The sequence below is a fragment of the Pleurodeles waltl genome, chromosome 5, assembly GCF_031143425.1.
Source record: "Pleurodeles waltl isolate 20211129_DDA chromosome 5, aPleWal1.hap1.20221129, whole genome shotgun sequence".
Taxonomy (NCBI): Eukaryota; Metazoa; Chordata; class Amphibia; order Caudata; family Salamandridae; genus Pleurodeles; species Pleurodeles waltl.
The window spans coordinates 1,051,786,754-1,051,928,547 of record NC_090444.1 but is presented as its reverse complement, the minus strand read 5'-3'; the positions used below and the strand labels follow the sequence as shown (position 1 = coordinate 1,051,928,547).

Here is a 141,794-nt window from a genome sequence, read left to right as displayed (position 1 = left end):
AGGCAATCTAAGAGATTGCCTTGCGCCATTTTTTTCGACACTTTCAACGCCTACTCAGAGGAGGCGTTAAAAGGGGGAATACCATTATTTAAAATGGGCCCCTATATACTCTGCAGGATTAGTCCCAAAATTATGGCGCTAATCCTGCGGAGTACATCGGTAGCGTAAAAAAAATAACACTAATGCCCCTACCCTGTGCCATGGTGCGCCGTATTTTATATATAGCTCACACATGGTGGCGGTAGGGGGGCATTAAGGGGTGCAAGGAAAGTGGCACTCCACCGGCAGAGCCACTTTCCTTAAATCTGCCCCTTTGTGTTTGGCTCGGAGCAACAGGTAGTTTATAATTTTGACACAAGTGAGGTCAATTTCAATAGAGTGCAGCAATTACAGGAAGATGGGCATAGCTTTGTCAGGGGACAGTTTAAGAAAGCACACCCTTGGGCGGCTGAATCATTTTTGAGGTGTGACAGCTCCTCTGAGCTTCTCGTCTCAGGAGGAAGAGCCATGCCAAAGGACGTCATGAAAAATAAGGCAACAGGTAAAGGCCTGGGCACCTTTAAAATTTCGGTCATAAGAGAGGGTTGCATCCAGAGCGATCAAGCCGACTATGAGGGAGTGGCCTGGTGAATCATTTGATTTAGGGTACAGGCACAGCTACGAGATCCCAGCTATCAGCCAAGGCGCTGTCTTGTTGGCTTCGGGGCTCAATTTGCATGATGAATTGATGGGTTACAATGATGACCAGGAGACTAAGGAAGGGGAAATTTGTGAGGTTAGGGATGTGTGATGCTATTAATTGTGTTTGACCAATGACTTTGTGTTTCACCACTGCACATATTAGTTGCTGAATGTTCACCAGTAGCACATTACATTCTGTATTCAGTTCAGCTGCCTATTGGCTTTGACATGATATTAGACATTACATTTGATATTTAGGTTAGCTGCCTATTGGCTTTGACATGACATTAGACATTACATTTGATATTCAGCTTAGTTGCCTATTGGCTTTGACATGACATTAGACATTACATTTGATATTCAGTTTAGCTGCCTATTGGCTTTAACGTGGGGTTAGACATTGCAGTTGAGACATTGCAGATGAGCTGTGTTTTTCCAAGCTGTGTTTTTCCACAAGATGGACCAAGCTCTTTTCTTCACACCAGACCTTAGCTGATAAGAGCACGTAGATTTTGTGTTTACCTCGCAATCCAGTCTGAGAGCAAGTGAGCTCAGGAGAATTGGCCCCTCTCCAAGGTTATTCGGCTCTCACACTGAGTTTGCTTTTAAGGATGACTCTGGGCTACAGTGAGTTAGATTTGAATCTACTTGACTTCAGGCGGGAACTAGACGTCAGTTGCCCGTCTCCCGTTTGGGTAGAGAATCTTTTTCGCGCAGTTGACCGGAGTCATCAACTTGCAGACCCCAGAAAGATGAAGCTGAGTATAGGCCCTACCGCCTTGCCCATACGGTGATGAATTTTGACTTTTATGCTTTGCTTTGAAGTTATACTATAATAGAATCACCTAAATTTGCTGTGTACATTGAAACTGAGAAGTACTTTGATATATTTTGCTTTCATTGCTGCGACTACTTTTGAATGTGTGCTTCCAATCTACTAATTTTATTACAATCACGGAGGCTCCTATTATGCTTTCTTCTCTTGCTTTAATTCAGATAGCAGCCAAGAAAAAACTACAAGTCCCAACATACCCTGTTGGGAAACTACAAATAACTACTATGTCATACCATATGTCATAACAAGTAACCAATCACGAACATGGAAGGGTATAAACATATTGACTGATAGCCGCAAGTCCTCTTTTCTTGCTGCTAGCAGTCAAGGATAAGTACTACCTTTCTATTCATATACATTTATGTCTTAATCAGTGTTTTTAACTTATTTGACTTAGTTTTCAATTATAACTTATTACGTTATTTTCCTTTCCTTCTTTCTGTGTTCATTTCCTGTCTGCAACGTTATTTTTATAACGTTATTTTTATAATCTTTCCTTTGGTGTTGGTTATCGCGCCCCAACGTTCTAAATTGAACGCCTGGGGCGCGTGCTCTAATCCGCTGCGTTTCTCTTCAGAACGCGAGCGGATTAAGCCAGTTGACAGCGCGTTTTCTTGACGCGTGTCGGATCAGCTGTTTCTCAGCTGAGGCTTGTCGGCTGTCAGTCAGCGCTGCCGGGAAGAAGCATACCTGTTTCGGAAATCGTGTTCCTTAGTTAATTATCCTACAACGCGGTTACGCTTGGCTGGATTATTTAATTATAGCATTTCCGACGGTAACGGAGACATTCAAAACTCAGTTTATTTTTTAAACTAGTTCACAACGGATTTTATTTATTTAAAAATAAGTATTTAACCCGGTTTTAAGGGAAATTTTAGTTTCTTCAGTTTTAAAAATTTTCAAACATTCAAATCTCTTTTAAAAATGGAGAATTATTCGGAAGAAGACGACGCTCAACAATTTAAAGAAGATTTGGATCTATTTATCCAGGATTCTGTTCAGAAGGCGGTATCTTCTTCAATTTCGGGGTTTTCTAAAACTTTTGAAGCCTCCATTAAACGGCTAATTTCTTCTGCTTCTCCTTCCAAATCTAGGAAAAGAAAGTCAGACAATGTTGAGGATAAATCCGACTCTCCTGCAAAAAAGGTAACTAATCAGCCGTCTACCCCCAGCACTTCCTTTCCTATACAGATCACTAATTTGGGAGACACAGAGGATGATATGGGTGATTCTGATTCGGATAGAGACTCGGATAAGGATGATCCAGACATAATGATCTGGCCAGGGCCTTCGGAGAAGAGGCGTAAAACTTCTCTTAATAAATTGGGAGAGTCATCGCAATCAAAAATAAAAAATTCTTTATTGGACTTTGAGGGTCAACCGATGTTTGACCCCTCCCTTATCCGTCACCCAAATTCCACCGAATGGACTCCCTGTGATCACGTTTCGGAATACGTGCTAAAGAACTTGCGACAACCACTAGACAAATTAGTGCGCAACAGACTTAAATCCGAGTGTCCCAGACCTTCACTGCCCAACAACATTACCAATACTCCTGCCATAGATCCTAATATGATTATGTTTTTTACCAAATTTGGGAAAGATCCCAAAAAAGGAGTGGACAGAGCCTGGACCAACTGTCAGGACAGGTTGCTGGACATATCTGGTCCACTCACCAGAATTTTGGACCTAGCGGAAGAGGCTAGGATGGAGGGTAAGAAAGTGGACCCGGTAATTCTTTCTAATTGGGCCCAACGGGCGATATGCCTTCTTGGCAACGCAAATGCATCAATGGCACAGGAGAGACGGAAAAGTCTACTTTTAAAAATTGATCCGAAACTTAATTCTCTCGCTTCTAAAGAGACTGGTCCGGAAGCCAATGGTTTGCTGTTTGGGGACTCCTTCCTTAAAGAACTCAGCAAATATCTACAGACTTTTACTTCTATGGATAAGGCACAGTCTTCCATGCACAAAATCTTCCACTCCCGTGTTTTTGGAAGAGCCGGCAAAGGTAGGAGCCGCTTTGCCGGCCGTTACACCCAGAGGGGTGCGGTCAGTCAGACCAGAGGCTCCACTTCCTACCCTCAGGAATACAAGCCACAATTTTACCCACAAAGATACCGGTCTTTCAGACGTGGCTTCAGGACCAGAGGCTCCCAGAACGCAGGTAAGCGCTCTTCCTTATGGCTCATTGTTGGTGGGAGGCCGGACGGCTTTGTTTATAATGAATTGGCGTTCTCTAACCGCAGATCCTTGGGTCCTGCAGACAGTCTCGGGTTATCATATAGAACTATATTCAATTCCGTTTCAACATCTTCCTCCAAAGCCCTTAAAGTTTTCCGCACAACAAGATGCTCTTCTCTCTCAGGAGGTCCACTCTTTAATTCTCAAACAGGCGATAGAGCCATGCGATCCTCATCCTTCAGGCTTCACCAGCACTCTTTTCCTGATACAAAAAAAGAACAAAAAATATCGTCCTGTTATAAATCTAAAGTTTTTCAACAAATTCGTAGTTTACCATCATTTCAAGATGGAAACCATTCTCCATCTTCGAGATTCCTTGTTAACAAACGATTGGATGGTCCGTTTAGACCTACAAGATGCCTACCTTTCCATTCCCATTCATCATTCCTTCAGGAAATTCTTACAATTTCAGTGGAACGACCAATTTTATCGATTTACATGTCTTCCGTTTGGCCTTTCCTCGGCCCCTTGGTGCTTTACCAAGGTGTTGAAGCCAGTGGTAACTCATTTACGAACACAGGGATTCAGGATTATCGTATATTTAGACGACTTTCTAATCTTACATCAGGACAGGTCCATTCTTTTACAGCAGGTAGACACATTAGTTTCTCTCCTTCAGGATTTAGGTTTTTTAATAAACAAAGAAAAATCCAACCTCATTCCATCTTGTCACATGGAATTCTTGGGGTTTCTCATAAATTCGGTCAAGGCCACCCTTCATCTTCCGACTCAGAAAATTTCCCATATCAAAAAGGAGATTCTCCTAGTTCTCAGCAAATCTCAACTTACGATCAAAACTCTTGCCCGGATAATCGGTCTATTAGCATCTTCTATTCAAGCCATATTTCCAGGCCCTCTTCATTATCGAGCTCTTCAAAGACTAAAAATCCGACATCTCAGAGAAGGTTTTACTTACGAAGACCTGATTCTTCTAGACCACGAATCCAGAATCGAACTCCAATGGTGGCTCGATCATCTAGACGCGTGGAATGGCCGGGCAATATTCTCTACAGCACCAGATCTTGTCTTAGAATCCGATGCAAGTCGGACTGGTTGGGGCGCAAGATGCGCTCAGTTCTCGACTGGAGGTTTATGGTCAAAAGAGGAGTCTTTTCTGCATATAAATTGTTTAGAGATTCTTGCAGGTTCCTTTGCGATCCAAACCTTCGCCAAAGACAGGGTAAGCTGTTCTATTCTCCTTCGGATGGACAATCTTTCAGCGGTTCGTTACATAAATCATCTGGGAGGTACTCGATCAAAACCCCTTGCCGAACTAGCAAAGAGCCTATGGGAATTTTGTCTCCAAAATCAGATTTCTCTTCGAGCAGAGTATCTTCCGGGGGACATGAACACAATCGCAGATTGGTGTTCCAGATATCTTCGAGATTCCAGCGACTGGCGTCTTCACCCTTCAATATTCAAAGTTCTTTCTTCCAAATTCGGTCCCTTCTCGGTCGATCTATTTGCTTCTCGTTTAAACAATCAGATTCCGCGATTCTACAGCTGGCGACCAGATCCTCAAGCTTTGGCCACCAATGCTTTTCAACAGGACTGGTCCAATCAAACCAACTATGCTTTTCCTCCTTTCATTATGATTTCCAGGGTTTTAGCTCAGATTCGACGTCAGACCACCAGAGTACTTCTGATCACCCCCCTTTGGAAGGGTCAGCCTTGGTTTCCGCTAGCTCTCGAATTACTTATAGACCTTCCGATCCTTCTTCCAATATTTCCATCCCTTCTATTAAATCCTCAGGGTCAATCTCACGATCTGATACTCAATCAGTCCCTCCAATTAGTCTCTTGGATGGTTTCGGGTCTGCCTGGAGAACCCCAGGAATTTCGCAGGAAGCTGCAGATTTCATACGTCAAGCCTGGGCTCCTGGCACGACCAAAGCTTATAGGTCCGCCTGGTCAGTCTGGCATAATTGGTGTTTGCTCAGGGGTGCCAATCCCATTTCAGCAGATGTCGTCCTAGTTGTTAATTTTTTTGCATCATTGGCTGCTCAGGGTAAGGCCTATAGAACGGTCAATATGTATAGATCCGCCATTTCCGCGGAACATGATAGAATAGATAATAAACCTATCGGTGAGCATCCTCTGGTATGTCGATTGTTAAAAGGGGTTCGTTTTTCCAAACCTCCTTTACCCAAGTACAATTCCATGTGGGATGTAAATGTAATCTTACAGTTCTTTTTATCTCAACCGTCTAATTCCCTTCTATCTCTAAAATTACTTTCTGCTAAACTAACCATGCTTCTCTGTTTGGTTTCTCTGAAACGTATTTCCGATGTTAGAGCATTAGATGTGACCTTGGTACAGTATACCCCTCAAGGTGTTTTCTTTCAGATACAAAGAAGAACAAAAACTAATTTAATGTCTGTTTTTTATCCATATTTTCCCGAACATGTTAATTTATGTGTGGGCAATTGTTTGAAAGAATACATTGCTAGAACCAAGGATTTGAGAAGGTCTTCGGAAACCCAACTTCTCGTCTCATTCAGACCCCCTCATAAATCAGTCACTTCCACCACCTTAGCACGGTGGGTGAAATGGGTTATGGATTTGGCTGGTATTAACATTTCCATTTTTGGGGCCCATTCTACCAGAGGAGCTATGGCTTCCAAAGCCTTTTGGGCAGGTCTGAGTTTGGGAGACATTCTCAAATCCGCTGATTGGTCTAATGTTTCAACTTTTAGAACTTTTTATTGTAAACCTGTTTCTCATGTAGCTAATTCAATAATTTCTATGCTTTGAACTAAGCATAATAGGAGCCTCCGTGATTGTAATAAAATGGAGATTTTCTTAGCTTCAGTGAAAGAAAGTCTTGATTTTATTAAAACACGGAGGCGAGTATTATCCCACCTCTGTTGTTACACTGTTAACCCTCCCTTTATTTTTATTAGGTACAACCTCCACCAACAACCAGTCAACTTAAAACTTTTCCTCCACCTTCACGAGACATTCCGCGTGCGGCGGTCTACTCGAGTCAAGCAAGGACTTTGTTTCAAGATCTCTTCATTCCTAACCTGGATCAAAAGACTATTAATATTATATATCGTTGTGAAGCTTTGTTTTCAATTCTTTTGGCATGTATTATTTTATTGTTGATATTTCCGTTGTTCAGAGTGACTTAACTGCTCTGCAAGAAAAGAGGACTTGCGGCTATCAGTTAATATGTTTATACCCTTCCATGTTCGTGATTGGTTACTTGTTATGACATATGGTATGACATAGTAGTTATTTGTAGTTTCCCAACAGGGTATGTTGGGACTTGTAGTTTTTTCTTGGCTGCTATCTGAATTAAAGCAAGAGAAGAAAGCATAATACTCGCCTCCGTGTTTTAATAAAATCAAGACTTTCTTTCACTGAAGCTAAGAAAATCTCCATTTTGTCTCTCAGGAACTTGTGGGTGGGGAATTAACAACAATAAATGTCTTCTTTAAACTCAGAAGTGCATTCCAGAGAGGGTCTGTAAGCTCTGATATGAGATAAGAGGGAAAGCAGAACATTATGGCGTAGTCAGCAGGATTGGGAGTCAAATTGGAAATTGGAAGTAAACAATTTAAAAGTGTAATTGTTTTTTGATGTTTAGAGAATTACATAAGCACGACAGACCATGTTTGAAAATGCATGTGAAGTTAAACTGCCTGATGGTGCTGTGAGAAACATGTTTTCTTGCTGTGATAAAGCATATTTAGAAAATGTGCCTTTTGAAAGCAATGATGTTCCTTTTGTTCTTGACAGAAGGGTTTGGATACTTTTATCTGCTTACAGAAAAATGCAGGAGAGATGTAGGCAGTTAGAACATGAAAATAAGAATTTACGTGAGCAAATTAGCCAGCACACATTAATGAAGGATAATGCTGAAATCTATAAAACTGCTGTTTTAGAAGAATCTGGCTTTTCCCATTCCAGTAATGAGGGGGTTAAGACAGCTGTGAGCCAGTCTGAGCCTCCGTGTAAGCCCGGCATGAAACAAGATACCCCTCAGTTTTTGGCAGTTGAAGTGCATTCCTTAACTAATAACACTGAGGACGGAGCTCAGAATGTTATTTACAGACCGCTTCTGCAAAGAAAAATTAATTACATGGCAGAGGTACCATCGCAAAATGTGCAGTTACTGGCACAAGTAAATCAAAGGATTTTAGAGTTTCTTACTGTTTGCACTAAGCAAGAGACACCGAGTTTAATTTGCTTGTTTGATTTTGGGAAACAGTATAGCCCTCATCTGAGTGAAATCTTAACACTTTGGTATAAAGTCACTAGGAAAAAATATAAGCAGCTGCGCGCTTGTAATTTGGCAAATGAAATAATTCAGACTTTAGGTTTCTGCGCAGTGCAAAAGGGAAATACTGATTTACATGTAATTCAGGAACAGGGGAGGGCAAGAGTGCCCCTGGAACTTTGGAGTATGGAAACTGAAATATCAAGTGTGCAGTGGGTGATGAATTCACCTAAATGTCACAGTTTAGGGCAGGAGGCTAGTATCATATACTGGATCTGGTGCATGCAAGACAGGGCTAGAGTCACTGCAGCCCTACATGAACAGGTGCCACAAGCCCCTTTTCAGGATGTGGAGAGGGTGCAGGGAGTACCACAGGTAAAAGAGTCACCAGTGAAATTGAGTGCACCATTTGAATTCAGGTCCCCTGAGGATAAAAAGCATGTTTGTTTGACTAATGATTAATTGACTGAAAAGTTGTTTTCCAGCACAGGAGAAGGAACAGCGTTGTACAATGTGTGTAAGACTTTAAAGCAAGAGCTGTTTGAGATGTGTCATTTTTACACTGATTCTTGGTTCACTGCCAATGGTTTAGCCGTTTGGTTTTCCACATGGCTTGTACATAACTGGTTCAATTCCCTTGCAGATGTTAAAGAGAAAAATTCAGAGTCTGAAGTGTCCTCCCAGAATTCTGACTTAGTGGGGATGGCTAAGTGGGTGCACCAGAAATGTGGACAGCTGGGAGAAAAAGCCACTTACAGGTGGGCAGAGATGAGAGAGAAGCACATTCCCCTAGATTTGATAAAAACTGTGCAGCACGCACAAGAGCAATCTGTCCCACAAACAGTCAAAGATCAGTTGGGGAGAGGAAAGTTACCAGACAGATATGGCAAATTGATCAGGTTTTAGGGGGAGTGATTGCTGCAGATTACCAAGGAGAAATCAAAATTATGCTGATAACTGGAAAATAATCTAATTCATTCATACAAATTGGAGACAGAATGGCCCAACTTGTCAAAAGTGCAGTGAATGGAGGTTTGGTAAAGAAGGAGTCTGCCCCAGGCCTTCTGACAGTGCAAGAAAAGGGAAGCTGTGGTGCAGCAGATAAAAACCTCAATGCTGAGGTGTGGGTTGATTCCCCAAATGACCCTCCAGAACCTGCAGAAATCATAACAAAGGGCCCCAAAACGTCCTGCTGATTATAAAACAGGGAAAGGAAGAGGGCACATTTCAGATGACAAATGTTATTTGCAAGAAAAGTCATACTTTTTTCTTTTGCAGATCCTACCATGTTTCGCCACTGACCATGACATTAGACATTACATTTGATATTCAGTTTAGCTGCCTATTGGCTTTAACGTGGGGTTAGACATTGCAGTTGAGACAGTGCAGATGAGCTGTGTTTTTCCAAGCTGTGTTTTTCTACAAGATGGACCAAGCTGTTTTCTTCACACCAGACCTTAGCTGATAAGAGCACGTAGATTTTGTGTTTACCTCGCAATCCAGTCTGAGAGCGAGTGAGCTCAGGAGAATTGGCCCCTCTCCAAGGTTATTCGGCTCTCACACTGAGTTTGCTTTTAAGGATGACTCTGGGCTACAGTGAGTTAGATTTGAATCTGCTTGACTTCAGGCGGGAATTAGACGTCAGTTGCCCGTCTCCCGTTTGGGTAGAGAATCTCTTTCTCGCAGTTGACCGGAGTCATCAACTTGCAGACCCCAGAAAGATGAAGCTGAGTATAGGCCCTACCGCCTTGCCCATACGGTGATGAATTTTGACTTTTATGCTTTGCTTTGAAGTTATACTATAATAGAATCACCTATATTTGCTGTGTACATTGCAACTGAGAAGTACTTTGATATATTTTGCTTTCATTGCTGCTACTACTTTTGAACGTATGCTTCCAATCTACTAATTTAGTCTTTCAGGAACTTGTGGGTTCTTTAAACTCAGAAGTGCATTCCAGAGAGGTTCTGTAATCTCTGATATGAGATAAGAGGGAAAGCAGAACAGGATGAGACTGTAGGGAAGGAGATGCAGCAAAGAAATTAGGGGAGGTGTTCTCACAGAGGAAGGAATTTTGATGTCTTTCAGGATTTGCCCCCTTTGATGTTCCAGCGCAATCGGAAAGTGGAGACGAATAACCAGGTACCTGCAAGTGGTTTCATTAAAAAAAGGTGAGAAAAAGGCTGCTGTGGATGTGGGGCGGGAAGAGTTAAGCACAAAGGTAGTGTGTTTGGTGTCTGTAACAGTGGGTAATACCCTGGTGCGTTAGCATAAGGAAGTTTGGGGAGATTGAGTGGGAAAGATGATGCAAATAATGAAGGGGTTAAAGATGCAGACAAAGTCCATTTGGGGGGCTGTGAACAAAAAAGTCGGAGTCAATGATGGTAAGTCAGAGGCAAGTGGTGAGAAGGCTTCTAAGGCAGAGCCAGGTAAGGAAAAAGGAACCTCAGGTGAGGGTAGTGTAAAAAGTAAAAAGTTGCCATATATGGGGGTGTTGTTGCCTTTGGGGGCGCATCTCACCCAAGCCATGAAGGAAAACATTTGTAAAGGTGAGTTTGTTGATGTTTTTAAGTTATTACATAGAGAAGTGCAGGCTAAGGAAGGGTCAAAGGAGGAGGAATGGGAATTAGCTAGGAGGCCGAAAGTTCCCACTACCCTTGAGAATTGGATGTCAGTATTCTTAATCATTGCTAGCGTTTATTGTGAGAGGCATCCGGAGCGATGTATTTCTCTATTAAAATACATGGACGTTTTTAGGTGGGCTCAAATAGACTATGGTGGTTTTGGATGTTTTAGATATAATGAAGAACTTAGAGCCCAGATGGCATTATTTCCAGATAAAGAATGGTGAGATATTTATAATGAGCTTTGGATGCAATGGTTGTGTACTTCCAAGAATGCCTCCGCGTTACACACAGCTAGTGGTCTTCTGGTTCCTTACAAGCCCTGTCAGGGGCATCCCAACCAATCTGGGGCGGGTAGTTTCACGAGAGGTCAGTTCCCACAGAATGGATCTTGTTGGTCCTTCAACAGAGGGTCATGCACACGATTCCACTGCAAGTTCATGCACAATTGCTCCAATTGCAGGGGCAAACATCCATTGGTGCAATGTTTTGGAGGGATGCAATAGGGATGGAAGGCTAATGCAGGTAGAGGTGGTGATAGGGAAAGGGGTCAGATGCAGCAGATGGTGGGAAAAGGGCCCTTCTCCTAATAAATTAGATATTTTGTTTTATTGGTTGCAGTTTTATCCGAGGCGTGAGGAGGCCAAGTTACTGTACTAGAGTTTTCTTGAGGGTTTCAAGCTATGTTATCAAGGTCATAGAAGACAGAGAAAATAATTGAAATCTGCAGTTGAGAATCCGGAAGTGGTGAGAAAGAAATTGAGGAAGGAATTGGAGGCTGGCAGAATGGTGGGTCCATGTGATACCTGGCCGATTCATAACTTAACAATTTCACCACTGGGTGTTGTGCCTAAAACACAACAAGGTGAGTTTAGATTGATTCATCATCTATCGTGGTCTGCAGGGGAGTCAGTTAATGATTTAATTGCACATGAAGACTCCATAGTGCATTGCACATCAGTGGAAGAGGCAATTAAGTTGGTAAGGGCTTGTGGAAGGAAGGCACAAATGGCAAAGTTAGACATTCAATCTGTCTTTTGACTATTGCCGGTACATCCTGAGGATTTTTCATTGTTGGGTCTTTAATTTGAGGATTCTATATTTGTGGATATAATGCTGCCAATGGGCTGTTCTGTTTCTTGTTCCCTGTTTGAAACTTGTAGTTGTTTTTTGCAGTGGTTTTTCCAACAGAAGACTGGGCTCGGGCATGTCATGCACTACCTAGGTGACTCTTTTCTGATGGGCTTGCAGTGATCCAATGAATGTAAAAAAGGGTTAATTGAATTTCAGAAGTGTATGGAGGAGATGGAAGTACCTTTGGCTCCGGATAAGACTGAAGGCCCTGCTATATTGGACTCAGAGAAATCTGAGGTACGGTTGCCGGTGGATAAGTGCAAAAGTTGATTTCTCTGTTGGAGGAGGCTGTTTCCAAGGATAAGCTGGAGTTACAGCAGGTGCAAGCCTTATTGGGTTCTTTGAAGTTTGCGTGTCGTGTGGTGAGAGTTGGTAGAGCTCTTTGTAGGTGCCTTGGTTTTTCAGTCAAAGAAGCTGTTTTACCTCATCCCAGAATTTGGCTTAAAGAGGTCCTCAATTGTGAGAAACTGGGGCTGATTGCAGAGGCCCCCTAACTTTTTGCCCCCATTTTACACTTTATGCTGGTGTTTTCCTGACTCTGATGGTGCCCTGGGTACTGCTAACCAGTCCCAGTGCCTGTGCTCTGTGTAAAATGGATATGCAAATTAGGCTAATTATAATTGGCTAAGTTAACCTACCTATAAGTCCCTAGTATATGGTAGGGCATGTAGGTTTAGGGACCACAGCATAGGTGGTGCACACCTAGGTGCATTGCTGAGGTGCCCAGTGTCATTTTAAAAGCAAGCCTGCCTTGCTGGCTGCTTTTAAATTAAAGTTATATGCAAATTCGACTTTGGAATTAAAGGTACTTCCAAAGTTTTAAACTACCTTATTTTTACATATAAGTCACCCCTAAGGTGTGCCCTATGTGCCCCTAGGGCTGGGTGCCATGTAACTATAAGCAGGGACTTTATAAAAATAGATTTATAAGCCCTGGTGAGGTAAAAACAGCCAAATTCGTTTTTCCCTCATTGAAGTAAATGGCCTTCATAGGCTAGAATGGGCAGACTTTATTTTAAATTTTAAAGTCTCCTTAAATGTTACATACCAAGAATTTGGTATCAAATTGATTGTTATAATAAGTCCCACAACTTCCAGTTGTTGGATTTAATATAACTAGTGCAGGTAAAAAGTTTAGACTTTACCTAAAAAGTTGCCAATTTCAGCTCTGCATTGTTTTTGCTGCTGTGCTCTGATTGGCCAGCCTGCAGCAGCTTCTGCCAGGCCACTTTAATGAGGTGTGAAGTGGCCTGGCTTCACACAAAGGAATGTGCTTGGGGGAGAGAATCTCCCCTCAGCAGATGGTGAGGCAGGAAGGGGGAGGGCTGCCAAACTGGTCTTCAAAGGCAGAGAAGGACATCTGGAGCACCCAGCAACACCCCCACATCCTGCAACCCCAGACAGCTAGGTGCCCCCTTGATTAGATTAGGAGAGGGCAAGAGAGGGGTGTGTTTATGATTTTTAACCACACCAGTGGGTGGGCTCAGCCAGATCTCTCCTCCAAAAATCAGATTCATCCATTTTGGATTTTTAGAGACTGTTGCCTTCTGGGATGGATTTTTGCCACACTTCCCAGGAAGTGGTCATCACAGGGGGACGACCCTGTCCCTGATTGGAGAACCAGGGCCCCCCTGCTTTTCACCCAGGAGCAAGGATAAAACTGGCAGACCTGCACCCACGCCTCAGATCCCCTCCAGAATTCAACAAGAAAGGAACTAAAGAAGAAGAAGGACTGCCCTGCTGGACCCCTGGCCTGCACCTGGAACCTGCACTCAGAAGGACTGCACCAGCTGCACACTTGGGCTTCACCACAAGAAGGACTTTGCCTGGCTTCAACTGGTTAAAGGAGGGACTCCCTGTTTGCTACAGGTGAAAAATTGCTAAACCAGAGTCCCCTGCACCAACTCCTGAAGAAAGCGACCAGCTGACCACTGTCCAGTGGCCAAAAAGGAGTTTGCGCCAGGTGCATTCTGGGAGTTGAAGTCCGCACCCCCCAAGGACCATCACAGAACTTCTGGACCCTTGGGGTGAGCTGTGGACCCCAAAAGAACCTTAAAAGAACATCTGGGTGAAGCCCCAGAAGTTTGGAAAAGATTTGAGAATTTTTGGAAAAAAGCTCCAGAGAGGGACCGACCCGCCGCGGAAATTCTAGCCGGCTTGCCTCAACCGCGACCCGGCCTGACTTCGTGGTTCGTCCCGGTAAAGAAAAACATCCAAAAAAGAGACTAAGTCCGAACGTAAAAAGTTGACCGGGACCTTCCAGCCATCGTATCCGAGAAGGGCTCCACGGACGTCGGATCAAGATCCAGGTTTACCCCGGTCGAAGGATTTTCATCTCGAAAAAACGACTAAGTCCGAAGGTAAAAATCACCACCGAGGAAACCGACTTCGCGCATCCGGACAAGGGCTCCAGGAGGTCGGATCCAATTGGCAGGTTCGTCCCGGTGAAGAAAAACTTCAAAATAAAGACTAAGTCAGAAGGTAACTTTTTAACCGAGGCCTCCCACGACTTGTAGCCGAGCAGGGCTCCATCGCGGTCGGCCTGAAAGTTTGACTTTGCCCCGGTCCTGGTGCAACCAGATGACCCGATTGGCGCTTTTTGTTTCGAAGCGCTAGAAAATAATAATACTTTAAAAATTCATATCTCCGGTTCCCCTGAACCGATTTTAATCGTTTTTGTGTCATTTTAAAGATAAAAATATAAGCTATTTTTATAAATTGGTTTTGGATTTTTAAACTGTTTCCTGTGTTTTATTTAATTACTGTTTTGTGATATTTGAATGCTTTACACTTTGTCTCCTAAGTTAAGCCTTGACGCTCGATGCCAAGCTACCAAGGGTAGAGCTGGGATTAATTTACTGAGACCTAACTGTACTTATGTGGAGGTTTGTGGCTTGTTGCTAGGTGTAGGTACCTACCTGCCCTACCAATAACCCATTTTCCAACATAATTGGAAGCAGCGACGGGATCCTGTACTTGTGTTCAATATCACGTTACAGTTTTAGATAAAACAAATTAAAAATCCTTTAAATTGTCCTAGTGCAAAAATTGTTTTTAATTTTTAATTTTCAATTTTTTTTAAAAATTAATTTGGATTAATTTCAATTATTGAATTTTTGTAATTTTTCTAAATTCTTGTTTCCAATTTTTGCAAAAAGTTTTTGTTGACACAAAACTAGGGAACCATGGAGCTTGATCTGGCTAGCCTACCCACACTGACAGTAGTCCAGCTTAGGGGGTTGTGTATTGAGAGAGGGTTGCCTGCAACCCCTGATCTCAGGAAGCAAATCCTGATTAAATCCCTGACAGCATGGGCTGAGGCCCAAGAGGTAGAGACAGAGGAAGCTCCAGAGGAGGAAGAAAAAGAGGAAGATGCTAACTCTAACCACTCAGGGGAGGGAAGGCATCAGACCCCAAGTGAGGAAGAGGAGGAACGGTCCTCAATGGATACAGTCACTAGGGGCAGACCCAAAGCTAGTGGTAGGAAGAGGGTCCTTTCAGGAGGAGAGAACCCATCCATCAGGGAAAGAGAGCTGGAAGCCCAGATAGCCTACATAGCTTTGGAAGCAGAGAAGCTGGCCCTAGAAAAGAAAAAGTGGGCATACAAAGAAAAAAGAGATGGAAGCAGCGATAAAGAAGCTGAGGTGTCCATGGGTGGGGGAGTTTGCCCCAGATTACCCAAGGGGGTGGTCCCTACTTATGTAGAGGGGGATGACATAGATAAGTGGCTGGAGGCCTTTGAGAGGGCACTCCAAATGAGAAGGGTTAGGCCTCAATACTGGGGTTCCCTTTTGTGGGAGTTGGTCCCCAACTCAGGGAGGGATAGGCTTCTGACCTTAAGGGGGGAGGAGGCAGATTCATACCCTAGTATGAAAAGGTGCTTAGCCAAGAAGTTTGGTCTGACCCCAGAGCAATATAGAATGAAGTTCAGGGACACCCAGAAGGTCAGTACCCAGTCTTGGGTTGACTTTGTAGACACCTCACTAAAAGCACTGGAGGGCTGGATTATTGGCAACAAAGTTAATACTTATGAGGGGTTATACAATCTGATCATGAGAGAGCACATCTTGACCAATTGTATCCAAGAAAGGTTACGCCAGCATCTAGTGGACTCTAAGCTGACCAACCCTAGAGAGCTAGGGGAGGCAGCTGATGAGTGGTTGAGAACCAGGGTGGTTGTCAAGTCCCAGGGGGGAGACTCCAAGAAGGGGGGGACAGGTCCCCAAAAACCTAAGGAGGGAGGTGGTAAGCCCACCACAGAGACTCCCTCTGTACCCCAGAACCCTAAGAAGGAGGAGAGTAAATCCCACTCCCAATCTGACATGCAGAGACAGGGAGACCCAGGGTTAAAAAAGCTCTTGGACAGTAGGGCTTGCTTTGACTGTCAGCAGACAGGTCACTTCAGAGGAGATGCAGCCTGTCCAAAGAAAGTGGTTAGCACTGGGCTGTCCAGTGTAGCCATAGAGGAGGATTCCTCAGATGATGAAGTCCTCCTAGCATTGTGCTGGGAGACAGGACCAGATGGTAAGCTGGTGATCCCTGAGGGTGGGAGTAGGCACTTCCACCACATTCAAGTGAATGGGATCCCTACCACTGGCCTGAGAGACACCTGTGCCAGTCACACTGTAGTGAGTGACCGGTTAGTGACCCCAGACATGTATGTCCCAGGAAAGACAAAGAAAGTCAGGATAGCCACAGGGGAGGTCACCTCCAAACCTGTAGCCATAGTGCCCCTAGAGAGGGAGGGTATCCTTGACTGGATTAGGGTGGTAGTCAGTGCTGACCTTCCCCTAGATTGTATCCTGGGCAATGACCTCCCAGAGGTGAGTCTGGTCACAGATGGGGTGGTCGCCCAGGGCGCCCCCCCAACCCAAAGTCCTGGGGAGTCAGTCCCTACAGTTAGGAGACAGGGGTCCCCAAGAAAAGGAAAGAAGAAAAGGAAGGGTAGGCCACTCTTAAAGAGAGTTCCAGGGAGCCAAAGGCCTTCTGCCCCAGTAGGGGGGGAGCCCAGAGTTGGCACTGGTGAGGCCTCACCTGACCCCAAGGAAGTCCTGAGTAGTCAGGCAGCTGTCCAGATGCAAGGTGTTGCCCCTGCACTGACAGAAGGGAGAGTGGAAGGAGGGTGTCTGCCACAGGAGGTGGTAGCCCCCCACTCTAGACAGCAAGAGGGGTGCCAGGACCCCAAAGATGCCCCTAAAGCAGCTCAGCCACCTGTCAGTGGAGAGCTTAGGGTGTGGTTCTGGGTACTGACAGCTGTCAGTAGCCTCTGCTGGGTGCTAGCCTTCCTGGCAGCACTGTACTTGGCCTGGGAGGCAGACCCCAAGGCCAATAGCAAAGTAGGCCCCCTGACCCTGTTGGTCATGGTGGGGTTGCTCAAGTGTTGGGTGACCTCTTTGGGTAAGCTAGGTCTTGCCCTAGCAAAGTTAGGAGTAGGGGAGGTGGGCACCTCACTACCCAAGTTGGCAGAGAGAGAGGAGGAAGACCCCCATAGAGGGAAGTTTCAGTTTGGGTTGGGTCCTTTTACTGTTGGGATGGCTTCACTACCCAGAGGGAGTGACCCTGACAGGAGGATATAAGGCAGAGTAGGCCCTGCAAAGGGACAGCCAGTTTTCTTCACTGTCTTCCTCGCCTAACAAGCCAGGAAGACTCTCCCAGGGTTGGGCTGAGTCTCCTGGGCGTGTGGGCTGGGGGGCGGGTTGTGTGAGAAACTGGGGCTGATTGCAGAGGCCCCCTAACTTTTTGCCCCCATTTTCCACTTTATGCTGGTGTTTTCCTGACTCTGATGGTGCCCTGGGTACTGCTAACCAGTCCCAGGGCCTGTGCTCTGTGTAAAATGGATATGCAAATTAGGCTAATTATAATTGGCTAAGTTAACCTACCTATAAGTCCCTAGTATATGGTAGGGCATGTAGGTTTAGGGACCACAGCATAGGTGGTGCACACCTAGGTGCATTGCTGAGGTGCCCAGTGTCATTTTAAAAGCAAGCCTGCCTTGCTGGCTGCTTTTAAATTAAAGTTATATGCAAATTCGACTTTGGAATTAAAGGTACTTCCAAAGTTTTAAACTACCTTATTTTTACATATAAGTCACCCCTAAGGTGTGCCCTATGTGCCCCTAGGGCTGGGTGCCATGTAACTATAAGCAGGGACTTTATAAAAATAGATTTATAAGCCCTGGTGAGGTAAAAACAGCCAAATTCGTTTTTCCCTCATTGAAGTAAATGGCCTTCATAGGCTAGAATGGTCAGACTTTATTTTAAATTTTAAAGTCTCCTTAAATGTTACATACCAAGAATTTGGTATCAAATTGATTGTTATAATAAGTCCCACAACTTCCAGTTGTTGGATTTAATATAACTAGTGCAGGTAAAAAGTTTAGACTTTACCTAAAAAGTTGCCAATTTCAGCTCTGCATTGTTTTTGCTGCTGTGCTCTGATTGGCCAGCCTGCAGCAGCTTCTGCCAGGCCACTTTAATGAGGTGTGAAGTGGCCTGGCTTCACACAAAGGAATGTGCTTGGGGGAGAGAATCTCCCCTCAGCAGATGGTGAGGCAGGAAGGGGGAGGGCTGCCAAACTGGTCTTCAAAGGCAGAGAAGGACATCTGGAGCACCCAGCAACACCCCCACATCCTGCAACCCCAGACAGCTAGGTGCCCCCTTGATTAGATTAGGAGAGGGCAAGAGAGGGGTGTGTTTATGATTTTTAACCACACCAGTGGGTGGGCTCAGCCAGATCTCTCCTCCAAAAATCAGATTCATCCATTTTGGATTTTTAGAGACTGTTGCCTTCTGGGATGGATTTTTGCCACACTTCCCAGGAAGTGGTCATCACAGGGGGACGACCCTGTCCCTGATTGGAGAACCAGGGCCCCCCTGCTTTTCACCCAGGAGCAAGGATAAAACTGGCAGACCTGCACCCACGCCTCAGATCCCCTCCAGAATTCAACAAGAAAGGAACTAAAGAAGAAGAAGGACTGCCCTGCTGGACCCCTGGCCTGCACCTGGAACCTGCACTCAGAAGGACTGCACCAGCTGCACACTTGGGCTTCACCACAAGAAGGACTTTGCCTGGCTTCAACTGGTTAAAGGAGGGACTCCCTGTTTGCTACAGGTGAAAAATTGCTAAACCAGAGTCCCCTGCACCAACTCCTGAAGAAAGCGACCAGCTGACCACTGTCCAGTGGCCAAAAAGGAGTTTGCGCCAGGTGCATTCTGGGAGTTGAAGTCCGCACCCCCCAAGGACCATCACAGAACTTCTGGACCCTTGGGGTGAGCTGTGGACCCCAAAAGAACCTTAAAAGAACATCTGGGTGAAGCCCCAGAAGTTTGGAAAAGATTTGAGAATTTTTGGAAAAAAGCTCCAGAGAGGGACCGACCCGCCGCGGAAATTCTAGCCGGCTTGCCTCAACCGCGACCCGGCCTGACTTCGTGGTTCGTCCCGGTAAAGAAAAACATCCAAAAAAGAGACTAAGTCCGAACGTAAAAAGTTGACCGGGACCTTCCAGCCATCGTATCCGAGAAGGGCTCCACGGACGTCGGATCAAGATCCAGGTTTACCCCGGTCGAAGGATTTTCATCTCGAAAAAACGACTAAGTCCGAAGGTAAAAATCACCACCGAGGAAACCGACTTCGCGCATCCGGACAAGGGCTCCAGGAGGTCGGATCCAATTGGCAGGTTCGTCCCGGTGAAGAAAAACTTCAAAATAAAGACTAAGTCAGAAGGTAACTTTTTAACCGAGGCCTCCCGCGACTTGTAGCCGAGCAGGGCTCCATCGCGGTCGGCCTGAAAGTTTGACTTTGCCCCGGTCCTGGTGCAACCAGATGACCCGATTGGCGCTTTTTGTTTCGAAGCGCTAGAAAATAATAATACTTTAAAAATTCATATCTCCGGTTCCCCTGAACCGATTTTAATCGTTTTTGTGTCATTTTAAAGATAAAAATATAAGCTATTTTTATAAATTGGTTTTGGATTTTTAAACTGTTTCCTGTGTTTTATTTAATTACTGTTTTGTGATATTTGAATGCTTTACACTTTGTCTCCTAAGTTAAGCCTTGACGCTCGATGCCAAGCTACCAAGGGTAGAGCTGGGATTAATTTACTGAGACCTAACTGTACTTATGTGGAGGTTTGTGGCTTGTTGCTAGGTGTAGGTACCTACCTGCCCTACAAATAACCCATTTTCCAACATCAATACTGACTTCAGAATGTTGGTTTCTTTCCAGCAAAGTAATAATGGTGTTAATATGTTGACGGTTGAGGATGAATGGTTATGGCAAGTTCAAATTTTTTCTGATGATTCGGGAGCCCATGGTTTGGATTTCTGAGATGGTGATTGGACTGCTGAGTCGTGGCCGGATTCTTGGAGAAAGAATCACCATAGCATTTCGTTTCTGGAGTTTTTTTCCATTTGATGGTTGCTTTAGTGTTGTGTGGTAACCTTTTAGCAAACAGGCGAGTGCTTTTTAATGTGGATAGCCAAACAGTTGTTAATTTAGTCAATTCACAGAAGGCTCGAGATGAAAAAGTTTTGAAGTTGTTGCGTTTATTTTTGCTTCATTGTCTGAAATTCAATATTTTGTTTCAGGGTCAGTATGTTCCAGGTGTGAATAATGATATCACTGATGGGCTATCTCGTTCACTGTGGCAGAGATTCGGTGTACTGGTGCCGGGAGCAGATTTGCTGAAAACGGCTTTGACGGTGGACCTTTGGGGGCTGGGAATCTAAGGATGTTACAATTGATTCGTCAGTCCATTGCTCCATCTACTTGGAGGTCATATGGCAAGGCCTGGGCAGAATTTATTGAGTCTGGTGCATTGAGGAGGTATGAGGGACCTTACATGTCACAGTATAGGAGGGAGGATGGAGTCCGCTTCATTATGACACACATTGACCTAGGATTGGCGGTGGTGAGTATAACAGGGAAGATGGCAGGTATTACATTTTTTGGTAAGTACTTTTGGGATTATGATACCATGGAAGGAGAAATGTGCAGGAGAATTGTTGCTGGCTGGGCGATGGAGGGTGGATCCAGGTTGGATCAATGGCATCCTATTTCCATGCAAAAGCTGAGGGATATTTTGGGGGATTTGAATTCAATTTGCTTTTCCTGTTGGGAGGGCTGATAGTATAGATGATTTGTCTCCTGAAAAACAACTATATCATGATTGCAGGCACACCTGCACTATGTAGACCAGGGTGGCCGAGTGGTTAAGGCATTGTACTTAAAATTCAATGGACATGTGTCCGCGTGGGTTCGAGCCCCACTCCTGGTATATCACTTTTTCTCTACCGTGACACTGTTCATTTCAATTTCACGCACTTTTCAGTTGCTCCTGATTATTACTAAAATAAGAGCTACATTTAAAATCTTCATATCGATTAACGTGTATTTTTCTCCCCCAAAAAGATTAAACGCCTTGTATTGTACATTTCTCTTTGAAACTTAGTCACCTTTTGTTGCAGGTTGTATTACAGTATGCTTTTTCGTTTATTATAGGTAACTTATTTGTTTATGATACCTGACTTAATGCTTTCCATTTGGTGCATAAGGAATTACAAAATCACTCTACCAGGAGTGTGGCTTGAACCCACGTGGACACATGTCCATTGGATCTTAAGTCCAACACCTTAACCACTCGGCCATCCTGGTACCTGTGCAGGAGAGGGCAACAACATGGCACTTATTATAGATATCAAGAGTGCTCACTGTGTGACAGTGAGCTTTCTATATATATATATATTTTCATATCTTTATATTTTATCAGGTTACGCAAAACACATTTCAGGAATACAAGGTAATGTCATGCCACTCCTCTATAAAACGTGCATGTACTTAATAAAAAAAAAAATACAACCATACCTATCAAACATGTTTAAGATTATCAGCGTGTAGGACGAAAAAAGGTGCGCTTTTTTCACACCATTTTTGTCACATGTCCTATTAAATATGTCTGCAAATTGACGTTAATCTTAAGAAATATCACACTAACCCCTTTTCAAGACTCAAAACTAAACTTCACACAATCTAAAACACTTTGGGACAGATTTACAAGGCCCTTGCGCCCCTTACCGCTACATTTGCAGAATTTATTGTGCCGCAAATGTGAAGATCATATCTACTACCATAGCACAATATTTACAAGGTAGGGCAAGCTAGGTTTGCGCCACCTTGTAAACACTTTGCGCCACATCATGCATAATATATGCATGCTGTGTGCAAAGGGGGCGTTCCCTTGTTAGAGAGTGGGCACGCTCGTTCCTCACCTGACAGGTTGCTTTTTGAGGAGGGTGTTTCTGGGGCTGGTGGTTTAGCTACGAGCGAGTGCTTGGCTCCGCGTGGGTCGCTTCGTTCGCCGCACTGCACTGGAATGGCTGGGAGGCATAGAGTTGGCAGTAGAGGAAGCTATGTGGTGGGGAAGGGTCAGGCATAATTTATACAAGGTGTGCGTTCCCCCATTAGGGAGCCCGAAAAAATAACGCAAGGCAATCTAAGAGATTTCCTTGCGCCATTTCTTTTACACTTTCAACGCCTACTCAGAGGAGGCGTTAAAAGGGGGAATACCATTATTTATAATGGGCCCCTATGTACTCTGCAGGATTAGTCCCAAAATGATGGCGCTACTCCTGCAGAGTACATCAATAGCGTAAAAAATATAACGCTAATGCCCCTACCCTGTGCCATGGTGCGCCGTATTATTATATATATAGCTCACACATGGTGGCGGTACAGGGGCGTTAAGGGGTGCAAGGAAAGTGGCGCTGCACCGGCAGAGCCACTTTCCTTAAATCTGCCCCTTTGTGTTTGTCTCGGAGCAACAGGTGGTTTATCATTTTGACACAAGTGAGGTCAATTTCAATAGAGTCCAGCAATTACAGGAAGATGGGCATAGCTTTGTCAGGGGTGAGCTTAAGAAAGCACACCCTGGGGCGGCTGAAGCATTTTTGGGGTGTGACAGCTCCATTGGGCTTCGCAGCTCAGGAGGACGAGCCATGCCAAAGGACGTCATGAAAAATAAGGCAACAGCAGAGACGCCGGTAAAGGTCTGGGCACCTTTAAAATACCGGTCATAAGAGAGGGTTGCATCCAGAGCGATCAACCCGACTACAAGGGAGTGGCCTGGTGAATCATTTGATTTAGGGTACAATCACGGCTTCAAGATCCCAGCTATCAGCCAAGGTGCTGTCTCGTTGGCTTCGGGGCTCATTTTTCATGATGAATTGATGGATTACGATGACGACCAGGAGACTAAGAAGGGGGAGAATTGTGAGGTTGGGGATGAGACTGCAGGGAAGGAGATGCAGCAAAGAAATTAGGTGAGCTGTTCTAACAGAGGAAGGAGTTTTGGTGTGTTTCAGGATTTGCCCCCTTTGATGGTGCAGCATAATCGGAAAGTCAAGACGAATAATCAGGTACCTGCAAGTGGTTTCATTAAAAAAAGGTGAGACACAGGCTGCTGTGGCTATGGGGTGTGAAGAGTTAAGCATGAAGGTAGTGTGTTTGGTGTCTGTAACAGTGGGTAATACCCTTTTGCGTTAGCATAAGGAAGTTTGGGTAGATTGAGTGGGAAAGATGATGCAAATAATGAAGTAGTTAAAGATGCAGACAAAGTCCATTTGGGGGGGCTGTGAACAAAAAAGTCGGAGTCAATGATGGTAAGTCAGAGGCAAGTGGTGAGGAGGCTTCTAAGGCAGAGCCAGGTAAGGAAAAAGGAAACTCAGGTGAGGGTAGTGTAAAAAGTAAAAAGTTGCCATATATGGGGGTGTTCTTGCCTTTGGGGGCGCATCTCACCCAAGCCATGAGGGAAAACATTTGTAAAGGTGAGTTTGTTGATGTTTTTAAATTATTACATAGAGAAGTGTGGGCTAAGGAAGAGTCAAAGGAGGAGGAATGGGAATTAGCTAGGAGGCCGAAAGTTCCCACTACCCTTGAGAATTGGATGTCAGTATTCTTAATCATTCCTAGCGTTTATTGTGAGAGGCATCCGGAGCGATGTATTTCTCTATTAAAATACATGGACGTTTTTAGGTGGGCTCAAATAGACTATGGTGGTTTTGGATGTTTTAGATATAATGAAGAACTTAGAGCCCAGATGGCATTATTTCCAGATAAAGAATGATGAGATATTTATAATGAGCTTTGGATGCAATGGTTGTGTACTTCCAAGAATGCCTCAGCGTTACACACAGCTAGTGGTCTTCTGGTTCCTTACAAGCCCTGTCAGGGGCATCCCAACCCATCTGGGGTGGGTAGTTTCACGAGAGGTCAGTTCCCACAGAATGGATCTTGTTGGTCCTTCAACAGAGGGTCATGCACACGACTCCAGTGCAAGTTCATGCACAATTGCTCCAATTGCAGGGGCAAACATCCATTGGTGTAATATTGTGGAGGGATGCAATGGGGATGGAAGGCTAATGCAGGTAGAGGTGGTGATAGGGGAAGGGGTCGGATGCAGCAGATGGTGGGAAAAGGGCCCTTCTCCTAATAAATTAGATATTTTGTTTTATTGGTTGCAGTTTTATCCGAGGCGTGAGGAGGCCAAGTTACTGTACTAGAGTTTTCTTGAGGGTTTCAAGCTATGTTATCAAGGTCATAGAAGACAGAGAAAAAATTTGAAATCTGCAGTTGAGAATCTGGAAGTGGTGAGAAAGAAATTGAGGAAGGAATTGGAGGCTGGCAGAATGGTGGGTCCATGTGATACCTGGCCGATTCATAATTTAACAATTTCACCACTGGGTGTTGTGCCTAAAACACAACAAGGTGAGTTTAGATTGATTCATCATCTATCGTGGTCTGCAGGGGAGTCAGTTAATGATTTAATTGCACATCAAGACTCCATAGTGCATTGCACATCAGTGGAAGAGGCAATTAAGTTGGTAAGGGCTTGTGGAAGGAAGGCACAAATGGCAAAGTTAGGCATTCAATCTGTCTTTTGACTATTGCCGGTACATCCTGAGGATTTTTCATTGTTGGATCTTTAATTTGAGGATTCTATATTTGTGGATATAAGGTTGCCAATGGGCTGTTCTGTTTCTTGTTCCCTGTTTGAAACTTGTAGTTGTTTTTTGCAGTGGTTTTTCCAACAGAAGACTGGGCTCGGGCATGTCACGCACTACCTAGGTGACTCTTTTCTGATGGGCTTGCAGTGATCCAATGAATGTAAAAAAGGGTTAATTGAATTTCAGAAGTGTATGGAGGAGATGGAAGTACCTTTGGCTCCGGATAAGACTGAAGGCCCTACTATATTGGACTCAGAGAAATCTGAGGTACGGTTGCCGGTGGATTAGTGCAAAAGTTGATTTCTCTGTTGGAGGAGGCTGTTTCCAAGGATAAGCTGGAGTTACAGCAGTTGCAAGCCTTATTGGGTTCTTTGAAGTTTGCGTGCCGTGTGGTGAGAGTTGGTAGAGCTCTTTGTAGGTGGCTTGGTTTTTCAGTCAAAGGTGCTGTTTTACCTCATCCCAGAATTCGGCTTAAAGAGGTCCTCAATGCTGACTTCAGAATGTTGGTTTCTTTCCAGCAAAGTAATAATGGTGTTAACATGTTGACGGTTGAGGATGAATGGTTATGGCAAGTTCAATTTTTTTCTGATGATTCGGAAGCCCATGGTTTGGATTTCTGAGATGGTGATTGGACTGCTGAGTCGTGGCCGGATTCTTGGAGAAAGAATCACCATAGCATTTCGTTTCTGGAGTTTTTTTCCATTTGATGGTTGCTTTAGTGTTGTGTGGTAACCTTTTAGCAAACAGGCGAGTGCTTTTTAATGTGGATAGCCAAACAGTTGTTAATTTAGTCAATTCACAGAAGGCTCGAGATGAAAATGTTTTGAAGTTGTTGCGTTTATTTTTGCTTCATTGTCTGAAATTCAATATTTTGTTTAAGGGTCAGTATGTTCCAGGTGTGAATAATGATATCACTGATGGGCTATCTCGTTCACAGTGGCAGAGATTCGGTGTACTGGTGCCGGGAGCAGATTTGCTGAAAACGGCTTTGACGGTGGACCTTTGGAAGCTGGGAATCTAAGGATGTTACAATTGATTCGTCAGTCCATTGCTCCATCTACTTTGAGGTCATATGGCAAGGCCTGGGCAGAATTTATTGAGTCTGGTGCATTGAGGAGGTATGAGGGACCTTACATGTCACGGTATAGGAGGGAGGATGGAGTCCGCTTCATTATGACACACATTGACCTAGGATTGGCGGTGGTGACTATAACAGGGAAGATGGCAGGTATTACATTTTTTGGTAAGTACTTTTGGGATTATGATACCATGGAAGGAGAAATGTGTAGGAGAATTGTTGCTGGCTGGGCGATGGAGGGTGGATCCAGGTTGGATCAATGGCATCCTATTTCCATGCAAAAGCTGAAGGATATTTTGGGGATTTGAATTCAATTTGCTTTTCCTGTTGGGAGGGCTGATAGTATAGATGATTCTTCTCCTGAAAAACAACAATATCATGATTGCAGGCACACCTGCAGTATGTAGACCAGGGTGGCCGAGTGGTTAAGGCGTTGGACTTAAGATCCAATGGACATGTGTCCGTGTGGGTTCGAGCCCCACACTTGGTATCATTTTTTCTGTCCCGTGACACTGTTCATTTCAATTTCACGCAGTTTTCAGTTGCTCCTGATTATTATTAAAATAAGAGCTACATATAAAATCTTCATATCGATTAACGTGTTTTTTTGTCCCCCAAAAAGATTAAACGCCTTGTATTGTACATTTCTCTTTGAAACTTAGTAACCTTTTGTTGCAGGTTGTATTACAGTATGCTTTTTCATTATTATAGGTGACTTATTTGTTTATGATACCTGACTCAATGCTTTCCATTTGGTGCATAAGGAATTACAAAATCTCTCTACCAGGAGTGGGGCTTGAACCCACGTGGACACATGTCCATTGGAGCTTAAGTCCAACGCCTTAACCACTCGGCCATCCTGGTGCCTGTGCAAGAAAGGGCAACAACATGGCACTTATTATAGATATCAAGAGTGCTCACTGTGTGATAGTGAGCTTTCTATATATATATATATATTTTCATATCTATATATTTTATCAGGTTACGCAAAACACATTTCAGGAATACAAGGTAATGTCATGCCTCTCCTCTATAAAACGTGCATGTACTTAATAAAAAAAAAAATACAACCATACCTATCAAACATGTTTAAGATTATCAGCGTGTAGGAGGAAAAAAGGTGCGCTTTTTTCACACCATTTTTGTCACATGTCCTATTAAATATGTCTGCAAATTGACGTTAATCTTAAGAAATATCACACTAACCCCTTTTCAAGAATCAAAACTACACTTCACACAATCTAAAACACTTTGGGACAGATTTACAAGGCCCTTGCGCCCCTTAGCGCTACATTTGCAGAATTTATTTTGCCGCAAATGTGAAGATCATATCTACTACCATAGCACAATATTTACAAGGTGGCGCAAGCTAGATTTGCGCCACCTTGTAAACACTTTGCGCCACATCATGCATAATATATGCATGATGTGTGCAAAGGGGGCGTTACCTTGTTAGAGAGTGGGCACGCTTGTTCCTCACCTGACAGGTTGCTTTATGAGGAGGGTGTCTCTGGGGCTGGTGTTGTAGCTACGAGCGAGCGCTTGGCTCCGCGTGGGTCGCTTCGTTCGCCACACTGCACTGGAATGGCTCGGAGGCATAGAGTTGGCAGTAGAGGAAGCGGTGTGGTGGGGAAGGGTCAGGCATAATTTATACAAGGTGGGCGTTCCCCCATTAGGGAGCCCGAAAAAATGGCGCAAGGCAATCTAAGAGATTTCCTTGCGCCATTTGTTTTACACTTTCAACGCCTACTCAGAGGAGGCGTTAAAAGGGGGAATACCATTATTTATAATGGGCCCCTATGTACTCTGCAGGATTAGTCCCAAAATTATGGCTCTACTCCTGCAGAGTACATCAATAGCGTAAAAAATATAACGCTAATGCCCCTACCCTGTGCCATGGTGCGCCGTATTATTATATATATAGCTCATACATGGTGGCGGTACAGGGGCGTTAAGGGGTGCAAGGAAAGTGGCGCTGCACCGACAGAGCCACTTTCCTTAAATCTGCCCCTTTGTGTTTGTCTCGGAGCAACAGGTGGTTTATAATTTTGACACAAGTGAGGTCAATTTCAATAGAGTCCAGCAATTACAGGAAGATGGGCATAGCTTTGTCAGGGGTGAGTTTAAGAAAGCACACCCTGGGGCGGCTGAAGCATTTTTGGGGTGTGACAGCTCCTTTGGGCTTCGCAGCTCAGGAGGACGAGCCATGCCAAAGGACGTCATGAAAAATAAGGCAACAGCGGAGACGCCGGTAAAGGTCTGGGCACCTTTAAAATACCGGTCATAAGAGAGGGTTGCATCCAGAGCGATCAACCCGACTACAAGGGAGTGGCCTGGTGAATCATTTGATTTAGGGTACAATCACGGCTTCAAGATCCCAGCTATCAGCCAAGTTGCTGTCTCGTTGGCTTCGGGGCTCATTTTTCATGATGAATTGATGGATTTCGATGACGACCAGGAGACTAAGGAGGGGGAGAATTGTGAGGTTGGGGATGAGACTGCGGGGAAGTAGATGCAGCAAAGAAATTAGGTGAGCTGTTCTAACAGAGGAAGGAGTTTTGGTGTGTTTCAGGATTTGCCCCCTTTGATGGTGCAGCTTAATCGGATAGTCAAGACTAATAATCAGGTACCTGCAAGTGGTTTCAGTCAAAAAAGGTGAGACACAGGCTGCTGTGGCTATGGGGTGTGAAGAGTTAAGCATGAAGGTAGTGTGTTTGGTGTCTGTAACAGTGGGTAATACCCTTTTGCGTTAGCATAAGGAAGTTTGGGTAGATTGAGTGGGAAAGATGATGCAAATAATGAAGTAGTTAAAGATGCAGACAAAGTCCATTTGGCGGGGCTGTGAACAAAAAAGTCGGAGTCAATGATGGTAAGTCAGAGGCAAGTGGTGAGGAGGCTTCTAAGGCAGAGCCAGGTAAGGAAAAAGGAAACTCAGGTGAGGGTAGTGTAAAAAGTAAAAAGTTGCCATATATGGGGGTGTTCTTGCCTTTGGGGGCGCATCTCACCCAAGCCATGAAGGAAAACATTTGTAAAGGTGAGTTTGTTGATGTTTTTCAATTATTACATAGAGAAGTGTGGGCTAAGGAAGAGTCAAAGGAGGAGGAATGGGAATTAGCTAGGAGGCCGAAAGTTCCCACTACCCTTGAGAATTGGATGTCAGTATTCTTAATCATTGCTAGCGTTTATTGTGAGAGGCATCCGGAGCGATGTATTTCTCTATTAAAATACATGGACGTTTTTAGGTGGGCTCAAATAGACTATGGTGGTTTTGGATGTTTTAGATATAATGAAGAACTTAGAGCCCAGATGGCATTATTTCCAGACAAAGAATGGTGAGATATTTATAATGAGCTTTGGATGCAATGGTTGTGTACTTCCAAGAATGCCTCAGCGTTACACACAGCTAGTGGTCTTCTGGTTCCTTACAAACCCTGTCAGGGGCATCCCAACCAATCTGGGGTGGGTAGTTTCACCAGAGGTCAGTTCCCACAGAATGGATCTTGTTGGTCCTTCAACAGAGGGTCATGCACACGACTCCAGTGCAAGTTCATGCACAATTGCTCCAATTGCGGGGCAAACATCCATTGGTGTAATATTGTGGAGGGATGCAATGGGGATGGAAGGCTAATGCAGGTAGAGGTGGTGATAGGGGAAGGGGTCGGATGCAGCAGATGGTGGGAAAAGGGCCCTTCTCCTAATAAATTCGATATTTTGTTTTATTGGTTGCAGTTTTATCCGAGGCGTGAGGAGGCCAAGTTACTGTACTAGAGTTTTCTTGAGGGTTTCAAGCTTTGTTATCAAGGTCATAGAAGACAGAGAAAAAATTTGAAATCTGCAGTTGAGAATCCGGAAGTGGTGAGAAAGAAATTGAGGAAGGAATTGGAGGCTGGCAGAATGGTGGGTCCATGTGATACCTGGCCGATTCATAACTTAACAATTTCACCACTGGGTGTTGTGCCTAAAACACAACAAGGTGAGTTTAGATTGATTCATCATCTATCGTGGTCTGCAGGGGAGTCAGTTAATGATTTAATTGCACATGAGGACTCCATAGTGCATTGCACATCAGTGGAAGAGGCAATTAAGTTGGTAAGGGATTGTGGAAGGAAGGCACAAATGGCAAAGTTAGACATTCAATTTGTCTTTTGACTATTGCCGGTACATCCTGAGGATTTTTCATTGTTGGGTCTTTAATTTGAGGATTCTATATTTGTGGATATAATGTTGCCAATGGGCTGTTCTGTTTCTTGTTCCCTGTTTGAAACTTGTAGTTGTTTTTTGCAGTGGTTTTTCCAACAGAAGACTGGGCACTGGCATGTCACGCACTACCTAGGTGACTCTTTTCTGATGGGCTTGCAGTGATCCAATGAATGTAAAAAAGGGTTAATTGAATTTCAGAAGTGTATGGAGGAGATGGAAGTACCTTTGGCTCCGGATAAGACTGAAGGCCCTGCTATATTGGACTCAGAGAAATCTGAGGTACGGTTGCCGGTGGATAAGTGCAAAAGTTGATTTCTCTGTTGGAGGAGGCTGTTTCCAAGGATAAGCTGGAGATACAGCAGGTGTAAGCCTTATTGGGTTCTTTGAAGTTTGCATGCCTTGTGGTGAGAGTTGGTAGAGCTCTTTGTAGGTGCCTTGGTTTTTCAGTCAAAGGTGCTGTTTTACCTCATCCCAGAATTCGGCTTAAAGAGGTCCTCAATGCTGACTTCAGAATGTTGGTTTCTTTCCAGCAAAGTAATAATGGTGTTAACATGTTGACGGTTGAGGATGAATGGTTATGGCAAGTTCAATTTTTTTCTGATGATTCGGGAGCCCATGGTTTGGTTTTCTGAGATGGTGATTGGACTGCAGAGTCGTGGCCGGATTCTTGGAGAAAAGCACACCATAGCATTTCGTTTCTGGAGTTTTTTTCCATTTGATGGTTGCTTTAGTGTTGTGTGGTAACCTTTTAGCAAACAGGCGAGTGCTTTTTAATGTGGATAGCCAAACAGTTGTTAATTTAGTCATTTCACAGAAGGCTCGAGATGAAAAAGTTTTGAAGTTGTTGCGTTTATTTTTGCTTCATTGTCTGAAATTCAATATTTTGTTTAAGGGTCAGTATGTTCCAGGTGTGAATAATGATATCACTGATGGGCTATCTCGTTCACAGTGGTAGAGATTCGGTGTACTGGTGCCGGGAGCAGATTTGCTGAAAACGGCTTTGACGGTGGACCTTTGGGAGCTGGGAATCTAAGGATGTTACAATTGATTCGTCAGTCCATTGCTCCATCTACTTTGAGGTCATATGGCAAGGCCTGGGCAGAATTTATTGAGTCTGGTGCATTGAGGAGGTATGAGGGACCTTACATGTCACGGTATAGGAGGGAGGATGGAGTCCGCTTCATTATGACACATATTGACCTAGGATTGGCGGTGGTGACTATAACAGGGAAGATGGCAGGTATTACATTTTTTGGTAAGTACTTTTGGGATTATGATACCATGGAAGGAGAGATGTGTAGGAGAATTGTTGCTGGCTGGGCGATGGAGGGTGGATCCAGGTTGGATCAATGGCATCCTATTTCCATGCAAAAGCTGAGGGATATTTTGGGGGTTTTGAATTCAATTTGCTTTTTCTGTTGGGAGGGCTGATAGTATAGATGATTCTTCTCCTGAAAAACAACTATATCATGATTGCAGGCACAGCTGCACCATGTAGACCAGGGTGGCCGAGTGGTTAAGGTGTTGGACTTAAAATCCAATGGACATGTGTCCGCGTCGGATCAAGGCCCCCTCCTGGTATATAATTTTTTCTCTCCCGTGACACTGTTCATTTCAATTTCACGCACTTTTCAGTTGCTCCTGATTATTATTAAAATAGGAGCTACATATAAAATCTTCATATAGATTAACGTGTATTTTTCTCCCCCCAAAAAAGTAAACGCCTTGTATTGTACATTTCTCTTTGAAACTTATTAACCTTTTGTTGCAGGTTGTATTACAGTATGCTTTTTCGTTTATTATAGGTGACTTATTTGTTTATGATACCTGACTTAATGCTTTCCATTTGGTGCATAAGGAATTACAAAATCTCTCTACCAGGAGGGGGGCTTCAACCCACGTGGACACCTGTCCATTGCATCTTAAGTCCAACGCCTTAACCACTCAGCCATCCTGGTACCTGTGCAGGAAAGGATAACAACATGGCACTTATTATAGATATCAAGAGTGCTCAGTGTGTGACATTGAGCTGTCTATATATCTATATATTTTCATATCTATATATTTTATCAGGTAACGCAAAACACATTTCAGGAATACAAGGTAATGTCATGCCTCTCCTCTATAAAACGTGCATGTACTTAGTCAAAAAAAAAATACAACCATACCTATCAAACATGTTTAAGATTATCTGCGTGTAGGACGAAAAAAGGTGCGCTTTTTTCACACCATTTTTGTCACATGTCCTATTAAATATGTCTGCAAATTGACGTTAAGCTTAAGAAATATCACACTAACCCCTTTTCAAGACTCAAAACTACACTTCACACAATCTAAAACACTTTGGGACAGATTTACAAGACCCTTTCGCCCCTTAGCGCTACATTTGCAGAATTTATTTTGCCGCAAATGTGAAGATCATATCTACTACCATAGCACAATATTTACAAGGTGGCGCAAGCTAGGTTTGCGCCATCTTGTAAACACTTTGCGCCACATCATGCATAATATATGCATGATGTGTGCAAAGGGGGCGTTCCCTTGTTAGAGAGTGGGCACGCACGTTCCTCACCTGACAGGTTGCTTTTTGAGGAGGGTGTCTCTGCGGCTGGTGTAGCTACGAGCGAGCGCTTGGCTCCGCGTGGGTCGCTTCGTTTGCCGCACTGCACGGGAATGGCTGGGAGGCATAGAGTTGGCAGTAGAGGAAGCGGTGTGGTGGGGAAGGGTCAGGCATAATTTATACAAGGTGGGCGTTCCCCCATTAGGGAGCCCGAAAAAATGGCGCAAGGCAATCTAAGAGATTTCCTTGCGCCATTTGTTTTACACTTTCAACGCCTACTCAGAGGAGGCGTTAAAAGGGGGAATACCATTATTTATAATGGGCCCCTATGTACTCTGCAGGATTAGTCCCAAAATGATGGCGCTACTCCTGCAGAGTACATCAATAGCGTAAAGAATATAACGCTAATGCCCCTACCCTGTGCCATGGTGCGCCGTATTATTATATATATAGCTCACATATGGTGGTGGTACAGGGGCGTTAAGGGGTGCAAGGAAAGTGGCGCTGCACCGGCAGAGCCACTTTCCTTAAATCTGCCCCTTTGTGTTTGTCTCGGAGCAACAGGTGGTTTATAATTTTGACACAAGTGAGGTCAATTACAATAGAGTCCAGCAATGACATGAAGATTGGCATACCTTTGTCATGGGTGAGCTTAAGAAAGCACACCCTGGGGCGGCTGAAGCATTTTTGGGGTGTGACAGCTCCTTTGGGCTTTGCAGCTCAGGAGGACGAGCCATGCCAAAGGACGTCATGAAAAATAAGGCAACAGCGGAGACGCCGGTAAAGGTCTGGGCACCTTTAAAATGCCAGTCATAAGAGAGGGTTGCATCCAGAGCGATCAACCCGACTACAAGGGAGTGGCCTGGTGAATCATTTGATTTAGGGTACAATCACGGCTTCAAGATCCCAGCTATCAGCCAAGGTGCTGTCTCGTTGGCTTAGAGGCTCATTTTGTATGATGAATTGATGGATTAAGATGACGACCAGGAGACTAAGGAGGGGGAGAATTGTGAGGTTGGGGATGAGACTGCGGGGAAGGAGATGCAGCAAAGAAATTCGGTGAGCTGTTCTAACAGAGGAAAGAGTTTTGGTGTGTTTCTGGATTTGCCCCCTTTGATGGTGCAGCGTAATCTGAAAGTCAAGACGAATAATCAGGTACCTGCAAGTGGTTTCATTCAAAAAAGGTGAGACACAGGCTGCTGTGGCTATGGGGTATGAAGAGTTAAGCATGAAGGTAGTGTGTTTGGTGTCTGTAACAGTGGGTAATACCCTTTTGCGTTAGCATAAGGAAGTTTGGGTAGATTGAGTGGGAAAGATGATGCAAATAATGAAGCAGTTAAAGATGCAGACAAAGTCCATTTGGGGGGGCTGTGAACAAAAAAGTCGGAGTCAATGATGGTAAGTCAGAGGCAAGTGGTGAGGAGGCTTCTAAGGCAGAGCCAGGTAAGGAAAAAGGAAACTCAGGTGAGGGTAGTGTAAAAAGTAAAAAGTTGCCATATATGGGGGTGTTCTTGCCTTTGGGGGCGCATCTCACCCAAGCCATGAAGGAAAACATTTGTAAAGGTGAGTTTGTTGATGTTTTTAAATTATTACATAGAGAAGTGTAGGTTAAGGAAGGATCAAAGGAGGAGGAATGGGAATTAGCTAGGAGGCCGAAAGTTCCCACTACCCTTGAGAATTGGATGTCAGTATTCTTAATCATTGCTAGCGTTTATTGTGAGAGGCATCCGGAGCGATGTATTTCTCTATTAAAATACATGGACGTTTTTAGGTGGGCTCAAATAGACTATGGTGGTTTTGGATGTTTTAGATATAATGAAGAACTTAGAGCCCAGATGGCATTATTTCCAGATAAAGAATGGTGAGATATTTATAATGAGCTTTGGATGCAATGGTTGTATACTTCCAAGAATGCCTCAGCGTTACACACAGCTAGTGGTCTTCTGGTTCCTTACAAGCCCTGTCAGGGGCATTCCAACCAATCTGGGGTGGGTAGTTTCACGAGAGGTCAGTTCCCACAGAATGGATCTTGTTGGTCCTTCAACAGAGGGTCATGCACACGACTCCAGTGCAAGTTCATGCACAATTGCTCCAATTGCAGGGGCAAACATCCATTGGTGCAATGTTGTGGAGGGATGCAATGGGGATGGAAGCCTAATGCAGGTAGAGGTGGTGATAGGGGAAGGGGTCGGATGCAGCAGATGGTGGGAAAAGGGCCCTTCTCCTAATAAATTAGATATTTTGTTTTATTGGTTGCAGTTTTATCCGAGGCGTGAGGAGGCCAAGTTACTGTACTAGAGTTTTCTTGAGGGTTTCAAGCTATGTTATCAAGGTCATAGAAGACAGAGAAAAAATGTGAAATCTGCAGTTGAGAATCCGGAAGTGGTGAGAAAGAAATTGAGGAAGGAATTGGAGGCTGGCAGAATGGTGGGTCCATGTGATACCTGGCCGATTCATAACTTAACAATTTCACCACTGGGTGTTGTGCCTAAAACACAACAAGGTGAGTTTAGATTGATTCATCATCTATCGTGATCTGCAGGGGAGTCAGTTAATGATTTAATTGCACATGAAGACTCCATAGTGCATTGCACATCAGTGGAAGAGGCAATTAAGTTGGTAAGGGCTTGTGGAAGGAAGGCACAAATGGCAAAGTTAGACATTCAATCTGTCTTTTGACTATTGCCGGTACATCCTGAGGATTTTTCATTGTTGGGTCTTTAATTTGAGGATTCTATATTTGTGGATATAATGTTGCCAATAGGCTGTTCTGTTTCTTGTTCCCTGTTTGAAACTTGTAGTTGTTTTTTGCAGTGGTTTTTCCAACAGAAGACTGGGCTCGGGCATGTCACGCACTACCTAGGTGACTCTTTTCTGATGGGCTTGCAGTGATCCAATGAATGTAAAAAAGGGTTAAATGAATTTCAGAAGTGTATGGAGGAGATGGAAGTACCTTTGGCTCCGGATAAGACTGAAAGCCCTGCTATATTGGACTCAGAGAAATCTGAGGTACGGTTGCCGGTGGATAAGTCCAAAAGTTGATTTCTCTGTTGGAGGAGGCTGTTTCCAAGGATAAGCTGGAGTTACAGCAGGTGCAAGCCTTATTGGGTTCTTTGAAGTTTGCGTGCCGTGTGGTGAGAGTTGGTAGAGCTCTTTGTAGGTGCCTTGGTTTTTCAGTCAAAGGTGCTGTTTTACCTCATCCCAGAATTCGGCTTAAAGAGGTCATCAATGCTGACTTCAGAATGTTGGTTTCTTTCCAGCAAAGTAATAATGGTGTTAACATGTTGACAGTTGAGGATGAATGGTTATGGCAAGTTCAAATTTTTTCTGATGATTCGGGAGCCCATGGTTTGGTTTTCTGAGATGGTGATTGGACTGCTGAGTCGTGGCCGGATTCTTGGAGAAAGGCACACCATAGCATTTCGTTTCTGGAGTTTTTTTCCATTTGATGGTTGCTTTAGTGTTGTGTGGTAACCTTTTGGCAAACAGGCGAGTGGTTTTTAATGTGGATAGCCAAACAGTTGTTAATTTAGTCAATTCACAGAAGGCTCGAGATGAAAAAGTTTTAAAGTTGTTGCGTTTATTTTTCTTCATTGTCTGAAATTCAATATTTTGTTTAAGGGTCAGTATGTTCCAGGTGTGAATAATGATATCACTGATGGGCTATCTCGTTCACAGTGGCAGAGATTCGGTGTACTGGTGCCGGGAGCAGATTTGCTGAAAACGGCTTTGACGGTGGACCTTGTGGTTCTAAAAATTCTGGACCCATGTAATCTGCTTTGCCACAGCAGTACGATTTTAGTATCAAAAGACCGATAATGACTAGTACACTAAGCATGAGCATTTTCGCTCAATTCCAGCAGCGTTTTCACCTCGAAATCGCCATTTTCGTCCTGCACTCGTGGCTCCCATTTTATACACGACAGCCATTTTAAAAGTTGCCCTCACATAGGCTTATAATACAGTCAGATTTGATTCCAAGAACACGTACACCTTGATTGACTTTTCTCTGACCTGGGCAAGCTGGAACCATTGCCTCAGGCGAAACCTGTTTGGTCAGTCCCTCTCCCAGTGGCCGAATCAGATAGCATCAAGGCACACCAGGCCATAAAACCCTTATTATCGCTCACACACCCTGCCTAACTTGCTCACACCTGCACCTGCTCTTTTCTTCTTCTTACTTTACGAGGGGGAGGTGCCCGTTTTTATTGGGGGTCCACACTTATCTGATGTGAAATTCTAGGCCTTGCCGGGTAATTTATTATGGGTTGGATGACATGAAATATGAGGTTTCATCATGACACTGTTTTTTCCTTTGTAGTGAAAACATGTGAATGACCAACCAAAATGTCAAGAATGTTTGCCTGAAGCTTAAAAAACTGTATATAAGGAAACCTGATTTTGCATTGACACACAGTCTCCTGAGAACATACAAGTCGTGCTGTTGTACTTCTAGGACGCCTGTCAATTGGTTGCAGCCAATAAATTAGATCTTTGACTTCACCTAGAAGACTCTGAGTTTCTGTAGTCTGAATCAGGAAAGTACCCGAGGTCTTTGGGTGTACCCTGGCACCGCTGGGTTACCGGATCAGTACCGGTTCTGAAAAACCCAGTACCTCAGTTGGCGCCCAACGTGGGGCGATACCAGCGGTACCAGTCCAAGCCTGAGGTTCGTGAGGAGCTTCGTGTGAAAATTCTGGAGGAAGGCCGCCACTTCATCGACCCCTGCATGTCGACGTGGTCCGAAAGTCTTTGCTGCGAGGTTCCCCGCTTCCAGACGGCTACGAAGGACTGCTGCCCTGGCTATCGCCCTCATTTGGACCCTTGATTTTTGGTAGAGCGAAACGATAAGACGAGTCTTCTGGTGACGTCATTGATATTTTCAGTTAAGTATAAGTGGAGCGTCTCCCAGTCCTTAGTTGGACACTTGGTTTGGTCCTTAGTTGGACACTTGGTTTGGTCCTTAAGTTGGACATTTGGTTTGGTATCCCTTCGGGATCACTTTGATTTGGAACTTGCAAGTACCAAAGCCGAAGGACTCGTGTATTCACGAGACTATCGTAAACGATAATCCTTTGAAGTTTGAAGCTAGACTAGTGAGCGAAGATGCCTGGTCTTAGCAGACTTGGAAATTTGTTTTGTCTTGGTTGTAAAAGGGACTCCCGGTTGGAGGACTCATGTCCGGTTCCTCCGATTGGAACTCCAACTTATGAACTATATGTGAAGCACGGAGTAGGCCCATCACATATAATGAAGTATGGATCCGTTACACCAGAAAAGATGGTGTTTTAAAATGGCCCCAAAATGGTAGCTTTGACACAGAAATCTTAGATAACCTCGAAGTTAGACTTTTTAAGAAGAAAGCCCGGCCGGCAATGTTTGATTCTTTCCGCTTATGGCGTAAAGAAGCCAAGCAAAAGGAAATTAAATTAGCTAAGAAAAATAAGAGAGAAAAAGGTATTTCGATTATGCAAGCTGCTATACAGTTTAAAGATAACGAAGCAGAACAGTTGAACGAGCAGTTGCATAGGCGACATAAAATGACAGTAGATAAATGCTATCCACTTTTGTCGCCTCTTCAGCAAGATGCAGCAAAAGACTCTGAAAAAGATCCCCTAATGTCGCATTTGCTAAGTTCGCCACCACCCTATGCGCAGAATGCAACGGCACCTCCGCAACCTCTAGTTGGACAACCAGTGGTTGCATTGCCTCCTGCTCCTCCCCAGCACCCACCAGCTATTCTTCAGTTGGTTCCTATTCCTCCGGTGCAGCCTTCTCAAGGGCCACCGGCTTTGACATCTGCTCTGCCTTTACTTCCTACAACTTTGACTACTATAGCGACTACCACTCCTGGTATTGTTTCTGATACTGCTTCTGTCTCTGCCTTGTCTCATTCTTTTTTTCCTCCTGTTCATTTGTCAACCTCTCCCTCTATCCGTCAGAGAATGACAAACACTGTGACTAGTCTTTTATCCCCTCTCTTTGGGTCATTAGCTACGACCCCAGTTACAGAGCGTAAGCAATTGCGTAGCCAATTGCCTGATGGTATGGAGAAAGAGACACTGAATTATTTGGCGCATAAATGGGTTACTGAACCAGCGAGATATGAACTAGAGTCTGTTATGGATGTCTTCCATCAGTGGGAAGAACCGAAACAGAGATACGTTTTTGAGAAAATGTGTACTTTTCTTTCTGAGGATTTAGAGGAAAATGGTTTGGAGCCCAATCCGCCTAAGTTGTGTCGTGTACGGTTTGATTTTTCGACAGGTTTGATTGTGGGTTCAGATGTCGAGAAAGCAGTTGCGACGTTATTGTCGTTTAGGACTGAAGGTGTTTCCAGGTTATTGTTTAAATATGATTCTTCTGCTAAAAAGAAAGGGAAACAGTACCCCATGAGAGAAGTCCCCCCACAGTGGAGGGAAGGGGACCCAAATGCTAATCCACCTGTCCTGCCTCACTTCCAGCGTGTATGGGTACACGTTCCATGGAAGCGAGCTGAAGTTTTAGCCCTTAAGCAGACATTGCCTGATCCCCGTAAGAACCCTACAGGGTATTACAAGGAATTGTCACAGACTGCGGGGTCTTGCATTATGAATTTAGCGGACATAGACATGTTGTTTGGGAATGTTGTTCCACAGCCTTTATGGGGAAAGATTCGCCATGCAGACCATGCTCAAGAATTAGGTGACACATGGGCTAATATTGCTGCTGCAGATGCCCGACAAATTGGTGGTGCTAAACCTGAGCCTTTAGTGACAGAACTTCCTGGTAGAATTATTGATTACATGAAAACTATAATGCCTGCGATGCGTGTAAACTGGGATAAATTGTCTGCATGTAAGCAAAAGAAAGAAGAAACAGTATCAGATTTCTTCACCAGGTTTGAAGAAACGTTTGTGGACCACAGTGGTCAAGATATGAGCACGGAAGGTGGTCAACGTTTGTTCGTCGATAAATTTGTGCATAATCTGCTTCCTGAGTTGTGTAAAAAGTTAAAAGATTCAGAAAGTTCTTGGGCAGTTTCCTCTTCAGCGCAGATATTGGCTACTGCACAGTACTACGAAAATAGAGATAAAGATGAGAGAGATAGAATAGAGAAGAAAACAAAAGATTTGAAAACGAAGGTTCTGTTACAACAAGCGTACCCGCCACATGGTGGTCAGAATAGTGGTGTACAGAACAACTATCAGAATAACTATCAGCCCCAACCGTTTCAGAGAAACTCGCAAAGAGCCGAGTATGCTCAACCACGTATCCCAGTAGGTCCCAATCAGTGTTCATATTGCAAGGAAGAGGGTCATTTCAAGTATAGTTGCCCTGCTTTGCTGCAGCGCGCAAATGGTACTTCCGGTTTAAGAGGTCGAGGTGTTCCACAAGCACCTAGAGGAAGAGGACGTGGATATGTTCCCCAGAACGCGCGCCCATTCCTCCCTCAAAACTCAATGAACAGATTTGATCAACAGATTAATGCATCCGGTAGGACGGCTCAGTACTATACTGATGATTACTATACAGAGGGTGAGCATTTGGACAGTAATGATTGCTAGGACAGCCATAGACAAAGAGAGGGAGTTGTTTCAGTTCCAGTAGATCAGAGTGGGCCTTATGTTGAGGTGATTGCATCAGGTGTGTCAGAACCTTTTCTGTTGGATACTGGTGCTACCAAGAGTTCTATTATGCACTCAAAACTCCCTGGCGCACCTTTGTCTGGCGAAACAAATGTATCAGTAGGTTTTTCCGGCGCCCCAGTTAGAAATCCGATTTCTAACCCTATATCTCTTTCTGTTGGACCTTGTAAATTTGAAACACCCCTTATTTTGACGACAGGTTGTGGCGAGAACTTGTTAGGATTAGATTTGTTAAAAAGATTGTATGCGACATTGTATTGCTCTCCTTCTGGAGTGCAACTCACATTGGGTAAGAAAGTGGTTTCACCAATGTATTTGTCAAAGGACAGATTTCCACCAGAATTTTCGTCTCTTCCTAATACTCTTTGGGCTACTGGACCTAATGATGTAGGTCTTTTGGAAATTCAGCCATATGTGATAACATTAAAAGCCAATGTTAAAATGCCACGTATTCCCCAATACAAGATCTCTAGTGAAGGGGAAAAAGCGTTGATGGCAATTATTCGTGATCTGATTGAGAAGGATGTAATTGAAGAGACAAGAGGCAATGTTTGCAATAGTCCTGTTTTGCCTGTCTTGAAGCACACTGACCCTACTCAGCCACCTGTTTATAGGTTTGTAATTGATCTTAGAGAGGTGAACAAAATAGTTGTGCCACAGTTTCCAGTCGTCCCCGATATCACTGCATTGTTGACAATGATTCCGGCTTCAGCCACTTGGTTCTCAGTAATAGACCTGAAGAATGCTTTCTTCAGCATCCCTATTGCAGAAGAGAGCAGGGACATTTTTGGCTTCAATTTGGGAGGACGAAGCTTCAGATTTAAGAGAGCTCCTCAAGGCTATTGTGAAAGTCCATCCATCTATAGTCAGGCTTTGAAAGCACAACTTGACACTCTTATGTTACCTGATGGCGCCACTCTCATTCAATATGTCGATGATTTGCTAGTTGCCGCAGATACTAAGGAGATCTGCAAAGAAGCAACATTGTCATTATTGCGTCATTTGTCTGATTTACACCACAAAGTGTCCCTTTCAAAGTTACAGTATTGTCAAAAAGAAGTGACCTATTTAGGTCATCTCTTTTCGAAGGAGGGAAGGCAACTGACCCCAGAGAGAATCAGAGCTGTTGCAGCAATGAGTGTGCCAAGAACACAAAGAGAAGTGCGTGCTTTCTTGGGTATTACATCATATTGCAGACAATGGATACCTAATTTTTCGTTAATAGCCAAACCCTTGGTGGCATTAACTTGTAAAGATATACCGAATCCCGTCCCATGGTCTGAAGATTGTCAGAAAAGTTTTGTCGAATTACGTGATGCATTATGTTCAGCTCCTGTGTTGGGTACCCCCAACTACAGCAAGCCTTTTACATTGTATGTCCATGAGAAAGAAGGTTGTGCGTTAGCAGTTTTGACACAACAGTTTGGAGACAGGGAGCGTCCATGCGCCTATTTCTCTTCAACCTTAGACCCAGTAGCTAAGGCACTACCGAGCTGCTTAAGAGCGGCAGCTGCTGTTTCTATCCAACAGTCTGCTGGTTTAGTGATGAATAACACATTAGTCGTAATGGTTCCACATGCAGTGGACACGTTGTTAAACAGAACCAAGACACAGCATTTAACTAGTGCTCGATTGTCAGGTTACGAGTTGACATTGTTAGCAAGCCATGTACATATAAAAAGATGCACTACACTTAACCCAGCTACGTTATTGCCAATTGTGATGGAGTTAGATACTTCTGAACAACATGATTGTCTCCGTAGAACAGAAGAGGAAACAAAAGGGAGAATAGACCTTCTGGACACTCCCATTGCAAAGAGTGATGGTACTTTGTGGGTGGATGGTTCATGCTTTAAGCTCCCGAATGGTGACACGACTGCGGCGTATGCTGTGACAACTTTGTGTACGATTGTTGAAGCTGCACGTATCCCACATAATTCAGCCTAAGCAGCTGAGTTAATAGCCCTAACAAGAGCATGTACAGTATCAAAAGGAATGAAAGTGACTATCTATACCGATAGCCAATATGCGTTTGGGGTGGCCCATAGTTTTGGGCGTTTGTGGAAGGAACGTGGGTTCCTGACCTCGCATGGAACTAAAATACAGCATGGTCAGTTGGTAAATGAGCTCCTTGATTCACTTACTTTACTGTTGCAAGTTGCGATTGTGAAGTGTAGCGCACATAAAAAGGTGACTGATGATGTTGGTCGTGGGAATGCATTTGCTGACGAGGTCGCAAAAGAAACGGCAAGGAATGTGATGAGCCGAATGTATGTCGCGAGCCCTGCAAGATGGATTGGTGATGTTGGAATGTGTGAAGACACGATAGAAAGCGTAAAATCGATTCAAGCTGAAGCCACAGAGAGAGAATTGAGTGTGTGGAGAGAAAGTACGGGTAAATTGGATGCGAATGGTTGTTGGGTCGAATTGTCAGAACATCAGAGATGGTTGCTACCCGATTCGTATGTGCTTGCAGTAGTTACAATGGCTCATGGAATGGCTCACATCAGTGTGAAAGGAATTTGTAAGTTGTTGGCCCCAGTATGGCAAAATGCAGGAATTCCCAAGTGCGCAGAAAATGTAGTTAAAAATTGCATGGTATGCCTGAAACACAACCCTGGTAGAGGAACCCCAACTCCAGCTGGTCATTTTGCACCTCCTACGTATCCGTTTGAGGTTTTGCAGCTAGATTTCATCCACATGGAGAGGTGCAACAACTTAAAATATGTACTCGTTGTTGTTTGTGCCTTTTCAAGATGGGTGGAAGCCTATCCCCTAAAAGACAATACTGCGCTATCCACAGCCAAAGCCCTTGTGAAAGAGTTCTTCCCTAGGTTCGGAATGCCGAGAATGATCTGGAGTGACAATGGAAGTGAATTTGTGGGTCAAGTGATGAAGAAAGTATGCGAAGGGCTAGGCATCAACCAAAAGTTTCACGCTGCAAATCACCCCCAATCAGCTGGATTAGTGGAGTGCTATAACGGCACTCTCAAGCTAAAATTGGCCAAGATACAAGCGAGCTCTGGTCTCAAATGGCCTGACGCTCTACCCTTAGCACTCCTATCAACCAGAATGACTGTGCATTCACGAGTGAAACTTAGTCCTTACGAAATAGTCTTTGGCCGCCCGGCCAATATATGGGGAGTGCCTAGGCCCAAGAAATTCAGCGAGATAGAGCATCCTGTCTTGCTTGACTATCTGTATGAATTGACGGCTAAATTGCGTGTCTTACATCAACAGGTCCACGACACCTTGCCTCCGGTCTCTGAATCTCCAGGTCATCCCATTGAGCCTGGATCCTGGGTTTTAATAAAGAACTTTCAGCGAACCAAAAACGAGCAGCCCAGGTGGACCGGACCGCACCTCGTTCTTCTCTCCACAAGATCAGCTGTTCGAGTAGAAGGGAAGAAACACTGGATCCATGGGACCCATTGCAAAAGGGTACCCCTACCTCTGACATGTGACCGGTGGGTCCAGGAAGGTATCGCCGACTCAGAGACTGAAACCGTGCCACGTTTTTTGCCTTTCAGCGATGCACGAATAAAAGGAACACTCACTGAGAAAGAAAGTGATGACATTTTACAATCAGCAGTATCACCGTCAGTCCGATTGGACACTACAGAACCTGAACTCCTTTTTCAGGACCACACGATACCTGGGACTAACCGTTATAATCTACGACCAAGAATAAAGGACAAATAAAACAGTTTACTTTTCTTCTCTTTAACAAAGTTCTCCAATATGGAAAATTATTTTTGAATGACTTTTTGCTTTTTGTATTTTTTGAACCTCCATCCGGGTTCAGCTGTAGGATCGTGGCTGAAAAGACTTAGGGGGGTAGCCTGTGGACACAAGGTCTACAGGTCTGGTTTGTTCTAGGGCGGCCTGGAACATTCAGAACACTCCTAAGTGAAGTAAACCAACCGCCACGAGCGGCAACGGTTAGAGGATGGAATCTTTCCAAAATGGAGAACATGTTGAAAGACTGAGTTTCAAGAAGAGAATATGTGAAACGATAACCAGGAAACGTTTTTTGCTGCTGTGCATTTTTATGTTATTTAGTATACTTATGTTTTTTATAGGATATATTTTATTCTGTTTTAATGTGATATTGGCACCCACTACCTCGTCTGCACCTCCTCCTTCCACTGTTTCCCCACATTCTTTTCAACTCCTCCCTAAACATGAATCTGCTAGGAGACTAGAGTTCATTAATAACTCCTTCATCCAGCTTTTGCACCAACACCAACTAGTGATAAATACAACTAACTGTTGGGTGTGTGGCCTTATGCCTCACACAGCAGATAAAGGTATCCCTTATCTGATCCTGCCTTTTAGCCACAATGGTTCCGTGTGGGCATTCAGAACGATATTCATCTATGCACACTACCCCCTACGTTTTGCGGAAGACAACCCTAAGAAAAATGCTTTGGTTAAAGGAATCATAGACATGATGAAGGACAATATCTCCTACGAGACTATCCCCAGAGATGAGACAATGGCATATATAGGATGGAACATGACCGGATATGAAGCCACAATGAATGAGAAACAGCAAGCTAAGATATCTTCCCTGATTTGGGTTGTACCCCATCAGGGTCACCTGTGTCTGCAAGGTACTGGCAAGAATCCCAGAGCTCAGCTAGGGGAAAGCGTCTGCACTGAGACATATGTCTTCGCATCTCAGACCTCCCCTCCGCTTTTGGCAGCTAAGGGTACCTATTTCATCTGCCATGATAGAGCCTTTACATGGTTGCCCCCTGACTTTTCGGGCACATGCTTCGTTTCGTTCCTGTTGCCCCCTACCTACACAGCAGCGGCAGATTACCACAAGACAAGGATAGTTAGAGGCGTCTTCAGTGAAGAAGACACTGCAGGACAAGAATTTGGGGACTTCGTAAAGGGTTTTCTGCCATTCTGGGGACAAATAAGTAACAGCAGGAGTATAAGGCAATTGATAAGAGTGGTTGAATCCACTGTGGCTGAAACCGCTGGTGCCCTTGGTAACTTGACTGCTGAGCTCCAGTCGGATCGTCTTATGACCCTTCAGAACAGGGTCGCATTAGATGTCATACTTGCAGACCGGGGTGGAGTATGTACATTGATCCAGTCGAGTTGCTGTGTTTTTGTCCCAGATAACGCTCCAACAGTATACCAGGCCATCTCCAAACTGCATAGAATTTCCGAATCTATTCATTTAGATAAAGGAGATTGGTCATTAATGGGATGGCTCTGGGAACTGATATCAGCATGGGGATGGAAGATTCTGATGGTCATTGGGATGATCTTGGCCATTCTTTTCCTGTTCTGTCTATGCGTGCAGTGTGCTCCTGCGATATGTGGCCTCTGTGTTACATCATGCATAAGGAAACCTGCACCAAGAGACGAGCTAAATACTAGGATGATGTTACAGCAACATCTCAACGACTTTAGAAACATAGACCTGGACTCAGATTAGCATGAGAATAGGTTTATTGCCTATGTAAGGGCAAAAGGAGGGTTTGTGGTTCTAAAAATTCTGGACCCATGTAATCTGCTTTGCCACAGCAGTACGATTTTAGTATCAAAAGACCGATAATGACTAGTACACTAAGCATGAGCATTTTTCGCTCAATTCCAGCAGCGTTTTCACCTCGAAATCGCCATTTTCGTCCTGCACTCGTGGCTCCCATTTTATACACGACAGCCATTTTAAAAGTTGCCCTCACATAGGCTTATAATACAGTCAGATTTGATTCCAAGGACACGTACACCTTGATTGACTTTTCTCTGACCTGGGCAAGCTGGAACCATTGCCTCAGGCCAAACCTGTTTGGTCAGTCCCTCTCCCAGTGGCCGAATCAGATAGCATCAAGGCACACCAGGCCATAAAACCCTTATTATCGCTCACACACCCTGCCTAACTTGCTCACACCTGCACCTGCTCTTTTCTTCTTCTTACTTTACGAGGGGGAGGTGCCCGTTTTTATTGGGGGTCCACACTTATCTGATGTGAAATTCTAGGCCTTGCCGGGTAATTTATTATGGGTTGGATGACATGAAATATGAGGTTTCATCATGACACTGTTTTTTCCTTTGTAGTGAAAACATGTGAATGACCAACCAAAATGTCAAGAATGTTTGCCTGAAGCTTAAAAAACTGTATATAAGGAAACCTGATTTTGCATTGACACACAGTCTCCTGAGAACATACAAGTCGTGCTGTTGTACTTCTAGGACGCCTGTCAATTGGTTGCAGCCAATAAATTCGATCTTTGACTTCACCTAGAAGACTCTGAGTTTCTGTAGTCTGAATCAGGAAAGTACCCGAGGTCTTTGGGTGTACCCTGGCACCGCTGGGTTACCGGATCAGTACCGGTTCTGAAAAACCCAGTACCTCAACCTTTGGGAGCTGGGAATCTAAGGATATTACAATTGATTCGTCAGTCCATTGCTCCATCTACTTTGAGGTCATATGGCAAGGCCTGGGCAGAATTTATTGAGTCTGGTGCATTGAGGAGGTATGAGGGACCTTACATGTCACGGTATAGGAGGGAGGATGGAGTCCGCTTCATTATGACACATATTGACCTAGGATTGGCGGTGGTGACTATAACAGGGAAGATGGCAGGTATTACATTTTTTGGTAAGTACTTTTGGGATTATGATACCATGGAAGGAGAGATGTGAAGGAGAATTGTTGCTGGCTGGGCGATGGAGGGTGGATCCAGGTTGGATCAATGGCATCCTATTTCCATGCAAAAGCTGAGGGATATTTTGGGGGTTTTGAATTCAATTTGCTTTTCCTGTTGGGAGGGCTGATAGTATAGATGATTCGTCTCCTGAAAAACAACTATATCATGATTGCAGGCAGACCTGCAACATGTAAACCAAGGTGGGCGAGTGGTTAAGGCGTGGGACTTAAAATCCAATGGACATGTGTCCGCGTGGGGTCGAGCCCCACTCCTGGTAGATCATTTTTTCTCTCCCGTGACACTGTTCATTTCAATTTCACGCACTTTTCAGTTGCTCCTGATTATTATTAAAATAAGAGCTACATATAAAATCTTCATATAGATTAACGTGTATTTTTCTCCCCCAAAAAAAGTAAACCCCTTGTATTGTACATTTCTCTTTGAAACTTATTAACCTTTTGTTGCAGGTTGTATTACAGTATGCTTTTTAGTTTATTATAGGTGACTTATTTGTATATAATACCTGACTTAATGCTTTCCATTTGGTGCATAAGGAATTACAAAATCTCTCTACCATGAGGGGGGCTTGAACCCACGTGGACAAATGTCCATTGCATCTTAAGTCCAACGCCTTAACCACTCAGCCATCCTGGTACCTGTGCAGGAAAGGGCAACAACATGGCACTTAATATAGATATCAAGAGTGCCGAGTGTGTGACATTGAGCTTTCTATATATCTTTATATTTTCATATCTATATATTTTATCAGGTTACGCAAAACACAGTTCAGGAATACAAGGTAATGTCATGCCTCTCCTCTATAAAACGTGCATGTACTTAATCAAAAAAAAAATACAACCATACCTATCAAACATGTTTAAGATTATCTGCGTGTAGGACGAAAAAAGGTGCGCTTTTTTCACACCATTTTTGTCACATGTCCTATTAAATATGTCTGCAAATTGACGTTAAGCTTAAGAAATATCACACTAACCCCTTTTCAAGACTCAAAACTACACTTCACACAATCTAAAACACTTTGGGACAGATTTACAAGGCCCTTGCGCCCCTTAGCGCTACATTTGCAGAATTTATTTTGCCGCAAATGTGAAGATCATATCTACTACCATAGCACAATATTTACAAGGTGGCGCAAGCTAGGTTTGCGCCACCTTGTAAACACTTTGCGCCACATCATGCATAATATATGCATGATGTGTGCAAAGGGGGCGTTCCCTTGTTAGAGAGTGGGCACGCTCGTTCCTCACCTGACAGGTTGGTTTTTGAGGAGGGTGTCTCTGCGGCTGGTGTTGTAGCTACGAGCGAGCGCTTGGCTCCGCGTGGGTCGCTTCGTTTGCCGCACTGCACGGGAATGGCTGGGAGGCATAGAGTTGGCAGTAGAGGAAGCAGTGTGGTGGGGAAGGGTCAGGCATAATTTATACAAGGTGGGCGTTCCCCCATTAGGGAGCCCGAAAAAATGGCGCAAGGCAATCTAAGAGATTGCCTTGCGCCATTTGCTTTACACTTTCAACGCCTACTCAGAGGAGGCGTTAAAAGGGGGAATACCATTATTTATAATGGGCCCCTATGTACTCTGCAGGATTAGTCCCAAAATGATGGCGCTACTCCTGCAGAGTACATCAATAGCGTAAAAAATATAACGCTAATGCCCCTACCCTGTGCCATGGTGCGCCGTATTATTATATATATAGCTCACATATGGTGGTGGTTCAGGGGCGTTAAGGGGTGCAAGGAAAGTGGCGCTGCACCGGCAGAGCCACTTTCCTTAAATCTGCCCCTTTGTGTTTGTCTCGGAGCAACAGGTGGTGTATAATTTTGACACAAGTGAGGTCAATTACAATAGAGTCCAGCAATTACATGAAGATGGGCATACCTTTGTCAGGGGTGAGCTTAAGAAAGCACACCCTGGGGCGGCTGAAGCATTTTTGGGGTGTGACAGCTCCTTTGGGCTTCGCAGCTCAGGAGGACGAGCCATGCCAAAGGACGTCATGAAAAATAAGACAACAGCGGAGACGCCGGTAAAGGTCTGGGCACCTTCAAAATGCCGGTCATAAGAGAGGGTTGCATCCAGAGCGATCAACCCGACTACAAGGGAGTGGCCTGGTGAATCATTTGATTTAGGGTACAATCACGGCTTCAAGATCCCAGCTATCAGCCAAGGTGCTGTCTCGTTGGCTTCGGGGCTCATTTTGTATGATGAATTGATGGATTACGATGACGACCAGGAGACTAAGGAGGGGGAGAATTGTGAGGTTGGGGATGAGACTGCGGGGAAGGAGATGCAGCAACGAAATTAGGTGAGCTGTTCTAACAGAGGAAGGAGTTTTGGTGTGTTTCAGGATTTGCCCCCTTTGATGGTGCAGCGTAATCGGAAAGTCAAGACGAATAATCAGGTACCTGCAAGTGGTTTCATTCAAAAAAGGTGAGACCCAGGCTGCTGTGGCTATGGGGTATGAAGAGTTAAGCATGAAGGTAGTGTGTTTGGTGTCTGTAACAGTGGGTAATACCCTTTTGCGTTAGCATAAGGAAGTTTGGGTAGATTGAGTGGGAAAGATGATGCAAATAATGAAGCAGTTATAGATGCAGACAAAGTCCATTTGGGGGTGCTGTGAACAAAAAAGTCGGAGTCAATGATGGTAAGTCAGAGGCAAGTGGTGAGGAGGCTTCCAAGGCAGAGCCAGGTAAGGAAAAAGGAAACTCAGGTGAGGGTAGTGTAAAAAGTAAAAAGTTGCCATATATGGGGGTGTTGTTGCCTTTGGGGGCGCATCTCACCCAAGCCATGAAGGAAAACATTTGTAAAGGTGAGTTTGTTGATGTTTTTAAATTATTACATAGAGAAGTGTGGGTTAAGGAAGGGTCAAAGGAGGAGGAATGGGAATTAGCTAGGAGGCCGAAAGTTCCCACTACCCTTGAGAATTGGATGTCAGTATTCTTAATCATTGCTAGCGTTTATTGTGAGAGGCATCCGGAGCGATGTATTTCTCTATTAAAATACATGGACGTTTTTAGGTGGGCTCAAATAGACTATGGTGGTTTTGGATGTTTTAGATATAATGAAGAACTTAGAGCCCAGATGGCATTATTTCCAGATAAAGAATGGTGAGATATTTATAATGAGCTTTGGATGCAATGGTTGTGTACTTCCAAGAATGCCTCAGCGTTACACACAGCTAGTGGTCTTCTGGTTCCTTACAAGCCCTGTCAGGGGCATCCCAACCAATCTAGGGTGGGTAGTTTCACGAGAGCTCAGTTCCCACAGAATGGATCTTGTTGGTCCTTCAACAGAGGGTCATGCACACGACTCCAGTGCAAGTTCATGCACAATTGCTCCATTTGCAGGGGCAAACATCCATTGGTGCAATGTTTTGGAGGGATGCAATGGGGATGGAAGGCTAATGCAGGTAGAGGTGGTGATAGGGGAAGGGGTCGGATTCAGCAGATGGTGGGAAAAGGGCCCTTCTCCTAATAAATTCGATATTTTGTTTTATTGGTTGCAGTTTTATCCGAGGCGTGAGGAGGCCAAGTTACTGTACTAGAGTTTTCTTGAGGGTTTCAAACTATGTTATCAAGGTCATAGAAGACAGAGAAAAAATTTGAAATCTGCAGTTGAGAATCCGGAAGTGGTGAGAATGAAATTGAGGAAGGAATTGGAGGCTGGCAGAATGGTGGGTCCATGTGATACCTGGCCGATTCATAACTTAACAATTTCACCACTGGGTGTTGTGCCTAAAACACAACAAGGTGAGTTTAGATTGATTCATCATCTATCGTGGTCTGCAGGGGAGTCAGTTAATGATTTAATTGCACATGAAGACTCCATAGTGCATTGCACATCAGTGGAAGACGCAATTAAGTTGGTAAGGGCTTGTGGAAGGAAGGCACAAATGGCAAAGTTAGGCATTCAGTCTGTCTTTTGACTATTGCCGGTACATCCTGAGGATTTTTCATTGTTGGGTCTTTAATTTGAAGCTTATATATTTGTGGATATAATGTTGCCAATGGGCTGTTCTGTTTCTTGTTTCCTGTTTGAAACTTGTAGTTGTTTTTTGAAGTGGTTTTTCCAACAGAAGACTGGGCTCGGGCATGTCACGCACTACCTAGGTGACTCTTTTCTGATGGGCTTGCAGTGATCCAATGAATGTAAAAAAGGGTTAATTGAATTTCAGAAGTGTATGGAGGAGATGGAAGTACCTTTGGCTCCGGATAAGACTGAAGGCCCTGCTATATTGGACTCAGAGAAATCTGAGGTACGGTTGCCGGTGGATAAGTGCAAAAGTTGATTTCTCTGTTGGAGGAGGCTGTTTCCAAGGATAAGCTGGAGTTACAGCAGGTGCAAACCTTATTGGGTTCTTTGAAGTTTGCGTGCCGTGTGGTGAGAGTTGGTAGAGCTCTTTGTAGGTGCCTTGGTTTTTCAGTCAAAGGTGCTGTTTTACCTCATCCCACAATTCGGCTTAAAGAGGTCCTCAATGCTGACTTCAGAATGTTGGTTTCTTTCCAGCAAAGTAATAATGGTGTTAACATGTTGACGGTTGAGGATGAATGGTTATGGCAAGTTCAATTTTTTTCTGATGATTCGGGAGCCCATGGTTTGGTTTTCTGAGATGGTGATTGGACTGCTGAGTCGTTGCCGGATTCTTGGAGAAAGGCACACCATAGCATTTCGTTTCTGGAGTTTTTTTCCATTTGATGGTTGCTTTAGTGTTGTGTGGTAACCTTTTAGCAAACAGGCGAGTTCTTTTTAATGTGGATAGCCAAACAGTTGTTAATTTAGTCAATTCACAGAAGGCTCGAGATGAAAAAGTTTTGAAGTTGTTGCGTTTATTTTTGCTTCATTGTCTGAAATTCAATATTTTGTTTAAGGGTCAGTAAGTTCCAGGTGTGAATAATGATATCACTGATGGGCTATCTCAATCACAGTGGTAGAGATTCGGTGTACTGGTGCCGGGAGCAGATTTGCTGAAAACGGCTTTGACGGTGGACCTTTGGGAGCTGGGAATCTAAGGATGTTACAATTGATTCGTCAGTCCATTGCTCCATCTACTTTGAGGTCATATGGCAAGGCCTGGGCAGAATTTATTGAGTCTGGTGCATTGAGGAGGTATGAGGGACCTTACATGTCACGGTATAGGAGGGAGGATGGAGTCCGCTTCATTATGACACATATTGACCTAGGATTGGCGGTGGTGACTATAACAGGGAAGATGGCACGTATTACATTTTTTGGTAAGTACTTTTGGGATTATGATACCATGGAAGGAGAGATGTGTAGGAGAATTGTTGCTGGCTGGGCGATGGAGGGTGGATCCAGGTTGGATCAATGGCATCCTATTTCCATGCAAAAGCTGAGGGATATTTTGGGGGTTTTGAATTCAATTTGCTTTTCCTGTTGGGAGGGCTGATAGTATAGATGATTCTTCTCCTGAAAAACAACTATATCATGACTGCAGGCACACCTGCACCATGTAGACCAGGGTGGCCGAGTGGTTAAGGTGTTGGACTTAAAATCCAATGGACATGTGTCCGCGTGGGATCGAGCCCCACTCCTGGTATATCATTTTTTCTCTCCCGTGACACTGTTCATTTCAATTTCACGCACTTTTCAGTTGCTCCTGATTATTATTAAAATAAGAGCTACATATAAAATCTTCATATGGATTAACGTGTATTTTTCTCCCCCCAAAAAAGTAAACGCCTTGTATTGTACATTTCTCTTTGAAACTTATTAACCTTTTGTTGCAGGTTGTATTACAGTATGCTTTTTCGTTTATTATAGGTGACTTATTTGTTTATGATACCTGACTTAATGCTTTCCATTTGGTGCATAAGGAATTACAAAATCTCTCTACCAGGAGGGGGGCTTCAACCCACGTGGACACATGTCCATTGCATCTTAAGTCCAACGCCTTAACCACTCGGCCTTCCTGGTACCTGTGCAGGAAAGGGCAACAACATGGCACTTATTATAGATATCAAGAGTGCTCAGTGTGTGACACTGAGCTTTCTATATATCTATATATTTTCATATCTATATATTTTATCAGGTTACGCAAAACACAGTTCAGGAATACAAGGTAATGTCATGCCTCTCCTCTATAAAACGTGCATGTACTTAATCAAAAAAAAAATACAACCATACCTATCAAACATGTTTAAGATTATCTGCGTGTAGGACGAAAAAAGGTGCGCTTTTTTCACACCATTTTTGTCACATGTCCTATTAAATATGTCTGCAAATTGACGTTAAGCTTAAGAAATATCACACTAACCCCTTTTCAAGACTCAAAACTACACTTCACACAATCTAAAACACTTTGGGACAGATTTACAAGACCCTTGCGCCCCTTAGCGCTACATTTGCAGAATTTATTTTGCCGCAAATGTGAAGATCATATCTACTACCATAGCACAATATTTACAAGGTGGTGCAAGCTAGGTTTGCGCCAACTTGTAAACACTTTGCGCCACATCATGCATAATATATGCATGATGTGTGCAAAGGGGGCGTTCCCTTGTTAGAGAGTGGGCACGCTCGTTCCTCACCTGACAGGTTGGTTTTTGAGGAGGGTGTCTCTGCGGCTGGTGTTGTAGCTACGAGCGAGCGCTTGGCTCCGCGTGGGTCGCTTCGTTTGCCGCACTGCACGGGAATGGCTGGGAGGCATAGAGTTGGCAGTAGAGGAAGCAGTGTGGTGGGGAAGGGTCAGGCATAATTTATACAAGGTGGGCGTTCCCCCATTAGGGAGCCCGAAAAAATGGCGCAAGGCAATCTAAGAGATTCCCTTGCGCCATTTGCTTTACACTTTCAACGCCTACTCAGAGGAGGCGTTAAAAGGGGGAATACCATTATTTATAATGGGCCCCTATGTACTCTGCAGGATTAGTCCCAAAATGATGGCGCTACTCCTGCAGAGTACATCAATAGCGTAAAAAATATAACGCTAATGCCCCTACCCTGTGCCATGGTGCGCCGTATTATTATATATATAGCTCACATATGGTGGTGGTACAGGGGCGTTAAGGGGTGCAAGGAAAGTGGCGCTGCACCGGCAGAGCCACTTTCCTTAAATCTGCCCCTTTGTGTTTGTCTCGGAGCAACAGGTGGTGTATAATTTTGACACAAGTGAGGTCAATTACAATAGAGTCCAGCAATTACATGAAGATGGGCATACCTTTGTCAGGGGTGAGCTTAAGAAAGCACACCCTGGGGCGGCTGAAGCATTTTTGGGGTGTGACAGCTCCTTTGGGCTTCGCAGCTCAGGAGGACGAGCCATGCCAAAGGACGTCATGAAAAATAAGACAACAGCGGAGACGCCGGTAAAGGTCTGGGCACCTTTAAAATGCCGGTCATAAGAGAGGGTTGCATCCAGAGCGATCAACCCGACTACAAGGGAGTGGCCTGGTGAATCATTTGATTTAGGGTACAATCACGGCTTCAAGATCCCAGCTATCAGCCAAGGTGCTGTCTCGTTGGCTTCGGGGCTCATTTTGTATGATGAATTGATGGATTACGATGACGACCAGGAGACTAAGGAGGGGGAGAATTGTGAGGTTGGGGATGAGACTGCGGGGAAGGAGATGCATCAAAGAAATTAGGTGAGCTGTTCTAACAGAGGAAGGAGTTTTGGTGTGTTTCAGGATTTGCCCCCTTTGATGGTGCAGCGTAATCGGATAGTCAAGACGAATAATCAGGTACCTGCAAGTGGTTTCAGTCAAAAAAGGTGAGACACAGGCTGCTGTGGCTATGGGGTGTGAAGAGTTAAGCATGAAGGTAGTGTGTTTGGTGTCTGTAACAGTGGGTAATACCCTTTTGCGTTAGCATAAGGAAGTTTGGGTAGATTGAGTGGGAAAGATGATGCAAATAATGAAGTAGTTAAAGATGCAGACAAAGTCCATTTGGGGGTGCTGTGAACAAAAAAGTCAGAGTCAATGATGGTAAGTCAGAGGCAAGTGGTGAGGAGGCTTCTAAGGCAGAGCCAGGTAAGGAAAAAGGAAACTCAGGTGAGGGTAGTGTAAAAAGTAAAAAGTTGCCATATATGGGGGTGTTCTTGCCTTTGGGGGCGCATCTCACCCAAGTCATGAAGGAAAACATTTGTAAAGGTGAGTTTGTTGATGTTTTTAAATTATTACATAGAGAAGTGTGGGCTAAGGAAGAGTCAAAGGAGGAGGAATGGGAATTAGCTAGGAGGCCGAAAGTTCCCACTACCCTTGAGAATTGGATGTCAGTATTCTTAATCATTGCTAGCGTTTATTGTGAGAGGCATCCGGAGCGATGTATTTCTCTATTAAAATACATGGACGTTTTTAGGTGGGCTCAAATAGACTATGGTGGTTTTGGATGTTTTAGATATAATGAAGAACTTAGAGCCCAGATGGCATTATTTCCAGATAAAGAATGGTGAGATATTTATAATGAGCTTTGGATGCAATGGTTGTGTACTTCCAAGAATGCCTCAGCGTTACACACAGCTAGTGGTCTTCTGGTTCCTTACAAGCCCTGTCAGGGGCATCCCAACCAATCTGGGGTGGGTAGTTTCACGAGAGGTCAGTTCCCACAGAATGGATCTTGTTGGTCCTTCAACAGAGGGTCATGCACATGACTCCAGTGCAAGTTCATGCACAATTGCTCCAATTGCAGGGGCAAACATCCATTGGTGTAATGTTGTGGAGGGATGCAATTGGGATGGAAGGCTAATGCAGGTAGAGGTGGTGATAGGGGAAGGGGTCGGATGCAGCAGATGGTGGGAAAAGGGCCCTTCTCCTAATAAATTAGATATTTTGTTTTATTGGTTGCAGTTTTATCCGAGGCGTGAGGAGGCCAAGTTACTGTACTAGAGTTTTCTTGAGGGTTTCAAGCTATGTTATCAAGGTCATAGAAGACAGAGAAAAAATTTGAAATCTGCAGTTGAGAATCCGGAAGTGGTGAGAAAGAAATTGAGGAAGGAATTGGAGGCTGGCAGAATGGTGGGTCCATGTGATACCTGGCCGATTCATAACTTAACAATTTCACCACTGGGTGTTGTGCCTAAAACACAACAAGGTGAGTTTAGATTGATTCATCATCTATCGTGGTCTGCAGGGGAGTCAGTTAATGATTTAATTGCACATGAAGACTCCATAGTGCATTGCACATCAGTGGAAGACGCAATTAAGTTGGTAAGGGCTTGTGGAAGGAAGGCACAAATGGCAAAGTTAGACATTCAGTCTGTCTTTTGACTATTGCCGGTATATCCTGAGGATTTTTCATTGTTGGGTCTTTAATTTGAGGATTCTATATTTGTGGATATAATGTTGCCAATGGGCTGTTCTGTTTCTTGTTCCCTGTTTGAAACTTGTAGTTGTTTTTTGCAGTGGTTTTTCCAACAGAAGACTGGGCTCGGGCATGTCACGCACTACCTAGGTGACTCTTTTCTGATGGGCTTGCAGTGATCCAATGAATGTAAAAAAGGGTTAATTGAATTTCAGAAGTGTATGGAGGAGATGGAAGTACCTTTGGCTCCGGATAAGACTGAAGGCCCTGCTATATTGGACTCAGAGAAATCTGAGGTACGGTTGCCGGTGGATAAGTGCAAAAGTTTATTTCTCTGTTGGAGGAGGCTGTTTCCAAGGATAAGCTGGAGTTACAGCAGGTGCAAGCCTTATTGGGTTCTTTGAAGTTTGCGTGCCGTGTGGTGAGAGTTGGTAGAGCTCTTTGTAGGTGCCTTGGTTTTTCAGTCAAAGGTGCTGTTTTACCTCATCGCAGAATTCGGCTTAAAGAGGTCCTCAATGCTGACTTCAGAATGTTGGTTTCTTTCCAGCAAAGTAATAATGGTGTTAACATGTTGACGGTTGAGGATGAATGGTTATGTCAAGTTCAAATTTTTTCTGATGATTCGGGAGCCCATGGTTTGGTTTTCTGAGATGGTGATTGGACTGCTGAGTCGTGGCCGGATTCTTGGAGAAAGGCACACCATAGCATTTCGTTTCTGGAGTTTTTTTCCATTTGATGGTTGCTTTAGTGTTGTGTGGTAACCTTTTAGCAAACAGGCGAGTGCTTTTTAATGTGGATAGCCACACAGTTGTTAATTTAGTCAATTCACATAAGGCTCGAGATGAAAAAGTTTTGAAGTTGTTGCGTTTATTTTTGCTTCATTGTCTGAAATTCAATATTTTGTTTAAGGGTCAGTATGTTCCAGGTGTGAATAATGATATCACTGATGGGCTATCTCGTTCACAGTGGCACAGATTCGGTGTACTGGTGCCGGGAGCAGATTTGCTGAAAACGGCTTTGACTGTGGACCTTTGGGAGCTGGGAATCTAAGGATGTTACAATTGATTTGTCAGTCCATTGCTCCATTTACTTTGAGGTCATATGGCAAGGCCTGTGCAGAATTTATTGAATCTGGTGCATTGAGGAGGTATGAGGGACCTTACATGTCACGGTATAGGAGGGAGGATGGAGTCCGCTTCATTATGACACACATTGACCTAGGATTGGCGGTGGTGACTATAACAGGGAAGATGGCAGGTATTACATTTTTTGGTAAGTACTTTTGGGATTATGATACCATGGAAGGAGAAATGTGTAGGAGAATTGTTGCTGGCTGGGCGATGGAGGGTGGATCCAGGTTGGATCAATGGCATCCTATTTCCATGCAAAAGCTGAGGGATATTTTGGGGGTTTTGAATTCAATTTGCTTTTCCTGTTGGGAGGGCTGATAGTATAGATGATTCTTTTCCTGAAAAACAACTATATCATGATTGCAGGCACACTTGCACTATGTAGACCAGGGTGGCCGAGTGGTTAAGGCTTTGGACTTAAGATCCAATGGACATGTGTCCGCGTGGGTTCGAGCCCCACTCCTGGTATATCATTTTTTCTCTCCCGTGACACTGTTCATTTCAATTTCACGCACTTTTCAGTTGCTCCTGATTATTATTAAAATAAGAGCTACATATAAAATCTTCATATCGATTAACGTGTATTTTTCTCCACCAAAAAGAGTAAACGCCTTGTATTGTACATTTCTCTTTGAAACTTAGTAACCTTTTGTTGCAGGTTGTATTACAGTATGCTTTTTCGTTTATTATAGGTGACTTATTTGTTTATGATACCTGACTTAATGCTTTCCATTTGGTGCATAAGGAATTACAAAATCTCTCTACCAGGAGTGGGGCTTGAACCCACATGGACACATGTCCATTGGATCTTAAGTCCAACGCCTTAACCACTCGGCCATCCTGGTACCTGTGCAGGAAAGGGCAACAACATGGCACTTATTATAGATATCAAGAGTGCTCACTGTGTGACAGTGAGCTTTCTATATATAGATATATCTTCATATCTATATATTTTATCAGGTTACGCAAAACACATTTCAGGAATAGAAGGTAATGTCATGCCTCTCCTCTATAAAACGTGCATGTACTTAATAAAAAAAAAAATACAACCATACCTATCAAACATGTTTAAGATTATCAGCGTGTACGACGAAAAAAGGTGCGCTTTTTTCACACCATTTTTGTCACATGTCCTATTAAATATGTCTGCAAATTGACGTTAATCTTAAGAAATATCACACTAACCCCTTTTCAAGACTCAAAACTGCACTTCACACAATCTAAAACACTTTGGGACAGATTTACAAGGCCCTTGCGCCCCTTAGCGCTACATTTGCAGAATTTATTTTGCCGCAAATGTGAAGATCATATCTACTACCATAGCACAATATTTACAAGGTGGCGCAAGCTAGGTTTGCGCCACCTTGTAAATACTTTGCGCCACATCATGCATAATATATGCATGATGTGTGCAAACGGAGCGTTCCCTTGTTAGAGAGTGGGCACGCTCGTTCCTCACCTGACAGGTTGCTTTTTGAGGAGGGTGTCTCTGGGGCTGGTGTTGTAGCTACGAGCGAGCGCTTGGCTCCGCGTGGGTCGCTTCGTTCGCCGCACTGCACTGGAATGGCTGGGAGGCATAGAGTTGGCAGTAGAGGAAGCGGTGTGGTGGGGAAGGGTCAGGCATAATTTATACAAGATGTGCGTTCCCCCATTAGGGAGCCCGAAAAAATGGCGCAAGGCAATCTAAGAGATTTCCTTGCGCCATTTCTTTTCCACTTTCAACGCCTACTCAGAGGAGGCGTTAAAAGGGGGAATACCATTATTTATAATGGGCCCCTATGTACTCTGCAGGATTAGTCCCAAAATGATGGCGCTACTCCTGCAGAGTACATCAATAGCATAAAAAATATAATGCTAATGCCCCTACCCTGTGCCATGGTGCGCCGTATTATTATATATATAGCTCACACATGGTGGCGGTACAGGGGCGTTAAGGGGTGCAAGGAAAGTGGCGCTGCACCGGCAGAGCCACTTTCCTTAAATCTGCCCCTTTGTGTTTGTCTCGGAGCAACAGGTGGTTTATAATTTTGACACAAGTGAGGTCAATTTCAATAGAGTCCAGCAATTACAGGAAGATGGGTATAGCTTTGTCAGGGGTGAGCTTAAGAAAGCACACCCTGGGGCGGCTGAAGCATTTTTGGGGTGTGACAGCTCCTTTGGGCTTCGCAGCTCAGGAGGACGAGCCATGCCAAAGGACGTCATGAAAAATAAGGCAACAGCAGAGACGCCGGTAAAGGTCTCGGCACCTTTAAAATACCGGTCATAAGAGAGGGTTGCATCCAGAAAGATCAACCCGACTACAAGGGAGTGGCCTGGTGAATCATTTGATTTAGGGTACAATCACGGCTTCAAGATCCCAGCTATCAGCCAAGGTGCTGTCTCGTTGGCTTCGGGGCTCATTTTTCATGATGAATTGATGGATTACGATGACGACTAGGAGACTAAGGAGGGGGAGAATTGTGAGGTTGGGGATGAGACTGCGGGGAAGGAGATGCAGCAAAGAAATTAGGTGAGCTGTTCTAACAGAGGAAGGAGTTTTGGTGTGTTTCAGGATTTGCCCCCTTTGATGGTGCAGCGTAATCGGAAAGTCAAGACGAATAATCAGGTACCTGCAAGTGGTTTCATTAAAAAAAGGTGAGACACAGGCTGCTGTGGCTATGGGGTGTGAAGAGTTAAGCATGAAGGTAGTGTGTTTGGTGTCTGTAACAGTGGGTAATACCCTTTTGCGTTAGCATAAGGAAGTTTGGGTAGATTGAGTGGGAAAGATGATGCAAATAATGAAATAGTTAAAGATGCAGACAAAGTCCATTTGGGGGGGCTGTGAACAAAAAAGTCGGAGTCAATGATGGTAAGTAAGAGGCAAGTGGTGAGGAGGCTTCTAAGGCAGAGCCAGGTAAGGAAAAAGGAAACTCAGGTGAGGGTAGTATAAAAAGTAAAAAGTTGACATATATGGGGGTGTTCTTGCCTTTGGGGGCGCATCTCACCCAGGCCATGAAGGAAAACATTTGTAAAGGTGAGTTTGTTGATGTTTTTAAATTATTACATAGAGAAGTGTGGGCTAAGGAAGAGTCAAAGGAGGAGGAATGGGAATTAGCTAGGAGGCCGAAAGTTCCCACTACCCTTGAGAATTGGATGTCAGTATTCTTAATCATTGCTAGCGTTTATTGTGAGAGGCATCCGGAGCGATGTATTTCTCTATTAAAATACATGGACGTTTTTAGGTGGGCTCAAATAGACTATGGTGGTTTTGGATGTTTTAGATATAATGAAGAACTTAGAGCCCAGATGGCATTATTTCCAGATAAAGAATGGTGAGATATTTATAATGAGCTTTGGATGCAATGGTTGTGTACTTCCAAGAATGCCTCAGCGTTACACACAGCTAGTGGTCTTCTGGTTCCTTACAAGCCCTGTCAGGGGCATCCCAACCAATCTGGGGTGGGTAGTTTCACGAGAGGTCAGTTCCCACAGAATGGATCTTGTTGAACCTTCAACAGAGGGTCATGCACACGACTCCAGTGCAAGTTCCTGCACAATTGCTCCAATTGCAGGGGCAAACATCCATTGGTGTAATGTTTTGGAGGGATGCAATAGGGATGGAAGGGTAATGCAGGTAGAGGTAGTGATAGGGGAAGGGGTCGGATGCAGCAGATGGTGGGAAAAGGGCCCTTCTCCTAATAAATTCGATATTTTGTTTTATTGGTTGCAGTTTTATCCGAGGCGTGAGGAGGCCAAGTTACTGTACTAGAGTTTTCTTGAGGGTTTCAAGCTATGTTATCAAGGTCATAGAAGACAGAGAAAAAATGTAAAATCTGCAGTTGAGAATCCGGAAGTGGTGAGAAAGAAATTGAGTAAGGAATTGGAGGCTGGCAGAATGGTGGGACCATGTGATACCTGGCCGATTCATAACTTAACAATTTCACCACTGGGTGTTGTGCCTAAAATACAACAAGGTGAGTTTAGATTGATTCATCATCTATCGTGGTCTGCAGGGGAGTCAGTTAATGATTTAATTGCACATGAAGACTCCATAGTGCATTGCACATCAGTGAAAGAGGCAATTAAGTTGGTAAGGGCTTGTGGAAGGAAGGCACAAATGGCAAAGTTAGACATTCAATCTGTCTTTTGACTATTGCCGGTACATCCTGAGGATTTTTCATTGTTGGGTCTTTAATTTGAGGATTCTATATTTGTGGATATAATGTAGCCAATGGGCTGTTCTGTTTCTTGTTCCCTGTTTGAAACTTGTAGTTGTTTTTTGCAGTGGTTTTTCCAACAGAAGACTGGGCTCGGGCATGACACGCACTACCTAGGTGACTCTTTTCTGATGGGCTTGCAGTGATCCAATGAATGTAAAAAAGGGTTATTTGAATTTCAGAAGTGTATGGAGGAGATGGCTGTACCTTTGGCTCCGGATAAGACTGAAGGCCCTGCTATATTGGACTCAGAGAAATCTGAGGTACGGTTGCCGGTGGATAAGTGCAAAAGTTGATTTCTCTGTTGAAGGAGGCTGTTTCCAAGGATAAGCTGGAGTTACAGCAGGTGCAAACCTTATTGGGTTCTTTGAAGTTTGCGTGCCGTGCGGTGAGAGTTGGTAGAGCTCTTTGTAGGTGCCTTGGTTTTTCAGTCAAAGGTGCTGTTTTACCTCATCCCAGAATTCGGCTTAAAGAGGTCCTCAATGCTGACTTCAGAATGTTGGTTTCTTTCCAGCAAAGTAATAATGGTGTTAACATGTTGACGGTTGAGGATGAATGGTTATGGCAAGTTCAATTTTTTTCTGATGATTCAGGAGCCCATGGTTTGGTTTTCTGATATAGTGATTGGACTGCTGAGTCGTGGCCGGATTCTTGGAGAAAGGCACACCATAGCATTTCCTTTCTCGAGTTTTTTTCCATTTGATGGTTGCTTTAGTGTTGTGTGGTAACCTTTTAGCAAACAGGTGAGTGCTTTTTAATGTGGATAGCCAAACAGTTGTTAATTTAGTCAATTCACAGAAGGCTCAAGATGAAAAAGTTTTGAAGTTGTTGCGTTTATTTTTGCTTCATTGTCTGAATTTCAATATTTTGTTTAAGGGTCAGTATGTTCCAGGTGTGAATAATGATATCACTGATGGGCTATCTCGTTCACAGTGGCAGAGATTCTGTGTAATGGTGCCGGGAGCAGATTTGCTGAAAACGGCTTTGACAGTGGACCTTTGGGAGCTGGGAATCTAAGGATGTTACAATTGATTTGTCAGTCCATTGCTCCATCTACTTTGAGGTCATATGGCAAGGCCTGGGCAGAATTTATTGAGTCTGGTGCATTGAGGAGGTATGAGGGACCTTACATGTCACGGTATAGGAGGGAGGATGGAGTCTGCTTCATTATGACACACAATGACCTAGGATTGGCGGTGGTGACTATAACAGGGAAGATGGCAGGTATTACATTTTTTGGTAAGTACTTTTGGGATTATGATACCATGGAAGGAGAAATGTGTAGGAGAATTGTTGCTGGCTGGGCGATGGAGGGTGGATCCAGGTTGGATCAATGGCATCCTATTTCCATGCAAAAGCTGAGGGATATTTTGGGGGTTTTGAATTAAATTTGGTTTTCCTGTTGGGAGGGCTGATAGTATAGATGATTCTTCTCCTGAAAAACAACTATATCATGATTGCAGGCACACCTGCACTATGTAGACCAGGGTGGCCGAGTGGTTAAGGCGTTGGACTTAAGATCCAATGGACATGTGTCTGCGTGGGTTCGAGCCCCACTCCTGGTATATCGTTTTTTCTCTCCCGTCACACTGTTCTTTTCAATTTCACGCACTTTTCAGTTGCTCCTGATTATTATTAAAATAAGATCTACATATAAAATCTTCATATCGATTAACGTGTATTTTTCTCCCCCAAAAAGAGTAAACGCCTTGTATTGTACATTTCTCTTTGAAACTTAGTAACCTTTTGTTGCAGGTTGTATTACAGTATGCTTTTTCATTTATTATAGGTGACTTATTTGTTTATGATACCTGACTTAATGCTTTCCATTTGGTGCCTAAGGAATTACAAAATCTCTCTACCAGGAGTGGGGCTTGAACCCACGAGGACACATGTCCATTGGATCTTAAGTCCAACGCCTTAACAACTCGGCAATCCCGGTATCTGTGCAAGAAATTGCAACAACATGGCACTTATTATAGATATCAAGAGTGCTCAGTGTGTGACAGTGAGCTCTCTATATATATATATATTTTCATATCTATATATTTTATCAGGTTACGCAAATCACATTTCAGGAATACAAGGTAATGTCATGCCTCTCCTCTATAAAACGTGCATGTACTTAATAAAAAAAAAAATACAACCATACCTATCAAACATGTTTAAGATTATCAGCGTGTAGGACGAAAAAAGGTGCGCTTTTTTCACACCATTTTTGTCACATGTCCTATTAAATATGTCTGTAAATTGACGTTAATCTTAAGAAATATCACACTAACCCCTTTTCAAGACTCAAAACTACACTTCACACAATCTAAAACACTTTGGGACAGATTTACAAGTCCCTTGCGCCCCTTAGCGCTACATTTGCAGAATTTATTTTGCCGCAAATGTGAAGATCATATCTACTACCATAGCACAATATTTACAAGGTGCCGCAAGCTAGGTTTGCGCCACCTTGTAAACACTTTGCGCCACATCTTGCATAATATATGCTTGATGTGTGCAAAGGGGGCGTTCCCTTGTTAGAGAGTGGGCACGCTCGTTCCTCACCTGACAGGTTGCTTTTTGAGGAGGGTGTCTCTGGGGCTGGTGTTGTAGCTACGAGCGAGCGCTTGGCTCCGCGTGGGTCGCTTCGTTCGCCGCACTGCACTGGAATGGCTGGGAGGCATAGAGTTGGCAGTAGAGGAAGCTGTGTGGTGGGGAAGGGTCAGGCATAATTTACACAAGGTGGGCGTTCCCCCATTAGGGAGCCCGAAAAAATGGCGCAAGGCAATCTAAGAGATTTCCTTGCGCCATTTGTTTTACACTTTCAACGCCTACTCAGAGGAGGCGTTAAAAGGGGGAATACCATTATTTATAATGGGCCCCTATGTACTCTGCAGGATTAGTCTTAAAATGATGGCGCTACTCCTGCAGAGTACATCAATAGCATAAAAAATATAACGCTAATGCCCCTACCCTGTGCCATGGTGCGCCCTATTATTATGTATATAGCTCACACATAGTGGCGGTACAGGGGCGTTAAGGGGTGCAAGGAAAGTGGCGCTGCACCGGCAGAGCCACTTTCCTTAAATCTGCCCCTTTGTGTTTGTCTCGGAGCAACAGGTGGTTTATAATTTTGACACAAGTTAGGTCAATTTCAATAGAGTCCAGCAATTACAGGAAGATGGGCATAGCTTTGTCAGGGGTGAGCTTAAGAAAGCACACCCTGGGGCGGCTGAAGCATTTTTGGGGTGTGACAGCTCCTTTGGGCTTCGCAGCTCAGGAGGACGAGCCATGCCAAAGGAAGTCATGAAAAATAAGGCAACAGCGGAGACGCCGGTAAAGGTCTGGGCACCTTTAAAATACCGGTCATAAGAGAGGGTTGCATCCAGAGCGATCAACCCGACTACAAGGGAGTGGCCTGGTGAATCATTTGATTTAGGGTACAATCACGGCTTCAAGATCCCAGCTATCAGCCAAGGTGCTGTCTCGTTGGCTTCGGGGCTCATTTTTCATGATGAATTGATGGATTACGATGACGACCAGGAGACTAAGGAGGGGGAGAATTGTGAGGTTGGGGATGAGACTGCGGGGAAGGAGATGCATCAAAGAAATTAGGTGAGCTGTTCTAACAGAGGAAGGAGTTTTGGTGTGTTTCAGGATTTGCCCCCTTTGATGGTGCAGCGTAATCGGATAGTCAAGACGAATAATCAGGTACCTGCAAGTGGTTTCATTCAAAAAAGGTGAGACACAGGCTGCTGTGGCTATGGGGTGCGAAGAGTTAAGCATGAAGGTAGTGTGTTTGGTGTCTGTAACAGTGGGTAATACCCTTTTGCGTTAGCATAAGGAAGTTTGGGTAGATTGAGTGGGAAAGATGATGCAAATAATGAAGTAGTTAAAGATGCAGACAAAGTCCATTTGGGGGGGCTGTGAACAAAAAAGTCGGAGTCAATGATGGTAAGTCAGAGGCAAGTGGTGAGGAGGCTTCTAAGGCAGAGCCAGGTAAGGAAAAAGGAAACTCAGGTGAGGGTAGTGTAAAAAGTAAGAAGTTGCCATATATGGGGGTGTTCTTGCCTTTGGGGGCGCATCTCACCCAAGCCATGAAGGAAAACATTTGTAAAGGTGAGTTTGTTGATGTTTTTAAATTATTACATAGGGAAGTGTGGGCTAAGGAAGAGTCAAAGGAGGAGGAATGGGAATTAGCTAGGAGGCCGAAAGTTCCCACTACCCTTGAGAATTGGATGTCAGTATTCTTAATCATTGCTAGCGTTTATTGTGAGAGGCATCCGGAGCGATGTATTTCTCTATTAAAATACATGGACGTTTTTAGGTGGGCTCAAATAGACTATGGTGGTTTTGGATGTTTTAGATATAATGAAGAACTTAGAGCCCAGATGGCATTATTTCCAGATAAAGAATGGTGAGATATTTATAATGAGCTTTGGATGCAATGGTTGTGTACTTCCAAGAATGCCTCAGCGTTACACACAGCTAGTGGTCTTCTGGTTCCTTACAAGCCCTGCCAGGGGCATCCCAACCAATCTGGGGTGGGTAGTTTCACGAGAGGTCAGTTCCCACAGAATGGATCTTGTTGGTCCTTCAACAGAGGGTCATGCACATGACTCCAGTGCAAGTTCATGCACAATTGCTCCAATTGCAGGGGCAAACATCCATTGGTGTAATGTTGTGGAGGGATGCAATGGGGATGGAAGGCTAATGCAGGTAGAGGTGGTGATAGGCGAAGGGGTCGGATGCAGCAGAAAGTGGCGCTACACCTGCAGAGCCACTTTCCTTAAATCTGCCCCTTTGTGTTTGTCTCGGAGCAACAGGTGGTTTATAATTTTGACACAAGTTAGGTCAATTTCAATAGAGTCCAGCAATTACAGGAAGATGGGCATAGCTTTGTCAGGGGTGAGCTTAAGAAAGCACACCCTGGGGCGGCTGAAGCATTTTTGGGGTGTGACAGCTCCTTTGGGCTTCGCAGCTCAGGAGGACGAGCCATGCCAAAGGACGTCATGAAAAATAAGGCAACAGCGGAGACACCGGTAAAGGTCTGGGCACCTTTAAAATACCGGTCATAAGAGAGGGTTGCATCCAGAGCGATCAACCCGACTACAAGGGAGTGGCCTGGTGAATCATTTGATTTAGGGTACAATCACGGCTTCAAGATCCCAGCTATCAGCCAAGGTGCTGTCTCGTTGGCTTCGGGGCTCATTTTTCATGATGAATTGATGGATTACGATGACGACCAGGAGACTAAGGAGGGGGAGAATTGTGAGGTTGGGGATGAGACTGCGGGGAAGGAGATGCTTCAAAGAAATTAGGTGAGCTGTTCTAACAGAGGAAGGAGTTTTGGTGTGTTTCAGGATTTGCCCCCTTTGATGGTGCAGCGTAATCGGATAGTCAAGACGAATAATCAGGTACCTGCAAGTGGTTTCATTCAAAAAAGGTGAGACACAGGCTGCTGTGGCTATGGGGTATGAAGAGTTAAGCATGAAGGTAGTGTGTTTGGTGTCTGTAACAGTGGGTAATACCCTTTTGCGTTAGCATAAGGAAGTTTGGGTAGATTGAGTGGGAAAGATGATGCAAATAATGAAGTAGTTAAAGATGCAGACAAAGTCCATTTGGGGGGGCTGTGAACAAAAAAGTCGGAGTCAATGATGGTAAGTCAGAGGCAAGTGGTGAGGAGGCTTCTAAGGCAGAGCCAGGTAAGGAAAAAGGAAACTCTGGTGAGGGTAGTGTAAAAAGTAAAAAGTTGCCATATATGGGGGTGTTCTTGCCTTTGGGGGCGCATCTCACCCAAGCCATGAAGGAAAACATTTGTAAAGGTGAGTTTGTTGATGTTTTTAAATTATTACATAGAGAAGTGTGGGCTAAGGAAGAGTCAAAGGAGGAGGAATGGGAATTAGCTAGGAGGCCGAAAGTTCCCACTACCCTTGAGAATTGGATGTCAGTATTCTTAATCATTGCTAGCGTTTATTGTGAGAGGCATCCGGAGCGATGTATTTCTCTATTAAAATACATGGACGTTTTTAGGTGGGCTCAAATAGACTATGGTGGTTTTGGATGTTTTAGATATAATGAAGAACTTAGAGCCCAGATGGCATTATTTCCAGATAAAGAATGGTGAGATATTTATAATGAGCTTTGGATGCAATGGTTGTGTACTTCCAAGAATGCCTCAGCGTTACACACAGCTAGTGGTCTTCTGGTTCCTTACAAGCCCTGTCAGGGGCATCCCAACCAATCTGGGGTGGGTAGTTTCACGAGAGGTCAGTTCCCACAGAATGGATCTTGTTGGTCCTTCAACAGAGGGTCATGCACATGACTCCAGTGCAAGTTCATGCACAATTGCTCCAATTGCAGGGGCAAACATCCATTGGTGTAATGTTGTGGAGGGATGCAATGGGGATGGAAGGCTAATGCAGGTAGAGGTGGTGATAGGGGAAGGGGTCGGATGCAGCAGATGGTGGGAAAAGGGCCCTTCTCCTAATAAATTCGATATTTTGTTTTATTGGTTGCAGTTTTATCCGAGGCGTGAGGAGGCCAAGTTACTGTACTAGAGTTTTCTTGAGGGTTTCAAGCTATGTTATCAAGGTCATAGAAGACAGAGAAAATGTTTGAAATCTGCAGTTGAGAATCCAGAAGTGGTGAGAAAGAAATTGAGGAAGGAATTGGAGGCTGGCAGAATGGTGGGTCCATGTGATACCTGGCCGATTCATAACTTAACAATTTCACCACTGGGTGTTGTGCCTAAAACACAACAAGGTGAGTTTAGATTGATTCATCATCTATCGTGGTCTGCAGGGGAGTCAGTTAATGATTTAATTGCACATGAAGATTCCATAGTGCATTGCACATCAGTGGAAGACGCAATTAAGTTGGTAAGGGCTTGTGGAAGGAAGGCACAAATGGCAAAGTTAGACATTCAGTCTGTCTTTTGACTATTGCCGGTACATCCTGAGGATTTTTCATTGTTGGGTCTTTAATTTGAGGATTCTATATTTGTGGATATAATGTTGCCAATGGGCTGTTCTGTTTCTTGTTCCCTGTTTGAAACTTGTAGTTGTTTTTTGCAGTGGTTTTTCCAACAGAAGACTGGGCTCGGGCATGTCACGCACTATCTAGGTGACTCTTTTCTGATGGGCTTGCAGTGATCCAATGAATGTAAAAAAGGGTTAATTGAATTTCAGAAGTGTATGGAGGAGATGGAAGTACCTTTGGCTCCGGATAAGACTGAAGGCCCTGCTATATTGGACTCAGAGAAATCTGAGGTACGGTTGCCGGTGGATAAGTGCAAAAGTTGATTTCTCTGTTGGAGGAGGCTGTTTCCAAGGATAAGCTGGAGTTACAGCAGGTGCAAACCTTATTGGGTTCCTTGAAGTTTGCGTGCCGTGTGGTGAGAGTTGGTAGAGCTCTTTGTGGGTGCCTTGGTTTTTCAGTCAAAGGTGCTGTTTTACCTCATCCCAGAATTCGGCTTAAAGAGGTCCTCAATGCTGACTTCGGAATGTTGGTTTCTTTCCAGCAAAGTAATAATGGTGTTAACATGTTGACGGTTGAGGATGAATGGTTATGGCAAGTTCAAAATTTTTCTGATGATTCGGGAGCCCATGGTTTGGTTTTCTGAGATGGTGATTGGACTGCTGACTCGTGGCCGGATTCTTGGAGAAAGGCACACCATAGCATTTCGTTTCTGGAGTTTTTTTCCATTTGATGGTTGCTTTAGTGTTGTGTGGTAACCTTTTAGCAAACAGGCGAGTGCTTTTTAATGTGGGTAGCCAAACAGTTGTTAATTTAGTCAATTCACAGAAGGCTCGAGATGAAAAAGTTTTGAAGTTGTTGCGGTTATTTTTGCTTCATTGTCTGAAATTCAATATTTTGTTTAAGGGTCAGTATCTTCCAGGTGCGAATAATGATATCACTGATGGGCTATCTCGTTCACAGTGGCAGAGATTCTGTGTACTGGTGCCGGGAGCAGATTTGCTGAAAACGGCTTTGACGGTGGACCTTTGGGAGCTGGGAATCTAAGGATGTTACAATTGATTTGTCAGTCCATTGCTCCATCTACTTTGAGGTCATATGGCAAGGCCTGGGCAGAATTTATTGAGTCTGGTGCATTGAGGAGGTATGAGGGACCTTACATGTCACGGTATAGGAGGGAGGATGGAGTCCGCTTCATTATGACACACATTGACCTAGGATTGGCGGTGGTGACTATAACAGGGAAGATGGCAGGTATTACATTTTTTGGTAAGTACTTTTGGGATTATGATACCATGGAAGGAGAAATGTGTAGGAGAATTGTTGCTGGCTGGGCGATGGAGGGTGGATCCAGGTTGGATCAATGGCATCCTATTTCCATGCAAAAGCTGAGGGATATTTTGGGGGTTTTAAATTAAATTTGCTTTTCCTGTTGGGAGGGCTGATAGTATAGATGATTCTTCTCCTGAAAAACAACTATATCATGATTGCAGGCACACCTGCACTACGTAGACCAGCGTGGCCGAGTGGTTAAGGTGTTGGACTTAAGATCCAATGGACATGTGTCCGCGTGGGTTCGATCTCCACTCCTGGTATATCATTTTTTCTCTCCAGTGACACTGTTCATTTCAATTTCACGCACTTTTCAGTTGCTCCTGATTATTATTAAAATAAGAGCTACATATAAAATCTTCATATCGATTAACGTGTATTTTTCTCCCCAAAAAGATTAAACACCTTGTATTGTACATTTCTCTTTGAAACTTAGTAACCTTTTGTTGCAGGTTGTATTACAGTATGCTTTTTCGTTTATTATAGGTGACTTATTTGTTTATGATACCTGACTTAATGCTTTCCATTTAGTGCATAAGGAATTACAAAATCTCTCTACCAGGAGTGGGGCTTGAACCCACATGGACACATGTCCATTGGATCTTAAGTCCAACGCCTTAACCACTCAGGAATCCTGGTACCTGTGCAGGAAAGGGCAACAACATGGCACTTATTATAGATATCAAGGGGCATATTTATACTCCGTTTGCGCCAAATTTGCGTTGTTTTTTTCGACGCAAATTCGGCGCAAAACTAACACCATATTTATACTTTGGCGTTAGACGCGTCTAGTGCCAAAGTATGAGTAAAGAGCGTCATTTTTTTGCGTGAACGCCTTCCTTGCGTTAATGAGATGCAAGGTAGGCGTTCCCGTCCCAAAAAATGACTGCGACGCATATGCGTTGTATTTATACTCCCGGGCAAAAATCACGCCCGGGAGTGGGCGGGCCACAAAACCCCGCATTTGCGCCTCTTTTTAACGCCTGGGTCAGGGCAGGCGTTAAGGGACCTGTGGGCTCAAAATGAGCCCACAGCTGCCCTCCCATGCCCCCCTGCCACCCTTGCCCACCCCAGGAGGACACCCAAGGATGGAGGGACCCACCCCAGGGACATTCAGGTAAGTTCAGGTAAGTATACATTTTTTTTTTTAATATTTTTTTTTTGGCATAGGGGGGCCTGATTTGTGCCCCCCTACATGCCTCAGTGCCCAATGACCATGCCCAGGGGACATAAGTCCCCTGGGCATGGCCATTGGGCAAAGGGGCATGACTCCTGTCTTTTCTAAGACAGGAGTCATGTAAATGGCGTCTGGGCGTCGTTAAAAATGGCGCAAATCGGGTGGAGGCGATTTTTTTGCGTCAACCTGACTTGCACCATTTTTAAGACGCCCTAACGCCATTTTTCCCTACGCCGGCGCTGCCTGGTGTACGTGGTTTTTTCCACGCACACCAGGCAGCGCCGGTCTGCTAGCGCCAGCTAACGCCATTCAATAAATACGGCGCCCGCATGGCGCTTCAGAATGGCGTTAGCCGGCACAAAACTTTTTGACGCTAAACTGCGTTAGCGCAGTTTAGCATCAAAAAGTATAAATACGGGCCCAAGAGTGCTCACTGTGTGACAGTGAGCTTTCTATATATATATATTTTCATATCTATATATTTTATCAGGTTACGCAAAACACATTTCAGGAATACAAGGTAATGTCATGACTCTCCTCTATAAAACGTGCATGTACTTAATAAAAAAAAAAATACAACCATACCTATCAAACATGTTTAAGATTATCAGCGTGTAGGACGAAAAAAGGTGCGCTTTTTTCACACTATTTTTGTCACATGTCCTATTAAATATGTCTGCAAATTGACGTTAATCTTAAGAAATATCACACTAACCCCTTTTCAAGACTCAAAACTACACTTCACACAATCTAAAACACTTTGGGACAGATTTACAAGTCCCTTGCGCCCCTTAGCGCTACATTTGCAGAACTTATTTTGCCGCAAATGTGAAGATCATATCTACTACCATAGCACAATATTTACAAGGTGGCGCAAGCTAGGTTTGCGCCACCGTGTAAACACTTTGCGCCACATCATGCATAATATATGCATGATGTGTGCAAAGGGGGCGTTCCCTTGTTAGAGAGTGGGCACGCTCGTTCCTCACCTGACAGGTTGCTTTTTGAGGAGGGTGTCTCTGGGGCTGGTGTTGTAGCTACGAGCGAGCGCTTGGCTCCGCGTGGGTCGCTTCGTTCGCCGCACTGCACTGGAATGGCTGGGAGGCATAGAGTTGGCAGTAGAGGAAGCGGTGTGGTGGGGAAGGGTCAGGCATAATTTATACAAGGTGGGCGTTTCCCTATTAGGGAGCCCGAAAAAATGACGCAAGGCAATCTAAGAGATTGCCTTGCGCCATTTTTTTTTACACTTTCAACGCCTACTCAGAGGAGGCGTTAAAAGGGGGAATACCATTATTTATAATGGGCCCCTATGTACTCTGCAGGATTAGTCCCAAAATGATGGCGCTACTCCTGCAGAGTACATCAATAGCGTAAAAAATATAACGCTAATGCCCCTACCCTGTGCCATGGTGCGCCGTATTATTATATATATAGCTCACACATGGTGGCAGTACAGGGGCGTTAAGGGGTGCAAGGAAAGTGGCGCTGCACCGGCAGACCCACTTTCCTTAAATCTGCCGCTTTGTGTTTGTCTCGGAGCAACAGGTGGTTTATAATTTTGACACAAGTTAGGTCAATTTCAATAGAGTCCAGCAATTACAGGAAGATGGGCATAGCTTTGTCAGGGGTGAGCTTAAGAAAGCACACCCTGGGGCGGCTGAAGCATTTTTGGGGTGTGACAGCTCCTTTGGGCTTCGCAGCTCAGGAGGACGAGCCATGCCAAAGGACGTCATGAAAAATAAGGCAACAGCGGAGAAGCCGGTAAAGGTCTGGGCACTTTTAAAATACCGGTCATAAGAGAGGGTTGCATGCAGAGCGATCAACCCGACTACAAGGGAGTGGCCTGCTGAATCATTTGATTTAGGGTACAATCACGGCTTCAAAATCCCAGCTATCAGCCAAGGTGCTGTCTCGTTGGCTTCGGGCTCATTTTTCATGATGAATTTATGGATTACGATGACGACCAGGAGACCAAGGAGGGGGAGAATTGTGAGGTTGGGGATGAGACTGCGGGGAAGGAGATGCAGCAAAGAAATTAGGTGAGCTGTTCTAACAGAGGAAGGAGTTTTGGTGTGTTTCAGGATTTGCCCCCTTTGATGGTGCAGCGTAATCGGAAAGTCAAGACGAATAATCAGGTACCTGCAAGTGGTTTCATTCAAAAAATGTGAGACACAGGCTGCTGTGGCTATGGGGTGTGAAGAGTTAAGCATGAAGGTAGTGTGTTTGGTGTCTGTAACAGTGGGTAATACCCTTTTGCGTTAGCATAAGGAAGTTTGGGTAGATTGAGTGGGAAAGATTATGCAAATAATGAAGTAGTTAAAGATGCAGACAAAGTCCATTTGGGGGGGCTGTGAACAAAAAAGTTGGAGTCAATGATGGTAAGTCAGAGGCAAGTGGTGAGGAGGCTTCTAAGGCAGAGCCAGGTAAGGAAAAAGGAAACTCAGGTGAGGGTAGTGTAAAAAGTAAAAAGCTGCCATATATGGGGGTGTTCTTGCCTTTGGGGGCGCATCTCACCCAAGCCATGAAGGAAAACATTTGTAAAGGTGAGTTTGTTGATGTTTTTAAATTATTACATAGAGAAGTGTGGGCTAAGGAAGAGTCAAAGGAGGAGGAATAAGAATTAGCTAGGAGGCCGAAAGTTCCCACTACCCTTGAGAATTGGATGTCAGTATTCTTAATCATTGCTAGCGTTTATTGTGAGAGGCATCCGGAGCGATGTATTTCTCTATTAAAATACATGGACGTTTTTAGGTGGGCTCAAATAGACTATGGTGGTTTTGGATGTTTTAGATATAATGAAGAACTTAGAGCCCAGATGGCATTATTTCCAGATAAAGAATGGTGAGATATTTATAATGAGCTTTGGATGCAATGGTTGTGTACTTCCAAGAATGCCTCCGCGTTACACACAGCTAGTGGTCTTCTGGTTCCTTTACAAGCCCTGTCAGGGGCATCCCAACCAATCTGGGGCGGGTAGTTTCACGAGAGGTCAGTTCCCACAGAATGGATCTTGTTGGCCCTTCAACAGAGGGTCATGCACACGACTCCAGTGCAAGTTCATGCAGAATTGCTCCAATTGCAGGGGCAAACATCCATTGGTGCAATGTTTTGGAGGGATGCAATAGGGATGGAAGGCTAATGCAGGTAGAGGTGGTGATAGGGGAAGGGGTCAGATGCAGCAGATGGTGGGAAAAGGGCCCTTCTCCTAATAAATTAGATATTTTGTTTTATTGGTTGCAGTTTTATCCGAGGCGTGAGGAGGCCAAGTTACTGTACTAGAGTTTTCTTGAGGGTTTCAAGCTATGTTATCAAGGTCATAGAAGACAGAGAAAAAAATGGAAATCTGCAGTTGAGAATCCGGAAGTGGTGAGAAAGAAATTCAGGAAGGAATTGGAGGCTGGCAGAATGGTGGGTCCATGTGATACCTGGCCGATTCATAACTTAACAATTTCACCACTGGGTGTTGTGCCTAAAACACAACAAGGTGAGTTTAGATTGATTCATCATCTATCGTGGTCTGCAGGGGAGTCAGTTAATGATTTAATTTCACATGAAGACTCCATAGTGCATTGCACATCAGTGGAAGAGACAATTAAGTTGGTAAGGGCTTGTGGAAGGAAGGCACAAATGGCAAAGTTAGACATTCAATCTGTCTTTTGACTATTGCCGGTACATCCTGAGGATTTTTCATTGTTGGGTCTTTAATTTGAGGATTCTATATTTGTGGATATAATGTTGCTTCCAACAGAAGACTGGGCTCGGGCATGTCACGCACTACCTAGGTGACTCTTTTCTGATGGGCTTGCAGTGATCCAATGAATGTAAAAAAGGGTTAATTGAATTTCAGAAGTGTATGGAGGAGATGGAAGTACCCTTGGCTCCGGATAAGACTGAAGGCCCTGCTATATTGGACTCAGAGAAATCTGAGGTACGGTTGCCGGTGGATAAGTGCAAAAGTTGATTTCTCTGTTGGAGGAGGCTGTTTCCAAGGAAAAGCTGGAGTTACAGCAGGTGCAAGCCTTATTGGGTTCTTTGAAGTTTGCGTGTCGTGTGGTGAGAGTTGGTAGAGCTCTTTGTAGGTGCCTTGGTTTTTCAGTCATAGGTGCTGTTTAACCTCATCCCAGAATTCGGCTTAAAGAGGTCCTCAATGCTGACTTCAGAATGTTGGTTTCTTTCCAGCAAAGTAATAATGGTGTTAACATGTTGACGGTTGAGGATGAATGGTTATGGCAAGTTCAAATTTTTTCTGATGATTCAGGAGCCCATGGTTTGGTTTTCTGATATAGTGATTGGACTGCTGAGTCGTGGCCGGATTCTTGGAGAATGGCACACCATAGCATTTCGTTTCTGGAGTTTTTTTCCATTTGATGGTTGCTTTAGTGTTGTGTGGTAACCTTTTAGCAAACAGGTGAGTGCTTTTTAATGTGGATAGCCAAACAGTTGTTAATTTAGTCAATTCACAGAAGGCTCAAGATGAAAAAGTTTTGAAGTTGTTGCGTTTATTTTTGCTTCATTGTCTGAAATTCAATATTTTGTTTAAGGGTCAGTATGTTCCAGGTGTGAATAATGATATCACTGATGGGCTATCTCGTTCACAGTGGCAGAGATTCTGTGTACTGGTGCCGGGAGCAGATTTGCTGAAAACGGCTTTGACAGTGGACCTTTGGGAGCTGGGAATCTAAGGATGTTACAATTGATTTGTCAGTCCATTGCTCCATCTACTTTGAGGTCATATGACAAGGCCTGGGCAGAATTTATTGAGTCTGGTGCATTGAGGAGGTATGAGGGACCTTACATGTAACGGTATAGGAGGGAGGATGGAGTCTGCTTCATTATGACACACAATGACCTAGGATTGGCGGTGGTGACTATAACAGGGAAGATGGCAGGTATTACATTTTTTGGTAAGTACTTTTGGGATTATGATACCATGGAAGGAGAAATGTGTAGGAGAATTGTTGCTGGCTGGGCGATGGAGGGTGGATCCAGGTTGGATCAATGGCATCCTATTTCCATGCAAAAGCTGAGGGATATTTTGGGGGGTTTGAATTAAATTTGCTTTTCCTGTTGGGAGGGCTGATAGTATAGATGATTCTTCTCCTGAAAAACAACTATATCATGATTGCAGGCACACCTGCACTGTGTAGACCAGGGTGGCCGAGTGGTTAAGGCGTTGGACTTAAGATCCAATGGACATGTGTTTGCGTGGGTTCGAGCCCCACTCCTGGTATATCATTTTTTCTCTCCCGTCACACTGTTCATTTCAATTTCACGCACTTTTCAGTTGCTCCTGATTATTATTAAAATAAGATCTACATATAAAATCTTCATATCGATTAACGTGTATTGTTCTCCCCCAAAAAGAGTAAACGCCTTGTATTGAACATTTCTCTTTGAAACTTATTAACCTTTTGTTGCAGGTTGTATTACAGTATGCTTTTTCGTTTATAATAGGTGACTTATTTGTTTATGATACCTGACTTAATGCTTTCCATTTGGTGCCTAAGGAATTACAAAATCTCTCTACTAGGAGTGGGGCTTGAACCCACGAGGACACATGTCCATTGGATCTTCAGTCCAACGCCTTAACCACTCGGCATCCTGGTATCTGTGCAGGAAAGGGCAACAACATGGCACTTATTATAGATATCAAGAGTGCTCAGTGTGTGACAGTGAGCTTTCTATATATATATATATTTTCATATCTATATATTTTATCAGGTTACGCAAAACACATTTCAGGAATACAAGGTAATGTCGTGCCTCTCCTCTATAAAACGTGCATGTACTTAATAAAAAAAAAAATACAACCATACCTATCAAACATGTTTAAGATTATCAGCGTGTAGGACGAAAAAAGGTGCGCTTTTTTCACACCATTTTTGTCACATGTCCTATTAAATATGTCTGTAAATTGACGTTAATCTTAAGAAATATCACACTAACCCCTTTTCAAGACTCAAAACTACACTTCACACAATCTAAAACACTTTGGGACAGATTTACAAGTCCCTTGCGCCCCTTAGCGCTACATTTGCAGAATTTATTTTGCCGCAAATGTGAAGATCATATCTACTACCATAGCACAATATTTACAAGGTGGCGCAAGCTAGGTTTGCGCCACCTTGTAAACACTTTGCGCCACATCATGCATTATATATGCTTGATGTGTGCAAAGGGGGCGTTCCCTTGTTAGAGAGTGGGCACGCTCGTTCCTCACCTGACAGGTTGCTTTTTGAGGAGGGTGTCTCTGGGGCTGGTGTTGTAGCTACGAGCGAGCGCTTGGCTCCGCGTGGGTCGCTTCGTTCGCCGCACTGCACTGGAATGGCTGGGAGGCATAGAGTTGGCAGACGAGGAAGCGGTGTGGTGGGGAAGGGTCAGGCATAATTTATACAAGGTGGGCGTTCCCCCATTAGGGAGCCCGAAAAAATGGCGCAAGGCAATCTAAGAGATTTCCTTGCGCCATTTGTTTTACACTTTCAACGCCTACTCAGAGGAGGCGTTAAAAGGGGGAATACCATTATTTATAATGGGCCCCTATGTACTCTGCAGGATTAGTCTTAAAATGATGGCGCTACTCCTGCAGAGTACATCAATAGCGTAAAAAATATAACGCTAATGCCCCTACCCTGTGCCATGGTGCGCCGTATTATTATATATATAGCTCACACATGGTGGCGGTACAGGGGCGTTAAGGGGTGCAAGGAAAGTGGCGCTGCACCGGCAGAGCCACTTTCCTTAAATCTGCCCCTTTGTGTTTGTCTCGGAGCAACAGGTGGTTTATAATTTTGACACAAGTTAGGTCAATTTCAATAGAGTCCAGCAATTACAGGAAAATGGGCATAGCTTTGTCAGGGGTGAGCTTAAGAAAGCACACCCTGGGGCGGCTGAAGCATTTTTGGGGTGTGACAGCTCCTTTGGGCTTCGCAGCTCAGGAGGACGAGCCATGCCAAAGGACGTCATGAAAAATAAGGCAACAGCGGAGACGCCGGTAAAGGTCTGGGCACCTTTAAAATACCGGTCATAAGAGAGGGTTGCATCCAGAGCGATCAACCCGACTACAAGGGAGTGGCCTGGTGAATCATTTGATTTAGGGTACAATCACGGCTTCAAGATCCCAGCTATCAGCCAAGGGGCTGTCTCGTTGGCTTCGGGGCTCATTTTTCATGATGAATTGATGGATTACGATGACGACCAGGAGACTAAGGAGGGGGAGAATTGTGAGGTTGGGGATGAGACTGCGGGGAAGGAGATGCATCAAAGAAATTAGGTGAGCTGTTCTAACAGAGGAAGGAGTTTTGGTGTGTTTCAGGATTTGCCCCCTTTGATGGTGCAGCGTAATCGGATAGTCAAGACGAATAATCAGGTACCTGCAAGTGGTTTCAGTCAAAAAAGGTGAGACACAGGCTGCTGTGGCTATGGGGTGTGAAGAGTTAAGCATGAAGGTAGTGTGTTTGGTGTCTGTAACAGTGGGTAATACCCTTTTGCGTTAGCATAAGGAAGTTTGGGTAGATTGAGTGGGAAAGATGATGCAAATAATGAAGTAGTTAAAGACGCAGACAAAGTCCATTTGGGGGGGCTGTGAACAAAAAAGTCGGAGTCAATGATGGTAAGTCAGAGGCAAGTGGTGAGGAGGCTTCTAAGGCAGAGCCAGGTAAGGAAAAAGGAAACTCAGGTGAGGGTAGTGTAAAAAGTAAAAAGTTGCCATATATGGGGGTGTTCTTGCCTTTGGGGGCGCATCTCACCCAAGCCATGAAGGAAAACATTTGTAAAGGTGAGTTTGTTGATGTTTTTAAATTATTACATAGGGAAGTGTGGGCTAAGGAAGAGTCAAAGGAGGAGGAATGGGAATTAGCTAGGAGGCCGAAAGTTCCCACTACCCTTGAGAATTGGATGTCAGTATTCTTAATCATTGCTAGCGTTTATTGTGAGAGGCATCCGGAGCGATGTATTTCTCTATTAAAATACATGGACGTTTTTAGGTGGGCTCAAATAGACTATGGTGGTTTTGGATGTTTTAGATATAATGAAGAACTTAGAGCCCAGATGGCATTATTTCCAGATAAAGAATGGTGAGATATTTATAATGAGCTTTGGATGCAATGGTTGTGTACTTCCAAGAATGCCTCAGCGTTACACACAGCTAGTGGTCTTCTGGTTCCTTACAAGCCCTGCCAGGGGCATCCCAACCAATCTGGGGTGGGTAGTTTCACGAGAGGTCAGTTCCCACAGAATGGATCTTGTTGGTCCTTCAACAGAGGGTCATGCACATGACTCCAGTGCAAGTTCATGCACAATTGCTCCAATTGCAGGGGCAAACATCCATTGGTGTAATGTTGTGGAGGGATGCAATGGGCATGGAAGGCTAATGCAGGTAGAGGTGGTGATAGGCGAAGGGGTCGGATGCAGCAGAAAGTGGCGCTACACCTGCAGAGCCACTTTCCTTAAATCTGCCCCTTTGTGTTTGTCTCGGAGCAACAGGTGGTTTATAATTTTGACACAAGTTAGGTCAATTTCAATAGAGTCCAGCAATTACAGGAAGATGGGCATAGCTTTGTCAGGGGTGAGCTTAAGAAAGCACACCCTGGGGCGTCTGAAGCATTTTTGGGGTGTGACAGCTCCTTTGGGCTTCGCAGCTCAGGAGGACGAGCCATGCCAAAGGACGTCATGAAAAATAAGGCAACAGCGGAGACGCCGGTAAAGGTCTGGGCACCTTTAAAATACCGGTCATAAGAGAGGGTTGCATCCAGAGCGATCAACCCGACTACAAGGGAGTGGCCTGGTGAATCATTTGATTTACGGTACAATCATGGCTTCAAGATCCCAGCTATCAGCCAAGGTGCTGTCTCGTTGGCTTCGGGGCTCATTTTTCACGATGAATTGATGGATTACGATGACGACCAGGAGACTAAGGAGGGGGAGAATTGTGAGGTTGGGGATGAGACTGCGGGGAAGGAGATGCATCAAAGAAATTATGTTAGCTGTTCTAACAGAGGAAGGAGTTTTGGTGTGTTTCAGGATTTGCCCCCTTTGATGGTGCAGCGTAATCGGATAGTCAAGACGAATAATCAGGTACCTGCAAGTGGTTTCAGTCAAAAAAGGTGAGACACAGGCTGCTGTGGCTATGGGGTGTGAAGAGTTAAGCATGAAGGTAGTGTGTTTGGTGTCTGTAACAGTGGGTAATACCCTTTTGCGTTAGCATAAGGAAGTTTGGGTAGATTGAGTGGGAAAGATGATGCAAATAATGAAGTAGTTAAAGATGCAGACAAAGTCCATTTGGGGGGGCTGTGAACAAAAAAGTCGGAGTCAATGATGGTAAGTCAGAGGCAAGTGGTGAGGAGGCTTCTAAGGCAGAGCCAGGTAAGGAAAAAGGAAACTCAGGTGAGGGTAGTGTAAAAAGTAAAAAGTTGCCATATATGGGGGTGTTCTTGCCTTTGGGGGCGCATCTCACCCAAGCCATGAAGGAAAACATTTGTAAAGGTGAGTTTGTTGATGTTTTTAAATTATTACATAGGGAAGTGTGGGCTAAGGAAGAGTCAAAGGAGGAGGAATGGGAATTAGCTAGGAGGCCGAAAGTCCCCACTACCCTTGAGAATTGGATGTCAGTATTCTTAATCATTGCTAGCGTTTATTGTGAGAGGCATCCGGAGCGATGTATTTCTCTATTAAAATACATGGACGTTTTTAGGTGGGCTCAAATAGACTATGGTGGTTTTGGATGTTTTAGATATAATGAAGAACTTAGAGCCCAGATGGCATTATTTCCAGATAAAGAATGGTGAGATATTTATAATGAGCTTTGGATGCAATGGTTGTGTACTTCCAAGAATGCCTCAGCGTTACACACAGCTAGTGGTCTTCTGGTTCCTTACAAACCCTGCCAGGGGCATCCCAACCAATCTGGGGTGGGTAGTTTCACGAGAGGTCAGTTCCCACAGAATGGATCTTGTTGGTCCTTCAACAGAGGGTCATGCACATGACTCCAGTGCAAGTTCATGCACAATTGCTCCAATTGCAGGGGCAAACATCCATTGGTGTAATGTTGTGGAGGGATGCAATGGGGATGGAAGGCTAATGCAGGTAGAGGTGGTGATAGGCGAAGGGGTCAGATGCAGCAGAAAGTGGAGCTACACCTGCAGAGCCACTTTCCTTAAATCTGCCCCTTTGTGTTTGTCTCGGAGCAACAGGTGGTTTATAATTTTGACACAAGTTAGGTCAATTTCAATAGAGTCCAGCAATTACAGGAAGATGGGCATAGCTTTGTCAGGGGTGAGCTTAAGAAAGCACACCCTGGGGCGGCTGAAGCATTTTTGGGGTGTGACAGCTCCTTTGGGCTTCGCAGCTCAGGAGGACGAGCCATGCCAAAGGACGTCATGAAAAATAAGGCAACAGCGGAGACGCCGGTAAAGGTCTGGGCACCTTTAAAATACCGGTCATAAGAGAGGGTTGCATCCAGAGCGATCAACCCGACTACAAGGGAGTGGCCTGGTGAATCATTTGATTTAGGGTACAATCACGGCTTCAAGATCCCAGCTATCAGCCAAGGTGCTGTCTCGTTGGCTTCGGGGCTCATTTTTCATGGTGAATTGATGGATTACGATGACGACCAGGAGACTAAGGAGGGGGAGAATTGTGAGGTTGGGGATGAGACTGCGGGGAAGGAGATGCATCAAAAAAATTAGGTGAGCTGTTCTAACAGAGGAAGGAGTTTTGGTGTGTTTCAGGATTTGCCCCCTTTGATGGTGCAGCGTAATCGGATAGTCAAGACGAATAATCAGGTACCTGCAAGTGGTTTCAGTCAAAAAAGGTGAGACACAGGCTGCTGTGGCTATGGGGTGTGAAGAGTTAAGCATGAAGGTAGTGTATCTGGTGTCTGTAACAGTGGGTAATACCCTTTTGCGTTAGCATAAGGAAGTTTGGGTAGATTGAGTGGGAAAGATGATGCAAATAATGAAGTAGTTAAAGATGCAGACAAAGTCCATTTGGGGGGGCTGTGAACAAAAAAGTCGGAGTCAATGATGGTAAGTCAGAGGCAAGTGGTGAGGAGGCTTCTAAGGCAGAGCCAGGTAAGGAAAAAGGAAACTCAGGTGAGGGTAGTGTAAAAAGTAAAAAGTTGCCATATATGGGGGTGTTCTTGCCTTTGGGGGCGCATCTCACCCAAGCCATGAAGGAAAACATTTGTAAAGGTGAGTTTGTTGATGTTTTTAAATTATTACATAGAGAAGTGTGGGCTAAGGAAGAGTCAAAGGAGGAGGAATGGGAATTAGCTAGGAGGCCGAAAGTTCCCACTACCCTTGAGAATTGGATGTCAGTATTCTTAATCATTGCTAGCGTTTATTGTGAGAGGCATCCGGAGCGATGTATTTCTCTATTAAAATACATGGCCGTTTTTAGGTGGGCTCAAATAGACTATGGTGGTTTTGGATGTTTTAGATATAATGAAGAACTTTGAGCCCAGATGGCATTATTTCCAGATAAAGAATGGTGAGATATTTATAATGAGCTTTGGATGCAATGGTTGTGTACTTCCAAGAATGCCTCAGCGTTACACACAGCTAGTGGTCTTCTGGTTCCTTACAAGCCCTGTCAGGGGCATCCCAACCAATCTGGGGTGGGTAGTTTCACGAGAGGTCAGTTCCCACAGAATGGATCTTGTTGGTCCCTCAACAGAGGGTCATGCACATGACTCCAGTGCAAGTTCATGCACAATTGCTCCAATTGCAGGGGCAAACATCCATTGGTGTAATGTTGTGGAGGGATGCAATGGGGATGGAAGGCTAATGCAGGTAGAAGTGGTGATAGGGGAAGGGGTCGGATGCAGCAGATGGTGGGAAAAGGGCCCTTCTCCTAATAAATTCGATATTTTGTTTTATTGGTTGCAGTTTTATCCGAGGCGTGAGGAGGCCAAGTTACTGTACTAGAGTTTTCTTGAGGGTTTCAAGCTATGTTATCAAGGTCATAGAAGACAGAGAAAAATTTTGAAATCTGCAGTTGAGAATCCAGAAGTGGTGAGAAAGAAATTGAGGAAGGAATTGGAGGCTGGCAGAATGGTGGGTCCATGTGATACCTGGCCGATTCATAACTTAACAATTTCACCACTGGGTGTTGTGCCTAAAACACAACAAGGTGAGTTTAGATTGATTCATCATCTATCGTGGTCTGCAGGGGAGTCAGTTAATGATTTAATTGCACATGAAGACTCCATAGTGCATTGCACATCAGTGGAAGACGCAATTAAGTTGGTAAGGGCTTGTGGAAGGAAGGCACGAATGGCAAACTTAGACATTCAGTCTGTCTTTTGACTATTGCCGGTACATCCTGAGGATTTTTCATTGTTGGGTCTTTAATTTGAGGATTCTATATTTGTGGATATAATGTTGCCAATGGGCTGTTCTGTTTCTTGTTCCCTGTTTGAAACTTGTAGTTGTTTTTTGCAGTGGTTTTTCCAACAGATGACTGGGCTCGGGCATGTCACGCACTACCTAGGTGACTCTTTTCTGATGGGCTTGCAGTGATCCAATGAATGTAAAAAAGGGTTAATTGAATTTCAGAAGTGTATGGAGGAGATGGAAGTACCTTTGGCTCCGGATAAGACTGAAGGCCCTGCTATATTGGACTCAGAGAAATCTGAGGTACGGTTGCCGGTGGATAAGTGCAAAAGTTGATTTCTCTGTTGGAGGAGGCTGTTTCCAAGGATAAGCTGGAGTTACAGCAGGTGCAAACCTTATTGGGTTCCTTGAAGTTTGCGTGCCGTGTGGTGAGAGTTGGTAGAGCTCTTTGTGGGTGCCTTGGTTTTTCAGTCAAAGGTGCTGTTTTACCTCATCCCAGAATTCGGCTTAAAGAGGTCCTCAATGCTGACTTCGGAATGTTGGTTTCTTTCCAGCAAAGTAATAATGGTGTTAACATGTTGACGGTTGAGGATGAATGGTTATGGCAAGTTCAAAATTTTTCTGATGATTCGGGAGCCCATGGTTTGGTTTTCTGAGATGGTGATTGGACTGCTGACTCGTGGCCGGATTCTTGGAGAAAGGCACACCATAGCATTTCGTTTCTGGAGTTTTTTTCCATTTGATGGTTGCTTTAGTGTTGTGTGGTAACCTTTTAGCAAACAGGCGAGTGCTTTTTAATGTGGATAGCCAAACAGTTGTTAATTTAGTCAATTCACAGAAGGCTCGAGATGAAAAAGTTTTGAAGTTGTTGCATTTATTTTTGCTTCATTGTCTGAAATTCAATATTTTGTTTAAGGGTCAGTATGTTTCAGGTGTGAATAATGATATCACTGATGGGCTATCTCGTTCACAGTGGCAGAGATTCTGTGTACTGGTGCCGGGAGCAGATTTGCTGAAAACGGCTTTGACAGTGGACCTTTGGGAGCTGGGAATCTAAGGATGTTACAATTGATTTGTCAGTCCATTGCTCCATCTACTTTGAGGTCATATGGCAAGGCCTGGGCAGAATTTATTGAGTCTGGTGCATTGAGGAGGTATGAGGGACCTTACATGTCACGGTATAGGAGGGAGGATGGAGTCCGCTTCATTATGACACACATTGACCTAGGATTGGCGGTGGTGACTATAACAGGGAAGATGGCAGGTATTACATTTTTTGGTAAGTACTTTTGGGATTATGATACCATGGAAGGAGAAATGTGTAGGAGAATTGTTGCTGGCTGGGCGATGGAGGGTGGATCCAGGTTGAATCAATGGCATCCTATTTCCATGCAAAAGCTGAGGGATATTTTGGGGGTTTTAAATTAAATTTGCTTTTCCTGTTGGGAGGGCTGATAGTATAGATGATTCTTCTCCTGAAAAACAACTATATCATGATTGCAGGCACACCTGCACTATGTAGACCAGCGTGGCCGAGTGGTTAAGGTGTTGGACTTAAGATCCAATGGACATGAGTCCGTGTGGGTTCGATCTCCACTCCTGGTATATCATTTTTTCTCTCTTGTGACACTGTTCATTTCAATTTCACGCACTTTTCAGTTGCTCCTGATTATTATTAAAATAAGAGCTACATATAAAATCTTCATATCGATTAACGTGTATTTTTCTCCCCAAAAAGATTAAACGCCTTGTATTGTACATTTCTCTTTGAAACTTATTAAACTTTTGTTGCAGGTTGTTTTACAGTATGCTTTTTCGTTTATTATAGGTGACTTATTTGTTTATGATACCTGACTTAATGCTTTCCACTTAGTGCATAAGGAATTACAAAATCTCTCTACCAGGAGTGGGGTTTGAACCCACATGGACACATGTCCATTGGATCTTAAGTCCAACGCCTTAACCACTCAGCAATCCTGGTACCTGTGCAGGAAATGGCAACAACATGGCACTTATTATAGATATCAAGGGGCATATTTATACTCCGTTTGCGCCAAATTTGCGTTGTTTTTTTCGATGCAAATTCGGCGCAAAACTAACGCCATATTTATACTTTGGCGTTAGATGCGTCTAGCGCCAAAGTATGAGTAAAGAGCGTCATTATTTTGCGTGAACGCCTTTCTTGCGTTAATGAGATGCAAGGTAGGCGTTCCCGTCCCAAAAAATGACTGCAACGCATGTGCGTTGTATTTATACTCCCGGGCAAAAATCACGCCCGGGAGTGGGCGGGCCACAAAACCCCGCATTTGCGCCTCTTTTTAACGCCTGGGTCAGGGCAGGCGTTAAGGGACCTGTGGGCTCAAAATGAGCCCACAGCTGCCCTCCCATGCCCCCCTGCCACCCTTGCCCACCCCAGGAGGACACCCAAGGATGGAGGGACCCACCCCAGGGACATTCAGGTAAGTATACATTTTTTTTTTTAATATTTTTTTTTTGGCATAGGGGGGCCTGATTTGTGCCCCCCTACATGCCTCAGTGCCCAATGACCATGCCCAGGGGACATAAGTCCCCTGGGCATGGCCATTGGGCAAGGGGGCATGACTCCTGTCTTTTCTAAGACAGGAGTCATGTAAATGGCGTCTGGGCGTCGTTAAAAATGGCGCAAATCGGGTGGAGGCGATTTTTTTGCGTCAACCTGACTTGCACCATTTTTAAGACGCCCTAACGCCATTTTTCCCTACGCCGGCGCTGCCTGGTGTACGTGGTTTTTTCCACGCACACCAGGCAGCGCCGGTCTGCTAGCGCCGGCTAACGCCATTCAATAAATACGGCGCCCGCATGGCGCTTCAGAATGGCGTTAGCCGGCACAAAACTTTTTGACGCTAAACTGCGTTAGCGCAGTTTAGCATCAAAAAGTATAAATACGGGCCCAAGAGTGCTCACTGTGTGACAGTGAGCTTTCTATATATATATATATTTTCATATCTATATATTTTATCAGGTTACGCAAAACACATTTCAGGAATACAAGGTAATGTCATGCCTCTCCTCTATAAAACGTGCATGTACTTAATAAAAAAAAAAATACAACCATACCTATCAAAACTGTTTAAGATTATCAGCGTGTAGGACGAAAAAAGGTGCGCTTTTTTCACACCATTTTTGTCACATGTCCTATTAAATATGTCTGCAAATTGACGTTAATCTTAAGAAATATCACACTAACCCCTTTTCAAGACTCAAAACTACACTTCACACAATCTAAAACACTTTGGGACAGATTTACAAGTCCCTTGCGCCCCTTAGCGCTACATTTGCAGAATTTATTTTGCCGCAAATGTGAAGATCATATCTACTACCATAGCACAATATTTACAAGGTGGCGCAAGCTAGGTTTGTGCCACCTTGTAAACACTTTGCGACACATCATGCATAATATATGCATGATGTGTGCAAAGGGGGCGTTCCCTTGTTAGAGAGTGGGCACGCTCGTTCCTCACCTGACAGGTTGCTTTTTGAGGAGGGTGTCTCTGGGGCTGGTGTTGTAGCTACGAGCGAGCGCTTGGCTCCGCGTGGGTCGCTTCGTTCGCCGCACTGCACTGGAATGGCTGGGAGGCATAGAGTTGGCAGTAGAGGAAGCGGTGTAGTGGGGAAGGGTCAGGCATAATTTATACAAGGTGGGCGTTCCCCTATTAGGGAGCCCGAAAAAATGGCGCAAGACAATCTAAGAGATTGCCTTGCGCCATTTTTTTTTACACTTTCAACGCCTACTCAGAGGAGGCGTTAAAAGGGGGAATACCATTATTTATAATGGGCCCCTATGTACTCTGCAGGATTAGTCCCAAAATGATGGCGCTACTCCTGCAGAGTACATCAATAGCGTAAAAAATATAACGCTAATGCCCCTACCCTGTGCCATGGTGCGCCGTATTATTATATATATAGCTCACACATGGTGGCAGTACAGGGGCGTTAAGGGGTGCAAGGAAAGTGGCGCTGCACCGGCTGACCCACTTTCCTTAAATCTGCCCCTTTGTGTTTGTCTCGGAGCAACAGGTGGTTTATAATTTTGACACAAGTGAGGTCAATTTCAATAGAGTCCAGCAATTACAGGAAGATGGGCATAGCTTTGTCAGGGGTGAGCTTAAGAAAGCACACCCTGGGGCGGCTGAAGCATTTTTGGGGTGTGACAGCTCCTTTGGGCTTCGCAGCTCAGGAGGACGAGCCATGCCAAAGGACGTCATGAAAAATAAGGCAACAGCGGAGAAGCCGGTAAAGGTCTGGGCACTTTTAAAATACCGGTCATAAGAGAGGGTTGCATCCAGAGCGATCAACCCGACTACAAGGGAGTGGCATGCTGAATCATTTGATTTAGGGTACAATCACGGCTTCAAAATCCCAGCTATCAGCCAAGGTGCTGTCTCGTTGGCTTCGGGCTCATTTTTCATGATGAATTTATGGATTACGATGACGACCAGGAGACCAAGGAGGGGGAGAATTGTGAGGTTGGGGATGAGACTGCGGGGAAGGAGATGCAGCAAAGAAATTAGGTGAGCTGTTCTAACAGAGGAAGGAGTTTTGGTGTGTTTCAGGATTTGCCCCCTTTGATGGTGCAGCGTAATCGGAAAGTCAAGACGAATAATCAGGTACCTGCAAGTGGTTTCATTCAAAAAAGGTGAGACACAGGCTGCTGTGGCTATGGGGTGTGAAGAGTTAAGCATGAAGGTAGTGTGTTTGGTGTCTGTAACAGTGGGTAATACCCTTTTGCGTTAGCATAAGGAAGTTTGGGTAGATTGAGTGGGAAAGATTATGCAAATAATGAAGTAGTTAAAGATGCAGACAAAGTCCATTTGGGGGGGCTGTGAACAAAAAAGTTGGAGTCAATGATGGTAAGTCAGAGGCAAGTGGTGAGGAGGCTTCTAAGGCAGAGCCAGGTAAGGAAAAAGGAAACTCAGGTGAGGGTAGTGTAAAAAGTAAAAAGCTGCCATATATGGGGGTGTTCTTGCCTTTGGGGGCGCATCTCACCCAAGCCATGAAGGAAAACATTTGTAAAGGTGAGTTTGTTGATGTTTTTAAATTATTACATAGAGAAGTGTGGGCTAAGGAAGAGTCAAAGGAGGAGGAATGGGAATTAGCTAGGAGGCCGAAAGTTCCCACTACCCTTGAGAATTGGATGTCAGTATTCTTAATCATTGCTAGCGTTTATTGTGAGAGGCATCCGGAGCGATGTATTTCTCTATTAAAATACATGGACGTTTTTAGGTGGGCTCAAATAGACTATGGTGGTTTTGGATGTTTTAGATATAATGAAGAACTTAGAGCCCAGATGGCATTATTTCCAGATAAAGAATGGTGAGATATTTATAATGAGCTTTGGATGCAATGGTTGTGTACTTCCAAGAATGCCTCCGCGTTACACACAGCTAGTGGTCTTCTGGTTCCTTTACAAGCCCTGTCAGGGGCATCCCAACCAATCTGGGGTGGGTAGTTTCACGAGAGGTCAGTTCCCACAGAATGGATCTTGTTGGCCCTTCAACAGAGGGTCATGCACACGACTCCAGTGCTAGTTCATGCACAATTGCTCCAATTGCAGGGGCAAACATCCATTGGTGCAATGTTTTGGAGGGATGCAATAGGGATGGAAGGCTAATGCAGGTAGAGGTGGTGATAGGGGAAGGGGTCAGATGCAGCAGATGGTGGGAAAAGGGCCCTTCTCCTAATAAATTAGATATTTTGTTTTATTGGTTGCAGTTTTATCCGAGGCGTGAGGAGGCCAAGTTACTGTACTAGAGTTTTCTTGAGGGTTTCAAGCTATGTTATCAAGGTCATAGAAGACAGAGAAAAAAATTGAAATCTGCGGTTGAGAATCCGGAAGTGGTGAGAAAGAAATTGAGGAAGGAATTGGAGGCTGGCAGAATGGTGGGTCCATGTGATACCTGGCCGATTCATAACTTAACAATTTCACCACTGGGTGTTGTGCCTAAAACACAACAAGGTGAGTTTAGATTGATTCATCATCTATCGTGGTCTGCAGGGGAGTCAGTTAATGATTTAATTGCACATGAAGACTCCATAGTGCATTGCACATCAGTGGAAGAGACAATTAAGTTGGTAAGGGCTTGTGGAAGGAAGGCACAAATGGCAAAGTTAGACATTCAATCTGTCTTTTGACTATTGCCGGTACATCCTGAGGATTTTTCATTGTTGGGTCTTTAATTTGAGGATTCTATATTTGTGGATATAATGTTGCCAATTGGCTGTTCTGTTTCTTGTTCCCTGTTTGAAACTTGTAGTTGTTTTTTGCAGTGGTTTTTCCAACAGAAGACTAGGCTCGGGCATGTCACGCACTACCTAGGTGACTCTTTTCTGATGGGCTTGCAGTGATCCAATGAATGTAAAAAAGGGTTAATTGAATTTCAGAAGTGTATGGAGGAGATGGAAGTACCTTTGGCTCCTGATAAGACTGAAGGCCCTGCTGTATTGGACTCAGAGAAATCTGAGGTACGGTCGCCGGTGGATAAGTGCAAAAGTTGATTTCTCTGTTGGAGGAGGCTGTTTCCAAGGAAAAGCTGGAGTTACAGCAGGTGCAAGCCTTATTGGGTTCTTTGAAGTTTGCGTGTCGTGTGAGTTGGTAGAGCTCTTTGTAGGTGCCTTGGTTTTTCAGTCAAAGGTGCTGTTTAACCTCATCCCAGAATTCGGCTTAAAGAGGTCCTCAATGCTGACTTCAGAATGTTGGTTTCTTTCCAGCAAAGTAATAATGGTGTTAACATGTTGACGGTTGAGGATGAATGGTTATGGCAAGTTCAAATTTTTTCTGATGATTCGGGAGCCCATGGTTTGGATTTCTGAGATGGTGATTGGACTGCTGAGTCGTGGCCGGATTCTTGGAGAAAGAATCACCATAGCATTTCGTTTCTGGAGTTTTTTTCCATTTGATGGTTGCTTTAGTGTTGTGTGGTAACCTTTTAGCAAACAGGCGAGTGCTTTTTAATGTGGATAGCCAAACAGTTGTTAATTTAGTCAATTCACAGAAGGCTCGAGATGAAAAAGTTTTGAAGTTGTTGCGTTTATTTTTGCTTCATTGTCTGAAATTCAATATTTTGTTTTAGGGTCAGTATGTTCCAGGTGTGAATAATGATATCACTGATGGGCTATCTCGTTCACAGTGGCAGAGATTCGGTGTACTGGTGCCGGGAGCAGATTTGCTAAAAACGGCTTTGACGGTGGACCTTTGGGAGCTGGGAATCTAAGGATGTTACAATTGATTCGTCAGTCCATTGCTCCATCTACTTTGAGGTCATATGGCAAGGCCTGGGCAGAATATATTGAATCTGGTGCATTGAGGAGGTATGAGGGACCTTACATGTCACGGTATAGGAGGGAGGATGGAGTCCGCTTCATTATGACACACATTGACCTAGGATTGGCGGTGGTGACTATAACAGGGAAGATGGCAGGTATTACATTTTTTGGTAAGTACTTTTGGGATTATGATACCATGGAAGGAGAAATGTGTAGGAGAATTGTTGCTGGCTGGGCGATGGAGGGTGGATCCAGGTTGGATCAAGGCATCTTATTTCCATGCAAAAGCTGAGGGATATTTTGGGGGATTTGAATTCAATTTGCTTTTCCTGTTGGGAGGGCTGATAGTATAGATGATTCTTCTCCTGAAAATCAACTATATCGTGATTGCAGGCACACACTCACTATGTACACCAGGGTGGCCGAGTGGTTAAGGTGTTGGACTTAAAATCCAATGGACATGTGCCCGCATGGGTTCGATCTCCACTCCTGGTATATCATTTTTTCTCTCCCGTGACACTGTTCATTTCAATTTCACGCACTTTTCAGTTGCTCCTGATTATTATTAAAATAAGAGCTACATATAAAATCTTCATATCGATTAACGTGTATTTTTCTCCCCAAAAAGATTAAACGCCTTGTATTGTACATTTCTCTTTGAAACTTAGTAACCTTTTGTTGCAGGTTGTATTACAGTATGCTTTTTCGTTTATTATAGGTGACTTATTTGTTTATGATACCTGACTTAATGCTTTCCATTTAGTGCATAAGGAATTACAAAATCTCTCTACGAGGAGTGGGGCTTGAACCCACGTGGACACATGTCCATTGGATCTTAAGTCCAACGCCTTAACCACTCGGCTATCCTGGTACCTGTACAGGAAAGGGCAACAACATGGCACTTATTATAGATATCAAGAGTGCTCACTGTGTGACAGTGAGCTTTCTATATATGTATATATTTTCATATCTATATATTTTATCAGGTTACGCAAAACACATTTCAGGAATACAAGGTAATGTCATGCCTCTCCTCTATAAAACGTGCATGTACTTAATAAAAAAAAAAATACAACCATACCTATCAAACATGTTTAAGATTATCAGCGTGTAGGACGAAAAAAGGTGCGCTTTTTTCACACCATTTTTGTCACATGTCCTATTAAATATGTCTGCAAATTGACGTTAATCTTAAGAAATATCACACTAACCCCTTTTCAAGACTCAAAACTACACTTCACACAATCTAAAACACTTTGGGACAGATTTACAAGTCCCTTGCGCCCCTTAGCGCTACATTTGCAGAATTTATTTTGCCGCAAATGTGAAGATCATATCTACTACCATAGCACAATATTTACAAGGTGGCGCAAGCTAGGTTTGCGCCACCTTGTAAACACTTTGCGCCACATCATGCATAATATATGCATGATGTGTGCAAAGGGGGCGTTCCCTTGTTAGAGAGTGGGCACGCTCGTTCCTCACCTGACAGGTTGCTTTTTGAGGAGGGTGTCTCTGGGGCTGGTGTTGTAGCTACGAGCGAGCGCTTGGCTCCGCGTGGGTCGCTTCGTTCGCCGCACTGCACTGGAATGGCTGGGAGGCATAGAGTTGGCAGTAGAGGAAGCGGTGTGGTGGGGAAGGGTCAGGCATAATTTATACAAGGTGGGCGTTCCCCCATTAGGGAGCCCGAAAAAATGGCGCAAGGCAATCTAAGAGATTGCCTTGCGCCATTTGTTTTACACTTTCAACGCCTACTCAGAGGAGGCGTTAAAAGGGGGAATACCATTATTTATAATGGGCCCCTATGTACTCTGCAGGATTAGTCCGAAAATGATGGCGCTACTCCTGCAGAGTACATCAGTAGCGTAAAAAATATAACGCTAATGCCCCTACCCTGTGCCATGGTGCGCCGTATTATTATATATATAGCTGACACATGGTTGCGGTACAGGGGCGTTAATGGGTGCAAGGAAAGTGGCGCTGCACCGGCAGAGCCACTTTCCTTAATTCTGCCCCTTTGTGTTTGTCTCGGAGCAACAGGTGGTTTATAATTTTGACACAAGTTAGGTCAATTTCAATAGAGTCCAGCAATTACAGGAAGATGGGCATAGCTTTGTCAGGGGTGAGCTTAAGAAAGCACACCCTGGGGCGGCTGAAGCATTTTTGGGGTGTGACAGCTCCTTTGGGCTTCGCAGCTCAGGAGGACGAGCCATGCCAAAGGACGTCATGAAAAATAAGGCAACAGCGGAGACGCCGGTAAAGGTCTGGGGACCTTTAAAATGCCGGTCATAAGAGAGGGTTGCATACAGAGCGATCAACCCGACTACAAGGGAGTGGCCTGGTGAATCATTTGATTTAGGGTACAATCACGGCTTCAAGATCCCAGCTATCAGCCAAGGGGCTGTCTCGTTGGCTTCGTGGCTCATTTTTCATGATGAATTGATGGATTACGATGACGACCAGGAGACTAAGGAGGGGGAGAATTGTGAGGTTGGGGATGAGACTGCGGGGAAGGAGATGCAGCAAAGAAATGAGGTGAGCTGTTCTAACAGAGGAAGGAGTTTTGGTGTGTTTCAGGATTTGCCCCCTTTGATGGTGCAGCGTAATCGGATAGTCAAGACGAATAATCAGGTACCTGCAAGTGGTTTCAGTCAAAAAAGGTGAGACACAGGCTGCTGTGGCTATGGGGTGTGAAGAGTTAAGCATGAAGGTAGTGTGTTTGGTGTCTGTAACAGTGGGTAATACCCTTTTGCGTTAGCATAAGGAAGTTTGGGTAGATTGAGTGGGAAAGATGATGCAAATAATGAAGTAGTTAAAGATGCAGACAAAGTCCATTGGGGGGGCTGTGAACAAAAAAGTCGGAGTCAATGATGGTAAGTCAGAGGCAAGTGGTGAGGAGGCTTCTAAGGCAGAGCCAGGTAAGGAAAAAGGAAACTCAGGTGAGGGTAGTGTAAAAAGTAAAAAGTTGCCATATATGGGGGTGTTCTTGCCTTTGGGGGCGCATCTCACCCAAGCCATGAAGGAAAACATTTGTAAAGGTGAGTTTGTTGATGTTTTTAAATTATTACATAGAGAAGTGTGGGCTAAGGAAGAGTCAAAGGAGGAGGAATGGGAATTAGCTAGGAGGCCGAAAGTTCCCACTACCCTTGAGAATTGGATGTCAGTATTCTTAATCATTGCTAGCGTTTATTGTGAGAGGCATCCGGAGTGATGTATTTCTCTATTAAAATACATGGACGTTTTTAGGTGGGCTCAAATAGACTATGGTGGTTTTGGATGTTTTAGATATAATGAAGAACTTAGAGCCCAGATGGCATTATTTCCAGATAAAGAATGGTGAGGTATTTATAATGAGCTTTGGATGCAATGGTTGTGTACTTCCAAGAATGCCTCAGCGTTACACACAGCTAGTGGTCTTCTGGTTCCTTACAAGCCCTGTCAGGGGCATCCACACAATCTGGGGTGGGTAGTTTCACGAGAGGTCAGTTCCCACAGAATAGTTCTTGTTGGTCCTTCAACAGAGGGTCATGCACACGACTCCAGTGCAAGTTCATGCACAATTGCTCCAATTGCAGGGGCAAACATCCATTGGTGTAATGTTGTGGAGGGATGCAATGGGGATGGAAGGCTAATGCAGGTAGAGGTGGTGATAGGGGAAGGTGTCGGATGCAGCAGATGGTGGGAAAATGGCCCTTCTCCTAATAAATTAGATATTTTGTTTTATTGGTTGCAGTTTTATCCGAGGCGTGAGGAGGCCAAGTTACTGTACTAGAGTTTTCTTGAGGGTTTCAAGCTATGTTATCAAGGTCATAGAAGACAGAGAAAAAATTTGAAATCTGCAGTTGAGAATCCGGAAGTGGTGAGAAAGAAATTGAGGAAGGAATTGGAGGCTGGCAGAATGGTGGGTCCATGTGATACCTGGCCGATTCATAACTTAACAATTTCACCACTGGCTGTTGTGCCTAAAACACAACAAGGTGAGTTTAGATTGATTCATCATCTATCGTGGTCTGCAGGGGAGTCAGTTAATGATTTAATTGCACATGAAGACTCCATAGTGCATTGCACATCAGTGGAAGAGGCAATTAAGTTGGTAAGGGCTTGTGGAAGGAAGGCACAAATGGCAAAGTTAGACATTCAATCTGTCTTTTGACTATTGCCGGTACATCCTGAGGATTTTTCATTGTTGGGTCTTTAATTTGAGGATTCTATATTTGTGGATATAATGTTGCCAATGGGCTGTTCTGTTTCTTGTTCAGTCAAAGGTGCTGTTTTACCTCATCCCAGAATTCGGTTTAAAGAGGTCCTCAATGTTCACTTCAGAATGTTGGTTTCTTTCCAGCAAAGTAATAATGGTGTTAACATGTTGACGGTTGAGGATGAATGGTTATGGCAAGTTCAAATTTGTTCTGATGATTCGGGAGCCCATGGTTTGGTTTTCTGAGATGGTGATTGGACTGCTGAGTCGTGGCCGGATTCTTGGAGAAAGGCACACCATAGCATTTCGTTTCTGGAGTTTTTTTCCATTTGATGGTTGCTTTAGTGTTGTGTGGTAACCTTTTAGCAAACAGGCGAGTGCTTTTTAATGTGGATAGCCAAACAGTTGTTAATTTAGTCAATTCACAGAAGGCTCGAGATGAAAAAGTTTTGAAGTTGTTGCGTTTATTTTTGCTTCATTGTCTGAAATTCAATATTTGTTTAAGGGTCAGTATGTTCCAGGTGTGAATAATGATATCACTGATGGGCTATCTCGTTCACAGTGGCAGAGATTCTGTGTACTGGTGCCGGGAGCAGATTTGCTGAAAACGGCTTTGACGGTGGACCTTTGGGAGCTGGGAATCTAAGGATGTTACAATTGATTTGTCAGTCCATTGCTCCATCTACTTTGAGGTCATATGGCAAGGCCTGGGCAGAATTTATTGAGTCTGGTGCATTGAGGAGGTATGAGGGACCTTACATGTCACGGTATAGGAGGTATATGGAGTCCGCTTCATTATGACACACATTGACCTAGGACTGGCGGTGGTGACTATAACAGGGAAGATGGCAGGTATTAAATTTTTTGGTAAGTACTTTTGGGATTATGATACCATGGAAGGAGAAATGTGTAGGAGAATTGATGCTGGCTGGGCGATGGAGGGTGGATCCAGGTTGGATCAATGGCATCCTATTTCCATGCAAAAGCTGAGGGATATTTTGGGGGTTTTGAATTAAATTTGCTTTTCCTGTTGGGAGGGCTGATAGTATAGATGATTCTTCTCCTAAAAAACAACTATATCATGATTGCAGGCACACCTGCACTATGTAGACCAGGGTGGCCGAGTGGTTAAGGCGTTGGACTTAAGATCCAATGGACATGTGTCCGAGTGAGTTCGAGCCCCACTCCTGCTTTATCATTTTTTCTCTCCTGTGACACTGTTCATTTCAATTTCACGCACTTTTCAGTTGCTCCTGATTATTATTAAAATAAGAGCTACATATAAAATCTTCATATCAATTAACGTGTAGTTTTCTCCCCCAAAAAGAGTAAACGCCTTGTATTGTACATTTCTCTTTGAAACTTAGTAACCTTTTGTTGCAGATTGTATTACAGTATTCTTTTTTGTTTATTATGGGTGACTTATTTGTTTATGATACCTGACTTAAAGCTTTCCATTTGGTGCATAAGGAATTACAAAATCTCTTTACCAGGAGTGGGGCTTGAACCCACGTGGACACATGTCTATTGGATCTTATGTCCAACGCCTTAACCACTCGGCAATCCTGGTACCTGTGCAAGAAAGGGCAACAAAATGGTACTTATTATAGATATCAAGAGTGCTCACTGTGTGACAGTGAGCTGTCTATATATATATATATTTTCATATCTATATATTTTATCAGGTTACGCAAAACACATTTCAGGAATACAAGGTAATGTCATGCCTCTCCTCTATAAAACGTGCATGTACTTAATAAAAAAAAAAATACAACCATACCTATCAAACATGTTTAAGATTATCAGCGTGTAGGACGAAAAAAGGTGCGCTTTTTTCACACCATTTTTGTCACATGTCCTATTAAATATGTCTGCAAATTGACGTTAATCTTAAGAAATATCACACTAACCCCTTTTCAAGACTCAAAACTACACTTCACACAATCTAAAACACTTTGGGACAGATTTACAAGTCCCTTGCGCCCCTTAGCGCTACATTTGCAGAATTTATTTTGCCGCAAATGTGAAGATCATATCTCCTACCATAGCACAATATTTACAAGGTGGCGCAAGCTAGGTTTGCGCCACCTTGTAAACACTTTGCGCCACATCATGCATAATGTATGCATGATGTGTGCAAAGGGGGCGTTCCCTTGTTAGAGAGTGGGCACGCTCGTTCCTCACCTGACAGGTTGCTTTTGAGGAGGGTGTCTCTGGGGCTGGTGTTGTAGCGACTAGCGAGCGCTTGGCTCCACGTGGGTCGCTTCGTTCGCCGCACTGCACTGGAATGGCTGGGAGGCATAGAGTTGGCAGTAGAGGAAGCGGTGTGGTGGGGAAAGGTCAGGCATAATTTATACAAGGTGGGCGTTCCCCCATTAGGGAGCCCGAAAAAATGGCGCAAGGCAATCTAAGAGATTTCCTTGCGCCATTTGTTTTACACTTTCAACGCCTACTCAGAGGAGGCGTTAAAAGGGGGAATACCATTATTTATAATGGGCCCCTATGTACTCTGCAGGATTAGTCCCAAAATGATGGCGCTACTCCTGCAGAGTACATCAATAGCGTAAAAAATATAACGCTAATGCCCCTACCCTGTGCCATTGTGCGCCGTATTATTATATATATAGCTCACACATGGTGGCAGTACAGGGGCGTTAAGGGGTGCAAGGAAAGTGGCGCTGCACCGGCAGAGCCACTTTCCTTAAATCTGCCCCTTTGTGTTTGTCTCGGAGCAACAGGTGGTTTATAATTTTTACACAAGTGAGGCCAATTTCAATAGAGTCCAGCAATTACAGGAAGATGGGCATAGCTTTGTCAGGGGTGAGCTTAAGAAAGCACACCCTGGGGCGGCTGAAGCATTTTTGGGGTGTGACAGCTCCTTTGGGCTTCGCAGCTCAGGAGGACGAGCCATGCCAAAGGACGTCATAAAAAATAAGGCAACAGCTGAGATGCCGGTAAAGGTCTGGGCACTTTTAAAATACCGGTCATAAGAGAGGGTTGCATCCAGAGCGATCAACCCGACTACAAGGGAGTGGCCTGGTGAATCATTTGATTTAGGGTACAATCACAGCTTCAAGATCCCAGCTATCAGCCAAGGTTCTGTCTTGTTGGCTTCGGGCTCATTTTTCATGATGAATTGATGGATTACGATGACGACCAGGAGACCAAGGAGGGGGAGAATTGTGAGGTTGGGGATGAGACTGCGGGGAAGGAGATGCAGCAAAGAAATTAGGTGAGCTGTTCTAACAGAGGAAGGAGTTTTGGTGTGTTTCAGGATTTGCCCCCTTTGATGGTGCAGCGTAATCGGAAAGTCAAGACGAATAATCAGGTACCTGCAAGTGGTTTCATTCAAAAAAGGTGAGACACAGGCTGCTGTGGCTATGGGGTGTGAAGAGTTAAGCATGAAGGTAGTGTGTTTGGTGTCTGTAACAGTGGGTAATACCCTTTTGCGTTAGCATAAGGAAGTTTGGGTAGATTGAGTGGGAAAGATGATGCAAATAATGAAGTAGTTAAAGATGCAGAGAAAGTCCATTTGGGGGGGCTGTGAACAAAAAAGTTGGAGTCAATGATGGTAAGTCAGAGGCAAGTGGTGAGGAGGCTTCTAAGGCAGAGCCAGGTAAGGAAAAAGGAAACTCAGATGAGGGTAGTGTAAAAAGTATATATGGGGGTGTTCTTGCCTTTGGGGGCGTATCTCACCCAAGCCATGAAGGAAAACATTTGTAAAGGTGAGTTTGTTGATGTTTTTAAATTATTACATAGAGAAGTGTGGGCTAAGGAAGAGTCAAAGGAGGAGGAATGGGAATTAGCTAGGAGGCCGAAAGTTCCCACTACCCTTGAGAATTGGATGTCAGTATTCTTAATCATTGCTAGCGTTTATTGTGAGAGGCATTCGGAGCGATGTATTTCTCTATTAAAATACATGGACGTTTTTAGGTGGGCTCAAATAGACTATGGTGGTTTTGGATGTTTTAGATATAATGAAGAACTTAGAGCCCAGATGGCATTATTTCCAGATAAAGAATGGTGAGATATTTATAATGAGCTTTGGATGCAATGGTTGTGTACTTCCAAGAATGCCTCAGCGTTACACACAGCTAGTGGTCTTCTGGTTCCTTACAAGCCCTGTCAGGGGCATCCCAACCAATCTGGGGTGGGTAGTTTCACGAGAGGTCAGTTCCCACAGAATGGATCTTGTTGGTCCTTCAACAGAGGGTCATGCACACGACTCCAGTGCAAGTTCATGCACAATTGCTCCAATTGCAGGGGCAAACATCCATTGGTGCAATGTTTTGGAGGGATGCAATAGGGATGGAAGGCTAATGCAGGTAGAGGTGGTGATAGGGGAAGGGGTCAGATGCAGCAGATGGTGGGAAAAGGGCCCTTCTCCTAATAAATTAGATATTTTCTTTTATTGGTTGCAGTTTTATCCGAGGCGTGAGGAGGCCAAGTTACTGTACTAGAGTTTTCTTGAGGGTTTCAAGCTATGTTATCAAGGTCATAGAAGACAGAGAAAATAATTGAAATCTGCAGTTGAGAATCCGGAAGTGGTGAGAAAGAAATTGAGGAAGGAATTGGAGGCTGGCAGAATGGTGGGTCCATGTGATACCTGGCCGATTCATAACTTAACAATTTCACCACTGGGTGTTGTGCCTAAAACACAACAAGGTGAGTTTAGATTGATTCATCATCTATCGTGGTCTGCAGGGGAGTCAGTTAATGATTTAATTGCACATGAAGACTCCATAGTGCATTGCACATCAGTGGAAGAGGCAATTAAGTTGGTAAGGGCTTGTGGAAGGAAGGCACAAATGGCAAAGTTAGACATTCAATCTGTCTTTTGACTATTGCCAGTACATCCTGAGGATTTTTCATTGTTGGGTCTTTAATCTGAGGATTCTATATTTGTGGATATAATGTTGCCAATGGGCTGTTCTGTTTCTTGTTCCCTGTTTGAAACTTGTAGTTGTTTTTTGCAGTGGTTTTTCCAACAGAAGACTGGGCTCGGGCATGTCACGCTCTACCTAGGTGACTCTTTTCTGATGGGCTTGCAGTGATCCAATGAATGTAAAAAAGGGTTAATTGAATTTCAGAAGTGTATGGAGGAGATGGAAGTACCTTTGGCTCCGGATAAGACTAAAGGCCCTGCTATATTGGACTCAGAGAAATCTGAGGCACGGTTGCCGGTGGATAAGTGCAAAAGTTGATTTCTCTGTTGGAGGAGGCTGTTTCTAAGGATAAGCTGGAGTTACAGCAGGTGCAAGCCTTATTGGGTTCTTTGAAGTTTGCGTGCCGTGTGGTGAGAGTTGGTAGAGCTCTTCGTAGGTGGCTTGGTTTTTCAGTCAAAAGTGCTGTTTTACCTCATCCCAGAATTCGGCTTAAAGAGGTCATCAATGCTGACTTCAGAATGTTGGTTTCTTTCCAGCAAAGTAATAATGGTGTTAACATGTTGACGGTTGAGGATGAATGGTAATGGCAAGTTCAAATTTTTTCAGATGATTCAGGAGCCCATGGTTTGGTTTTCTGAAATGGTGATTGGACTGCTGAGTCGTGGCCGGATTCTTGGAGAAAGGCACACCATAGCATTTCGTTTCTGGAGTTTTTTTCCATTTGATGGTTGCTTTAGTGTTGTGTGGTAACCTTTTAGCAAACAGGCGAGTGGTTTTTAATGTGGATAGCCAAACAGTTGTTAATTTAGTCAATTCACAGACGGCTCGAAATGAAAAAGTTTTGAAGTTGTTGCGTTTATTTTTGCTTCATTGTCTGAAATTCAATATTTTGTTTAAGGGTCAGTATGTTCCAGGTGTGAATAATGATATCACTGATGGGCTATCTCGTTCACAGTGGCAGAGATTCGGTGTACTGGTGCCGGGAGCAGATTTGCTGAAAACGGCTTTGACGGTGGACCTTTGGGAGCTGGGAATCTAAGGATGTTACAATTGATTCGTCAGTCCATTGCTCCATCTACTTTGAGGTCATATGGCAAGGCCTAGGCAGAATTTATTGAGTCTGGTGCATTGAGGAGGTATGAGGGACCTTACATGTCACGGTATAGGAGGGAGGATGGAGTCTACTTCATTATGACACATATTGACCTAGGATTGGCGGTGGTGGCTATAACAGGGAAGATGGCAGGTATTACATTTTTTGGTAAGTACTTTTGGGATTATGATACCATGGAAGGAGAAATGTGTAGGAGGATTATTGCTGGCTGGGCGATGGAGGGTGGATCCAGGTTGGATCAATGGCATCCTATTTCCAAGCAAAAGCTGAGGGATATTTTGGGGGTTTTGAATTCTGCTTTTCCTGTTGGGAGGGCTGATAGTATAGATGATTCTTCTCCTGAAAAACAACTATATCATGATTGCAGGCACACCTGTACTATGTAGACTAGGGTGGCCGAGTGGTTAAGGCTTTGGACTTAGGATCCAATGGACATGTGTCTGTGTGGGTTTGAGCCCCACTCCAGGTATATCATTTTTTCTCTCCCGTGACACTGTTCATTTTAATTTCACGCACTTTTCAGTTGCTCCTGATTATTATTAAAATAAGAGCTACATATAAAATCTTCAGATCGATTAAGGTGTATTTTTCTCCCCCAAAAAAAGTAAACGCCTTGTATTGTACATTTCTCTTTGAAACTTAGTAATCTTTTGTTGCAGGTTGTATTACAGTATGCTTTTTCGTTTATTATAGGTGACTTATTTGTTTATGATACCTGACTTAATGCTTTCCATTTGGTGCGTAAGGAATTACAAAATCACACTACCAGGAGTGGGGCTTGAACCCACGTGGACACATGTCCATTGGATCTTAAGTCCAACGCCTTAACCACTCGGCCATCCGGGTACCTGTGCAGAAAAGAGCAACAACATGGCACTTATTATAGATATCAAGAGTGCACACTGAGTGACATTGAGCTTTCTATATATATATATATATTTTCATATCTATATATTTTATCAGGTTACGCAAAACACATTTCAGGAATACAAGGTAATGTCATGCCTCTCCTCTATAAAACGTGCATGTACTTAATAAACAAAAAAATACAACCATACCTATCAAACATGTTTAAGATTATCAGCTTGTAGGACGAAAAAAGGTGTGCTTTTTTCTCACCGTTTTTGTCACATGTCCTATTAAATATGTCTGCAAATTGACGTTAATATTAAGAAATATCACACTAACCCCTTTTCAAGACTCAAAACTACACTTCACACAATCTAAAACACTTTGGGACAGATTTACAAGGCCCTTGCGCCCCTTAGCGCTACATTTGCAGAATTTATTTTGCCGCAAATGTGAAGATCATAGGCCACTACCATAGCAAAATATTTACAAGGTGGCGCAAGCTAGGTTTGCGCCACCTTGTTAACACTTTGCGCCACATCATGCATAATATATGCATGATGTGTGCAAAGGGGGCGTTCCCTTGTTAGAGAGTGGGCACGCTCGTTCCTCACCTGACAGGTTGCTTTTTGAGGAGGGTGTCTCTGGGGCTGGTGTTGTAGCCACGAGCGAGCGCTTGGCTCCGTGTGGGTCGCTTCGTTTGTCGCACTGCACGGGAATGGCTGGGAGGCATAGAGTTGGCAGTAGAGGAAGCGGTGTGGTGGGGAAGGGTCAGGCATAATTTATACAAGGTGGGCGTTCCCCCATTAGGGAGCCCGAAAAAATGGCGCAAGGCAATCTAAGAGATTTCCTTGCGCCATTTGTTTTACACTTTCAACGCCTACTCAGAGGAGGCGTTAAAAGGGGGAATACCATTATTTATAATGGGCCCCTATGTACTCTGCAGGATTAGTCCCAAAATGATACGCTACTCCTGCTGAGTACATCAATAGCGTAAAAAATATAACGCTAATGCCCCTACCCTGTGCCATGGTACGCCGTATTATTATATATATAGCTCACACATGGTGGCGGTACAGGAGCGTTAAGGGGTGCAAGGAAAGTAGCCCTGCACCAGCAGAGCCACTTTCCTTAAATCTGCCCCTTTGTGTTTGTCTCGGAGCAACAGGTGGTTTATAATTTTGACACAAGTGAGGTCAATTTCAATAGAGTCCAGCAATTACAGGAAGATGGGCATAGCTTTGTCAGGGGTGAGCTTAAGAAAGCACACCCTGGGGCGGCTGAAGCATTTTTGGGGTGTGACAGCTCCTTTGGGCTTCGCAGCTCAGGAGGACGAGCCATGCCAAAGGACGTCATGAAAAATAAGGCAACAGCGGAGACGTCGGTAAAGGTCTGGGCACCTTTAAAATGCCGATCATAAGAGAGGGTTGCATCCAGAGCGATCAACCCGATTACGAGGGAGTGACCTGGTGAATCATTTGATTTAGGGTACAATCACGGCTTCAAGATCCCAGCTATCAGCCAAGGTGCTGTCTCGTTGGCTTCGGGGCTCATTTTGCATGATGAATTGATGGATTACGATGTCGACCAGGAGACTAAGGAGGGGGAGAATTGTGAGGGTGGGGATGAGACTGCGGGGAAGGAGATGCAGCAAAGAAATTAGGTGAGCTGTTCTAACAGAGGAAGGAGTTTTGGTGTGTTTCAGGATTTGCCCCCTTTGATGGTGCAGCGTAATCGGAAAGTCAAGACGAATAATCAGGTACCTGCAAGTGGTTTCATTAAAAAAAGGTGAGACACAGGCTGCTGTGGCTATGGGGTGTGAAGAGTTAAGCATGAAGGTAGTGTGTTTGGTGTCTGTAACAGTGGGTAATACCCTTTTGCGTTAGCATAAGGAAGTTTGGGTAGATTGAGTGGGAAAGATGATGCAAATAATGAAGCAGTTATAGATGCAGACAAAGTCCATTTGGGGGGGCTGTGAACAAAAAAGTCGGAGTCAATGATGGTAAGTCAGAGGCAAGTGGTGAGGAGGCTTCTAAGGCAGAGCCAGGTAAGGAAAAAGGAAACTCAGGTGAGGGTAGTGTTAAAAGTAAAAAGTTGCCATATATGGGGTTGTTCTTGCCTTTGGTGGCGCATCTCACCCAAGCCATGAAGGAAAACATTTGTAAAGGTGAGTTTGTTGATGTTTTTAAATTATTACATAGAGAAGTGTGGGCTAAGGAAGGGTCAAAGGAGGAGGAATGGGAATTAGCTAGGAGGCCGAAAGTTCCCACTACCCTTGAGAATTGGATGTCAGTATTCTTAATCATTGCTAGCGTTTATTGTGAGAGGCATCCGGAGCGATGTATTTCTCAATTAAAATACATGGACGTTTTTAGGTGGGCTCAAATAGACTATGGTGGTTTTGGATGTTTTAGATATAATGAAGAACTTAGAGGCCAGATGGCATTATTTCCCGATAAAAAATGGTGAGATATTTATAATGAGCTTTGGATGCAATGGTTGTGTACGTCCAAGAATGCCTCAGCGTTACACACAGGTAGTGGTCTTCTGGTTCCTTACAAGCCCTGTCAGGGGCATTCCAACCAATCTGGGGTGGGTAGTTTCACGAGAGCTCAGTTCCCACAGAATGGATCTTGTTGGTCCTTCAACAGAGGGTCATGCACACGACTCCAGTGCAAGTTCATGCACAATTGCTCCAATTGCAGGGGCAAACATCCATTGGTGCAATGTTTTGGAGGGATGCAATGGGGATGGAAGGCTAATGCAGGTAGAGGTGGTGATAGGGGAAAGGGTCGGATGCAGCAGATGGTGGGAAAAGGGCCCTTCTCCTAATAAATTAGATATTTTGTTTTATTGGTTGCAGTTTTATCCGAGGCGTGAGGAGGCCAAGTTACTGTACTAGAGTTTTCTTGAGGGTTTCAAGCTATGTTATTAAGGTCATAGAAGACAGAGAAAAAATTAGAAATCTGCAGTTGAGAATCCGGAAGTGGTGAGAAAGAAATTGAGGAAGGAATTGGAGGCTGGCAGAATGGTGGGTCCATGTGATAACTGGCCGATTCATAACTTAACAATTTCACCACTGGGTGTTGTGCCTAAAACACAACAAGGTGAGTTTAGATTGATTCATCATCTATCGTGGGCTGCAGGGGAGTCAGTTAATGATTTAATTGCACATGAAGACTCCATAGTGCATTGCACCTCAGTGGAAGAGGCAATTAAGTTGGTAAGGGCTTGTGGAAGAAAGGCACAAATGGCAAAGTTAGACATTCAATATGTCTTTTGACTATTGCCGGTACATCCAGAGGATTTTTCATTGTTGGGTCTTTAATCTGAGGATTCTAAATTTGTGGATATATTGTTGCCAATGGGCTGTTCTGTTTCTTGTTCCCTGTTTGAAACTTGTAGTTGTTTTTTGCAGTGGTTTTTCCAACAGAAGACTGGGCTCGGGCATGTCACGAACTCCCTAGGTGACTCTTTTCTGATGGGCTTGCAGTGATCCAATGAATGTAAAAAAGGGTTAATTGAATTTCAGAAGTGTATGGAGGAGATGGAAGTACCTTTGGCTCCGGATAAGACTGAAGTCCCTGCTATATTGGACTCAGAGAAATCTGAGGTACGGTTGCCGGTGGATAGGTGCAAAAGTTGATTTCTCTGTTGGAGGAGTCTGTTTCCAAGGATAAGCTGGAGTTACAGCAGGTGCAAGCCTTATTGGGTTCTTTGAAGTTTGCGTGCCGTGTGGTGAAAGTTGGTAGAGCTCTTTGTAGGTGCCTTGGTTTTTCAGTCAAAGGTGCTGTTTTACCTCATCCCAGAATTCGGCTTAAAGAGGTCATCAATGCTGACTTCAGAATGTTGGTTTCTTTCCAGCAAAGTAATAATGGTGTTAACATGTTGACGGTTGAGGATGAATGGTTATGGCAAGTTCAAATTTTTTCTGATGATTCGGGAGCCCATGGTTTGGTTTTCTGAGATGGTGATTGGACTGCTGAGTCATGGCCGGATTCTTGGAGAGAGGCACACCATAGCATTTCGTTTCTGGAGTTTTTTTCCATTTGATGGTTGCATTAGTGTTGTGTGGTAACCTTTTAGCAAACAGGCGAGTGGTTTTTAATGTGGATAGCCAAACAGTTGTTAATTTAGTCAATTCACAGAAGGCTCGAGATGAAAAAGTTTTGAAGTTGTTGCGTTTATTTTTGCTTCATTGTCTGAAATTCAATATTTTGTTTAAGGGTCAGTATGTTCCAGGTGTGAATAATGATATCACTGATGGGCTATCTCGTTCACAGTGGCAGAGATTCAGTGTACTGGTGCCGGGAGCAGATTTGCTTAAAACGGCTTTGACGGTGGACCTTTGGGAGCTAGGAATCTAAGGATGTTACAATTGATTAGTCAGTCCATTGCTCCATCTACTTTGAGGTCATATGGAAAGGCCTAGGCAGAATCTTTTGAGTCTGGTGCATTGAGGAGGTATGAGGGACCTTACATGTCACGGTATAGGAGGGAGGATGGAGTCCGCTTCATTATGACACATATTGACCTAGGATTGGCAGTGGTGGCTATAACAAGGAAGATGGCAGGTATTACATTTTTTGGTAAGTACTTTTGGGATTATGATACCATGGAAGGAGAAATGTGTAGGAGAATTCTTGCTGGCTGGGCGATGGAGGGTGGATCCAGGTTGGATCAATGGCATCCTATTTCCATGCAAAAGCTGAGGGATATTTTGGGGGTTTTGAATTCTGCTTTTCCTGTTGGGAGGGCTGATAGTATAGATGATTCTTCTCCTGAAAAACAACTATATCATGATTGCAGGCACACCTGCACTATGTAGACCAGGTTGGCCGAGTGCTTAAGGCATTGGACTTAAGATCCAATGGACATGTGTCTGCGTGGGTTCGAGCCCCACTCCTGGTTTATCCTTTTTTCTCTCCCGTGACACTGTTCATTTCAATTTCACGCACTTTTCAGTTGCTCCTGATTATTATTAAAATAAGAGCTACATATAAAATCTTCATATCGATTAACGTGTATTTTTCTCCCCCAAAAAAAGTAAACGCCTTGTATTGTACATTTCTCTTTGAAACTTAGTAACCTTTTGTTGCAGGTTGTATTACAGTATGCTTTTTCGTTTATTATAGGTGACTTATTTGTTTATGATACCTGACTTAATGCTTTCCATTTGGTGCATAAGGAATTACAAAATATCTCTAGCAGGAGTGGGGCTTGAACCCACGTGGACACATGTCCATTGGATCTTAAGTCCAACGCCTTAACCACTCAGCCATCCTGGTACCTGTGCTGGAAAGGGCAACAACATGGCACTTATTATAGATATCAAGAGTGCTCACTGTGTGACATTGAGCTTTCTATATATATATATATATATTTTCATATCTATATATTTTATCAGCTTACGCAAAACACATTTCAGGAATACAAGGTAATGTCATGCCTCTCCTCTATAAAACGTGCATGTACTTAATGAAAAAAAAAATACAACCATACCTATCAAACATGGTTAAGATTATCAGCGTGTAGGACGATAAAAGGTGCGCTTTTTTCACACCGTTTTTGTCACATGTCCTATTAAATATGTCTGCAAATTGACGTTAATCTTAAGAAATATCACACTAACCCCTTTTCAAGACTCAAAACTACACTTCACACAATCTAAAACACTTTGGGACAGATTTACAAGGCCCTTGCGGCCCTTATCGCTAAATTTGCAGAATTTATTTTGCCGCAAATGTGAAGATCATAGGCCACTACCATAGCAAAATATTTACAAGGTGGCGCAAGCTAGGTTTGCGCCAACTTGTTAACACTTTGCGCCACATCATGCATAATATATGCATGATGTGTGCAAAGGAGGCGTTCCCTTGTTAGAGAGTGGGCACGCTCATTCCTCACCTGACAGGTTGCTTTTTGAGGATGGTGTCTCTGGGGCTGGTGTTGTAGCCAAGAGCGAACTCTTGACTCCGCGTGGGTCGCTTCGTTTGCCGCACTGCACGGGAATGGCTTGGAGGCATAGAGTTGGCAGTAGAGGAAGCGGTGTGGTGGGGAAGGGTCAGGCATAATTTATACAAGGTGGGCGTTCGCCCATTAAGGAGCCCGAAAAAATGGCGCAAGGCAATCTAAGAGATTTCCTTGCGCCATTTGTTTTACACTTTCAACGCCTACTCAGAGGAGGCGTTAAAAGGGGGAATACCATTATTTATAATGGGCCCCTATGTACTCTGCAGGATTAGTCCCAAAATGATGGCGCTACTCCTGCAGAGTACATCAATAGCGTAAAAAATATAACGCTAATGCCCCTACCCTGTGCCATGGTGCGCCGTATTATTATATATATAGCTCACACATGGTGGCGGTACAGGGGCGTTAAGGGGTGCAAGGAACGTGGTGCTGCACCGGCAGAGCCACTTTCCTTAAATCTGCCCCTTTGTGTTTGTCTCGGAGCAACAGGTGGTTTATAATTTTGACACAAGTGAGGTCAATTTCAATAGAGTCCAGCAATTACAGGAAGATGGGCATAGCTTTGTCAGGGGTGAGCTTAAGAAAGCACACCCTGGGGCGGCTGAAGCATTTTTGGGGTGTGACAGCTCCTTTGGGCTTCGCAGCTCAGGAGGACGAGCCATGCCAAAGGACGTCATGAAAAATAAGGCAACAGCGGAGACGCCGGTAAAGGTCTGGGCACCTTTAAAATGCCGGTCATAAGAGAGGGTTGCATCCAGAGCGATCAACCCGATTACAAGGGAGTGGCCTGGTGAATCATTTGATTTAGGGTACAATCACGGCTTCAAGATCCCAGCTATCAGCCAAGGTGCTGTCTCGTTGGCTTCGGGGCTCATTTTGCATGATGAATTGATGGATTACGATGTCGACCAGGAGACTAAGGAGGGGGAGAATTGTGAGGGTGGGGATGAGACTGCGGGGAAGGAGATGCAGCAAAGAAATTAGGTGAGCTGTTCTAACAGAGGAAGGAGTTTTGGTGTGTTTCAGGATTTGCCCCCTTTGATGGTGCAGCGTAATCAGAAAGTCAAGACGAATAATCAGGTACCTGCAAGTGGTTTCATTCAAAAAAGGTGAGACACAGGCTGCTGTGGCTATGGGGTGTGAAGAGTTAAGCATGAAGGTAGTGTGTTTGGTGACTGTAACAGTGGGTAATACCCTTTTGCGTTAGCATAAGGAAGTTTGGGTAGATTGAGTGGGAAAGATGATGCAAATAATGAAGCAGTTAAAGATGCAGACAAAGTCCATTTGGGGGGGCTGTGAACAAAAAAGTCGGAGTCAATGATGGTAAGTCAGAGGCAAGTGGTGAGGAGGCTTCTAAGGCAGAGCCAGGTAAGGAAAAAGGAAACTCAGGTGAGGGTAGTGTAAAAAGTAAAATGTTGCCAGATATGGGGTTGTTCTTGCCTTTGGGGGCGCATCTCACCCAAGCCATGAAGGAAAACATTTGTAAAGGTGAGTTTGTTGATGTTTTTAAATTATTACATAGAGAAGTGTGGGCTAAGGAAGGGTCAAAGGAGGAGGAATGGGAATTAGCTATGAGGCCGAAAGTTCCCACTACCCTTGAGAACTGGATGTCAGTATTCTTAATCATTGCTAGCGTTTATTGTGAGAGGCATCCGGAGCGATGTATTTCTCAATTAAAATACATGAACGTTTTTAGGTGGGCTCAAATAGACTATGGTGGTTTTGGATGTTTTAGATATAATGAAGAACTTAGAGCCCAGATGGCATTATTTCCAGATAAAAAATGGTGAGATATTTATAATCAGCTTTGGATGCAATGGTTGTGTGCGTCCAAGAATGCCTCAGCGTTACACACAGGTAGTGGTCTTCTGGTTCCTTACAAGCCCTGTCAGGGGCATCCCAACCAATCTGGGGTGGGTAGTTTCACGAGAGCTCAGTTCCCACAGAATGGATCTTGTTGGTCCTTCAACAGAGGGTCATGCACACGACTCCAGTGCAAGTTCATGCACATTTGCTCCAATTGCAGGGGCAAACATCCATTGGTGCAATGTTTTGGAGGGATGCAATGGGGATGGAAGGCTAATGCAGGTAGAGGTGGTGATAGGGGAAGGGGTCGGATGCAGCAGATGGTGGGAAAAGGGCCCTTCTCCTAATAAATTAGATATTTTGTTTTATTGGTTGCAGTTTTATCCGAGGCGTGAGGAGGCCAAGTTACTGTACTAGAGTTTTCTTGAGGGTTTCAAGCTATGTTATTAAGGTCATAGAAGACAGAGAAAAAATTAGAAATCTGCAGTTGAGAATCCGGAAGTGGTGAGAAAGAAATTGAGGAAGGAATTGGAGGCTGGCAGAATGGTGGGTCCATGTGATACCTGGCCGATTCATAACTTAACAATTTCACCACTGGGTGTTGTGCCTAAAATACAACAAGGTGAGTTTAGATTGATTCATCATCTATCGTGGGCTGCAGGGGAGCCAGTTAATGATTTAATTGCACATGAAGACTCCATAGTGCATTGCACCTCAGTGGAAGAGGCAATTAAGTTGGTAAGGGCTTGTGGAAGGAAGGCACAAATGGCAAAGTTAGACATTCAATATGTCTTTTGACTATTGCCGGTACATCCAGAGGATTTTTCATTGTTGGGTCTTTAATCTGAGGATTCTATATTTGTGGATATATTGTTGCCAATGGGCTGTTCTGTTTCTTGTTCCCTGTTTGAAACTTGTAGTTGTTTTTTGCAGTGGTTTTTCCAACAGAAGACTGGGCTCGGGCATGTCACGAACTCCCTAGGTGACTCTTTTCTGATGGGCTTGCAGTGATCCAATGAATGTAAAAAAGGGTTAATTGAATTTCAGAAGTGTAAGGAGGAGATGGAAGTACCTTTGGCTCCGGATAAGACTGAAGTCCCTGCTATATTGAACTCAGAGAAATCTGAGGTACGGTTGCCGGTGGATAGGTGCAAAAGTTGATTTCTCTGTTGGAGGAGGCTGTTTCAAAGGATAAGCTGGAGTTACAGCAGGTGCAAGCCTTATTGGGTTCTTTGAAGTTTGTGTGCCGTGTGGTGAGAGTTGGTAGAGCTCTTTGTAGGTGCCTTGGTTTTTCAGTCAAAGGTGCTGTTTTACCTCATCCCAGAATTCGGCTTAAAGAGGTCATCAATGCTGACTTCAGAATGTTGGTTTCTTTCCAGCAAAGTAATAATGGTGCTAACATGTTGACGGTTGAGGATGAATGGTTATGGCAAGTTAAAAAAAATTCTGATGATTCGGGAGCCCATGGTTTGGTTTTCTGAGATGGTGATTGGACTGCTGAGTCGTGTCCGGATACTTGGAGAAAGGCACACCATAGCATTTCGTTTCTGGAGTTTTTTTCCATTTGATGGTTCCTTTAGTGTTGTGTGGTAACCTTTCAGCAAACAGGCGAGTGTTTTTTAATGTGGATAGCCAAACAGTTGTTAATTTAGTCAATTCACAGAAGGTTCGAAATGAAAAAGTTTTGAAGTTGTTGCGTTTATTTTTGCTTCATTGTCTGAAATTCAATATTTTGTTTAAGGGTCAGTATGTTCCAGGTCTGAATAATGATATCACTGATGGGCTATCTCGTTCACAGTGGCAGAGATTCGGTGTACTGGTGCCGGGAGCAGATTTGCTGAAAACGGCTTTGACGGTGGACCTTTGGGAGCTGAGAATCTAAGGATGTTACAATTGATTCGTCAGTCCATTGCTCCATCTAATTTGAGGTCATATGGCAAGGCCTAGGCAGAATTTATTGAGTCTGGTGCATTGAGGAGGTATGAGGGACCTTACATGTCACGGTATAGGAGGGAGGATGGAGTCCGCTTCATTATGACACATATTGACCTAGGATTGGCGGTCGTGGCTATAACAGGGAAGATGGCAGGTATTACATTTTTTGGTAAGTACCTTTGGGATTATGATACCATGGAAGGAGAAATGTGTAGGAGAATTGTTGCTGGCTGGGCGATGGAGGGTGGAACCAGGTTGGATCAATGGCATCCTATTTCCATGCAAAAGCTGAGGGATATTTTGGGGGTTTTGAATTCTGCTTTTCCTGTTGGGAGGGCTGATAGTATAGATGATTCTTCTCCTGAAAAACAACTATATCATGATTGCAGGCACACCTGCATTATGTAGACCAGGGTGGCCGAGTGTTTAAGGCATTGGACTTAAGATCCAATGGACATGTGTCTGCGTGGGTTTGAGCCCCTCTCCTGGTATATCATTTTTTCTCTCCTGTGACACTGTTCATTTCAATTTCACGCACTTTTCAGTTGCTCCTGATTATTATTAAAATAAGAGCTACATATAAAATCTTCATATCGATTAACGTGTATTTTTCTCCCCCCAAAAAAGTAAACGCCTTGTATTGTACATTTCTCTTTGAAACTTAGTAACCTTTTGTTGCAGGTTGTATTACAGTTTGCTTTTTCGTTTATTATAGGTGACTTATTTGTTTATGATACCTGACTTAATGCTTTCCATTTGGTGCATAAGGAATGACAAAATATCGCTAGCAGGAGTGGGGCTTGAACCCACGTGGACACATGTCCATTGGATCTTAAGTCCAACGCCTTAACCACTCGGCCATCCTGGTACCTGTGCTGGAAAGGGCAACAACATGGCACTTATTATAGATATCAAGAGTGCTCACTGTGTGACATTGAGCTTTCTATATATATATATATTTTCATATCTATATATTTTATCAGGTTACGCAAAACACATTTCAGGAATACAAGGTAATGTCATGCCTCTCCTCTATAAAACGCGCATGTACTTCAAAAAAAAAAAATACAACCATACCTATCAAACATGTTTAAGATTATCAGCGTGTAGGACGAAAAAAGGTGCGCTTTTTTCACAACGTTTTTGTCACATGTCCTATTAAATATGTCTGCAAATTGACGTTAATCTTAAGAAATATCACACTAACCCCTTTTCAAGACTCAAAACTACACTTCACACAATCTAAAACACTTTGGGACAGATTTACAAGGCCCTTGCGGCCCTTAGCGCTACATTTGCAGAATTTATTTTGCCGCAAATGTGAAGATCATAGGCCACTACCATAGCAAAATATTTACAAGGTGGCGCAAGCTAGGTTTGCGCCAACTTGTTAACACTTTGCGCCACATCATGCATAATATATGCATGATGTGTGCAAAGGGGGCGTTCCCTTGTTAGAGAGTGGGCACGCTCATTCCTCACCTGATAGGTTGCTTTTTGAGGATGGTGTCTCTGGGGCTGGTGTTGTAGCCAAGAGCGAACTCTTGACTCCGCGTGGGTCGCTTCGTTTGCCGCACTGCACGGGAATGGCTGGGAGGCATAGAGTTGGCAGTAGAGGAAGCGGTGTGGTGGGGAAGGGTCAGGCATAATTTATACAAGGTGGGCGTTCGCCCATTAGGGAGCCCGAAAAAATGGCGCAAGGCAATCTAAGAGATTTCCTTGCGCCATTTGTTTTACACTTTCAACGCCTACTCAGAGGAGGCGTTAAAAGGGGGAATACCATTATTTATAATGGGCCCCTATGTACTCTGCAGGATTAGTCCCAAAATGATGGCGCTACTCCTGCAGAGTACATCAATAGCGTAAAAAATATAACGCTAATGCCCCTACCCTGTGCCATGGTGCGCCGTATTATTATATATATAGCTCACACATGGTGGCGGTACAGGGGCGTTAAGGGGTGCAAGGAACGTGGCGCTGCACCGGCAGAGCCACTTTCCTTAAATCTGCCCCTTTGTGTTTGTCTCGGAGCAACAGGTGGTTTATAATTTTGACACAAGTGAGTTCAATTTCAATAGAGTCCAGCAATTACAGGAAGATGGGCATAGCTTTGTCAGGGGTGAGCTTAAGAAAGCACACCCTGGGGCGGCTGAAGCATTTTTGGGGTGTGACAGCTCCTTTGGGCTTCGCAGCTCAGGAGGACGAGCCATGCCAAAGGACGTCATGAAAAATAAGGCAACAGCGGAGACGCCGGTAAAGGTCTGGGCACCTTTAAAATGCCGGTCATAAGAGAGGGTTGCATCCAGAGCGATCAACCCGATTACAAGGGAGTGGCCTGGTGAATCATTTGATTTAGGGTACAATCACGGCTTCAAGATCCCAGCTATCAGCCAAGGTGCTGTCTCGTTGGCTTCGGGGCTCATTTTGCATGATGAATTGATGGATTACGATGTTGACCAGGAGACTAAGGAGGGGGAGAATTGTGAGGGTGGGGATGAGACTGCGGGGAAGGAGATGCAGCAAAGAAATTAGGTGAGCTGTTCTAACAGAGGAAGGAGTTTTGGTGTGTTTCAGGATTTGCCCCCTTTGATGGTGCAGCTTAATCGGAAAGTCAAGACGAATAATCAGGTACCTGCAAGTGGTTTCATTCAAAAAAGGTGAGACACAGGCTGCTGTGGCTATGGGGTGTGAAGATTTAAGCATGAAGGTATTGTGTTTGGTGTCTGTAACAGTGGGTAATACCCTTTTGCGTTAGCATAAGGAAGTTTGGGTAGATTGAGTGGGAAAGATGATGCAAATAATGAAGCAGTTAAAGATGCAGACAAAGTCCATTTGGGGGGGCTGTGAACAAAAAAGTCGAAGTCAATGATGGTAAGTCAGAGGCAAGTGGTGAGAAGGCTTCTAAGGCAGAGCCAAGTAAGGAAAAAGGAAACTCAGGTGAGGGTAGTGTAAAAAGTAAAAAGTTGCCATATATGGGGTTGTTCTTGCCTTTGGGGGCGCATCTCACCCAAGCCATGAAGGAAAACATTTGTAAAGGTGAGTTTGTTGATGTTTTTAAATTATTACATAGAGAAGTGTGGGCTAAGGAAGGGTCAAAGGAGGAGGAATGGGAATTAGCTAGGAGGCCGAAAGTTCCCACTACCCTTGAGAATTGGATGTCAGTATTCTTAATCATTGCTAGCGTTTATTGTGAGAGGCATCCGGAGCGTTGTATTTCTCTATTAAAATACATGGACGTTTTTAGGTGGGCTCAAATAGACTATGGTGGTTTTGGATGTTTTAGATATAATGAAGAACTTAGAGCCCAGATGGTATTATTTCCAGATAAAGAATGGTGAGATATTTATAATGAGCTTTGGATGCAATGGTTGTGTACTTCCAAGAATGCCTCAGCGTTACACACAGCTAGTGGTCTTCTGGTTCCTTACAAGCCCTGTCAGGGGCATCCCAACCAATCTAGGGTGGGTAGTTTCACGAGAGCTCAGTTCCCACAGAATGGATCTTGTTGGTCCTTCAACAGAGGGTCATGCACACGACTCCAGTGCAAGTTCATGCACAATTGCTCCAATTGCAGGGGCAAACATCCATTGGTGCAATGTTTTGGAGGGATGCAATGGGGATGGAAGGCTAATGCAGGTAGAGGTGGTGATAGGGGAAGGGGTCGGATGCAGCAGATGGTGGGAAAAGGGCCCTTCTCCTAATAAATTAGATATTTTGTTTTATTGGTTGCAGTTTTATCCGAGGCGTGAGGAGGCCAAGTTACTGTACTAGAGTTTTCTTGAGGGTTTCAAGCTATGTTATCAAGGTCATAGAAGACAGAGAAAAAATTTGAAATCTGCAGTTGAGAATCCGGAAGTGGTGAGAAAGAAATTGAGGACGGAATTGGAGGCTGGCAGAATGGTGGGTCCATGTGATACCTGGCCGATTCATAACTTAACAATTTCACCACTGGGTGTTGTGCCTAAAACACAACAAGGTGAGTTTAGATTGATTCATCATCTATCGTGGGCTGCAGGGGAGTCAGTTAATGATTTAATTGCACATGAAGACGCCATAGTGCATTGCACATCAGTGGAAGAGGCAATTAAGTTGGTAAGGGCTTGTGGAAGGAATGCACAAATGGCAAAGTTAGACATTCAATCTGTCTTTTGACTATTGCCGGTACATCCTGAGGATTTTTCATTATTGGGTCTTTAATCTGAGGATTCTATATTTGTGGATATAATGTTGCCAATGGGCTGTTCTGTTTCTTGTTCCCTGTTTGAAACTTGTAGTTGTTTTTTGCAGTGGTTTTTCCAACAGAAGACTGGGCTCGGGCATGTCACGAACTACCTAGGTGACTCTTTTCTGATGGGCTTGCAGTGATCCAATGAATGTAAAAAAGGGTTAATTGAATTTCAGAAGTGTATGGAGGAGATGGAAGTACCTTTGGCTCCGGATAAGACTGAAGGCCCTGCTATATTGAACTCAGAGTAATCTGAGGTACGGTTGCCGGTGGATAAGTGCAAAAGTTGATTTCTCTGTTGGAGGAGTCTGTTTCCATGGATAAGCTGGAGTTACAGCAGGTGCAAGCCTTATTGGGTTCTTTGAAGTTTGCGTGCCGTGTGGTGAAAGTTGGTAGAGCTCTTTGTAGGTGCCTTGGTTTTTCAGTCAAAGGTGCTGTTTTACCTCATCCCAGAATTCGGCTTAAAGAGGTCATCAATGCTGACTTCAGAATGTTGGTTTCTTTCCAGCAAAGTAATAATGGTGTTAACATGTTGACGGTTGAGGATGAATGGTTATGGCAAGTTCAAATTTTTTCTGATGATTCGGGAGCCCATGGTTTGGTTTTCTGAGATGGTGATTGGACTGCTGAGTCATGGCCGGATTCTTGGAGAGAGGCACACCATAGCATTTCGTTTCTGGAGTTTTTTTCCATTTGATGGTTGCATTAGTGTTGTGTGGTAACCTTTTAGCAAACAGGCGAGTGGTTTTTAATGTGGATAGCCAAACAGTTGTTAATTTAGTCAATTCACAGAAGGCTCGAGATGAAAAAGTTTTGAAGTTGTTGCGTTTATTTTTGCTTCATTGTCTGAAATTCAATATTTTGTTTAAGGGTCAGTATGTTCCAGGTGTGAATAATGATATCACTGATGGGCTATCTCGTTCACAGTGGCAGAGATTCAGTGTACTGGTGCCGGGAGCAGATTTGCTTAAAACGGCTTTGACGGTGGACCTTTGGGAGCTAGGAATCTAAGGATGTTACAATTGATTAGTCAGTCCATTGCTCCATCTACTTTGAGGTCATATGGAAAGGCCTATTCAGAATCTTTTGAGTCTGGTGCATTGAGGAGGTATGAGGGACCTTACATGTCACGGTATAGGAGGGAGGATGGAGTCCGCTTCATTATGACACATTTTGACCTAGGATTGGCAGTGGTGGCTATAACAAGGAAGATGGCAGGTATTACATTTTTTGGTAAGTACTTTTGGGATTATGATACCATGGAAGGAGAAATGTGTAGGAGAATTGTTGCTGGCTGGGCGATGGAGGGTGGAACCAGGTTGGATCAATGGCATCCTATTTCCATGCAAAAGCTGAGGGATATTTTGGGGGTTTTGAATTCTGCTTTTCCTGTTGGGAGGGCTGATAGTATAGATGATTCTTCTCCTGAAAAACAACTATATCATGATTGCAGGCACACCTGCATTATGTAGACCAGGGTGGCCGAGTGTTTAAGGCATTGGACTTAAGATCCAATGGACATGTGTCTGCCTGGGTTTGAGCCCCACTCCTGGTATATCATTTTTTCTCTCCTGTGACACTGTTCATTTCAATTTCACGCACTTTTCAGTTGCTCCTGATTATTATTAAAATAAGAGCTACATATAAAATCTTCATATCGATTAACGTGTATTTTTCTCCCCCCAAAAAAGTAAACGCCTTGTATTGTACATTTCTCTTTGAAACTTAGTAACCTTTTGTTGCAGGTTGTATTACAGTATGCTTTTTCGTTTATTATAGGTGACTTATTTGTTTATGATACCTGACTTAATGCTTTCCATTTGGTGCAAAAGGAATTACAAAATATCACTACCAGGAGTGGGGCTTGAACCCACGTGGACACATGTCCATTGGATCTTAAGTCCAACGCCTTAACCACTCAGCCATCCTGGTACCTGTGCTGGAAAGAGCAACAACATGGCACTTATTATAGATATCAAGAGTGCTCACTGTGTGACCTTGAGCTTTCTATATATATATATATTTTCATATCTATATATTTTATCAGGTTACGCAAAACACATTTCAGGAATACAAGGTAATGTCATGCCTCTCCTCTATAAAACGCGCATGTACTTCAAAAAAAAAAAATACAACCATACCTATCAAACATGTTTAAGATTATCAGCGTGTAGGACGAAAAAAGGTGCGCTTTTTTCACAACGTTTTTGTCACATGTCCTATTAACCTCTTAGCTGCTGGGCCTTTTCCCCCCCAGTGCTGAGCCCTTTTTTGGCTATTTGGGGTAGTTCGCGCTTAGGGCTTCATAACTTTTTGTCCACATAAGCTAACCACGCCAAATTTGCGTCCTTTTTTTCCAACATCCTAGGGATTCTAATGGTACCCAGAGTTTGTGGTTTCCCCTGGAGGAGACCAAGAAAATAGCCAAAATACAGTGAAAATTTCATTTTTTCAAAAAAAATGGGAAAAAAGGGCAGCCGAAGAAGGCTTGTGGTTTTTTCCCTGAAAATGCCATCAACAAAGGGTTTCTGGTGCTGAAATCACTATCTTCCCACCTTTCAGGAACGGGCAGACTTGAATCGGAAAACCACATTTTCCAACACAAATTTGGCATTTTACTGGGACATACCCCATTTTTACTATTTTTGGTGCTTTCAACCTCCTTCCAGTTAGTGACAGGAATGGGTGTGAAACCAATGCTGGATCCTGGAAAGCTAAACATTTCTGAAAACTAGACAAAATTCTGAATTCAGCAAGGGGTCATTTGTGTAGATCCTACAAGGTTTTCCTACAGAAAATAACAGCTGAAATAAAAAAATATTGAAATTGAGCTGAAAACAACAGCCATTTTTCTTTATGTTTTACTCTGTAACTTTTTCCTGCGATGTCAGATTTCTGAAAGCAATATACCGTTTTGTCTGCTGGACTCTTCTGGTTGCGGGGATATAAAGGGCTTATAGGTTCATCAAGAACCCTAGGTACCCAGAGCCAATAAATGAGGTGCACCCTGCAGTTGGTTTTCATTCTATACTGGGTATACAGCAATTCATTTGCTGAAATATCAAGAGTGAAAAAGAGGTATCAAGAAAACCTTTGCATTTCCAAAATGGGATCAAGATAAGGTTTTGAGGAGCAGTGGTTATTTGCACATCTCTGAATTCCGAGGTGCCCATACTAGCATGTGAATTGCAGGGCATTTCTCAAATAGACATCTTTTTTACACACTCTCTTATATTTGGAAGGAAAAAATGTAGAGAAAGATAAGGGGCAATAACACTTGTTTTGCTATTCTATGTTCCCCCAAGTCTCCAGATAAAAATGATACCTCACTTGTGTGGGTAGGCCTAGCGCCCGCGACAGGAAATGCCCCAAAACACAACGTGGACACATCCCATTTTTTGACAAAATACAGAGCTGTTTTTTGCAAAGTGCCTACCTGTAGATTATGGCCTCTAGCTCAGCCGGCACATAGGGAAACCTACCAAACCTGTACATTTTTTAAAACTAGAGACCTAGGGGAATCCAAGATGGGGTGACTCGCAGGGCTCTGACCAGGTTCTGTTACCCAGAATCCTTTGCAAACCTCAAAAAGTGGCTAAAAAAACATGTTTTCCTCACATTTCGGTGACAGAAAGTTCTGGAATCTGAGAGGAGCCTCAAATTTCCTTCCACCCAGCGTCCCCCCAAGTCTCCTGATAAAAATGATACCTCACTTGTGTGGGTAGGCCTAGCGCCCGCGACAGGAAATGCCCCAAAACACAACGTGGACACATCACAGAAAACAGAGCTGTTTTTTGCAAAGTGCCTACATGTAGATTTTGGCCTCTAGCTCAGCCGGCACCTAGGGAAACCTACCAAACCTGTACATTTTTGAAAACTAGAGACCTAGGGGAATCCAAGATGGGGTGACTCGCGGGGCTCTGACCAGGTTCTGTTACCCAGAATCCTTTGCAAACCTCAAAAAGTGGCTAAAAAAACAAGTTTTCCTCACATTTCGATGACAGAAAGTTCTGGAATCTGAGAGGAGCCTCAAATTTCCTTCCACCCAGCGTCCCCCCAAGTCTCCCGATAAAAATGATACCTCACTTGTGTGGGTAGGCCTAGCGCCCGCGACAGGAAATGCCCCAAAACACAACGTGGACACATCACAGAAAACAGAGCTGTTTTTTGCAAAGTGCCTACATGTAGATTTTGGCCTCTAGCTCAGCCGGCACCTAGGGAAACCTACCAAACCTGTACATTTTTGAAAACTAGAGACCTAGGGGAATCCCAGATGGGGTGACTCGCGGGGCTCTGACCAGGTTCTGTTACCCAGAATCCTTTGCAAACCTCAAAAAGTGGCTAAAAAAACAAGTTTTCCTCACATTTCGATGACAGAAAGTTCTGGAATCTGAGAGGAGCCTCAAATTTCCTTCCACCCAGCATCCCCCCAAGTCTCCCGATAAAAATGATACCTCACTTGTGTGGGTAGGCCTAGCGCCCGCAACAGGAAATGCCCCAAAACACAACGTGGACACATCACAGAAAACAGAGCTGTTTTTTGCAAAGTGCCTACCTGTAGATTTTGGCCTCTAGCTCAGCCGGCACCTAGGGAAACCTACCAAACCTGTACATTTTTGAAAACTAGAGACCTAGGGGAATCCAAGATGGGGTGACTCGCGGGGCTCTGACCAGGTTCTGTTACCCAGAATCCTTTGCAAACCTCAAAAAGTGGCTAAAAAAACAAGTTTTCCTCACATTTCGGTGACAGAAAGTTCTGGAATCTGAGAGGAGCCTCAAATTTCCTTCCACCCAGCGTCCCCCCAAGTCTCCCGATAAAAATGATACCTCACTTGTGTGGGTAGGCCTAGCGCCCGCGACAGGAAATGCCCCAAAACACAACGTGGACACATCACAGAAAACAGAGCTGTTTTTTGCAAAGTGCCTACCTGTAGATTATGGCCTCTAGCTCAGCCGGCACATAGGGAAACCTACCAAACCTGTACATTTTTGAAAACTAGAGACCTAGGGGAATCCAAGATGGGGTGACTCGCGGGGCTCTGACCAGGTTCTGTTACCCAGAATCCTTTGCAAACCTCAAAAAGTGGCTAAAAAAACAAGTTTTCCTCACATTTCGGTGACAGAAAGTTCTGGAATCTGAGAGGAGCCTCAAATTTCCTTCCACCCAGCGTCCCCCCAAGTCTCCCGATAAAAATGATACCTCACTTGTGTGGGTAGGCCTAGCGCCCGCGACAGGAAATGCCCCAAAACACAACGTGGACACATCACAGAAAACAGAGCTGTTTTTTGCAAAGTGCCTACCTGTAGATTTTGGCCTCTAGCTCAGCCGGCACCTAGGGAAACCTACCAAACCTGTACATTTTTGAAAACTAGAGACCTAGGGGAATCCAAGATGGGGTGACTCGCGGGGCTCTGACCAGGTTCTGTTACCCAGAATCCTTTCCAAACCTCAAAAAGTGGCTAAAAAAACAAGTTTTCCTCACATTTCGATGACAGAAAGTTCTGGAATCTGAGAGGAGCCTCAAATTTTCTTCCACCCAGCGTCCCCCCAAGTCTCCCGATAAAAATGATACCTCACTTGTGTGGGTAGGCCTAGCGCCCGCGACAGGAAATGCCCCAAAACACAACGTGGACACATCACAGAAAACAGAGCTGTTTTTTACAAAGTGCCTACCTGTAGATTTTGGCCTCTAGCTCAGCCGGCACATAGGGAAACCTACCAAACCTGTACATTTTTGAAAACTAGAGACCTAGGGGAATCCAAGATGGGGTGACTTGCGGGGCTCTGACCAGGTTCTGTTACCCAGAATCCTTTCCAAACCTCAAAAAGTGGCTAAAAAAACAAGTTTTCCTCACATTTCGATGACAGAAAGTTCTGGAATCTGAGAGGAGCCTCAAATTTTCTTCCACCCAGCGTCCCCCCAAGTCTCCCGATAAAAATGATACCTCACTTGTGTGGGTAGGCCTAGCGCCCGCGACAGGAAATGCCCCAAAACACAACGTGGACACATCACAGAAAACAGAGCTGTTTTTTACAAAGTGCCTACCTGTAGATTTTGGCCTCTAGCTCAGCCGGCACCTAGGGAAACCTACCAAACCTGTACATTTTTGAAAACTAGAGACCTAGGGGAATCCAAGATGGGGTGACTCGCGGGGCTCTGACCAGGTTCTGTTACCCAGAATCCTTTGCAAACCTCAAAAAGTGGCTAAAAAAACAAGTTATCCTCACATTTCGGTGACAGAAAGTTCTGGAATCTGAGAGGAGCCTCAAATTTCCTTCCACCCAGCGTCCCCCCAAGTCTCCCGATAAAAATGATACCCCACTTGTGTGGGTAGGCCTAGCACCCGCGACAGGAAATGCCCCAAAACACAACGTGGACACATCACAGAAAACAGAGCTGTTTTTTGCAAAGTGCCTACCTGTAGATTTTGGCCTCTAGCTCAGCCGGCACCTAGGGAAACCTACCAAACCTGTACATTTTTGAAAACTAGAGACCTAGGGGAATCCAAGATGGGGTGACTCGCGGGGCTCTGACCAGGTTCTGTTACCCAGAATCCTTTGCAAACCTCAAAAAGTGGCTAAAAAAACAAGTTTTCCTCACATTTCGATGACAGAAAGTTCTGGAATCTGAGAGGAGCCTCAAATTTCCTTCCACCCAGCGTCCCCCCAAGTCTCCCGATAAAAATGATACCTCACTTGTGTGGGTAGGCCTAGCGCCCGCGACAGGAAATGCCCCAAAACACAACGTGGACACATCACAGAAAACAGAGCTGTTTTTTGCAAAGTGCCTACCTGTAGATTTTGGCCTCTAGCTCAGCCGGCACCTAGGGAAACCTACCAAACCTGTACATTTTTTAAAACTAGAGACCTAGGGGAATCCAAGATGGGGTGACTCGCGGGGCTCTGACCAGGTTCTGTTACCCAGAATCCTTTGCAAACCTCAAAAAGTGGCTAAAAAAACAAGTTTTCCTCACATTTCGATGACAGAAAGTTCTGGAATCTGAGAGGAGCCTCAAATTTCCTTCCACCCAGCGTCCCCCCAAGTCTCCCGATAAAAATGATACCTCACTTGTGTGGGTAGGCCTAGCGCCCGCGACAGGAATGGATCACACAAGGGTCAATGGTAGTCCTTGCTTGAGGTCTACTGTTAACCCTGGAGTGATTCATTCCTGAAGCAGGCACTAGGCGCAGGCACACAAGCGGGGTTGTGTTTTTATCAGGACAAGTGGGGAAACACTGGGTGGTAGGAATTTTGAGGATCCCTGCAGATCCCTGGACTTCTGCTCATTGGAATGCAAGGAAAATGTGTTTTTTAAGCACATAATGTAATTTCAAGGGGATTCTGGGTGAAGGAAAACTGGTGAGAGCCATGCAAGTCCTGCACCCTTGGTCTCCCCTGGTACTAGTTTGTTAAAGTTAACCCACCACTCACACTGGTTGGTTTTAGCACCTCCAGAAATTATGGTTTTAAAGCATGATTACTTATCAAAGTATCTGAATGTTGAAACCAAGCCTTCTGAAGGTGGGCCATAAAGCCGCGTCCAGGCACCAACCTCTTTATGGTCCATTCACACGCCATTCACGCACAACAAACAACCCTTTCATATCGCCAGCCACGGGCCCAATCCAATCAATCACTCCACTCACATTAACTTACCGCTGCCAGACAAGGGCCCATCACATTCACACGCCACAGAACGGAATAAGTTTGACTACATTTTACCACCTGTCAAGTAACTGCCTCCTTCTTCCTTAACATTACCAAATGCATGCGTAACAAACCTTTACTAATGACTCCTGTGACAGCCACCTGAGGCTCAGGAAGACATGTTTTTCATGCGCCTTTAGCGCACTCTCTGTGCTAAATCCAACTCCTTCCAGTTTGTGGATGCAAGTTGGGGGTGTCCGAGTATGCCGTACAAAGCGATTCCTCGAACTGAGTGAGCATATCTACCTTTGAAACTAAGGGAGACATGCTGGGGATTTCTCATGCTGTTACCTAAAGAGAAGGTCATAGGCTACCTGCCTCCTTCTTCCTTAACATTACCAAATGCATGCGTAACAAACCTTTACTAATGACTCCTGTGACAGCCACCTGAGGCTCAGGAAGACATGTTTTTCATGCGCCTTTGGCGCAATCTCTGTGCTAAATCCAACTCCTTCCAGTTTGTGGGTGCAAGTTGGGGGTGTCCGAGTATGCCGTACAAAGCGATTCCTCGAACTGAGTGAGCATATCTACCTTTGAAACTAAGGGAGACATGCTGGGGATTTCTCATGATGTTCCCTAAAGAGAAGGTCATAGGCTATGGAAAAGGGTAGTGTTTGGTACATAGGGGAGTCCATGAGAACGTAGCATATGTCCCAGCCAACATTATGTGAAGTGATGTGACTATAATGCACTTATACAGCAAACTGAACATCTACTAAGTTCTGATGGAGGATGAACATGAAAAGCAGGTCAAACACTGACCTATACAAGTCATTCTCCTTTAGTGCTGGGATGGCACCAATGGGTTTGAATCCATAGGTGTAGATGATGTACATCTGTACTACCTTTACTATCTGCCTTCTACCTGTGCAATAACCCTGTGAAGGCACTCCTACCATAAGCTTTCCTTACCCATCCATGTCTCTGTTCTCATCAGAGTCCTGGCTAATCCTGTATAATAGCCAAGTGAACCTATACTAGTTTGTGGAAGCAAGTTGGGGGCTTCCAAGTATGCCCTACAAAGTGATTTCTCGAACTGAGAGAGCATATCTACCGTTGAAAGTAAGGAAGACATGCAGGTGAAGAAAGGGTACTCCGTGGCAATGTGGCATATGTTCTGTCTACTAGTATATGCAGTAGGGGGAAGAAAATGCATGTTAATTGAACAGAACACCGACCACGCCAAAAGGAAGTCCATGATGAAGTAAAATTCTGTGGCTCCTTGCCTAACGAAGCAGTGGCCCATGGACGTTCGGTATCCATGCACTGCCACTGAAAGGATTACCCAACAGCAGCTCAACCTCAGTCGATTTCCCAGAACTTTGCTTTAGTATGATACAACGTAAAGCAAGTAGGGATACAGAGGCCTGGTTGTGATGGACACTGGGGACAGTAATACCGACTCTCCTGCCGCTTTCCATGCTTTGAGCACACTTTACAGCGACGACATGGGCGATCCTTTTTGGGTGTTTTAGGTATGCGATCAGCAAAGTGTCGCTCCTGCAGCCTTGCCACATCCTCCAGAACATATGAGGTGGAGGCTGCTGCTTCTTCAGTAACAGCAGTGAGGCTTTCAATTACAGACAACTGGAAGTCAAGGAAAGTCATGAGTCTTCCTGTTGTTGTCTGACGGTAAACAACATACGCATTATATGTTGCCATCTGAATCAGGTGGGTAAACAGTTTCTTGTACCAAGTGCGAGTTTTACGACACGCATTGTATGGTTGAAGAACCTGGTCGTTCTTGTCCACTCCACCCATGTACTTATTGTAATCGAGTATACAGATGGGCTTGTGGACTTCGGCCATCTGACCCCAAACCGTGATGGGAGAAGTGCTCTCATCATGAATTGTAGTGAGCACGTATACATCACGTCTATCTAGGAACTTGACTGCGAGCAGTTCGTTAGAACGCAATGCAGTACTCTGTGATTTCTGGAGCTTCTTGCAAACAAGCTCCCGCGGGAATCCTTTGCGGTTACAACGAACTGTACCGCAGGCCACAGTGCCAGCTTTGTAGAGCTCACTGAACAGCTCTACTCCTGTATAGAAATTGTCCACATAAAGGTTATAACCTTTGTGAAGAAGTGGCTGGACAAGTTCCCATACAATCTTACCTGTGACCCCTAACGCGGGAGGGCAACCTACAGGGTTTAGGGTAGAATCCTTCCCTGTATACACTCTCAGGCTGTACACATAGCCAGTAGAGCTCTCACACAGCATGTACAGCTTTATGCCATAGCGAGCTCTTTTGCTCGCAATGTACTGTCTGAAAAGCAGCCGTCCTTTGTACAGGATCAAGGACTCATCAACTGCTATATTCTTTCCAGGAGTATAGATCTCTGGAAACCTGGCAGACAAATGTTCCACGACAGGCCGAATTTTGAACAACCTGTCATGATCTGGATGGTCCCGGGGCAATGCAGCAGAATTGTCATTGAAATGCAGCATGCGCTGCAGTAGCAAAAAACGATCTCTGCTCATGTATGGTGCGAAGATGGGAGTTACCCAAACCGTGCGAGTCGTCCAGTAGGACTGCAAGGTGGGTTTCTGTACTAACCCCATTTTGAGGGTAAGGCCCAAAAATATCTTCAACTCCGCCAGCGAAGTGGGAGTCCACTGGCGTGCCCTAGAACGGGGCCCTAGAGTGCCTCCGCGCTCCCTCAGAAATTGGTCTGCACGCAAATTTGTTTGCTGCACAACTTTCTGAAGAAAGTCAACATCCAAAAACAGATAGATGTAGTCGACTGGCAAAAAGTTAGCTGTATCGACTTTACATCCAGCGTCACCAGTAAAAGGTGGAATTTGGGGCTGAACCAAACAGGGGGGCTGCCAAGAGAGCACTCGTTCTGTGCTTGCGGCAGCAAGCACGTGCTCTCTGGGTTCGGCTAACCCAATGTGGTCCCGCTGCCCAGAATGTGCTTGCGAAGGGACAGCACGGATGTCGTCATTGTCTCCTTCAGACTCACTGGAAGAGGTGTCGTCAGATGGGACTCCGCCGACTGAAAAATCACTCCCAGAATCTGCCCCATTGTCCTCTCCCTCAGATGCTGTCTCAGTGTCTGCTGTCTCAGTCTCTGAGCCTACATCAGAACTGTCCTCCATAACCCGAGCTAGGGCTTGATCAGCAGTCATCCAACGAGACGCCATCTCTGCAACTGGCTAAACTGTCCCTCTAAATTACTATCCTACGTAGAAGGCAGATAGTCACAAAATTGCTTGTTGGTATGTTTGTTGTGTACAACAGGAAATGTCGTCACCTTACCTTCGCTTCTTCTCCAATTCTGCAGATTCTCTGAAAACACTGAAAAAAACAAAAAAAGAATGTATTACTTCACCTTACCACACACCCTGTGCAACAGTCATTTTTGGTGCTCTGCCTCCCATTACCTCCTCTTCTAATTCCCTCAGTACTATCCAGCAAAACTGCCACTACAGAAAAGACATGCATGCATGCATATTGTGTATATATATATATATATATATATATATATATATATATATATATATATATAATATATATATATTTATATGTTTAGAAACAAAGTGGTTGAAGGGTTGCTGGGCGGCACACTCCACTGCCGGTGCCCAGTGACAGGGAAGACCAATCTAGAAATTATCTAATGGCGAAAAATTTCACCGCACTCCATGAAGTACAAATAAACGTGTATTTTATTGCAGTCAATAACCACCAACGTGTTTCAACTCACCAAGGAGTCTTGATCACGGTCCTCGTGGAGTGCGGTGAAATTGTTCACCATTATAAAACAACACACACAAGAATAACAAGCATTTACAATGCAATGGGTCTCGCATCTGCTCGAGTTAGAGCTATTAGCGTTATAAACTCCTAACCCAACTTTTCTTAACACATAAATTGATAATTTAAAGTTAAACTCTTTCACATAAGAGAGCCGATTCACAGCGCCATGGCCACCATGAGCATCATGTGAAGAGTTACACAAAAGGAAAAGAAGTTCGCTCGCAGTTAAACGTAACAGCAAAAGTGCAATTAGCCATGTACCAGGGGCGATGGCCAAGGCGGTAGCAAAACCTCCCCAAGGAGGGACAAAGGTAAATCATTTTCCAATGCCATCAAAGGAGTGGTAGTGATGGGCGTGAGGTGGGCGTTGTTAGAAGCCCAGATACACACCAACAAGTCAGAAAAGCAGCACATGGACGCTGCAATGCTTGTCCTGAAAAAAATATATCTATCTATCTATATATATATATATTTCTATATAGATATATATATATATATATATATATATATCTATATAGATATATATATCTATATAGATATATATATGTGTATACATATATACACATATATATGAGACTCATGTCACAAATCTTTTTCTTTTTATACATGTGTGCTTGCCCTCGGCAAAGCACACATGTATAAAAAAAAAAATGGCCCCATTGATGGTCACCCTAAGGGCTGACCACCAACAATTTGTTTTTTTTTGTTTTTTTTTACCCTGGGGGGGCGATCGGCCTCCCCAGGCAAAACTACTTTTTTTTTTTCCCCCTGGGGTCGGCCCGTGTTCCAAGGGCCGACCCTGCCATTTTTTATTTTTTTTTTTTTTTTTGTGGGGGGCGCGATCGCCCCCCAAAACATTGTAAATAATTTAAATATTGCCGGGGGGGGGGTGTGGCCCTTTTACGAGGGGGCCGACCCCCCCAAAGAAGATCCCTGGTGCCTAGGGGCGTTTCCTGGCCGTGGATCGCAGCCGCGCTGCGATCCACGGCCAGGAAACGGTACCAGGGAGGCATCGATGGAAAGGGGAGAGCCTCCCCTTTCCATCGATGCCTCCCTGGCATCTGGGGAGGCCGTTTTGACCTTTTTTTCCCCACCGGAGAAGGAAAGAACGCTTACCTCCGTCTCTCCTTCTCCGGTGGGGAAAAAATGTGACGTCAGCGCGCCTCGCGGCGCGCTGACGTCATAAGGGGGCGGGAGGGGGGTGGGATGGAGACGCGGAAGCTCTTCCGCGTCTCCTACGGTGAAAAAAAAAAAATAATAATCCTCCGGTGCATTGCACCGGAGGATTTTTAACCCCCTCCCTGGTGTCGCCCACTGGTCGTGACCCGCACCAGGGAGGGAGTGTGGGCGTCGGCCAGTGGCCGACGCCCGCATTCAACGGGTTAAATATGTCTGCAAATTGACGTTAATCTTAAGAAATATCACACTAACCCCTTTTCAAGACTCAAAACTACACTTCACACAATCTAAAACACTTTGGGACAGATTTACAAGGCCCTTGCGGCCCTTAGCGCTACATTTGCAGAATTTATTTTGCCGCAAATGTGAAGATCATAGGCCACTACCATAGCAAAATATTTACAAGGTGGCGCAAGCTAGGTTTGCGCCAACTTGTTAACACTTTGCGCCACATCATGCATAATATATGCATGATGTGTGCAAAGGGCGCGTTCCCTTGTTAGAGAGTGGGCACGCTCGTTCCTCACCTGACAGGTTGCTTTTTGAGGAGGGTGTCTCTGGGGCTGGTGTTGTAGCCAAGAGCGAACTCTTGACTCCGCGTGGGTCGCTTAGTTTGCCGCACTGCACGGGAATGGCTGGGAGGCATAGAGTTGGCAGTAGAGGAAGCGGTGTGGTGGGGAAGGGTCAGGCATAATTTATACAAGGTGGGCGTTCGCCCATTAGGGAGCCCGAAAAAATGGCGCAAGGCAATCTAAGAGATTTCCTTGCGCCATTTGTTTTACACTTTCAACGCCTACTCAGAGGAGGCGTTAAAAGGGGGAATACCATTATTTATAATGGGCCCCTATGTACTCTGCAGGATTAGTCCCAAAATGATGGCGCTACTCCTGCAGAGTACATCAATAGCGTAAAAAATATAACGCTAATGCCCCTACCCTGTGCCATGGTGCGCCGTATTATTATATATATAGCTCACACATGGTGGCGGTACAGGGGCGTTAAGGGGTGCAAGGAACGTGGCGCTGCACCGGCAGAGCCACTTTCCTTAAATCTGCCCCTTTGTGTTTATCTCGGAGCAACAGGTGGTTTATAATTTTGACACAAGTGAGGTCAATTTCAATAGAGTCCAGCAATTACAGGAAGATGGGCATAGCTTTGTCAGGGGTGAGCTTAAGAAAGCACACCCTGGGGCGGCTGAAGCATTTTTGGGGTGTGACAGCTCCTTTGGGCTTCGCAGCTCAGGAGGACGAGCCATGCCAAAGGACGTCATGAAAAATAAGGCAACAGCGGAGACGCCGGTAAAGGTCTGGGCACCTTTAAAATGCCGGTCATAAGAGAGGGTTGCATCCAGAGCGATCAACCCGATTACAAGGGAGTGGCCTGGTGAATCATTTGATTTAGGGTACAATCACGGCTTCAAGATCCCAGCTATCAGCCAAGGTGCTGTCTCGTTGGCTTCGGGGCTCATTTTGCATGATGAATTGATGGATTACGATGTCGACCAGGAGACTAAGGAGGGGGAGAATTGTGAGGGTGGGGATGAGACTGCGGGGAAGGAGATGCAGCAAAGAAATTAGGTGAGCTGTTCTAACAGAGGAAGGAGTTTTGGTGTGTTTCAGGATTTGCCCCCTTTGATGGTGCAGCTTAATCGGAAAGTCAAGACGAATAATCAGGTACCTGCAAGTGGTTTCATTCAAAAAAGGTGAGACACAGGCTGCTGTGGCTATGGGGTGTGAAGAGTTAAGCATGAAGGTATTGTGTTTGGTGTCTGTAACAGTGGGTAATACCCTTTTGCGTTAGCATAAGGAAGTTTGGGTAGATTGAGTGGGAAAGATGATGCAAATAATGAAGCAGTTAAAGATGCAGACAAAGTCCATTTGGGGGGGCTGTGAACAAAAAAGTCGAAGTCAATGATGGTAAGTCAGAGGCAAGTGGTGAGAAGGCTTCTAAGGCAGAGCCAGGTAAGGAAAAAGGAAACTCAGGTGAGTGTAGTGTAAAAAGTAAAAAGTTGCCATATATGGGGTTGTTCTTGCCTTTGGGGGCGCATCTCACCCAAGCCATGAAGGAAAACATTTGTAAAGGTGAGTTTGTTGATGTTTTTAAATTATTACATAGAGAAGTGTGGGCTAAGGAAGGGTCAAAGGAGGAGGAATGGGAATTAGCTAGGAGGCCGAAAGTTCCCACTACCCTTGAGAATTGGATGTCAGTATTCTTAATCATTGCTAGCGTTTATTGTGAGAGGCATCCGGAGCGTTGTATTTCTCTATTAAAATACATGGACGTTTTTAGGTGGGCTCAAATAGACTATGGTGGTTTTGGATGTTTTAGATATAATGAAGAACTTAGAGCCCAGATGGTATTATTTCCAGATAAAGAATGGTGAGATATTTATAATGAGCTTTGGATGCAATGGTTGTGTACTTCCAAGAATGCCTCAGCGTTACACACAGCTAGTGGTCTTCTGGTTCCTTACAAGCCCTGTCAGGGGCATCCCAACCAATCTAGGGTGGGTAGTTTCACGAGAGCTCAGTTCCCACAGAATGGATCTTGTTGGTCCTTCAACAGAGGGTCATGCACACGACTCCAGTGCAAGTTCATGCACAATTGCTCCAATTGCAGGGGCAAACATCCATTGGTGCAATGTTTTGGAGGGATGCAATGGGGATGGAAGGCTAATGCAGGTAGAGGTGGTGATAGGGGAAGGGGTCGGATGCAGCAGATGGTGGGAAAAGGGCCCTTCTCCTAATAAATTAGATATTTTGTTTTATTGGTTGCAGTTTTATCCGAGGCGTGAGGAGGCCAAGTTACTGTACTAGAGTTTTCTTGAGGGTTTCAAGCTATGTTATCAAGGTCATAGAAGACAGAGAAAAAATTTGAAATCTGCAGTTGAGAATCCGGAAGTGGTGAGAAAGAAATTGAGGACGGAATTGGAGGCTGGCAGAATGGTGGGTCCATGTGATACCTGGCCGATTCATAACTTAACAATTTCACCACTGGGTGTTGTGCCTAAAACACAACAAGGTGAGTTTAGATTGATTCATCATCTATCGTGGGCTGCAGGGGAGTCAGTTAATGATTTAATTGCACATGAAGACTCCATAGTGCATTGCACATCAGTGGAAGAGGCAATTAAGTTGGTAAGGGCTTGTGGAAGGAAGGCACAAATGGCAAAGTTAGACATTCAATCTGTCTTTTGACTATTGCCGGTACATCCTGAGGATTTTTCATTGTTGGGTCTTTAATCTGAGGATTCTATATTTGTGGATATAATGTTGCCAATGGGCTGTTCTGTTTCTTGTTCCCTGTTTGAAACTTGTAGTTGTTTTTTGCAGTGGTTTTTCCAACAGAAGACTGGGCTCGGACATGTCACGAACTACCTAGGTGACTCTTTTCTGATGGGCTTGCAGTGATCCAATGAATGTAAAAAAGGGTTAATTGAATTTCAGAAGTGTATGGAGGAGATGGAAGTACCTTTGGCTCCGGATAAGACTGAAGGCCCTGCTATATTGAACTCAGAGTAATCTGAGGTACGGTTGCCGGTGCATAAGTGCAAAAGTTGATTTCTCTGTTGGAGGAGGCTGTTTCCACGGATAAGCTGGAGTTACAGCAGGTGCAAGCCTTATTGGGTTCTTTGAAGTTTGCGTGCCGTGTGGTGAAAGTTGGTAGAGCTCTTTGTAGGTGCCTTGGTTTTTCAGTCAAAGGTGCTGTTTTACCTCATCCCAGAATTCGGCTTAAATAGGTCATCAATGCTGACTTCAGAATGTTGGTTTCTTTCCAGCAAAGTAATAATGGTGTTAACATGTTGACGGTTGAGGATGAATGGTTATGGCAAGTTCAAATTTTTTCCGATGATTCGGGAGCCCATGGTTTGGTTTTCTGAGATGGTGATTGGACTGCTGAGTCATGGCCGGATTCTTGGAGAGAGGCACACCATAGCATTTCGTTTCTGGAGTTTTTTTCCATTTGATGGTTGCATTAGTGTTGTGTGGTAACCTTTTAGCAAACAGGCGAGTGGTTTTTAATGTGGATAGCCAAACAGTTGTTAATTTAGTCAATTCACAGAAGGCTCGAGATGAAAAAGTTTTGAAGTTGTTGCGTTTATTTTTGCTTCATTGTCTGAAATTCAATATTTTGTTTAAGGGTCAGTATGTTCCAGGTGTGAATAATGATATCACTGATGGGCTATCTCGTTCACAGTGGCAGAGATTCGGTGTACTGGTGCCGGGAGCAGATTTGCTTAAAACGGCTTTGACGGTGGACCTTTGGGAGCTGGGAATCTAAGGATGTTACAATTGATTAGTCAGTCCATTGCTCCATCTACTTTGAGGTCATATGGCAAGGCCTAGGCAGAATCTATTGAGTCTGGTGCATTGAGGAGGTATGAGGGACCTTACATGTCACGGTATAGGAGGGAGGATGGAGTCCACTTCATTATGACACATATTGACCTAGGATTGGCGGTGGTGGCTATAACAAGGAAGATGGCAGGTATTACATTTTTTGGTAAGTACTTTTGGGATTATGATACCATGGAAGGAGAAATGTGTAGGAGAATTGTTGCTGGCTGGGCGATGGAGGGTGGATCCAGGTTGGATCAATGGCATCCTATTTCCATGAAAAAGCTGAGGGATATTTTGGGGGTTTTGAATTCTGCTTTTCCTGTTGGGAGGGCTGATAGTATAGGTGATTCTTCTCCCGAAAAACAACTATATCATGATTGCAGGCACACCTGCCCTATGTAGACCAGGGTGGCCGAGTGCTTAAGGCATTGGACTTAAGATCCAATGGACATGTGTCTGCATGGGTTCGAGCCCCACTCCTGTTTTATCCCTTTTTTCTCTCCCGTGACACTGTTCATTTCAATTTCACGCACTTTTCAGTTGCTCCTGATTATTATTAAAATAAGAGCTACATATAAAATCTTCATATCGATTAACGTGTATTTTTCTCCCCCCAAAAAAGTAAACGCCTTGTATTGTACATTTCTCTTTGAAACTTAGTAACCTTTTGTTGCAGGTTGTATTACAGTATGCTTTTTCGTTTATTATAGGTGACTTATTTGTTTATGATACCTGACTTAATGCTTTCCATTTGGTGCATAAGGAATTACAAAATATCTCTACCAGGAGTGGGGCTTGAACCCACGTGGACACATGTCCATTGGATCTTAAGTCCAACGCCATAACCACTCGGCCATCCTGGTACCTGTGCTGGAAAGGGCAACAACATGGCACTTATTATAGATATCAAGAGTGCTCACTGTGTGACATTGAGCTTTATATATATATATATATTTTCATATCTATATATTTTATCAGCTTACGCAAAACACATTTCAGGAATACAAGGTAATGTCATGCCTCTCCTCTATAAAACGTGCATGTACTTAATAAAAAAAAAAATACAACCATACCTATCAAACATGTTTAAGATTATCAGCGTGTAGGACGAAAAAAGGTGCGCTTTTTTCACACCGTTTTTGTCACATGTCCTATTAAATATGTCTGCAAATTGACGTTAATCTTAAGAAATATCACACTAACCCCTTTTCAAGACTCAAAACTACACTTCACACAATCTAAAACACTTTGGGACAGATTTACAAGGCCCTTGCGCCCCTTAGCGCTACATTTGCAGAATTTATTTTGCCGCAAATGTGAAGATCATAGGCCACTACCATAGCAAAATATTTACAAGGTGGCGCAAGCTAGGTTTGCGCCAACTTGTTAACACTTTGCGCCACATCATGCATAATATATGCATGATGTGTGCAAAGGGGGCGTTCCCTTGTTAGAGAGTGGGCACGCTCGTTCCTCACCTGACAGGTTGCTTTTTGAGGATGGTGTCTCTGGGGCTGGTGTTGTAGCCAAGAGCGAACTCTTGACTCCGCGTGGGTCGCTTCGTTTGCCGCACTGCACGGGAATGGCTGGGAGGCATAGAGTTGGCAGTAGAGGAAGCGGTGTGGTGGGGAAGGGTCAGGCATAATTTATACAAGGTGGGCGTTCGCCCATTAGGGAGCCCGAAAAAATGGCGCAAGGCAATCTAAGAGATTTCCTTGCGCCATTTGTTTTACACTTTCAACGCCTACTCAGAGGAGGCGTTAAAAGGGGGAATACCATTATTTATAATGGGCCCCTATGTACTCTGCAGGATTAGTCCCAAAATGATGGCGCTACTCCTGCAGAGTACATCAATAGCGTAAAAAATATAACGCTAATGCCCCTACCCTGTGCCATGGTGCGCCGTATTATTATATATATAGCTCACACATGGTGGCGGTACAGGGGCGTTAAGGGGTGCAAGGAACGTGGCGCTGCACCGGCAGAGCCACTTTCCTTAAATCTGCCCCTTTGTGTTTGTCTCGGAGCAACAGGTGGTTTATAATTTTGACACAAGTGAGGTCAATTTCAATAGAGTCCAGCAATTACAGGAAGATGGGCATAGCTTTGTTAGGGGTGAGCTTAAGAAAGCACACCCTGGGGCGGCTGAAGCATTTTTGGGGTGTGACAGCTCCTTTGGGCTTCGCAGCTCAGGAGGACGAGCCATGCCAAAGGACGTCATGAAAAATAAGGCAACAGCGGAGACGCCGGTAAAGGTCTGGGCACCTTTAAAATGCCGGTCATAAGAGAGGGTTGCATCCAGAGCGATCAACCCGATTATAAGGGAGTGGCCTGGTGAATCATTTGATTTAGGGTACAATCACGGCTTCAAGATCCCAGCTATCAGCCAAGGTGCTGTCTCGTTGGCTTCTGGGCTCATTTTGCATGATGAATTGATGGATTACGATGTCGACCAGGAGACTAAGGAGGGGGAGAATTTTGAGGGTGGGGATGAAACTGCGGGGAAGGAGATGCAGCAAAGAAATTAGGTGAGCTGTTCTAACAGAGGAAGGAGTTTTGGTGTGTTTCAGGATTTGCCCCCTTTGATGGTGCAGCGTAATCGGAAAGTCAAGATGAATAATCAGGTACCTGCAAGTGGTTTCATTCAAAAAAGGTGAGACACAGGCTGCTGTGGCTATGGGGTGTGAAGAGTTAAGCATGAAGGTAGTGTGTTTGGTGTCTGTAACAGTGGGTAATACCCTTTTGCATTAGCATAAGGAAGTTTGGGTAGATTGAGTGGGAAAGATGATGCAAATAATGAAGCAGTTAAAGATGCAGACAAAGTCCATTTGGGGGGGCTGTGAACAAAAAAGTCGAAGTCAATGATGGTAAGTCAGAGGCAAGTGGTGAGGAGGCTTCTAAGGCAGAGCCAGGTAAGGAAAAAGGAAACTCAGGTGAGGGTAGTGTAAAAAGTAAAAAGTTGCCATAAATGGGGTTGTTCTTGCCTTTGGGGGCGCATCTCGCCCAAGCCATGAAGGAAAACATTTGTAAAGGTGATTTTGTTGATGTTTTTAAATTATTACATTGAGAAGTGTGGGCTAAGGAAGGGTCAAAGGAGGAGGAATGGGAATTAGCTAGGAGGCCGAAAGTTCCCACTACCCCTGAGAATTGGATGTCAGTATTCTTAATCATTGCTAGCGTTTATTGTGAGAGGCATCCGGAGCGATGTATTTCTCAATTAAAATACATGGACGTTTTTAGGTGGGCTCAAATAGACTATGGTGGTTTTCGATGTTTTAGATATAATGAAGAACTTAGAGCCCAGATGGCATTATTTCCAGATAAAGAATGGTGAGATATTTATAATGAGCTTTGGATGCAATGGTTGTGTACTTCCAAGAATGCCTCAGCGTTACACACAGCTAGTGGTCTTCTGGTTCCTTACAAGCCCTGTCAGGGGCATCCCAACCAATATGGGGTGGGTAGTTTCACGAGAGCTCAGTTCCCATAGAATGGATCTTGTTGGTCCTTCAACAGAGGGTCATGCACACGACTCCAGTGCAAGTTCATGCACAATTGCTCCAGTTGCAGGGGCAAACATCCATTGGTGCAATGTTTCGGAGGGATGCAATGGGGATGGAAGGCTAATGCAGGTAGAGGTGGTGATAGGGGAAGGGGTCGGATGCAGCAGATGGTGGGAAAAGGGCCCTTCTCCTAATCAATTAGATATTTTGTTTTATTGGTTGCAGTTTTATCCGAGGTGTGAGGAGGCCAAGTTACTGTACTAGAGTTTTCTTGAGGGTTTCAAGCTATGTTATCAAGGTCATAGAAGACAGAGGAAAAATTTGAAATCTGCAGTTGAGAATCCGGAAGTGGTGAGAAAAAAATTGAGGAAGGAATTGGAGGCTAGCAGAATGGTGGGTCCATGTGATACCTGGCCGATTCATAACTTAACAATTTCACCACTGGGTGTTGTGCCTAAAACACAACAAGGTGAGTTTAGATTGATTCATCATCTATCGTGGGCTGCAGGGGAGTCAGTTAATGATTTAATTGCACATGAAGACTCCATAGTGCATTGCACATCAGTGGAAGAGGCAATTAAGTTGGTAAGGGCTTGTGGAAGGAAGGCACAAATGGCAAAGTTAGACATTCAATCTGTCTTTTGACTATTGCCGGTACATCCTGAGGATTTTTCATTGTTGGGTCTTTAATCTGAGGATTCTATATTTGTGGATATAATGTTGCCAATGGGCTGTTCTGTTTCTTGTTCCCTGTTTGAAACTTGTAGTTGTTTTTTGCAGTGGTTTTTCCAACAGAAGACTGGGCTCGGGCATGTCACGAACTACCTAGGTGACTCTTTTCTGATGGGCTTGCAGTGATCCAATGAATGTAAAAAAGGGTTAATTGAATTTCAGAAGTGTATGGAGGAGATGGAAGTACCTTTGGCTCCGGATAAGACTGAAGGCCCTGCTATATTGAACTCAGAGTAATCTGAGGTACGGTTGCCGGTGCATAAGTGCAAAAGTTGATTTCTCTGTTGGAGGAGGCTGTTTCCACGGATAAGCTGGAGTTACAGCAGGTGCAAGCCTTATTGGGTTCTTTGAAGTTTGCGTGCCGTGTGGTGAAAGTTGGTAGAGCTCTTTGTAGGTGCCTTGGTTTTTCAGTCAAAGGTGCTGTTTTACCTCATCCCAGAATTCGGCTTAAATAGGTCATCAATGCTGACTTCAGAATGTTGGTTTCTTTCCAGCAAAGTAATAATGGTGTTAACATGTTGACGGTTGAGGATGAATGGTTATGGCAAGTTCAAATTTTTTCCGATGATTCGGGAGCCCATGGTTTGGTTTTCTGAGATGGTGATTGGACTGCTGAGTCATGGCCGGATTCTTGGAGAGAGGCACACCATAGCATTTCGTTTCTGGAGTTTTTTTCCATTTGATGGTTGCATTAGTGTTGTGTGGTAACCTTTTAGCAAACAGGCGAGTGGTTTTTAATGTGGATAGCCAAACAGTTGTTAATTTAGTCAATTCACAGAAGGCTCGAGATGAAAAAGTTTTGAAGTTGTTGCGTTTATTTTTGCTTCATTGTCTGAAATTCAATATTTTGTTTAAGGGTCAGTATGTTCCAGGTGTGAATAATGATATCACTGATGGGCTATCTCGTTCACAGTGGCAGAGATTCGGTGTACTGGTGCCGGGAGCAGATTTGCTTAAAACGGCTTTGACGGTGGACCTTTGGGAGCTGGGAATCTAAGGATGTTACAATTGATTAGTCAGTCCATTGCTCCATCTACTTTGAGGTCATATGGCAAGGCCTAGGCAGAATCTATTGAGTCTGGTGCATTGAGGAGGTATGAGGGACCTTACATGTCACGGTATAGGAGGGAGGATGGAGTCCACTTCATTATGACACATATTGACCTAGGATTGGCGGTGGTGGCTATAACAAGGAAGATGGCAGGTATTACATTTTTTGGTAAGTACTTTTGGGATTATGATACCATGGAAGGAGAAATGTGTAGGAGAATTGTTGCTGGCTGGGCGATGGAGGGTGGATCCAGGTTGGATCAATGGCATCCTATTTCCATGAAAAAGCTGAGGGATATTTTGGGGGTTTTGAATTCTGCTTTTCCTGTTGGGAGGGCTGATAGTATAGGTGATTCTTCTCCTGAAAAACAACTATATCATGATTGCAGGCACACCTGCCCTATGTAGACCAGGGTGGCCGAGTGCTTAAGGCATTGGACTTAAGATCCAATGGACATGTGTCTGCATGGGTTCGAGCCCCACTCCTGTTTTATCCCTTTTTTCTTTCCCGTGACACTGTTCATTTCAATTTCACGCACTTTTCAGTTGCTCCTGATTATTATTAAAATAAGAGCTACATATAAAATCTTCATATCGATTAACGTGTATTTTTCTCCCCCCAAAAAAGTAAACGCCTTGTATTGTACATTTCTCTTTGAAACTTAGTAACCTTTTGTTGCAGGTTGTATTACAGTATGCTTTTTCGTTTATTATAGGTGACTTATTTGTTAATGATACCTGACTTAATGCTTTCCATTTGGTGCATAAGGAATTACAAAATATCTCTAGCAGGAGTGGGGCTTGAACCCACGTGGACACATGTCCATTGGATCTTAAGTCCAACGCCTTAACCACTCGGCCATCCTGGTACCTGTGCTGGAAAGGGCAACAACATGGCACTTATTATAGATATCAAGAGTGCTCACTGTGTGACATTGAGCTTTATATATATATATATATTTTCATATCTATATATTTTATCAGCTTACGCAAAACACATTTCAGGAATACAAGGTAATGTCATGCCTCTCCTCTATAAAACGTGCATGTACTTAATAAAAAAAAAAATACAACCATACCTATCAAACATGTTTAAGATTATCAGCGTGTAGGACGAAAAAAGGTGCGCTTTTTTCACACCGTTTTTGTCACATGTCCTATTAAATATGTCTGCAAATTGACGTTAATCTTAAGAAATATCACACTAACCCCTTTTCAAGACTCAAAACTACACTTCACACAATCTAAAACACTTTGGGACAGATTTACAAGGCCCTTGCGCCCCTTAGCGCTACATTTGCAGAATTTATTTTGCCGCAAATGTGAAGATCATAGGCCACTACCATAGCAAAATATTTACAAGGTGGCGCAAGCTAGGTTTGCGCCAACTTGTTAACACTTTGCGCCACATCATGCATAATATATGCATGATGTGTGCAAAGGGGGCGTTCCCTTGTTAGAGAGTGGGCACGCTCGTTCCTCACCTGACAGGTTGCTTTTTGAGGATGGTGTCTCTGGGGCTGGTGTTGTAGCCAAGAGCGAACTCTTGACTCCGCGTGGGTCGCTTCGTTTGCCGCACTGCACGGGAATGGCTGGGAGGCATAGAGTTGGCAGTAGAGGAAGCGGTGTGGTGGGGAAGGGTCAGGCATAATTTATACAAGGTGGGCGTTCGCCCATTAGGGAGCCCGAAAAAATGGCGCAAGGCAATCTAAGAGATTGCCTTGCGCCATTTGTTTTACACTTTCAACGCCTACTCAGAGGAGGCGTTAAAAGGGGGAATACCATTATTTATAATGGGCCCCTATGTACTCTGCAGGATTAGTCCCAAAATGATGGCGCTACTCCTGCAGAGTACATCAATAGCGTAAAAAATATAACGCTAATGCCCCTACCCTGTGCCATGGTGCGCCGTATTATTATATATATAGCTCACACATGGTGGCGGTACAGGGGCGTTAAGGGGTGCAAGGAACGTGGCGCTGCACCGGCAGAGCCACTTTCCTTAAATCTGCCCCTTTGTGTTTGTCTCGGAGCAACAGGTGGTTTATAATTTTGACACAAGTGAGGTCAATTTCAATAGAGTCCAGCAATTACAGGAAGATGGGCATAGCTTTGTTAGGGGTGAGCTTAAGAAAGCACACCCTGGGGCGGCTGAAGCATTTTTGGGGTGTGACAGCTCCTTTGGGCTTCGCAGCTCAGGAGGACGAGCCATGCCAAAGGACGTCATGAAAAATAAGGCAACAGCGGAGACGCCGGTAAAGGTCTGGGCACCTTTAAAATGCCGGTCATAAGAGAGGGTTGCATCCAGAGCGATCAACCCGATTATAAGGGAGTGGCCTGGTGAATCATTTGATTTAGGGTACAATCACGGCTTCAAGATCCCAGCTATCAGCCAAGGTGCTGTCTCGTTGGCTTCTGGGCTCATTTTGCATGATGAATTGATGGATTACGATGTCGACCAGGAGACTAAGGAGGGGGAGAATTTTGAGGGTGGGGATGAAACTGCGGGGAAGGAGATGCAGCAAAGAAATTAGGTGAGCTGTTCTAACAGAGGAAGGAGTTTTGGTGTGTTTCAGGATTTGCCCCCTTTGATGGTGCAGCGTAATCGGAAAGTCAAGATGAATAATCAGGTACCTGCAAGTGGTTTCATTCAAAAAAGGTGAGACACAGGCTGCTGTGGCTATGGGGTGTGAAGAGTTAAGCATGAAGGTAGTGTGTTTGGTGTCTGTAACAGTGGGTAATACCCTTTTGCATTAGCATAAGGAAGTTTGGGTAGATTGAGTGGGAAAGATGATGCAAATAATGAAGCAGTTAAAGATGCAGACAAAGTCCATTTGGGGGGGCTGTGAACAAAAAAGTCGAAGTCAATGATGGTAAGTCAGAGGCAAGTGGTGAGGAGGCTTCTAAGGCAGAGCCAGGTAAGGAAAAAGGAAACTCAGGTGAGGGTAGTGTAAAAAGTAAAAAGTTGCCATAAATGGGGTTGTTCTTGCCTTTGGGGGCGCATCTCACCCAAGCCATGAAGGAAAACATTTGTAAAGGTGATTTTGTTGATGTTTTTAAATTATTACATTGAGAAGTGTGGGCTAAGGAAGGGTCAAAGGAGGAGGAATGGGAATTAGCTAGGAGGCCGAAAGTTCCCACTACCCCTGAGAATTGGATGTCAGTATTCTTAATCATTGCTAGCGTTTATTGTGAGAGGCATCCGGAGCGATGTATTTCTCAATTAAAATACATGGACGTTTTTAGGTGGGCTCAAATAGACTATGGTGGTTTTCGATGTTTTAGATATAATGAAGAACTTAGAGCCCAGATGGCATTATTTCCAGATAAAGAATGGTGAGATATTTATAATGAGCTTTGGATGCAATGGTTGTGTACTTCCAAGAATGCCTCAGCGTTACACACAGCTAGTGGTCTTCTGGTTCCTTACAAGCCCTGTCAGGGGCATCCCAACCAATATGGGGTGGGTAGTTTCACGAGAGCTCAGTTCCCATAGAATGGATCTTGTTGGTCCTTCAACAGAGGGTCATGCACACGACTCCAGAGCAAGTTCATGCACAATTGCTCCAGTTGCAGGGGCAAACATCCATTGGTGCAATGTTTCGGAGGGACGCAATGGGGATGGAAGGCTAATGCAGGTAGAGGTGGTGATAGGGGAAGGGGTCGGATGCAGCAGATGGTGGGAAAAGGGCCCTTCTCCTAATCAATTAGATATTTTGTTTTATTGGTTGCAGTTTTATCCGAGGTGTGAGGAGGCCAAGTTACTGTACTAGAGTTTTCTTGAGGGTTTCAAGCTATGTTATCAAGGTCATAGAAGACAGAGGAAAAATTTGAAATCTGCAGTTGAGAATCCGGAAGTGGTGAGAAAAAAATTGAGGAAGGAATTGGAGGCTAGCAGAATGGTGGGTCCATGTGATACCTGGCCGATTCATAACTTAACAATTTCACCA

General features: G+C 44.2%; 29 non-coding genes across 29 annotated transcripts; 14 read left to right on the top strand and 15 right to left on the bottom strand.

Moving 5' to 3' along the window:
- Nucleotides 1-20,935: 20,935 nt before the first annotated feature.
- On the top strand, nt 20,936-21,018 carry TRNAL-UAA (transfer RNA leucine (anticodon UAA)). Its single transcript has one exon. It is a non-coding gene; the product is annotated as a tRNA-Leu (tRNA).
- A 294-nt stretch (nt 21,019-21,312) lies between these two features.
- TRNAL-UAA (transfer RNA leucine (anticodon UAA)) lies at nt 21,313-21,395 on the bottom strand. The gene has a single exon. It is a non-coding gene; the product is annotated as a tRNA-Leu (tRNA).
- Nucleotides 21,396-26,227: 4,832 nt separating this feature from the next.
- TRNAL-UAA (transfer RNA leucine (anticodon UAA)) lies at nt 26,228-26,310 on the top strand. The gene has a single exon. It is a non-coding gene; the product is annotated as a tRNA-Leu (tRNA).
- A 291-nt stretch (nt 26,311-26,601) lies between these two features.
- On the bottom strand, nt 26,602-26,684 carry TRNAL-UAA (transfer RNA leucine (anticodon UAA)). The gene has a single exon. It is a non-coding gene; the product is annotated as a tRNA-Leu (tRNA).
- Nucleotides 26,685-47,453: 20,769 nt separating this feature from the next.
- On the bottom strand, nt 47,454-47,536 carry TRNAL-UAA (transfer RNA leucine (anticodon UAA)). Its single transcript has one exon. It is a non-coding gene; the product is annotated as a tRNA-Leu (tRNA).
- A 4,833-nt stretch (nt 47,537-52,369) lies between these two features.
- TRNAL-UAA (transfer RNA leucine (anticodon UAA)) lies at nt 52,370-52,452 on the top strand. Its single transcript has one exon. It is a non-coding gene; the product is annotated as a tRNA-Leu (tRNA).
- Nucleotides 52,453-57,662: 5,210 nt separating this feature from the next.
- On the top strand, nt 57,663-57,745 carry TRNAL-UAA (transfer RNA leucine (anticodon UAA)). The gene has a single exon. It is a non-coding gene; the product is annotated as a tRNA-Leu (tRNA).
- A 294-nt stretch (nt 57,746-58,039) lies between these two features.
- Nucleotides 58,040-58,122, bottom strand: TRNAL-UAA (transfer RNA leucine (anticodon UAA)). The gene has a single exon. It is a non-coding gene; the product is annotated as a tRNA-Leu (tRNA).
- Nucleotides 58,123-62,955: 4,833 nt separating this feature from the next.
- TRNAL-UAA (transfer RNA leucine (anticodon UAA)) lies at nt 62,956-63,038 on the top strand. The gene has a single exon. It is a non-coding gene; the product is annotated as a tRNA-Leu (tRNA).
- A 294-nt stretch (nt 63,039-63,332) lies between these two features.
- TRNAL-UAA (transfer RNA leucine (anticodon UAA)) lies at nt 63,333-63,415 on the bottom strand. The gene has a single exon. It is a non-coding gene; the product is annotated as a tRNA-Leu (tRNA).
- Nucleotides 63,416-69,954: 6,539 nt separating this feature from the next.
- Nucleotides 69,955-70,037, top strand: TRNAL-UAA (transfer RNA leucine (anticodon UAA)). Its single transcript has one exon. It is a non-coding gene; the product is annotated as a tRNA-Leu (tRNA).
- Nucleotides 70,038-70,330: 293 nt separating this feature from the next.
- TRNAL-UAA (transfer RNA leucine (anticodon UAA)) lies at nt 70,331-70,413 on the bottom strand. Its single transcript has one exon. It is a non-coding gene; the product is annotated as a tRNA-Leu (tRNA).
- A 5,685-nt stretch (nt 70,414-76,098) lies between these two features.
- Nucleotides 76,099-76,181, top strand: TRNAL-UAA (transfer RNA leucine (anticodon UAA)). The gene has a single exon. It is a non-coding gene; the product is annotated as a tRNA-Leu (tRNA).
- An 8,621-nt stretch (nt 76,182-84,802) lies between these two features.
- On the top strand, nt 84,803-84,885 carry TRNAL-UAA (transfer RNA leucine (anticodon UAA)). The gene has a single exon. It is a non-coding gene; the product is annotated as a tRNA-Leu (tRNA).
- Nucleotides 84,886-85,178: 293 nt separating this feature from the next.
- Nucleotides 85,179-85,261, bottom strand: TRNAL-UAA (transfer RNA leucine (anticodon UAA)). The gene has a single exon. It is a non-coding gene; the product is annotated as a tRNA-Leu (tRNA).
- A 5,733-nt stretch (nt 85,262-90,994) lies between these two features.
- Nucleotides 90,995-91,077, top strand: TRNAL-UAA (transfer RNA leucine (anticodon UAA)). Its single transcript has one exon. It is a non-coding gene; the product is annotated as a tRNA-Leu (tRNA).
- A 293-nt stretch (nt 91,078-91,370) lies between these two features.
- Nucleotides 91,371-91,453, bottom strand: TRNAL-UAA (transfer RNA leucine (anticodon UAA)). The gene has a single exon. It is a non-coding gene; the product is annotated as a tRNA-Leu (tRNA).
- A 4,437-nt stretch (nt 91,454-95,890) lies between these two features.
- TRNAL-UAA (transfer RNA leucine (anticodon UAA)) lies at nt 95,891-95,973 on the top strand. Its single transcript has one exon. It is a non-coding gene; the product is annotated as a tRNA-Leu (tRNA).
- A 294-nt stretch (nt 95,974-96,267) lies between these two features.
- Nucleotides 96,268-96,350, bottom strand: TRNAL-UAA (transfer RNA leucine (anticodon UAA)). Its single transcript has one exon. It is a non-coding gene; the product is annotated as a tRNA-Leu (tRNA).
- Nucleotides 96,351-101,166: 4,816 nt separating this feature from the next.
- TRNAL-UAG (transfer RNA leucine (anticodon UAG)) lies at nt 101,167-101,249 on the top strand. Its single transcript has one exon. It is a non-coding gene; the product is annotated as a tRNA-Leu (tRNA).
- Nucleotides 101,250-101,543: 294 nt separating this feature from the next.
- On the bottom strand, nt 101,544-101,626 carry TRNAL-UAA (transfer RNA leucine (anticodon UAA)). The gene has a single exon. It is a non-coding gene; the product is annotated as a tRNA-Leu (tRNA).
- A 4,831-nt stretch (nt 101,627-106,457) lies between these two features.
- Nucleotides 106,458-106,540, top strand: TRNAL-UAA (transfer RNA leucine (anticodon UAA)). The gene has a single exon. It is a non-coding gene; the product is annotated as a tRNA-Leu (tRNA).
- Nucleotides 106,541-106,834: 294 nt separating this feature from the next.
- On the bottom strand, nt 106,835-106,917 carry TRNAL-UAA (transfer RNA leucine (anticodon UAA)). Its single transcript has one exon. It is a non-coding gene; the product is annotated as a tRNA-Leu (tRNA).
- A 4,834-nt stretch (nt 106,918-111,751) lies between these two features.
- TRNAL-UAA (transfer RNA leucine (anticodon UAA)) lies at nt 111,752-111,834 on the top strand. The gene has a single exon. It is a non-coding gene; the product is annotated as a tRNA-Leu (tRNA).
- A 294-nt stretch (nt 111,835-112,128) lies between these two features.
- On the bottom strand, nt 112,129-112,211 carry TRNAL-UAA (transfer RNA leucine (anticodon UAA)). The gene has a single exon. It is a non-coding gene; the product is annotated as a tRNA-Leu (tRNA).
- Nucleotides 112,212-117,040: 4,829 nt separating this feature from the next.
- On the top strand, nt 117,041-117,123 carry TRNAL-UAA (transfer RNA leucine (anticodon UAA)). The gene has a single exon. It is a non-coding gene; the product is annotated as a tRNA-Leu (tRNA).
- Nucleotides 117,124-117,417: 294 nt separating this feature from the next.
- TRNAL-UAA (transfer RNA leucine (anticodon UAA)) lies at nt 117,418-117,500 on the bottom strand. Its single transcript has one exon. It is a non-coding gene; the product is annotated as a tRNA-Leu (tRNA).
- A 15,839-nt stretch (nt 117,501-133,339) lies between these two features.
- On the bottom strand, nt 133,340-133,422 carry TRNAL-UAA (transfer RNA leucine (anticodon UAA)). Its single transcript has one exon. It is a non-coding gene; the product is annotated as a tRNA-Leu (tRNA).
- A 5,208-nt stretch (nt 133,423-138,630) lies between these two features.
- Nucleotides 138,631-138,713, bottom strand: TRNAL-UAA (transfer RNA leucine (anticodon UAA)). The gene has a single exon. It is a non-coding gene; the product is annotated as a tRNA-Leu (tRNA).
- Nucleotides 138,714-141,794: the final 3,081 nt, after the last annotated feature.